The sequence below is a fragment of the Topomyia yanbarensis genome, unplaced genomic scaffold (genome assembly GCF_030247195.1).
Source record: "Topomyia yanbarensis strain Yona2022 unplaced genomic scaffold, ASM3024719v1 HiC_scaffold_98, whole genome shotgun sequence".
In the NCBI taxonomy this organism is placed as follows: domain Eukaryota; kingdom Metazoa; phylum Arthropoda; class Insecta; order Diptera; family Culicidae; genus Topomyia; species Topomyia yanbarensis.
In genome coordinates this window covers 1,003-126,201 of record NW_026684246.1, presented here as the reverse complement: position 1 = coordinate 126,201, position 125,199 = coordinate 1,003, and the positions used below count along the sequence as shown (strand labels likewise).

Here is a 125,199-nt window from a genome sequence, read left to right as displayed (position 1 = left end):
CATAGAAGGTGAAGGCCACTGTCTGAGTGCCCGTATCGACCTTCTCTTTTCCCTCCCTTTTGGAGGCCACTGTCTGGGTTTCTCTGTCGGACTTCTCCCGACATTCCACCCTCTTGGCATAAGCCTGCTTTTTCTGTCTTGCGACACGAACAGTTTTCCGGAGTTCCAGGAGACTGTTTTAACCCCTTGCTAATATTTTGCTTTGCGCTAGTGTACTCGATTATTGAATCGAGCTGCTCCACCACTTTGCGCATCGCAGATAGTGGCCTGTCCGGTGCGTTGGTAGGGCTATTTCCTACCGCTGCTGGGGGGTCACTGGTGCTTTCAGATGCAGCACTCATCGCTCCACTACTCTCCCCACGGGGGGAGACCTCGCCAAACCGCCTCTAGCGAAGGGGTTTGGCACCTCCGATTGTTTGTTGTTTTTATTTTTGCTCTCCATATCAAATCCCACGAGTAACGCGAGAATAAATGTCCGCCACGCCAGAGCTCCGCATTAGCGTGGTAAGGGACGCTTACTGTGGGGTTGCCCAGGTACCCCACAGGCTCCGTTAACGATCGAGCATCTTTTTCACCCCCTCGATCACTCATCCCTCGGCACGGGTCGCTTCACGCCTTGGAATTGGGGTTATGACCTACCTTGCTTTACGTGGTGACCTCGGCCCAGATCATCACAACCATCCTCCTTTACCAGGGCTTTGGACCTGTAGCTCTGGTTCTCAATAGTTCCATGTACGTATATTATTACAGACATGCCACTATTGAGATCCGTTATTCGCCAGCGGAGTTAGCTCTGAGGCAGGCTGATCGTAGACCTGCAATCTCGGCACTCCACCAGTATACCGGGCATCTGCCGTTTCTTGGCAGGGTTTTTCTCAGCATAGTGGCATCGCACGGGCGCGATGGAACGGCTACCAGCACATCCCCGCTTAGACTGTCGGTGTTGGCCTCCAGTCCCAGGGCCGCGGTGAAAGCTTCGCTGTCGAAGTGATTGGACGTCCACCCGCGTACCTGACAGGGATCTCCCGCCCTCGGATGCTGCACACCATAGTTGATCCTAAAGCGGATTGCTAAATGATCGCTATGGGTGTAGCCTTCGTCTACCCTCCATTCCATGCCTGGAACCAGACTCGGGCTGGCAAATGTTACGTCAATCCACGCCTCCACCCGTTTCTACGGAATGTACTAGTGGAGCCATTGTTAGCTAGCACAGTATCGAGTTTCGCAAGCGCCTCCATTAGCGCTTGGCCCCTGCTATTTGTACAGCTTACTTATGGCCGGACTCCAGGCAATTATAGCACCTATCCAGCCGATCTTCAGTTTACCTATCTCGGTAACCTTTTTGGCATCTGGTTTCAGTAGCCTGACGTAGGCTACTTGGGTGCCGGAGGGTCCCCCTCTCAAGCGCACAGAGGCCCGCTCGATTGTTACGTCGCAGTGCTCCTTGACGGCTGCGACGACATCGTCTGCGGTCGTGAACTCGTCCAGATGCTTACACTGGAGAGTCATTTCCGCCCCTAACGATCTCACCTGGGCGCCTTCACCCAGGACCTCTTGGGCCAATGCCTTGTATACCGCACTAGATTATGCGCCTTGCTTCAGCACCAAAAGCATTGCTCCTGTATTGGTGCGTCTCACGCTGCGCACGTCTTGCCCAAGGGCCGACAGGCTTTCGGCCGCCCTCATCGACTTTGGGACGTCGGCGTATTTGTCCTTGTCGGTCTTTAACCACAAGGCCTCGCCTCTGCCCTTGGCCTTCTTCGCATGCCGCGGTGCATCCGGTGTCGGTGTCGGCTTCTTCTTAGCGATCAGCGTCTAGGGGTTTACGCCCCCTGCCTCGGTTGCGCCGAGTTGCTGGCACCTTCTCTCTGCCCAGCGGGGTCATTTTCGCCCCGGTTTACCTCGACCAAACGGCGTTTGGCCGTGACGGTTACACGCCGTATGGTGTTGCTTTTTACACCCTCGCCTGGTGACTTCCTAGGGCGCTTCGCGTTCGACGTAGTCTTGCCCTTGCCCTTGCCCTTCGAGGGAACTCAGCCGCCGCTTCGAGCGAGTTGGCTGCTCCATAGAAGGGGAAGGGGAAGGCCCCTGTCTGGGTACCTATGTCGGCCTTCTTCCTTCCCTCCCTCTTGAAGGCCACTGTCTGGGTTCCTCTGTTGGACTTTTCTCCACACTCCACCCTCTTGGCGTAAGCCTGCTGTTCCTGTCTTGCAACACGAACAGCCTTCGGGAGTACCAGCAGGCTCTGTTTCAGCTCCTTGCTGATATTTTGTTTCGCGTTAGTGAACTCGATTATAGTATCGAGCTGCTCCACCACTTTGCGCATCGCTGATAGTGGCCCGTCCAGCGCGTTGGTAGAGCTATTTCCTACCACTGCTGGGGGGTCACTGGTGCTGTCGGATACAGCCCTCGTCTCTCCACTACTCTCCCCACTGGGGAGAGACCTCATCAAACCACCTTTAGCAAAGGGGTGTTCAGCACCTCCGTTTTTTGGTTTTTGTTATTTTTCACGTCGCTCATTGATCCCACGAGTCGCGCGAGAAAGAAAGGTCCGCCACGCCAGAGCTCCGCAGTAACGTGGTAAGGGACGCTTACTGTGGGGGTTGCCCAGGTATCCCACAGGCTCCGTTAACTCTCGAGCTTCTTTTTCACCCCCTCGATCACTCATCCCTCGGCACGGGTCGCTTCACGCCTTGGACTTGGGGTTATGACATATTTTGCTTTACGTGGTGACCGCGGCCCAGATCATCACAACCATCCTCCTTTACCAGGGCTTTGGACCTGTAGCTCTGGTTCTCAATAGTTCCAAGTACGTAGGTTATTACAGACATGCTACTATTGAGATCCGTCATTCGCTAGCGGATGACGGATACAAGGGAACCTAGGGAAGTGGCAAATTAGACAATCTGAATCTGCCGCCCAGATTGTCTTCGTAGGGGAAGAGTACTAAGCCCCGACTCACAGCTAACTCTCCGACTGCCATGGTCTGTGTGGAACTAGTAGTGTGCCGAGGAATAGTGCTGTAACCCTACTAAAGAAACTGAATTCTTAGTAGTTGAAATGAAGTGGGTGCTATGCACATAAACCCCTCTCCGAAGTAAAGCCGTAAGGTAGTGCCGGGTAGGAATCGCGCTCTGGGAAAGACCAGTAGTTTTTAGCGGATCGGGTTATGGCAAACTTAAACCCGTTCGCTGAGTAGGGTTCTGTTTTTTCGTACATTCTGAGTGCTTTTTTCAAAAGCTTTTTTCTGTCATCTGAAAAAAGCATGCACGCACACATACACACATATATACAGACATTGTGCCAATTTGTCGAGCTGAGTCGATTGGTATGTGAGACTCGGAAAATGTATTCAAAGTTTGAGCAAAACCTATACATTTCCATTGTAAGAATTATAAAAATCACTGCAAGGAAGTGACCAATTAGAATGAAAAGGGAGAGATTTAATTCCCTTGGAATAGACTTGATCTAAATGAGTTCAAATGTACCAAGCATTGAACTAAAATGAAGAACATTTTGAAATAATTTTGAGGACGCTTCCCAAAATTATCGAAATTAAGGATATGTCCTTTAAAATAGGGACGGTTGATAACCCTAGTCATATTGCATGCCTATTTGCAACACAGCACATAATACAAAAATTGCTAACAATGTTTTCAAATTTTCAGATTCGGCGGTATTATTCCACCAGTTGCTCAAGATTTCCATCGGAAACAAATCGAAAATGTTGTTCTGAAAACATTTCTGCAAGCTAATCTCCAGTTCAACGAGATAGATGCAATTGCTGTTACTAACAGACCAGGTAACATATAGTTATGTGATTTAGATTTTACAGTTTAGTAATTTTAGATTTGTTTTGATAGAATGGGTCACGTTTTGATTTTTTATTGTGAAATGGTTAGGAATCGAATCTTTCGCTACGTTCTATTTTTAATCGCAAGGGGATCGAAATCGCAACTACCCGCTATTCTAGATTTATGAAATTGAGTTTCGGATTTTTCTTTAGTTTTTTTTAAGTGCGATATTTGTGATTTTTGATGTTGTAGGGAGAGTCCATTCTACTTTTCTTCTCAAAAAATACACATACATGCAGAGCAGTGGCAATTGTGTAATTCATGCGGAGCCTCTTTTTATAATCTCTCGTATTTGCTTGAGCCAATTACCTACGTGCTTCTTATTGACGGCTCTGCCCGGAAAATCTGCTTCATGAATGGTGTTCGCGCGCGCACGTCTGGATTCTTCGGACACTTCTAAACACTTTCAATTTTATAAACGAAAAAAATACACTTTATTGCGCGAACTAAAAAACGTATTTTTTGGCGAACGAAAGACGTGTGTATCACGCGACGGTTTATTGGATCTGATTTATCCCTTCTACATATATAGATCAGCTGGCCGGCTGACGGGTAAAGCACAACGGCAAAAGGCCTGTTCGCCCTGGATCGGTTACTACCTGCACTCGTGTAGTGAGACAAACCAAGAAATGGTATGGGAAGGAGTGAGATCGCACTGATCGCAGATTGTGGATCATATTGGGGATGCACAAGATTCCCTGATTCTGACCTTCGTTTCTCGCTCGATCATATGCCGGCCGCCTTGGAATCTACTAGATTGCAATACTATAGCTATCCTATTCTGCCTACATTTATATGAGCTCAATTTTGTTTTGATTAACTTCGCTTACAACTAGTTCAAAAATGATACATAATGTATTTGGTTCTGTTGATATTTCTGGAATCGTCAACCTTGACCGAGTTTCGACGTTGCTTATATACTGCTGTTGCTGCTGCTGAGGTCTGCATCTGACCTATCTATGGTGATTTTGCTATTCTGCTTCCTGGATGACCTTGACACAGATAAACAGCTGATGTTGTGTCTGGCTGTCGATTGTGTGTTGACTTCTGGTCGCTAGTACTGGATCGGCTGCTGCTACGTTGACAATCTGCATGTCGACTGCATTGGAACTGCTGCGTGTATTTGATCGCCGCTTGCTCGCGGGTAACAAACATCTTGGTGCATCATCGGTGGTGATTAACTGTGCTGGATTATCTCGTTGATCTGCTTTCAGGTATGATTGATGGACCGGTGGACTTGCAGGATGGACATCGGATTGAACAGCGGGTCTGAGCCGCCGACTGGCTGGTGGAATGATGTTGGTGGGCGTCTGATTCAACGGGCCTGTGCCGCCGACTGGCTGACTGGTTGTCTTCGATGGTGGTGATATGCTGGAACATACATAGGGAACTTTTTAAGAGGAAAATGATTACAATAAAAAGACTTCCCTGGAACGGAGGCCCCTTGGCCTCCGCAATCGCCCTTTGGCGACGACGACCTGCATCTGTTTTTGTGATTTCTTCAGGTGACATTCCTTGGCATCTCTGAGATATACTAGGGTGCAGATCCATCTACGACGACTGCGACGAAGCCGCTACGTTGGTGAGACCGACTGGCGAGCTGGCCATGCCCGCTGACGATCGCGGCGTAGGGCGGGAAGGTTGAAGTGCGCACTTCCTCCTTCGAAAACGAATTTGATGATGTACCTCGAAATAGCCAAGCGTGTTTCTTGAATTAGAAGTTTGTTCGAACGAAGCGCGGCCGCGAGCACGCGCAGGCGCTGAGCGCCGATGTGGTTGACAGATCAACCGTACTGGAACTTTCTCGTACAAACAGATGCACCATGCATGCAATACAAAACCACCACCGAAACAACACAGTTACCTTAACTGATGATGAACAGCTTGAATAAGCGTTCGGAGCAACGGGAATACCAGAAGCTCAAGGATCAAGACGGAATGTGACTGGGAAAAAGACATTTCATTAGCTTTTTGAAATTCAAAGAAATACAAAACTTAACTGGTGTGCGGAGGCCTCCTGGCCTCCGCCGATGAAGGAGTCCTAGTTCTCCTCGGTTGGTAAAGAAATATTATCGCGGATGGGTAGCACGCATATCTTCGAGATTGCTCGTTGGTAGCTACCATCCTTTGTTCGTACTTTAACCACTCGTACATTCCCATCTGGACCTGTTTGAATCTCCGTCACACGCGCTAGGTGCCATTTCAACGGAGGCAAATTTTCTTCTTTGAGAACAACCATAGTGCCCACACGTATGTTGTCTTTTTGGCGTGTCCACTTCGTCCTATTGTGCAGATTCGACAAATACTGCGTCGACCATTTTTTCCACAGAACCTGTGTGAATCGCTGTGCCTTTTGCCAGGCGGACAGCCGATTTTCCGGGATCTCTCCAAGATCTGGTTCCGGAATTGCCATTAAGGGTCGCTGTATTAGAAAATGTCCTGGTGTCAGAGCTTCAAAATCGTCTGGGTCGTTGCTAACGGGGGTGAGCGGTCGTGAGTTCAGAATCGACTCAATCTGAATCAAGACTGTCTGCATTTCGTCGTACACCAAGGTATTCAAGCCAATCGTACGTTTGAAGAGTGTCTTAAACGATTTGACAGCGGATTCCCATAGCCCACCGAAGTTAGGAGAACGTGCTGGAATGAACCGAAACTCAATTCTGTCGTCTGCCGCCTCCTTTGCGACAGTGTTCTGGAACTGTTGGTTGTGAAACAGCTTGCGAAGTTCATCCAGCTCTCGTTTTGCACCAACAAAATTCTTTGCGTTGTCACACATTATCAGCTCGGGTTTTCCACGTCGAGCCGAGAAGCGCTTCAACGATGCTAGGAAGGCCTGCGTCGTAAGATCCGCGGCTATCTCTAAGTGTATCGCCTTGGTAGTAAGGCAAATGTAGACTGCGACGAAACATTTTACAGGCCGGCAACGACGATGTGGATAGACCACTGAAAATGGTCCGCAGTAATCAACTCCGACTCTTTGAAACGGCGAACAGGGAGTTACTCTTTCAGCCGGGAGATCAGCCATAATCTGGTCATGAACCTTTGGTCGAACTCGAAAACAAGCGACGCACTCGTGGATTACCTGTCGCACCAAGTTGCTGGTGTACACTGGCCAGAATCGCTCTCGCATTGCCGAAATTAACAGCTGCTGTCCCGCATGAAATAGTTTCCGATGGTAGTGAGTAACTACGATTTTCGTCAGCGGGTGATGTGGGTCGAGAATGTACGGATGCTTGCGATTCGGTGAAACTGATGCATGTCGTAACCGGCCGCCAACACACATCATGCCTTCATTGAGAATCGGCTTTAGTGACACAATGCGCGACGAGTCCCGCACGTGGGTTCGCTTGGACAAATCAGCAAGTTCTTGTGGAAAGCTTTCTTCTTGCGCAAGCCGAACCAATGCTCGCAGTGCATCGTCGAGCTCAGACGATGTGATCGGCCCATACCTTCTACAGTTGCGGTTGACAGCTTGTGCGTTGAACCGGAAACGGCGAATATAAGCCATAACGCGAACTAACTCCGACAGTGACGATCGTAGGTTGAAGATCTCACTGGGAGTGTTTGCCTGAAGGACTAACGTGGTGGTTTTCTCCTCCAAGTCAGCTGATGCAATGTCTTCTTCTCTAATCTGGCGGGGCTGAGGGCGATAGGCTTCTTCCAATAGCAACCAGCGAGGTCCGTCAAACCAAACATATTGGTACTGAAGCTGTGCTGGGATCATCCCACGCGAGACTAAATCTGCTGGATTTTCTACACCTGCGACGTGGTTCCATTCCATGGAGACTCGATTAGCGACAAATTGCTTCCATCTTGATGGCGATGACGAAAGCCAGCACTTAACGATCATCGAATCCGTCCAAAAGAATGATCTAACGGAGATGCGGAGACTTTGTACGACCTTTTCGTACAAGTGAGCGAGCAACAGTGCTGACGACAATTCCAAGCGAGGTATGGACTGCCTTTTCTTTTTCTTCTTCAGGTTTTCAAGTGGAGCAACCCGCGATTTGGATGTCAACAGCCGCACTGATACAGATCCAGTCTCTGTAACTGTCCTAATATAAATACAGGCTCCGTAAGCTGCTTCAGAGGCGTCACAAAACCCATGTAGCTCCTCTGCTACAATGTTGCTAGATATTCCAACCCACCGAGGAACAGAGAGGCTATCCAAACCAGCAAGGTTTCTCCGATACTCTTGCCAGTATTCCTGTAGCTCTGGCAGGAGAGGTTCATCCCAAGAACACTCTTGTTTCCATAACTCTTGGATGAATATTTTTGCTTGAATAATAACAGGCCCCACGAGGCCTAATGGGTCAAACAGTCGGGAGACGTCTGAGAGCACTATTCGTTTGGTGATTACAGCCGCGGAGTTCCAGGTTGGAATAGTGAATCGAAAGCTGTCGGTACTGGGTTCCCACACAAGTCCTAGCGTTTTGATGGTTGAACTAGACGAATCTAACTCTAGGATCGACCGATCGTCCCTCAACTGCTCAGGCACGTTCTGTAGGAGCTCCTTACTGTTGGAATTCCACTTGCGAAGTGAAAATCCTGCTGACTGTAAAAGCTCGACCAGCTGTTGGATCAACTTCCTTCCATCCTTCACGTCGTCTACACCTGAGAGCATATCGTCCACGTAGAAGTCCTGCTTGAGCACCTTAGCAAACTTTGCAGGCATTTTGTGGCCAGATAAGGCGCAGACGCGGTACCGTACGTAACGGTCGTCAATTCGAAAGTACGGACTGGCTCTTCGATAGAATCTCTCCACAAGATCCGTTGTAGCGGTTGATCCGTTGCCTGAACTCGAACCATTCGGTACATCTTGGCGATGTCGGCTACTATTGCAAATCGGTGGATACGGAAGCGTAACGTGATACTGAGGAGGTCTTCCTGAACAACGGGACCGACCATCAAGCCGTCGTTCAAAGAAATGCCCGTAGATGTTCGACAAGAGCCATCAAAAACTACTCGGAGTTTCGTGGTGGTACTGTCCGGCTTTAGAACAGCGTGGTGCGGTAAATAAAATGTCTTCCCTGCGGCGGTATCATCGATGACCTCTTTCATGTGGCCGAGAGTTTGGTATTCGTGTATAAACTGGGAATACAGCGTCTTCAGGTCTGGGTTAGCTGCAAATCGTCGTTCGAGTCCCATGAACCGTTTGAGAGCAGTTGCCCTTGAATCTCCCAATTTGCTGATAACGTATTCCTTCTTTGGCAGGGCCACAACAAATCTGCCATTCTCGTCTCTTACTGTAGTCTCCTTGAAAAACTGTTCGCAGGTGGTTTCTTCGACGGAATTGGTGCTGGCGGTTCGACAGGTCTCCAATTCCCAAAATCTGGTGAGCTGCTCTTTGATTTCCGCCGTCGAGCACACGTGAACCAGTGAACATCGCTCGCTATTTGTACTGTTGGGAACTCTTCCCGAGACTATCCACCCAAACACCGTATTCTGCAGAGTCGGTCCTGATGGTGTAGCCTTTTGTCGTTCATCTTTCAGCAAGTCCATGTAATATTCAGCTCCGATAATCAAATCGACCGGACCAGGCTCGTGAAACCTGGGATCGGCTATCAACGTCGAATCCGGAAGATCCCACTCGGCCGGATTGCAACTCGTCGTCGGAAGTAACACAGTCAGCTTTGGCAGCACATGGAACTGCATCTCTTCAGTGAATGGCGAAATGATCCTAGACCTAGGACCGACCTCTGCACTAACTAATTTGGTGGAAACCGATCGAGCTGATCCAATCCCTTGAACCGACAAATACGTAGGAGTCTCACGGAACTGTAGCTTGCTCGCAAAACTGGCAGTCATTAGACAGTGCTGGGAACACGAGTCTAGCAGAGCTCGTGCCAGCGTCGCTCTACCAAAACGATCTTTGATTGTAACGAGAGCGGTAGACAGAAGTATGTTGTGTGTAGGTGTGATGGGGAGTGCGACATAATTTTGACTTGTGGTGGGCGTGTTGGTGGCTGGAGATGTGTTGTTTGTGCGCTGCGAGCTGGCAGTGGTGGTGTGTGTGTGTTGGTTCGAATTGTGTTGCTTAGCCTTTGGCGGTCGCGATTGCTCGTCTTGTATCGGAGGTTTCGGCTGCGAGTGTGGAACGGAGGATCTGATAGTCCATGCAGCATGGAATGGTGCTTCTGTTGACAATGACGGCAGACCCCTCTTTCGCAGGAATTTGCATAATGTCCTGGACGCAGACAGTTTCGACACAGTCTGTGTTTAGCGACAGCCTCGACACGATCTGGAACGTTCATCCGTTGAAATGCAGAACACTGGAAAGCAGGATGCCACGATTCACTGCAGAATGCGCATCTGTTTGACGTTTTCACCACTGTGTGACAGACAGCTGGTTTCGAGGAACGATGATCGACGAAGTTGGATTTAGCAGGAGCCACTGACTGGAGTACATCACAATGATTGCGCAAGAAACCGAGCATAGCAGTATACGTGGGTACATCCTTTGAGTTGTGATGAGTTTCCCACTGCCGCAGCGTAGCGGAATCGAGCTTAGAACACAACATGTATGCGAGAATGGTGCTCCACTCGGAGGTGTTTTGCCCAATCTTGTCCAGCATCTGAAGGTTTTTCTCAAACTCGCTAATGAGACTGTTGAGTTTTTCATAGCTCTCTCTCTTGAGCCCTTCTGTAGCGAAAAGTGCGTCTAGATGAGCCTTCACAATCAACTTCTTGTTTTCATAACGATTCGCTAACATTTCCCACGCAACGTTGTAGTTTACGGCTGACAAGCCCACAGAACTAATCTCCTGCAATGCGTCTCCTGATAACGATGATCTCAAGTAGGTGAAACGGTCCATGTCGGTCAACTGAGGATTGTTGTGAATGAGGCTTTGAAAGGTGTCACGAAAGGTTACCCACTCGAAGATCTTACCACTGAACGACGGTAAACGGATTTCAGGTAGCTTCACTTTTGAAAATGTCGGCGTTGGGTGCACACCGAAAACATCATCTCCTGCAATTGACGAATGGGGACCTCTTTGTGATGGTGGCGTTGGTGGGGGTAGGAAATGTGGTAGCAAAGTCACAAGCGCCGCCTTCAGTGCGTAGAATCGATCACGAAATTCCTGCATAATACGATCATTTTCATCGTCCATATGTTCCAACGCCTCCTGCTTCAAGTCTGGGTCAGATTTAGCATGTTTCTGGACCTCAACATCTTCCAGCAGCAACTCAAGCTTACTCCGAACCACAACAAAATCCTTAAAATCTTCCTCAAGTCCATGCAGCCGAAGGTTCACTTGCCCGCTATCAGTCTCCTGGTCGTATTTCTGGAGAAAATGTTGCACGCTGTCGAAAGCCTTCACTATCTGGTGCTCCCGCTTACGAAGAGATCTAAGTTCTGCCATTTTGAATCACTGCACTTGGCCTGCACTCACCACACCGTTCACAAAATTCAAACCGTTTAATTGAAACAGCCACTGCACTCTTTAAAAATAAATTGACTGATCGACTCGACGCTCCACACTACTAATTCGCGAAACCGAAAATTGACAGAAAAGCCAAACTACAACAGAGGGAAACCAGACGGGAGGAAAGCAACAGGCGAAAAATCCAGCGGAACTTTCGAGACCAACTTTTATCAGGGACACACTTGCCAAAAACAAAATGCTCGCATAATCTTAATTATTTATTTTCCAGCCAACACAACATAACATGCGCCACATGCAAATGCGCCACCACACAAATATCATGCGCTATACTCCCTTTAATTCCGCTCGGAATCCCCGTCCGGGATAAATCTGCCGTTGCACGATGACCGCCTAATTGTTGTCGCCGCTGAATAGCTGCTGCAGAAACACGCGCTCCGATCCGCGATGGCGCCGAAGTCTTCTCACGATGGCATCAACTAGCGTCGAAAATGGTGATGCTCTTCTTCGCGCACTATCACCAGCCGCTTACCATGTCACTTGGCGGTCTTCGCATAGGGGTCAATGCCCGCTTGTAAAGTTCACTGACCGCACTTCAATCACGGAGATTGTCCACCGTTTTTAAACTGTCTTTTAGAAAGTGTCCGAGAACCACTTCACTGGATCGAAATCCGGCTCGAAGGACCAATGTTCGCGCGCGCACGTCTGGATTCTTCGGACACTTCTAAACACTTTCAATTTTATAAACGAAAAAAATACACTTTATTGCGCGAACTAAAAAACGTATTTTTTGGCGAACGAAAGACGTGTGTATCACGCGACGGTTTATTGGATCTGATTTATCCCTTCTACATATAAAGATCAGCTGGCCGGCTGACGGGTAAAGCACAACGGCAAAAGGCCTGTTCGCCCTGGATCGGTTACTACCTGCACTCGTGTAGTGAGACAAACCAAGAAATGGTATGGGAAGGAGTGAGATCGCACTGATCGCAGATTGTGGATCATATTGGGGATGCACAAGATTCCCTGATTCTGACCTTCGTTTCTCGCTCGATCAAATGGTAATTTCCCTTTGTTAGGAAACTTTAGGAAATTTTCAACAGCGGGGTAACCTGCAACATTTCAACATGTTTCTGTTCAGATGAATTTAACAACGCTAATACAGTTAACTCTCTCTATCTAGATATTTCTCTCTATCTCGATTGTTACGCAAGTCCTTTCAGATTACCTGTGAAAAATCCTCCATATCTCTATATTTTCTCCATCTCGATATCTCCTTATCTCGATGTATCTAGCTTGAAATTAACCTGTAATTTTCCCTCTCTATTCGACATTGTGATCTTTTCTTTCTGTTGCCACATCACATAGTTGATACAGAATGGAATGAAGATTGACGATTAGGGTATTTAGTCCGACGACTATTTGCTTGTTATGTATTGATATGTGGTTAGTAGAGGTATAGCATTAACGGATTGGATAAAATCAATAATGAATTTGTTCTCTTACAAAGACAGACATCAGGCATTGTAAAAAAAACTCGTGTTTGGCAAGTCCGATGCCTTAAGCGCAAACATTTTTCTAAAATACCACAAAGCTCCAAAAATTGTATTTTCTGTGCATAATCCTTGTTTAGATGGTTCTTAACAAGATATATTTTTTTCAGCGTTTCAAAAAAATCGATTCATGGTTGCAAAAAAATGGAGAAAAATGACATTTTAAAAATCGCTGCGGGTAAGACCGACACCCCAAAGTAGCAAGAGCGACATCCTTGTTAGCTTTCTTTTTGTTCAATTTTTTTCATTAAAAATGTGGTTCGATAGAAAGATGAACGGCCACTTTGTTTTCAGTAATGAGAGATGGCGTTTGGTCACGGCGTTTCGAAGGTCTATGCCTTCATCTTCTGGGCAAAACTACAATTTGAACAATAATTACATACAACATTCAATTTGCAAACACACAGATTACTTACAACACGAACAATATTATCTTAGTCAAGTTGGTTGCAATATTTAGACGGGAAAAACAACGCACTGATCTACACTGTAATGTCAAAATTAAGTTTGAATTTGATTTGAACTGCAAATTTGTTTGAATTCTGGCAACTTACACAGACGGTCCCCGCACACATCACTAGCAGACTGAGCAATGAAACGTTTAAAAAGCAAAAGTGTGTGTTGTAAACAGTATCGAGGTATGGAACAGATGGAAGTGGAAACAGCAATAATTTGACGTATGGGAAGCGAGCAGAAGAGAGTGAGCGAAGTTTATGCTTAATGAGAGAGAGAGAGAGAGAGAGAGAGAGAGAGAGAGAGAGAGAGAGAGAGAGAGAGAGAGAGAGAGAGAGAGAGTAGCACCCCAGAGTATGCTGCATTCAAATTAATAGTGTTAGTTCTGAAATTAATTGTTGAACCATCACTAAAAATGTGGCACATTTCCAAAATCTGTAAAGTTTGTAATCGTTTGTCAAGGTCTAAAATTGTTGTTTTTGATAGATCAAAGCTGTGCTCATTATCAATGTCATGAACCATTAGCGCTGTCTTTTTAAACTCGTCCGTATTGCTTGTCTCTCGCTCGCTGCTTGACGTTTTGAATTCATTGTACCGTTTTATGAGCGATCGGTGGCCAGACAGGCGCTGTTTGAGTTGTTGGGTAGTTAAACCTATGTAGGAACTATCACATCCTGTGCAGGGTATACGATAGATTACATTTCGTATTGAAAGAAGAGGAGTGGGATCTTTCAACTTGGAAAACAAAATTGCATTGGTTTTTGTACATTTGAAACCTAACCTTACATTTTCGTGATTCCTCTGAACGCTCCTGACAAGGGCGGGTGTGAGAGCATCTACGTGGTGGAGGGATCGATATACCGTTTGTTCGCTCTCGGGAGGGCGGTCATTTACTGTGCTGGGATTTTTGTTGACAAATCGATTGATCAGTCGATTTACAAGGGTGCTGGGATAATTGTTATTGCGCAAGTATTCTCGTACCGTTAGCTTATTTGGTTATCTGTTTTGTACGTTGATAGTCGAAATACTCTTGCAATGAACCCCATGGCTGTATTTAGCTTTTGCGTGAGCGGATGGAGAGAGAGAAAATTTAAAATTCGGCCAGATGCCACCGGCTTTTTTGTACCTGTCGGTAAAGAATCCTCTGCTCGTCCGTTCTTATCAGAACCATGTCAACCAAGGCAAACGATTGTTGCTCTCAATCTCACATGTAAACTGAATATGTGGAATTATAGGCATTCAGCGCACTCTTCACATGATCAACTTCATTAGCTGGGAGAGCGGTGATCAAATCATCCACATGTTTCTTTAAAAGGGGATAGGTATATTGATCGTCTTCAACACGTCATCTAGTAATGAATCCATTACTAGATCTGCCAAGGCAGAGGATAATGGATTACCCATTGCTGTTCCCGATTTCTGCCTGTAATATTCTCCGCGAAATACGAAATAACTGGAGGAGAGATTGAAATCGATGAGGTCTATGAAAGTTTTTTCATCTTTGATAGTTGTGTTTTTCTCTATCGAGCTCCAGTTATTGCACACCGCAAGTAAACAAACTAATGACATCGAACGAAACCAACACATGATTCGGGGGTAGTGTTGTGTTGTTTATGAATGAGCAAAACTCGTAAGAGTTTAGGACATTGTATTTGTTCTGATTGATCGATAGGCCGAGAATAACAGCTAAATACTTTGAGAGATCATATGTTGGGCAATTAATGCACGACAGGATGACCCTCAGCAGACTATTGGATTTATGTATTTTTGGAAGACCGTAACTTTTAGGGCATGTCGCGTGATGTTATTAATTGATGCCTGGTCTTTTTTGTTCCAATGGAGAAGACGTTTACGTACTAACCCAGTACACGTGCTATTAGTAGGTGTCCAAGCTACCACACGGGGTGCACTGGGGGCGAGTCGGGCTCGAATGGTGACGCTGCCATTAATACCGACTAAACTCCATTGGGTTCCGCCATCGTTCCCCCCAGGGACTACCTCTCGGTATTACTTCTGGGGGGATGGCTGTACTTGATGTACTCATTCACTCTCACTCACGCGTTCATACGTCCTGTATGAGGCTTACTTGGGTGCTCTCTCTATCGCACCTTGATTCACTCTCTAACACTCCACATGAGGCTGACTTTTGTGCTCACCTTTTTCGTTCCTTGCTAGGCTTATTTTTGTGCTCGCCTCTACCATACCATGTGAGGCTGACTTGGATGCTCTACCTATCACCTGGTTCACTCTCGATCGTGCCACTCTATTATACCCCTGTCACTCCCCCTGGCATCCCATGTGGGACATTTTTCTTAGGCCCCACTTCTGACATACCATGCGAGGCTGACTTGTGTGCTCACCTTTCTCATTCCTTGCTAAGCTTACTTTTGTGCTAGCCTTTACCATACCATGCGAGGCTGACTTTTATGATCACCCTTAACAAACCGTGTGAGACTGACTTGGATGCTCACCCTTTCACTCCTCTGCCACGCCACGAGGCATCGATAGCTAAGTCCCAACATATTACGCTACGACCCTCCCATCTTGGCATGAGGCAGTCCACATATACGCCTATACACTCGTTCTTCTGCCTTGCTTCGGAGTGGCTGGGTTTACCCCTTACGCGGTTGCCAGTCGTTGCGCCAAACCTGCCTGAGCATGGATAGACCATTCACTCACTTTTCTGCGCTCGGCTTTTTTCGCTCCAACTAACCAATCACTAGTTAGTTGTGCCCGTCGTCTGTTGCTCGGTTCGCCAAATTACCTGTAGCCTACTGGCCATCTGGGTGGTTGCAGTCGAGACTGCGTTCCACTTCTCCACCGATTGACACATCCGCTGAATAAGGGTATGAGGGGTTGTGTCCCAGCCACAGACATACGAACAGTATGTGTTCGGCAGTTTCGTCTACACCTGGGCAGTCCGGGCAGGCTGGGACCTCCGCGTGCCCGAAACTGTGGAGGTACTGTCAGAAACAGCCATGGCCTGACAGGAATTGTGTCAGATGGAAGTGAACTTCCCCATGGGGTCTGCCCACCCAGCTCGATATGCTACGTATCAGCCGGTGGGTCCACCTACCTTTCGAGGAGTTGTCCCACTCACGCTGCCATCTGGCGACCGAGGTCACCCTGGTGCGCTCGCGGGCTCTCCTATTTCCACGTAGCTCGAAGCACTCCTCATCTTCCCGAATCACAAGCCCGACTGGCATCATGCTCGCTATCACGCAGGATGCATCGTGTGATACCGTGCGGTAGGCAGATATCATTCTGAGGCACATCACGCGGTAGGTGCTCTCCAGTTTCTGTAGGTGTGCTCTTGACCACGACGGGTCGCCGTACCTGAGGATAGATACGGCAACGCCTGCCAGTAACCTACGTCTACTGGCGCACACCTTTGAGCTGTTGGACATCATTCTCGATAGTGCCGCAATAGCAGTTGTCGCTCTCTTGCATGTATTGTCGACGTGGCTGCCGAAGGTCAGCTTGTCGTCTATAATGACTCCGAGGGACTTCAGACTCCGCTGTGAGGTGATCACGACTTCTCCCACATGGATAACTGTTTGTTGTGCCGACTTGCGGTTGTTGACGATAACTACCTCCGTCTTATGCTGAGCGAGCTCCAGTCCTCTCGCGCTCATCGATTCCTCCACCGTGTTGATCGCGTGTTCTGCAGTTAGTTCTACCTCAGAGATGGACTCCCCGTAGACCTCCAAGGTACCGTCGTCTGCAAAGTCGACGATCTTGACTCCAGGAGGGAGCTTCAGTCTCAGAACCCCGTCATACATGAGGTTCCATAGCACCGGGCCTAGGATCGAGCCCTGCGGAACTCCGGCGGTGATCGGAACCCTTTTCTGACCGGCATCGGTCTCGTATAGCAGTACGCGGTTCTGGAAGTAGCTTTCCAGGATCCGGTACAGACCCACCGGTAGGCTAAGCCAGTGTAACGAGAGCGCGATGACATCCCAGCTTGCGCTGTTGAATGCGTTCTTCACGTCAAGTGTCACTAACGCACAATACCTTTTTTTTATTTTATTAACGACACTTTACACCGGCAGGTGCATTCGTGTCAAATAAGAAAAAAAAACATTACATTTCAACATAACATTCAATCAAAACGTATACTCATCTGTTTCCATCTATTTGGTGTTGCTGCTTCGTCGTTCTTTCTTTTGAATCTTGCGCTTTATTCGTACGCATGCCATCTCTATCCTTAATCACTTATTGTTACATATTTCGATACCACTTATTTGTTTTCTGTATTCTTCTTAGTTGCTCTTTCTGTTTCATCCACTTCATATGGTTCTAGCGATTTTTCTTCGTTTTCTTCAGCACTTTTAGATCCGCTACTTTTATAAATCTTCATATCTTCTTCGCTTTGTTTTCATCTGCTGCACTCACTCTTTCATCTTCATGATTTTTCGACACTTTTGTTTATACTTCTTCACTTCTCAGCCTTCCCGCAATCCTCACCGTCTGCGTCTACTTCTCCTTTAGTTTTCTTCCGGAACCTTCATGCTTTTTATCTGCCTTTTCTTCTACTCCGTGTCCATTATCTCCTTCTTCACAATCTTCGATGTAGATCTGCTTCTCTCAGGAACTCAAGCAGTCGTTTTTCGCTGTCTGAATCGTTGCCGCACGTATGCTAGTCTGATCAATGTTGAATTTTCTTCTAGAGGCTTCAAATTTTCTGCACTGCAGGATCACGTTCACGACCGTCCCGCAACATTCACAAATCGGCGGCGATGCTTTTTTTTAGTAGGAACTCGTGTGTTAGTCTGGTGTGGCCGATTCGAAGCCGAGTCAGCACTCGGTGGAGTTCTTCTGGTCAAGCCACGTTTTTGTAACAAATTTTATTTCTCTAAGTTTAACGTCTGTTAATTGCGCCCATCTAGCTTCCCAAAGTTGATGAAGCGTATGGGTTGTCGCTTTTATGGCATCTTTCTTTGGAATGGCGATATTTAGGGGCGTGATGCTTCGAGCTTCCCCGGCGAGTGGATCGGCTTCTTCGTTGCCACGGACGCCCATCTGGACCTGTTTGAATCTCCGTCACACGCGCTAGGTGCCATTTCAACGGAGGCAAATTTTCTTCTTTGAGAACAACCATAGTGCCCACACGTATGTTGTCTTTTTGGCGTGTCCACTTCGTCCTATTGTGCAGATTCGACAAATACTGCGTCGACCATTTTTTCCACAGAACCTGTGTGAATCGCTGTGCCTTTTGCCAGGCGGACAGCCGATTTTCCGGGATCTCTCCAAGATCTGGTTCCGGAATTGCCATTAAGGGTCGCTGTATTAGAAAATGTCCTGGTGTCAGAGCTTCAAAATCGTCTGGGTCGTTGCTAACGGGGGTGAGCGGTCGTGAGTTCAGAATCGACTCAATCTGAATCAAGACTGTCTGCATTTCGTCGTACACCAAGGTATTCAAGCCAATCGTACGTTTGAAGAGTGTCTTAAACGATTTGACAGCGGATTCCCATAGCCCACCGAAGTTAGGAGAACGTGCTGGAATGAACCGAAACTCAATTCTGTCGTCTGCCGCCTCCTTTGCGACAGTGTTCTGGAACTGTTGGTTGTGAAACAGCTTGCGAAGTTCATCCAGCTCTCGTTTTGCACCAACAAAATTCTTTGCGTTGTCACACATTATCAGCTCGGGTTTTCCACGTCGAGCCGAGAAGCGCTTCAACGATGCTAGGAAGGCCTGCGTCGTAAGATCCGCGGCTATCTCTAAGTGTATCGCCTTGGTAGTAAGGCAATTGTAGACTGCGACGAAACATTTTACAGGCCGGCAACGACGATGTGGATAGACCACTGAAAATGGTCCGCAGTAATCAACTCCGACTCTTTGAAACGGCGAACAGGGAGTTACTCTTTCAGCCGGGAGATCAGCCATAATCTGGTCATGAACCTTTGGTCGAACTCGAAAACAAGCGACGCACTCGTGGATTACCTGTCGCACCAAGTTGCTGGTGTACACTGGCCAGAATCGCTCTCGCATTGCCGAAATTAACAGCTGCTGTCCCGCATGAAATAGTTTCCGATGGTAGTGAGTAACTACGATTTTCGTCAGCGGGTGATGTGGGTCGAGAATGTACGGATGCTTGCGATTCGGTGAAACTGATGCATGTCGTAACCGGCCGCCAACACACATCATGCCTTCATTGAGAATCGGCTTTAGTGACACAATGCGCGACGAGTCCCGCACGTGGGTTCGCTTGGACAAATCAGCAAGTTCTTGTGGAAAGCTTTCTTCTTGCGCAAGCCGAACCAATGCTCGCAGTGCATCGTCGAGCTCAGACGATGTGATCGGCCCATACCTTCTACAGTTGCGGTTGACAGCTTGTGCGTTGAACCGGAAACGGCGAATATAAGCCATAACGCGAACTAACTCCGACAGTGACGATCGTAGGTTGAAGATCTCACTGGGAGTGTTTGCCTGAAGGACTAACGTGGTGGTTTTCTCCTCCAAGTCAGCTGATGCAATGTCTTCTTCTCTAATCTGGCGGGGCTGAGGGCGATAGGCTTCTTCCAATAGCAACCAGCGAGGTCCGTCAAACCAAACATATTGGTACTGAAGCTGTGCTGGGATCATCCCACGCGAGACTAAATCTGCTGGATTTTCTACACCTGCGACGTGGTTCCATTCCATGGAGACTCGATTAGCGACAAATTGCTTCCATCTTGATGGCGATGACGAAAGCCAGCACTTAACGATCATCGAATCCGTCCAAAAGAATGATCTAACGGAGATGCGGAGACTTTGTACGACCTTTTCGTACAAGTGAGCGAGCAACAGTGCTGACGACAATTCCAAGCGAGGTATGGACTGCCTTTTCTTTTTCTTCTTCAGGTTTTCAAGTGGAGCAACCCGCGATTTGGATGTCAACAGCCGCACTGATACAGATCCAGTCTCTGTAACTGTCCTAATATAAATACAGGCTCCGTAAGCTGCTTCAGAGGCGTCACAAAACCCATGTAGCTCCTCTGCTACAATGTTGCTAGATATTCCAACCCACCGAGGAACAGAGAGGCTATCCAAACCAGCAAGGTTTCTCCGATACTCTTGCCAGTATTCCTGTAGCTCTGGCAGGAGAGGTTCATCCCAAGAACACTCTTGTTTCCATAACTCTTGGATGAATATTTTTGCTTGAATAATAACAGGCCCCACGAGGCCTAATGGGTCAAACAGTCGGGAGACGTCTGAGAGCACTATTCGTTTGGTGATTACAGCCGCGGAGTTCCAGGTTGGAATAGTGAATCGAAAGCTGTCGGTACTGGGTTCCCACACAAGTCCTAGCGTTTTGATGGTTGAACTAGACGAATCTAACTCTAGGATCGACCGATCGTCCCTCAACTGCTCAGGCACGTTCTGTAGGAGCTCCTTACTGTTGGAATTCCACTTGCGAAGTGAAAATCCTGCTGACTGTAAAAGCTCGACCAGCTGTTGGATCAACTTCCTTCCATCCTTCACGTCGTCTACACCTGAGAGCATATCGTCCACGTAGAAGTCCTGCTTGAGCACCTTAGCAGCATCTGGATGCGTTTCCTCTCCTTCCTCGGCTAAACTTTGCAGGCATTTTGTGGCCAGATAAGGCGCAGACGCGGTACCGTACGTAACGGTCGTCAATTCGAAAGCACGGACTGGCTCTTCGATAGAATCTCTCCACAAGATCCGTTGTAGCGGTTGATCCGTTGCCTGAATTCGAACCATTCGGTACATCTTGGCGATGTCGGCTACTATTGCAAATCGGTGGATACGGAAGCGTAACGTGATACTGAGGAGGTCTTCCTGAACAACGGGACCGACCATCAAGCCGTCGTTCAAAGAAATGCCCGTAGATGTTCGACAAGAGCCATCAAAAACTACTCGGAGTTTCGTGGTGGTACTGTCCGGCTTTAGAACAGCGTGGTGCGGTAAATAAAATGTCTTCCCTGCGGCGGTATCATCGATGACCTCTTTCATGTGGCCGAGAGTTTGGTATTCGTGTATAAACTGGGAATACAGCGTCTTCAGGTCTGGGTTAGCTGCAAATCGTCGTTCGAGTCCCATGAACCGTTTGAGAGCAGTTGCCCTTGAATCTCCCAATTTGCTGATAACGTATTCCTTCTTTGGCAGGGCCACAACAAATCTGCCATTCTCGTCTCTTACTGTAGTCTCCTTGAAAAACTGTTCGCAGGTGGTTTCTTCGACGGAATTGGTGCTGGCGGTTCGACAGGTCTCCAATTCCCAAAATCTGGTGAGCTGCTCTTTGATTTCCGCCGTCGAGCACACGTGAACCAGTGAACATCGCTCGCTATTTGTACTGTTGGGAACTCTTCCCGAGACTATCCACCCAAACACCGTATTCTGCAGAGTCGGTCCTGATGGTGTAGCCTTTTGTCGTTCATCTTTCAGCAAGTCCATGTAATATTCAGCTCCGATAATCAAATCGACCGGACCAGGCTCGTGAAACCTGGGATCGGCTATCAACGTCGAATCCGGAAGATCCCACTCGGCCGGATTGCAACTCGTCGTCGGAAGTAACACAGTCAGCTTTGGCAGCACATGGAACTGCATCTCTTCAGTGAATGGCGAAATGATCCTAGACCTAGGACCGACCTCTGCACTAACTAATTTGGTGGAAACCGATCGAGCTGATCCAATCCCTTGAACCGACAAATACGTAGGAGTCTCACGGAACTGTAGCTTGCTCGCAAAACTGGCAGTCATTAGACAGTGCTGGGAACACGAGTCTAGCAGAGCTCGTGCCAGCGTCGCTCTACCAAAACGATCTTTGATTGTAACGAGAGCGGTAGACAGAAGTATGTTGTGTGTAGGTGTGATGGGGAGTGCGACATAATTTTGACTTGTGGTGGGCGTGTTGGTGGCTGGAGATGTGTTGTTTGTGCGCTGCGAGCTGGCAGTGGTGGTGTGTGTGTGTTGGTTCGAATTGTGTTGCTTAGCCTTTGGCGGTCGCGATTGCTCGTCTTGTATCGGAGGTTTCGGCTGCGAGTGTGGAACGGAGGATCTGATAGTCCATGCAGCATGGAATGGTGCTTCTGTTGACAATGACGGCAGACCCCTCTTTCGCAGGAATTTGCATAATGTCCTGGACGCAGACAGTTTCGACACAGTCTGTGTTTAGCGACAGCCTCGACACGATCTGGAACGTTCATCCGTTGAAATGCAGAACACTGGAAAGCAGGATGCCACGATTCACTGCAGAATGCGCATCTGTTTGACGTTTTCACCACTGTGTGACAGACAGCTGGTTTCGAGGAACGATGATCGACGAAGTTGGATTTAGCAGGAGCCACTGACTGGAGTACATCACAATGATTGCGCAAGAAACCGAGCATAGCAGTATACGTGGGTACATCCTTTGAGTTGTGATGAGTTTCCCACTGCCGCAGCGTATCGGAATCGAGCTTAGAACACAACATGTATGCGAGAATGGTGCTCCACTCGGAGGTGTTTTGCCCAATCTTGTCCAGCATCTGAAGGTTTTTCTCAAACTCGCTAATGAGACTGTTGAGTTTTTCATTGAGTTTTTGAGCCCTTCTGTAGCGAAAAGTGCGTCTAGATGAGCCTTCACAATCAACTTCTTGTTTTCATAACGATTCGCTAACATTTCCCACGCAACGTTGTAGTTTACGGCTGACAAGCCCACAGAACTAATCTCCTGCAATGCGTCTCCTGATAACGATGATCTCAAGTAGGTGAAACGGTCCATGTCGGTCAACTGAGGATTGTTGTGAATGAGGCTTTGAAAGGTGTCACGAAAGGTTACCCACTCGAAGATCTTACCACTGAACGACGGTAAACGGATTTCAGGTAGCTTCACTTTTGAAAATGTCGGCGTTGGGTGCACACCGAAAACATCATCTCCTGCAATTGACGAATGGGGACCTCTTTGTGATGGTGGCGTTGGTGGGGGTAGGAAATGTGGTAGCAAAGTCACAAGCGCCGCCTTCAGTGCGTAGAATCGATCACGAAATTCCTGCATAATACGATCATTTTCATCGTCCATATGTTCCAACGCCTCCTGCTTCAAGTCTGGGTCAGATTTAGCATGTTTCTGGACCTCAACATCTTCCAGCAGCAACTCAAGCTTACTCCGAACCACAACAAAATCCTTAAAATCTTCCTCAAGTCCATGCAGCCGAAGGTTCACTTGCCCGCTATCAGTCTCCTGGTCGTATTTCTGGAGAAAATGTTGCACGCTGTCGAAAGCCTTCACTATCTGGTGCTCCCGCTTACGAAGAGATCTAAGTTCTGCCATTTTGAATCACTGCACTTGGCCTGCACTCACCACACCGTTCACAAAATTCAAACCGTTTAATTGAAACAGCCACTGCACTCTTTAAAAATAAATTGACTGATCGACTCGACGCTCCACACTACTAATTCGCGAAACCGAAAATTGATAGAAAAGCCAAACTACAACAGAGGGAAACCAGACGGGAGGAAAGCAACAGGCGAAAAATCCAGCGGAACTTTCGAGACCAACTTTTATCAGGGACACACTTGCCAAAAACAAAATGCTCGCATAATCTTAATTATTTATTTTCCAGCCAACACAACATAACATGCGCCACATGCAAATGCGCCACCACACAAATATCATGCGCTATACTCCCTTTAATTCCGCTCGGAATCCCCGTCCGGGATAAATCTGCCGTTGCACGATGACCGCCTAATTGTTGTCGCCGCTGAATAGCTGCTGCAGAAACACGCGCTCCGATCCGCGATGGCGCCGAAGTCTTCTCACGATGGCATCAACTAGCGTCGAAAATGGTGATGCTCTTCTTCGCGCACTATCACCAGCCGCTTACCATGTCACTTGGCGGTCTTCGCATAGGGGTCAATGCCCGCTTGTAAAGTTCACTGACCGCACTTCAATCACGGAGATTGTCCACCGTTTTTAAACTGTCTTTTAGAAAGTGTCCGAGAACCACTTCACTGGATCGAAATCCGGCTCGAAGGACCAATGTTCGCGCGCGCACGTCTGGATTCTTCGGACACTTCTAAACACTTTCAATTTTATAAACGAAAAAAATACACTTTATTGCGCGAACTAAAAAACGTATTTTTTGGCGAACGAAAGACGTGTGTATCACGCGACGGTTTATTGGATCTGATTTATCCCTTCTACATATAAAGATCAGCTGGCCGGCTGACGGGTAAAGCACAACGGCAAAAGGCCTGTTCGCCCTGGATCGGTTACTACCTGCACTCGTGTAGTGAGACAAACCAAGAAATGGTATGGGAAGGAGTGAGATCGCACTGATCGCAGATTGTGGATCATATTGGGGATGCACAAGATTCCCTGATTCTGACCTTCGTTTCTCGCTCGATCAAATGGTAATTTCCCTTTGTTAGGAAACTTTAGGAAATTTTCAACAGCGGGGTAACCTGCAACATTTCAACATGTTTCTGTTCAGATGAATTTAACAACGCTAATACAGTTAACTCTCTCTCTATCTAGATATTTCTCTCTATCTCGATTGTTACGCAAGTCCTTTCAGATTACCTGTGAAAAATCCTCCATATCTCTATATTTTCTCCATCTCGATATCTCCTTATCTCGATGTATCTAGCTTGAAATTAACCTGTAATTTTCCCTCTCTATTCGACATTGTGATCTTTTCTTTCTGTTGCCACATCACATAGTTGATACAGAATGGAATGAAGATTGACGATTAGGGTATTTAGTCCGACGACTATTTGCTTGTTATGTATTGATATGTGGTTAGTAGAGGTATAGCATTAACGGATTGGATAAAATCAATAATGAATTTGTTCTCTTACAAAGACAGACATCAGGCATTGTAAAAAAAACTCGTGTTTGGCAAGTCCGATGCCTTAAGCGCAAACATTTTTCTAAAATACCACAAAGCTCCAAAAATTGTATTTTCTGTGCATAATCCTTGTTTAGATGGTTCTTAACAAGATATATTTTTTTCAGCGTTTCAAAAAAATCGATTCATGGTTGCAAAAAAATGGAGAAAAATGACATTTTAAAAATCGCTGCGGGTAAGACCGACACCCCAAAGTAGCAAGAGCGACATCCTTGTTAGCTTTCTTTTTGTTCAATTTTTTTCATTAAAAATGTGGTTCGATAGAAAGATGAACGGCCACTTTGTTTTCAGTAATGAGAGATGGCGTTTGGTCACGGCGTTTCGAAGGTCTATGCCTTCATCTTCTGGGCAAAACTACAATTTGAACAATAATTACATACAACATTCAATTTGCAAACACACAGATTACTTACAACACGAACAATATTATCTTAGTCAAGTTGGTTGCAATATTTAGACGGGAAAAACAACGCACTGATCTACACTGTAATGTCAAAATTAAGTTTGAATTTGATTTGAACTGCAAATTTGTTTGAATTCTGGCAACTTACACAGACGGTCCCCGCACACATCACTAGCAGACTGAGCAATGAAACGTTTAAAAAGCAAAAGTGTGTGTTGTAAACAGTATCGAGGTATGGAACAGATGGAAGTGGAAACAGCAATAATTTGACGTATGGGAAGCGAGCAGAAGAGAGTGAGCGAAGTTTATGCTTAATGAGAGAGAGAGAGAGAGAGAGAGAGAGAGAGAGAGTAGCACCCCAGAGTATCCTGCATTCAAATTAATAGTGTTAGTTCTGAAATTAATTGTTGAACCATCACTAAAAATGTGGCACATTTCCAAAATCTGTAAAGTTTGTAATCGTTTGTCAAGGTCTAAAATTGTTGTTTTTGATAGATCAAAGCTGTGCTCATTATCAATGTCATGAACCATTAGCGCTGTCTTTTTAAACTCGTCCGTATTGCTTGTCTCTCGCTCGCTGCTTGACGTTTTGAATTCATTGTACCGTTTTATGAGCGATCGGTGGCCAGACAGGCGCTGTTTCAGTTGTTGGGTAGTTAAACCTATGTAGGAACTATCACATCCTGTGCAGGGTATACGATAGATTACATTTCGTATTGAAAGAAGAGGAGTGGGATCTTTCAACTTGGAAAACAAAATTGCATTGGTTTTTGTACATTTGAAACCTAACCTTACATTTTCGTGATTCCTCTGAACGCTCCTGACAAGGGCGGGTGTGAGAGCATCTACGTGGTGGAGGGATCGATATACCGTTTGTTCGCTCTCGGGAGGGCGGTCATTTACTGTGCTGGGATTTTTGTTGACAAATCGATTGATCAGTCGATTTACAAGGGTGCTGGGATAATTGTTATTGCGCAAGTATTCTCGTACCGTTAGCTTATTTGGTTATCTGTTTTGTACGTTGATAGTCGAAATACTCTTGCAATGAACCCCATGGCTGTATTTAGCTTTTGCGTGAGCGGATGGAGAGAGAGAAAATTTAAAATTCGGCCAGATGCCACCGGCTTTTTTGTACCTGTCGGTAAAGAATCCTCTGCTCGTCCGTTCTTATCAGAACCATGTCAACCAAGGCAAACGATTGTTGCTCTCAATCTCACATGTAAACTGAATATGTGGAATTATAGGCATTCAGCGCACTCTTCACATGATCAACTTCATTAGCTGGGAGAGCGGTGATCAAATCATCCACATGTTTCTTTAAAAGGGGATAGGTATATTGATCGTCTTCAACACGTCATCTAGTAATGAATCCATTACTAGATCTGCCAAGGCAGAGGATAATGGATTACCCATTGCTGTTCCCGATTTCTGCCTGTAATATTCTCCGCGAAATACGAAATAACTGGAGGAGAGATTGAAATCGATGAGGTCTATGAAAGTTTTTTCATCTTTGATAGTTGTGTTTTTCTCTATCGAGCTCCAGTTATTGCACACCGCAAGTAAACAAACTAATGACATCGAACGAAACCAACACATGATTCGGGGGTAGTGTTGTGTTGTTTATGAATGAGCAAAACTCGTAAGAGTTTAGGACATTGTATTTGTTCTGATTGATCGATAGGCCGAGAATAACAGCTAAATACTTTGAGAGATCATATGTTGGGCAATTAATGCACGACAGGATGACCCTCAGCAGACTATTGGATTTATGTATTTTTGGAAGACCGTAACTTTTAGGGCATGTCGCGTGATGTTATTAATTGATGCCTGGTCTTTTTTGTTCCAATGGAGAAGACGTTTACGTACTAACCCAGTACACGTGCTATTAGTAGGTGTCCAAGCTACCACACGGGGTGCACTGGGGGCGAGTCGGGCTCGAATGGTGACGCTGCCATTAATACCGACTAAACTCCATTGGGTTCCGCCATCGTTCCCCCCAGGGACTACCTCTCGGTATTACTTCTGGGGGGATGGCTGTACTTGATGTACTCATTCACTCTCACTCACGCGTTCATACGTCCTGTATGAGGCTTACTTGGGTGCTCTCTCTATCGCACCTTGATTCACTCTCTAACACTCCACATGAGGCTGACTTTTGTGCTCACCTTTTTCGTTCCTTGCTAGGCTTATTTTTGTGCTCGCCTCTACCATACCATGTGAGGCTGACTTGGATGCTCTACCTATCACCTGGTTCACTCTCGATCGTGCCACTCTATTATACCCCTGTCACTCCCCCTGGCATCCCATGTGGGACATTTTTCTTAGGCCCCACTTCTGACATACCATGCGAGGCTGACTTGTGTGCTCACCTTTCTCATTCCTTGCTAAGCTTACTTTTGTGCTAGCCTTTACCATACCATGCGAGGCTGACTTTTATGATCACCCTTAACAAACCGTGTGAGACTGACTTGGATGCTCACCCTTTCACTCCTCTGCCACGCCACGAGGCATCGATAGCTAAGTCCCAACATATTACGCTACGACCCTCCCATCTTGGCATGAGGCAGTCCACATATACGCCTATACACTCGTTCTTCTGCCTTGCTTCGGAGTGACTGGGTTTACCCCTTACGCGGTTGCCAGTCGTTGCGCCAAACCTGCCTGAGCATGGATAGACCATTCACTCACTTTTCTGCGCTCGGCTTTTTTCGCTCCAACTAACCAATCACTAGTTAGTTGTGCCCGTCGTCTGTTGCTCGGTTCGCCAAATTACCTGTAGCCTACTGGCCATCTGGGTGGTTGCAGTCGAGACTGCGTTCCACTTCTCCACCGATTGACACATCCGCTGAATAAGGGTATGAGGGGTTGTGTCCCAGCCACAGACATACGAACAGTATGTGTTCGGCAGTTTTGTCTACACCTGGGCAGTCCGGGCAGGCTGGGACCTCCGCGTGCCCGAAACTGTGGAGGTACTGTCGGAAACAGCCATGGCCTGACAGGAATTGTGTCAGATGGAAGTGAACTTCCCCATGGGGTCTGCCCACCCAGCTCGATATGCTACGTATCAGCCGGTGGGTCCACCTACCTTTCGAGGAGTTGTCCCACTCACGCTGCCATCTGGCGACCGAGGTCACCCTGGTGCGCTCGCGGGCTCTCCTATTTCCACGTAGCTCGAAGCACTCCTCATCTTCCCGAATCACAAGCCCGACTGGCATCATGCTCGCTATCACGCAGGATGCATCGTGTGATACCGTGCGGTAGGCAGATATCATTCTGAGGCACATCACGCGGTAGGTGCTCTCCAGTTTCTGTAGGTGTGCTCTTGACCACGACGGGTCGCCGTACCTGAGGATAGATACGGCAACGCCTGCCAGTAACCTACGTCTACTGGCGCACACCTTTGAGCTGTTGGACATCATTCTCGATAGTGCCGCAATAGCAGTTGTCGCTCTCTTGCATGTATTGTCGACGTGGCTGCCGAAGGTCAGCTTGTCGTCTATAATGACTCCGAGGGACTTCAGACTCCGCTGTGAGGTGATCACGACTTCTCCCACATGGATAACTGTTTGTTGTGCCGACTTGCGGTTGTTGACGATAACTACCTCCGTCTTATGCTGAGCGAGCTCCAGTCCTCTCGCGCTCATCGATTCCTCCACCGTGTTGATCGCGTGTTCTGCAGTTAGTTCTACCTCAGAGATGGACTCCCCGTAGACCTCCAAGGTACCGTCGTCTGCAAAGTCGACGATCTTGACTCCAGGAGGGAGCTTCAGTCTCAGAACCCCGTCATACATGAGGTTCCATAGCACCGGGCCTAGGATCGAGCCCTGCGGAACTCCGGCGGTGATCGGAACCCTTTTCTGACCGGCATCGGTATCGTATAGCAGTACGCGGTTCTGGAAGTAGCTTTCCAGGATCCGGTACAGACCCACCGGTAGGCTAAGCCAGTGTAACGAGAGCGCGATGACATCCCAGCTTGCGCTGTTGAATGCGTTCTTCACGTCAAGTGTCACTAACGCACAATACCTTTTTTTTATTTTATTAACGACACTTTACACCGGCAGGTGCATTCGTGTCAAATAAGAAAAAAAAACATTACATTTCAACATAACATTCAATCAAAACGTATACTCATCTGTTTCCATCTATTTGGTGTTGCTGCTTCGTCGTTCTTTCTTTTGAATCTTGCGCTTTATTCGTACGCATGCCATCTCTATCCTTAATCACTTATTGTTACATATTTCGATACCACTTATTTGTTTTCTGTATTCTTCTTAGTTGCTCTTTCTGTTTCATCCACTTCATATGGTTCTAGCGATTTTTCTTCGTTTTCTTCAGCACTTTTAGATCCGCTACTTTTATAAATCTTCATATCTTCTTCGCTTTGTTTTCATCTGCTGCACTCACTCTTTCATCTTCATGATTTTTCGACACTTTTGTTTATACTTCTTCACTTCTCAGCCTTCCCGCAATCCTCACCGTCTGCGTCTACTTCTCCTTTAGTTTTCTTCCGGAACCTTCATGCTTTTTATCTGCCTTTTCTTCTACTCCGTGTCCATTATCTCCTTCTTCACAATCTTCGATGTAGATCTGCTTCTCTCAGGAACTCAAGCAGTCGTTTTTCGCTGTCTGAATCGTTGCCGCACGTATGCTAGTCTGATCAATGTTGAATTTTCTTCTAGAGGCTTCAAATTTTCTGCACTGCAGGATCACGTTCACGACCGTCCCGCAACATTCACAAATCGGCGGCGATGCTTTTTTTTAGTAGGAACTCGTGTGTTAGTCTGGTGTGGCCGATTCGAAGCCGAGTCAGCACTCGCTGATCGGTGGAGTTCTTCTGGTCAAGCCACGTTTTTGTAACAAATTTTATTTCTCTAAGTTTAACGTCTGTTAATTGCGCCCATCTAGCTTCCCAAAGTTGATGAAGCGTATGGGTTGTCGCTTTTATGGCATCTTTCTTTGGAATGGCGATATTTAGGGGCGTGATGCTTCGAGCTTCCCCGGCGAGTGGATCGGCTTCTTCGTTGCCACGGACGCCGGCGTGACCGGGGATCCAACATAAGTGAATTGGGCGGTGTCGTAGCTGGTTTTCGATTTCCTGAATCCATGGATGTTGCGATTTCCCGGTCTCTATGGCCGAGAGGCAGCTTGCTGAGTCAGACAATATGAGCAATTCGTTTGACAAATCAAGGTTGAGCGCCGATTTAATCGCATAGGCCTCCGCGGAAAAACACTACAATGCGAAGGAAGTCCTATCAATTCTTGCCGGTTTTCGCTGAATACCCCTGCTCCAACGGTATTGTCGCACTTAGATCCATCGGTATAGATAACCGTGGCACGGGGGAACTGATTGGCCAGCAATTCCTGTAAGACGGGTTGTACTACTGCGGTGGGATCTCCTGCTTTCAGTTGTCTTTTCACATCCCAGACAACACTTGGCTTGGGAACGTGCCACATACGGTTGCCGAGACGTTTCCGCACAGCAATTCTTGGAAGTTGCATACCAGCCACCTCAATAAGACGATCGGAAGCTCGTTGCACAACTGGAAGATCAATATTTTTGTAGTCTTTCTCCATGATGTGGGTTGCAGCACAAACTATCGCAAGGGTCATGAGGTCGAAAGGAAGTGTACCGGCTTCTGCCATTATTGCTGAAATCGGACTGGTGACATACGCACCTGACGCAAATCGGATCATCCGGTTATATATTGGTGCGAGTGTTTGTACGACCGTATCGTTTGCTCTACTAACGAGCACGATGCCGTAAAGAAGACGTGATGTAATGATTGCTGAACCAATACGCAGTAGCGAAGTCCGTTGCCCCCGAGGAGTTCTACCACCGCCCACTTGGCCACTGCTTTCACCGCGACTTGCAGATTACGGTATAAGGATTGCATTTTGTTCCTTCGTACTACGAGTAGGATATCGTCTGCGTATACGAGCACAGCGGCGGTTTTCGGAACTACTTTAAATATTGGCTGCATTGCTATAAGGAAGAGCGTTACTGAGAGCACTGACCCTTGGGGGACGCCGTTCTCCAGTGGCATTTCCCGAGACAGATGTCCTCCCACGTTAACTCGGAATTTTCTGTCGGCAAGAAAGCTGTTTAGTATATTGTACATCCGGAACCCTTTTCTGACCGGCATCGGTCTCGTATAGCAGTACGCGGTTCTGGAAGTAGCTTTCCAGGATCCGGTACAGACCCACCGGTAGGCTAAGCCAGTGTAACGAGAGCGCGATGACATCTCAGCTTGCGCTGTTGAATGCGTTCTTCACGTCAAGTGTCACTAACGCACAATACCTTTTTTTTTATTTTATTAACGACACTTTACACCGGCAGGTGCATTCGTGTCAAATAAGAAAAAAAACATTACATTTCAACACAACATTCAATCAAAACGTATACTCATCTGTTTCCATCTATTTGGTGTTGCTGCTTCGTCGTTCTTTCTTTTGAATCTTGCGCTTTATTCGTACGCATGCCATCTCTATCCTTAATCACTTATTGTTACATATTTCGATACCACTTATTTGTTTTCTGTATTCTTCTTAGTTGCTCTTTCTGTTTCATCCACTTCATATGGTTCTAGCGATTTTTCTTCGTTTTCTTCAGCACTTTTAGATCCGCTACTTTTATAAATCTTCATATCTTCTTCGCTTTGTTTTCATCTGCTGCACTCACTCTTTCATCTTCATGATTTTTCGACACGTTTGTTTATACTTCTTCACTTCTCAGCCTTCCCGCAATCCTCACCGTCTGCGTCTACTTCTCCTTTAGTTTTCTTCCGGAACCTTCATGCTTTTTATCTGCCTTTTCTTCTACTCCGTGTCCATTATCTCCTTCTTCACAATCTTCGATGTAGATCTGCTTCTCTCAGGAACTCAAGCAGTCGTTTTTCGCTGTCTGAATCGTTGCCGCACGTATGCTAGTCTGATCAATGTTGAATTTTCTTCTAGAGGCTTCAAATTTTCTGCACTGCAGGATCACGTTCACGACCGTCCCGCAACATTCACAAACCGGTGGCGATGCTTTTTTTTAGTAGGAACTCGTGTGTTAGTCTGGTGTGGCCGATTCGAAGCCGAGTCAGCACTCGCTGATCGGTGGAGTTCTTCTGGTCAAGCCACGTTTTTGTAACAAATTTTATTTCTCTAAGTTTAACGTCTGTTAATTGCGCCCATCTAGCTTCCCAAAGTTGATGAAGCGTATGGGTTGTCGCTTTTATGGCATCTTTCTTTGGAATGGCGATATTTAGGGGCGTGATGCTTCGAGCTTCCCCGGCGAGTGGATCGGCTTCTTCGTTGCCACGGACGCCGGCGTGACCGGGGATCCAACATAAGTGAATTGGGCGGTGTCGTAGCTGGTTTTCGATTTCCTGAATCCATGGATGTTGCGATTTCCCGGTCTCTATGGCCGAGAGGCAGCTTGCTGAGTCAGACAATATGAGCAATTCGTTTGACAAATCAAGGTTGAGCGCCGATTTAATCGCATAGGCCTCCGCGGAAAAACACTACAATGCGAAGGAAGTCCTATCAATTCTTGCCGGTTTTCGCTGAATACCCCTGCTCCAACGGTATTGTCGCACTTAGATCCATCGGTATAGATAACCGTGGCACGGGGGAACTGATTGGCCAGCAATTCCTGTAAGACGGGTTGTACTACTGCGGTGGGATCTCCTGCTTTCAGTTGTCTTTTCACATCCCAGACAACACTTGGCTTGGGAACGTGCCACATACGGTTGCCGAGACGTTTCCGCACAGCAATTCTTGGAAGTTGCATACCAGCCACCTCAATAAGACGATCGGAAGCTCGTTGCACAACTGGAAGATCAATATTTTTGTAGTCTTTCTCCATGATGTGGGTTGCAGCACAAACTATCGCAAGGGTCATGAGGTCGAAAGGAAGTGTACCGGCTTCTGCCATTATTGCTGAAATCGGACTGGTGACATACGCACCTGACGCAAATCGGATCATCCGGTTATATATTGGTGCGAGTGTTTGTACGACCGTATCGTTTGCTCTACTAACGAGCACGATGCCGTAAAGAAGACGTGATGTAATGATTGCTGAACCAATACGCAGTAGCGAAGTCCGTTGCCCCCGAGGAGTTCTACCACCGCCCACTTGGCCACTGCTTTCACCGCGACTTGCAGATTACGGTATAAGGATTGCATTTTGTTCCTTCGTACTACGAGTAGGATATCGTCTGCGTATACGAGCACAGCGGCGGTTTTCGGAACTACTTTAAATATTGGCTGCATTGCTATAAGGAAGAGCGTTACTGAGAGCACTGACCCTTGGGGGACGCCGTTCTTCAGTGGCATTTCCCGAGACAGATGTCCTCCCACGTTAACTCGGAATTTTCTGTCGGCAAGAAAGCTGTTTAGTATATTGTACATCCGCCCACCGATCTTCCATTTCAGGAGGCTACGCAATATACCAAATCTCCAGGTGGTGTCGTAGGCTTTCGAAAGATCGAGCGATGCGATCATGCAGTGTTCGTCGTTGTTGAGTAACGACCTATCCACTACTGGCACTACTATCCCGGTTCGCCAACTAGCTGGGAAGCAACCATTGCGCCATACTCTATTAAGCAGTCCCAGTAGCGCAGTCTTAACGGATAGGGGTAATTGTCGTAGCATAGGATACCCTACGGAATCTGGACCCGTAGAAACGCTGCGTCCTTTATCGAGAGCCCAAAGGAGCTCGTTCAAAGTGATATCCGAGTTATAAACCTCGTCAGCATCTGGTAGAACATCCACGCGAGCTCGTTCGGCTTTCTCCTTCATCTTTTGAAACGATGAAGTGTAGCTAGACGTCGCCGATCTCTCACTATAGTGCTTAGCTAGTTCTTCTGCTACTTCTTCCGCTTTGTCTGTATAACCATCAGATCGTTTGATTACAGCCGTGTGGTGCTGTCGCTTTCCCCTCAGAGCATTTACTGTTCGCCACATTTCTGTCGTCGTGCTGTTTGTAGATATTTTCCCGACGAATTCCTCCCACGATCGACATTTGTCATCTTTCACAGTTTTCTTTGCTGCTGCCCTGGCTTCTTGGAATTTTTCTAGTGCGTCAGTTGTATCTAATCCCGCTGCTCTGCTTCGTTTCAGTGATCTGAATAATTTTCGACGCTGCTTGACCGCCGTTTCCACTTCCGGACACCACCATGGTATCGATTTAGGACCGACTCGGCCGGATGTTTGAGGTATGCTAATTGTTGCTGCTGACAATAGCCGCTCCACGAACTCATCTACTTCGATTTCGTCGTCTGGTTTGATGCTGGCAGCCGTTAATAGACCTTTCTCGTCCGACCTAACCCCCTTTTTTCTTATTTTTATTCAAAAGACTACACATTTTTAAGAATATTTCCGCTGAAATGAGACTTTTTAGAGCTATCGTGATTTTTTAATGATTTTTTTAAATTTGAAAAATGCAAGAATGTTGAGTATTTTTTTCACCTTTGCAAGAATGGTGGGACTCAAAATATGTGTTTGAGCAGCACTGTTTTGTATATTTTTGCTTGGCTTCCTGGCAACGCAGCAAATGAAGTGGTGAGTCGCGGTACAAAGTTCATTGGTTATGTAAACAAACTAAAGTGAACCTCTCGGTGGAGAACGTTGCATGGTAATGTTTAACCTCACTTTTTTGACTGTTCAAAGAGATTGTTTCCATGATCTTGGAATTTTTGTTGATTCGATCATAGTATGAGAAACTTGGTTTGGTTCGCTGCCAAATGTTAACACTTTCCCAATAAGGTCGCTCAGCTGTATTTTTTAATTGATGTCGACATCATACATTGTTCCGTTAAATTTAACATTTTTACTTTTCTTGTACATGATTCATTGAAGAAGCAAGGAATTTCTAGCCAAACATTTGAAAAAGGCCTACTGCCAAATGCAAACAAATCGAATTTTGATGTTCTCTATTAAAATCCTGGGACAGAACCTGTGGATAGATGTTTTCTTTTTCTTTTTTCTGTTCATTTTATCTCTTGTCTTGCATAGCCACTCTTTCTTCCTCACATATTGTAAATGGACTGGCTACATTTGACAGTCCCCCCTGACTGCATTTGACGGTTCCCTTTGGCTGCATTTGACAGCTCCCCCTGTTCCCCCCAGTTAAAAACTATCTATCTGGCCATGTACATAAACATAACGCAACAATGGATTATGAAGAATTTTGATAATGATTTTATAACAAATTATAAAAGAGCCCGGCTGATATAAGAGTCCTAACTAGCAATACACTTATTATGAAATGATTATAAAGGATTATTATAACTGATTCCAAAAGGATTATAAAGGCAGTGAAATACGTACTCAATGAATCAAGGGGTGTGTCTGATGTAAACAATATGCGCAATCAAACTAAATAAAACAGTATTAAATTTTTAAATAGAATTATAATTAATTCGACCAAGACTTCTTTTGCCTTTTTCTCATTTTCAAATGTTTGGGTAGAATTTAGATTATTTTATCGTTGTTGCGATCAATTTCGTTGGGTTTGTTTTGTTCACAATGTTAGTCGCAGAGCATTTTGGTGATCTATGGCAATTGATGACCTTTACACCCCATACTAGGTCCGCTCCTGTTGCAGCTGTTTTGTCCTGACCGGCACCGAGTCAACCGATGGTCCAACCTGCGCCGCACTCGTCCGTCGCTATGTCAATGGCAGGGACTTGGATTAAAGGCCAAAATTTCAGCTACGGTTGGTGGTGTTGCTGCAATCGGTTTGCCTTCGGCCACGTTGGACATTCGGCTAACGGGAATATTCAGCGATTCCGATTCGAAGGAAGCAGCGCCAGTAGCAGACTGCTTCGGTTCAGCAATACGCTCCGGTATCGGACGAAGCTAACACTCCGACAGGACGAAGGTTTCAACGAGGGGCTCAGGCATAAGTAGCAGAGTCCTTGCACTTCCTGCTTGTCGAGTGAACAATTCCGACGAAACCACTGCCGCTCTCGCCAAGTTTGATCACCGTAATAAGTGCGACGTCAGCGGTATAGTGCCAGGATTAGTCGAGAACAGTGCCAGGACTGACTTGCCAAGAGCTACAAGATTAATTAGCAATGCGTTTTTATTTTAAAGTGACCATAGTATAAGGTAGAGGCTTTAGCCAGATGATTTATTCAGCAGAATAAGATAGCAAAATTACCCAAAACATAAGACCTGGCTGCCGAAGTGAATCCACACACATCATCACCTACAGAGGCAAGCAATATTGGAACGCAGCGAAATTCCTCACAATGAATTGAACTCTTTAGGTGAAATTCCATGAAGTACAATTTTCATAGCACAATTTAGTCGACCGAAATTGTAGGCCTCAGTCGAGAGAGAGACTGATAGAGTAGCAGCAGCTAGGAATTTTCTTTCGAAAGCTAGCAGCGGTTTCGCGTATCCTGCGCTAAGTAGAGAGTGTTAAGACAGATCTCCGAAACATGTCAAGTGCTATCAGATGAGAAAAAACGTCGCATCTATGACCAGTACGACAGGGACGGTCTGCTGACCAACGGTTCCGTCCGGTACCACCATAACACACGGCACCGGCGACACACACACACACACACATATATATATATATATATATATATATATATATATATATATATATATATATATATATATATATATATATATATATATATATATATATATATATATATATATATATATATATATATATATATATATATATATATATATATATATATATATATATATATATATATATATATATATATATATATATATATATATATATATATATATATATATATATATATATATATATATATATATATATATATATATATATATATATATATATATGTATATTCACAACATACTAATTACTTATCCTTCCGAAAAAGTAAATAAATTGACTATGCAATTTATCATTCGCTGCCTAGTTATTTCCTGCCAATTTGAACAAGACAGCAGTTGCAGAAAGCTTTATTGCGGTGCAAAAATGATGGCAACTCGGGATATAATATAAATTTACATATAATTTCTCCTCCCTGATATTCTTCCAGAATGTATAATGCTCTGCATTCTTATCACTCCTATCAAATCCTTCTTACTCCTTATCGTCAGTGCCGAGCACTGTTTTGCATTTGCCGGCTAAATCAACGACAATGCGATAATCGTCAATCGACGAAACTTTTGCTGTAATGGGACTTGAACACGAATAATAAATAATTGTTCCATTCGAAAGCGATAACCTTGTTGTCCTCATGTTTGCAGTCATCATACGCTGGTAGGCATTCTGACCAATGGAAACGTTTTTCGGTATGGGCATTGAACGATCATTTCAACAACTTATCATCGACCGAATTCGTTACCTATAAAGTTCAGGTAAACTTCACCACCTAAAAATGAGTAATAAATCGGCTCATCTTGTTAGGACTTAACCCACGAGCAAACAAACAAATGTGTACAAATCCTTATCCATCATCCAGAAAGCAATCGTTTTATAGCCCAATGCTTGATCTTACGATTCAGCATATGCCATCGGGTTTTGCATCCAGCGCCGATTGGTCAATGTATGAACCAGGGGTGACATTACGCATCTCGAAACGAAAGGTTTATTGTATTCAAGCTTGTGTGAAAAGGTCGATTCGAATTGGTTGCATAATGTGGCACCAGGTTCCCATTGTTCCAATCCTCATCCCTCTTGAGTTGATAGTCTTTCAAAGAGCATCGAAAGTATTCAAGTAATGTAAATTTTAAAAGTCCATGTAAACAAGTCTTAGGTAAACAAGCACACGGAACTGTCAGAAATGTGAGGTTATACAGTTTCATGCAATGCTCTATGTTTTTGACAGGTATATGAATGAATCATTTCAGCATCAGTGATGCCAGGTGTATTTAAACAATAGCCTGCAGTGTAAATATAAAAGTCTGCAGATTGCTACAAAAATCTTCAATAAATTTGACGTAGAAATGTAGTATGTATATATTTTAAATGATCAAAACTGTTGAAGGCTTGTGTATAAATTGGCTGGCATAGGCTTTGTTCTGCTAAATATTTGTAATCTGCAAAACATCTGCAGTGAAAATGCAAAATCTGCAGATTTACTAATATATATGCAGATCTGGCATCCTTCTAGTATTCCCCACAGGAAGTTCATCCAAATGGTGTAAAAATACGGGGAAACAAGGCAAGATAGGTATTCAGAATATGGGGTTAAATGAGCAGCTTGCACTATTTTTGATTTTTTCAATAGTTAGAGGTACCAAATCATTGCGGCAGTCGGCAGTAACGAATTGGGGATAAAAAAGGAAGCATCCTATCATATAAAATTTTTTGACGAGAAAGGTCTATTGTTCATATGTTGTCCAGTCTGCTTAGTCATAGAGCCATCTTCTCTGTTTGGTTGTAGCCTGAGAGGGTCCAGGTGGGTAGACGGTGATCGGAAAGTGATCGCTATTGTGGGTATCCGGGAGTATTCTCCAAATAAGTCTGGGTGCTAGCGTCTCGGAACATATCGAGAGGTCTATCGCTGAGGTGGATCCAGTTACTGGGTCAATCCGAGTGTGCGATCCATTGTTCAAAATAATCATTTGTTTGGCCAACGTTTTCTCGGCGATGAAGCGACCGAGCATGATCGTTTTTGTGGAACCCCAGGCAAGATGATGCGCGTTAAAGTCACCAAGTAATAACAAAGGTGTTGGTAGTAGCTCAAGTAAGTCATCTAGTTCTGATTGGCACTGCTGAGCGCTTGGGAGGATGTATATGGATATAACAGTCATTGGAGTCGGGAGATGAACTCGGACTGCGATCGCTTGGATGTTACTATTTATATCGATGCGCTCGAATGGCACCCCGTCTCGGATTGCAAGACCTACTCCTTGTTACCAATGCCGGCGGCTACCAGATTCTAGGAGCAAGTTGTAGTTTTTGCCAACGAAGTTTGCTGGAATTGCTCGGTGGTCCGCTTTTGTTTCTTGCAGAGCTATCACACACGGTTCGTACTGGCTGATTAAGAGTTTGAGCTCGTTGATGTTGGCACGTAAACCACGCACATTCCACTGTAATGCAAAGCACTTAGTGGTTTCATGGTGAAGTGTCGCAGATGACGATGCTGTTGACGATTTGTGCGTTCTTGATGAAAAGTCGACCGGGTTCCAGGAGGAAACAGAGGGTAATTGTAAAAGCGGATCGTTTTCGGGTGGTGGTTGTTGGGTGTACGTGTCTGGTCCCGTATATGCGTTCGTAGTGTATGAGCGAGGTGTGTTATGAATTGCTTTAGCAGTATGTAAGTGGTTGGTAGGCAGGGGGCTGTTTTTGTTATAATCGAGCGCAGAGCGAGATTCACTATCAGCGGGTTGGGGTAAGACTTCCCGGATAGATCCTCTCACTTGCTGCGCTCCCACTTCTGAGAGTGGAGGGGGTACTACACTTTCCCTCCCTCCAAATCGATCGTCGTAGTAATCCATATCGCTGGTTCGGTTGGCGTTGTTCGTCGCTAGTCGTTCACATGAATTAAGATCGTCGAACAGGTTGGCTAGGTGGCGCTTCATTAAACTCAACATCTTCGTCGGTATCCACAACCTCTTTTTCAGAGTATTCTGAATCCTCGGTGGTGGTTTTCTTCAGTGGCGGACTTCGTCGTTCAGGTGATGTTTCAGGCTTCTGATTCCCTAATATAATTTGACGTTTCGTTTTTTTGGTACTATCTCCTCGTTTTGAATCCGGAATAGCTGGTGATCTGGTGCGGAGTTGCATAGTCGATGGTGCTATTTGCAGCGTCGTTCGTGGTTCTCTCGTTGTTTGAGGTTTGGTTTGAGATTGCTCGTTTTGTGCTCTGACTTTTTGAATGTACGCTGTCATTTTGTCAATTTGTTCATCTTTTTTTAGTCGCTTCCAAAAGATGGTTGATCTGTGCTTCTTTTTCTTTTAGCTTTTTCTCTAGCTCGATAAATTTCAGCCGATCGGTATTTGGTTGTGCTGTGACTGTCGCGTAGCTTCCTCTGCCTTCTCCGACTCGTTTACGTGCTTCCGGGTATGTAATGTTATGATCCACCTTGACTCTTATTACTTGCATTTCCTGTTTGTAGATAGGACATTGACGGCTATTTGGACGATGAGGTCCCTCACAGTTTAGGCAGTATGCTGCTTCCTTGCACTCCTCGATCTGGTGTTCAGCGGAGCAGTTAAAACAGCGCTGCGGACTAGGACAACGAGCACGAGCGTGACCGTAGCTGAAACAACCAAAACATAGCAGCGGGTTTGGGTAATACGGACGGGTCGCAGTACGCAAAAGGCCAATTTTGACGTGAGTCGGATACGTGCACTTGTTGAAAGTTATAATAAGGGCGGGCATGTTGACACGGTTACCATTATCATTGCGAGTAATCCGTTGGACACGAATCACTCCTTGGCCAGTTAAACCATTCAAAATATCCTTCTCCTCAAGATGTATCAGATCGAAGCAAGAGATAACACATCGGCTGACATTCAAGTTGGGGTGCGGTTGGACGACTACTGCAGTACCATCAATTAAAGCAGACATTGTTAAAAGTTTTTGTACTTGAGCGGGATTACAGACTCTGATCGTATAGCTTGTACCTTGGGATGTACCTATAATAAATGGGTTTTTGGGTAATGGCGTGTCATCTTTTCCGGTTAACTGCAAAAACGTTAGTTCGCCGTACTGGTTCGTAGGATCCATGAACTGCGGTAACCTTCTTCCTGAAGATCCTCCAGGATCGCCGCTGCTGGCGGCCGCCATAGCCACCCTACTCTACCTGTTATACCACTCTAACACCTCGATGGACGTTGGATTTAGATGCGATATATAGTAACAACGGTCACCTGTTGTTTACCCCAGAGACAATAAGTATAGAGAAAAATTTTTTCCTACCTTATGCTCCTTCAACGCCGTGTCCAGATAATTTTGTAATACCCTGTAGACTACTCACACACTCCACACTACCTTCACCGGCCAATTTGCAAAAAAAAAAATATTTTGAAAAAACTTTTGGCAGCAAACAAAATTTGTGTTTTTAGCACTTTCGAGTATCGCTTTCCACTCGGGTTCCACTAAGCGCACACACAAAACTAGTAGCCTCGCCGTATTCAATGGGTCACACAGCAAAATAGAGCAGCGGCAAAATAGGTCCGCGTAATTGCGATGAAAATACGTTTTTCGGCCCTAATTCACCGATTTGGATCAAACTTTCACTGTCTCCACGTCCTTATAGTAGCTAACTTGCGAACGATTGGCTTTGATAAGCGAAGCGACCGCGAAAATCACCTATATCACTAATGTTATTTTTCGATGCGCGCGCGACTGTTGCTGCTGCTACAGTATCCCGAACTCGAATGTGGCACAATATCGAATGCCTCGCCTTTTTCGACATGGAGATGCAAGAATTTGGTGAATTTGGTGAGTCGTCCTCGCGCTTCATCGGACGGATTCGGAATAGTTGCAGGATTTAGTTTTAAGTTTTATTTCATGTAGACAATAGTCAGATGAAAGAATAAAGATAATAATAATAATAATAATAATAATAATAATAATAATAATAATAATAATAATAATAATAATAATAATAATAATAATAATAATAATAATAATAATAATAATAATAATAATAATAATAATAATAATAATAATAATAATAATAATAATAATAATAATAATAATAATAATAATAATAATAATAATAATAATAATAATAATTGTTGTTGTTGTTGTTGTTGTTTATTAACGACACTTTACACCTAAGGGTGCATTCGTGTCGGAAGAAAATTGGTTTCTATACTCGTATTAACATCTCATAATAATTTACAATTCAGTATTTTTATATTCGTTTGTACAAATTAGTTTCCTTGAGGAAGCTTAGCAGTTTGTCTTCGGTGTCCCCGTCGTTGCCTAGAGCCACTCGCAGGCTGGTCGAATCGATGTTGTGCATCCTTCTAGCATCGTCGTGTTTTCGGCACTGAAGAATTATATGACGTACATCTACGGTTACCCCGCAGCAGTCGCAAACTGGTGGGGTTTCTCTCTTCAGAAGGAAGTCGTGCGTCAATCGGGTATGCCCTATTCGCAACAGGGTGAGTACTCGTTGATCAGCCGAACTCTCGCGGTCAGTCCACTTTACCGTATCGAATTTTATTTCGCGAAGCTTCACTTCAGTGGATGCAGACCATCGACGGTACCAGTGATTTCGGATAGCTGATTTTGCCTGATTGTTGGCGTCTGCTCCCGGAATGGCTATTTGCAAAGGGGCATTACCCCTGGCTTCTCCTGCGAGGCGGTCTGCCTCTTCATTCCCGCGAATTCCAGCGTGTCCTGGAATCCAGCACAGATTGATTGGACGATGTCGTATCATGGTTTCAATCTCCTGGATCCACGGATGCTGGGACGTGCCAGCTTCAATTGCCGATAAACAACTGGCTGAGTCTGTCATTATTAGCAGATCGTTGGAAGTGTAGTACGAAGTTACCGCTGTTTTAATTGCAAACGCCTCGGCTGAGAACACGCTGCACTGTGGCGGAAGACCAGTCGACTGCTGGAGATGTTCTCCAAACATTCCCGCGCCTACTGCGTCGTCGTCTTTCGATCCGTCAGTATACACAACCGTTGAGTTGCTGAAGCGAGCATTCAGGAGCTCCTTAACGACAGGACGGACCACCTCAGAGGGATCTCCGGCATTCACACTTCTTTTGATATCCCACACGACGTGGGGCTGCGGCTCGTACCACTTTCGGGTGGCTAGTCGCGTTCGAGTACAAATATTTGGTAAGGGCATTCCGATCACCTCTGACAGTTCTTCGGAAGCTCGACGTACTAGTGGGAGATCCGCATTATCTCTGCTTTTTTCCAACAAACGGATGGACAATCGGGTTATGCTTTGGAGAACGAGGAGATCAAATGGTAAGGTGCCTGCTTCGGCCATGATGGCTAAGATCGGACTTGTAACGAATGCACCAGATGCAAATCTTACCATTCTGTTGTAGGCGGGCGCGAGAGTTTTGGTGACGACTTCTCCGCCCCGACTAACGAGTCCCATCCCATACAATAGTCGCGAAGTGACAATGGCGGAGCCGATTTGTAACAAAGAAGTCCGTTGACCACGTGGTAGCTTTGCTCCGATCATTTTCAGGATACGCAGCCTGGATTCACATGCCTTCTTCGTTAGCTTGCAATGCGCTTTGAAGTTCAGCGATCTGTCGAGAGTGATACCGAGGGTTTTCAGTTGATTTTGTGATGGTATAGCTACTGTATCTATCCTGATGGATTGCGTGGGCTCACGGCGGGCATTCGGGCTACAGTAAAAGATGCTGGATTTTGTTGCTGATATCGTGAATCCAACACTTTTCGCCCATCTATGAACGGCTTTTACTGCTGACTGTAGTTTCCGATAGAGTGGTTGTTCTTTTTTGCCCCGCACTACAAGAAGGATATCATCGGCGTACAATAGCACTGTCACGGTATTCGGAACCACCCGGAAGATAGGTTGGATTGCTACGAGGAATAGGGTAACTGAGAGCACAGAACCCTGTGGTACACCATTTTCCAGCGGCAGCTTGCGCGATAAATGCCCATCGACGTTTACCTGGAACGTTCGCTCTGAAAGAAAGCTAGTGAGCATGTTTATCATGTTTCCGCGTATCTGCCACTTTCGTAATGTTCGCAGGATGCCGTATCTCCAAGTGGTGTCGTACGCCTTAGCCAAATCAAGCGATGCTATCAGACAGTGCTCGTCACGGTCGGGTAATGACCTCTCCAACTCCGCAAAATATGTGTCAGTACCTCGGCCGGATCTGAAGGCATGTTGTCGAGTGTCTAGCCGCCCGTTCGATTCAAGCTCGGTAGTTAACCGTCGATTCACCATCCGCTCGAATACCTTCGCCATACAGCTCGTTAACGTGATCGGTCGGAAAGCAGATGGACCTGTGTCGCTCGAATTCGGCTTTGGGATTGGCACAATAATTCCAGTTCGCCAACAGGATGGAAATACGCCACTGCGCCAAACCCTGTTGAAAAGCTCCAATAAAGCAGTTTTCACCGACAATGGTAGTCGTTGTAGCATTGGATAGCCGACTGAATCCGGACCTGTAGAATTACTTCGTCCTCTGTCAAGCGCCCATACAAGCTCATTCAAAGTGAAGTCGGAGTTATAGATGCCGTCGGTCTCGGGTGAAAAGTTGAAACGGTTTCGTTCGGCCTTTTCCTTCTCAATTTGAAACGAAGGTGGGTAGCTGGATGTTGCCGATATTGCGCTGTAATGCTCTGCTAGTTCTTCAGCCACTTCTTCTGCATTATCCGTGTAGCCAGCTGAACGTTTAATGACGGCTGGGCGATGCTGACGTTTTCCTCTTAATGCTTTCACTGTCTGCCACATATCCGATGCAGTGGAGTTTGGGGATATTTTCGCGACGAATTCCTCCCACGATCGTTGTTTGGCATCACGGATTGATTTTCTTGATGCTGCCCGTGCTTCCTGAAAGCTTTTCAGTGCTTCAGGTTTTCGTGGGTCCTCCATTTCGATACGCTTCAGTGCTCTGAGTGCTTTTCTTCGACTTTTTATGGCTGCTTTTACCTCCGGACACCACCAAGGAACTGCCTTAGGTCCGACCTTTCCGCTGGTTCTGGGTATTGCAGTGTTTGCTGCAGTGATCAAATGATCGACAAAACGGTCGATTGACATTTCGACGCCCGGTTGTATGGCGTTGGCGGTCAATCGTTCGTAAGCTGTCCAGTCCGCTTGGTCATAAATCCATTGTCGCCTTTTTGTTGGAACATGTGAGAACCCGGGGATGGAAACGGTTATTGGCAGGTGGTCACTGTTATAGGTATCTGGAAGCGTTCGCCAGGTGAATTTCGAGGCCACAGTAACGGAGCAGATTGACAGGTCGATAGCTGAAGTAGCACCGGTGGCTGGGTCGACTCGTGTATGCGACCCATTGTTAAGTATAACTAGGTGTTCTTCCAACGTTTTTTCTGCGATGAATTGACCTAGTGCGGACGATTTGTTGGATCCCCAGCATAGGTGATGAGCATTGAAGTCACCTAGCACTAACATAGGACGTGGGAGCTGTTCGAGGAGGTCACATAGTTTTTCTTGGCACTGTTGGGTACTGGGAGGAATGTATATTGATACCACCGTCATTTGCTGTGGTAGTTGAACCCGAACTGCGATCGCTTGGATATCCTTATCGACGTCAATCCGCTCAAAGGGCACTCCATCCCTAATGGCCAGGCCCACTCCGTGTTGCCAGTGTCGACAGCTACCAGTCTGAAGCAACAGAGTATAGTTCTTGCCAATGAAGTCGGCTGGGATCACTCGATTGTCCACTTTGGTTTCCTGTAGTGCTATTAGGCTCGGTTCGTATTCAGTGATGAGCTGTTTAAGCTCGCTGACATTGGTTCGCAGCCCCCGAATGTTCCACTGAAGTGCGAAACATCTACTATCGCGTCTGGCGGAAGTCGTTGACGAAGACGATGATAAAGACGAAATAGACCTTCGATGTCCAGCTGGCACGTTGCGTGTGCTGATATCCACGGAACGATCGGTACTCTGGTACTGGTTGTGATGTTGCGATGTATCTTCGCCGGCGGAAAGCCAGGAGGAGAATTGCGAGGACTGTATATCAGGGAGGTAGGGACAGTCCTCTTCCCCCCGGTCGATCCCTTCATTATGAAGTGGGGAAGCTACTTTCTTCTCTTCTTCCCCAAACCGGTTACTCGTTGGACTCGAACTGGTTACATCTGCAACAGAGGAAGCAGCAGCAACATTTGCGCGTAGATGAAGCGATATTGGACTGACCTGTGGGACGTCTAGCCCCACAGTGCCAGCCGCTGTCGAAACAACTACACGATTACTTCCAGAACTACCGACAGCGACCGGCACTGGGGAAAGACTTTGTGTAGTTTTAGTGGATTGCTTCTTCGACGATCGGGTTGCTGATTCGTTGTGGTATAGTCTTGTCGATGTGCCTTCTCCGGGTGAAAGCAGCGGTTGGTGCCAAGGTTCAGCAAGAACAGTGTTGCCAACCGGATCTGTAAAAACGTTTAGCGCAGCAGTATCTGTGAAAGGGTTAGCAGACTTGAAACTGACCTGAGATAGGTCCAGCCCCACAGTGCCAACCGCTGTCGTACAAACTACACTATCATGTTCAAAAACACCGACTGCGATCGGCACTGGGGAAGGACTTCGTGTAGTTTTCGTTGATTGCTGCTTCGACGCTAGAGTTGCTGAGCCAACGTGGAACATTCCTGTAGATATGCCTTCTCCAGGTGAAAGCAATGGTTGGTTCCAGAGATGTATGGGTACGGTGATGTTAGTCGACTCTGTAAAGGAATTTAGCGCAGCAGTATCCGTAATAGGTTTGGCAAAGTCAGAACTGACCTGTGGAGGGTCAAGCCCCGCAGTGCCAACCGCTGTCGTACAAACTACACTATCATGTTTAAAAACACCGACTGCAGTCGGCACTGGGGAAAGGCTTCGTGTAGTTTTGCTGATCTCCTTCTGTTCGTCGCTCGGGATTCTTTTGTTTACTGGTTCGCAAGTTGTAGTGGTGAAATCGGTGTTCCTATCGGCCACAGAGGTGAATTCACTATCAACGGGTTGGGGTATGACGGCCCGGATAGTTCCTTCATCCTGCTGTGCTTGCGTTGGAAGGAGTACTACACTTTCCTCTCTTCCAAACCGATCTATCTCGTGGTCAGTATTCGTGCGTGGGTTGTCGTTGGTATCCAAACGTTGATGAAAATGAGAATTATCGAAGAGGCTGGCTAGGAGGCGTCTCGGTAATCTCAATTTCATCGTCTGAATATTCCATAGTTTCGTTGGTGGTAGTGGCAGCGGTTTTTTTTGGTGGTGGGCTTAGGTTATCCGGTGAGGTTGCCGTTGGTTTGCTGAACGGGGTTTGTTGTTTCTGTGGTCTTCCTCGTTTTGAGTCCGTATTTATCGCTGGTGAGTTGTTCCTGGATCGTGTTATTGGCCCGGCAGTCTGATTCGTTGGTTTTTGTTCTTTACTGTGCTGTGGTTTTTCTTGGCTGGCGGAATGTTGTTTGATGTACGCCATCATTTGCTCAATTTTCTCGTCCTTGCGTTTGTTCTCTGCCAGAAGCTTAACGATCTGCTCATCCTTCTTCTTCATTGTCTGCTCCAGTTCTTTCAATTTATTCAGGATCTCATTTGATTGCGCTGCAGCCTGGGCGTAACTTCCTAGATTTTGCTGTTCAGCTCGTTTGCGCGCTTCCGGGAATGTCAAATTGTCGCGGATTTTTATTTTTATAACCTCTACTTCCTTTTTGTAATTTGGACATTGGCGGCTTGTTGGTTGGTGATCTCCTTTACAATTTAGACAAAACTGGGGTGCTCGACATTTTTCTTCGCTTTGATGTTCTCCAGAGCAGTTAGGACAACGTTGCGGGCCAGGACAGCGAACACGCGTATGGCCGTATTTAAAGCAACCATAGCAGAGCATCGGGTTTGGGAAGTACGGGCGAGTTGGGACGCGAAGCAAACCGATCTTCATGTATTCCAGGTATGTGGTCTTGTAGAAAGTCAAGATGAGTGCTGGCGTATTCACTCTGTTTTCGGCTTCTTTACGTGTAATTCGCTGTACACGAATCACACCCTGGCTTATAATTTCTTGTAAAACCTCCTTCTCTTCCAAGTGAATCAGATCGTAGCAGGAAATTACGCATCTGCTTACGTTTAGATTCGGATGGGATTCAACCACAACATCAGTACCGTCAATGAGCTTGGTCATCTTCATTAGTTTGGTAACTTGGACTGGGTTCCGAACTCGAAGGGTATACCGTGTCCCTTGAGCTTCGGTATTCGCACCTTCAATTGGGCCTCCAGCGACAACCTCCACCGATTTACCAATGACGAACGGGTTTCTTGGCAATGGTACACCGTCTTTACCTGTCAGCTACAGGAATGTCAGTTCACCAAATTTGTTCGTCGGATCCATAAATTCCGGTAATCTCCTTTGGCTTGACCCTCCCGGATCACCGCTACTAGCGGCCGCCATCTTGGATTACACCACCAGACGTTGGAAACTGCTATGTGGCACGGTCACCCGATACCAACCCCAAATGGACAAAAAAGGTGAAGAAAAGGAAAGATCTTACCTTATTTGCCCCTTCAACGTCGACTTTTTCGAAGTGTTCCAACACTTTTGGGCCACACTGTAGACAGGCACAATCTCAGCTACCTTTTTTTCGCTTCTACGTTGCCTTCAATTAATTAAACGTGCAAAAAAAAATCACTTTTCAATTTTTTCCTTTTTTCGCTGTTTTGATACTTTTGGCACGCACTGTGGCGTCCAATTCGCACTGTACCGCACTGTACCACTCGTCACCGTCGCACACGCAGCCGGCACAGCCAGTGAATGAAATTAGCCGGGCGACCGCACTGGCAGCCACAGCGATGGCTGGTTGTTTTGGTTTTATTGCCGCGTGGGTAAACTAAACTCCACTTATTTCAGCCGTTTCTTCACCGATTTTCGTGAAACTTTCACTGTTAGTCACTGAAAAACCACTTCACTCGTGTTTTCGTTGAAAAATAAACCGCGAATATCGCGAAAAACACCGAAAAAACACTGTGTGAAATTTGCGTATACTCGTTGTATGTACCGTACGGAACGGTGTTTCCAACTCAGATGAATAATAATAATAATAATAATAATAATAATAATAATAATAATAATAATAATAATAATAATAATAATAATAATAATAATAATAATAATAATAATAATAATAATAATAATAATAATAATAATAATAATAATAATAATAATAATAATAATAATAATAATAATAATAATAATAATAATAATAATAATAATAATAATAATAATAATAATAATAATAATAATAATAATAATAATAATAATAATAATAATAATAATAATAATAATAATAATAATAATAATAATAATAATAATAATAATAATAATAATAATAATAATGTTGTTGTTGTTGTTGTTCTTTATTAAAGACACTTTACACCAGAAAGGTGCATTCGTGTCGGAAAAAATAGTTTCAATTTCGCTTTCATTAACATTGAAATAATAATTTACAATTCAGGTTTTCTTCAAATTTTTTTATACAAGTTTGCTTCTTTAAGGAACTTTAAAACTTTCTGCTCACTGTCGTTGTCGTTGCATAACGCCGCTCGTAAACTCGTCGGCTCGATGTCGTGCTTTTTCCTCGTTTCGTCGTATATCCTGCAGTGAAGGATCACATGACGAACGTCTAAGGTGACTCCACAGCAGTCGCATACTGGTGGAGAGGTCCTCTTCAGCAGGAATTCGTGCGTCAATCGGGTGTGCCCTATTCGCAATCGCGTTAGCACTCGTTGGTCCGCCGAATTCTCGCGGTCAGTCCACTTTGTTGTGTTGAATTTTACTTCGCGTAGTTTCACCTCGGTGGACGCTGACCACCGCTGGTACCATCGATTTCGGATAGTTGTTTTGATTTGACTAACGGCATCTGCTCCGGGAACGGATATATCCAATGGGGGAACGCCCCTGGCTTCTCCTGCAAGTCGGTTTGCTTCTTCGTTACCGCGGATGCCAGTGTGACCTGGGATCCAGCAAAGATTGATTGGACGGTTCCGAAGCATGTTTTCAATCTGTTGGATCCACGGGTGCTGGGATGTGCCGGCTTCGATTGCTGATAAACAGCTAGCCGAATCTGACATGATCAGCAAATCGATAGACGTGTGGTATGCTGTTAGCGCTGTTTTTATTGCAAATGCCTCGGCTGAGAAGACGCTGCATTTCTGTGGAAGACCTAGCGACTGTTGATAGTGTTCTCCGAAAACTCCCGCGCCGACAGCAATATCGTCTTTCGACACATCTGTGCAGACGACTGTTGATCGGCTGAAACGTTCTGTCAGTAGCTCCTGGACGACTGGACGGACAGTATCCGAAGGATCTCCGGCTTTTACGCGTTTCTTGATGTCCCACACGATCTGAGGTTTGGTTTCGTACCACTTCCGAGTAGTTAGCCGCGTGCGGGAGCAGATATTTGGAAGAGGCGTTCCGACCATCTCCATCAAACGACTGGAAGCTCGATGTACCAAGGGTAGAGCAGCATTATTAACATACTACTATTCTCTAACATACGGATAGCCAATCGTGCGATGGTTTGGAGGACAAGCAGATCGAATGGCAAAGTACCTGCTTCAGCCATAATGGCTAGAATTGGACTCGTGACGTATGCACCGGATGCAAACCTTACCATCCTGTTGTATGTAGGTGCGAGCGTTTGGACGATGGCATCTCCTCCTCTGCTTACGAGCCCCATGCCATATAGTAATCGAGAGGTGACAATTGCTGACCCGATTTGAAGTAAAGAAGCGCGTTGACCACGGGGTAGCTTGGCGCCAATCATCTTCAAGATACGCAGCCTGGATTCGCACGTCTTCTTCGTCATTTTGCAATGCGCTTTAAAGTTGAGCGATCAGTCGAGAGTAACACCGAGGGTTCTCAGCAGCGTTTGTGTTGGAACGGCTACACCATCTACCTTTATCGCCTGTATGGGTTCACGGCGTACGTTAGGGCTGCAATAGAAGATGCTGGATTTCGTTGCAGATATCGTAAATCCAACACTTCTCGACCATTTATCGACGGCTTTCACTGCGGCCTGAAGTTTTCGGTGGAGCGACTGGTCTTTCTTCCCCCATACAAGGAGCAGGATATCGTCTTGTACGGAATTCGGAACGACACGGAAGATGGGTTGGATAGCCACGAGAAATAGTGTAACAGAGAGCACTGAGCCCTGCGGCACACCATTTTCCAGCGGATGTGCTGGCGACAAATGCCCCTCTACGTTGACCTGGAACGTTCTCTCTGCCAGAAAACTGTTGACAATGTTTATCATCCTTCCGCGTATTTGCCATTTCTGCAGTGTTCGTAGGATGCCATATCTCCAAGTGGTGTCGTACGCTTTGGCCAAATCTGCGCCATATTCTGTTGAAAAGTTCCAACATGGCAGTTTTCACAGACAATGGCAGTCGCTGAAGCATTGGATAGCCGATGCAGTCCGGTCCTGAAGAGAAACTTCTTCCTCTGTCTAGTGCCCACAGCAACTCATTCAGGGTGAAGTCCGAATTGTAAATATCATCGCTATCTGGCGAGAAGTTTATGCGGTTTCGTTCGGCCTTTTCTTTCTCCCTCTGGAACAACGATGAATAGCTGGAGGTTGCGGATCTTTCGCTGTAGTGTTGCGCCAGTTCTTCAGCTATTTCTTCTGGCTTATCCGTGTAACCATCGGACCGCTTGATGACAGTTGGGCGGTGTTGGCGTTTCCCTCTCAACGTGTTCACTGTCTGCCACATCTCCGACGTAGTTGAACTTGGAGATATCTTCGCGACGAAGTCTTCCCATGATTTTTTCTTGGCGTCATGGATAGACTTTCTTGCTGCTGCCCGTGATTCCTGGAAGCTTTTCAGTGCATCCGCTATTCGTGGGTCCTCTGCTGGTATACGCTTCAGTGCTCTAAGTGCCTTTCTCCGATTTTTAATAGCTGCTTTCACCTCCGGACACCACCACGGAACCGCTTTGGGACCGACTCTGCCGGTAGTGCAAGGTATCGCGGTGTTTGCTGCTCTAATCAACCGGTCAACGAAACAGTCGATTGATATTTCGACGCCCGGTCGAATAGCGTTGACGGTCAATCGCTCGTAGGTTGTCCAATCTGCTTGGTCGTAAATCCATTTCTGTCTTTTCGTTGGGATAGTCGACAGTCCGGGAATGGAAATGAGGATGGGAAAATGATCACTGCTGTGGGTGTCCGGAAGTGTTCGCCAAACAAATTTCGAAGCCACCGATTCTGAGCAGATCGAGAGGTCAATAGCCGAAGTAATACCCGTAGCTGGATCAATCCGAGTGTGCGATCCGTCGTTGAGGATGAGTAATCGTTCCGATAGCGTTTTTTCGGCGATGAAGTGGCCTAATACGGTAGATTTCGTAGAACCCCAGCAAATATGGTGCGCGTTAAAGTCGCCTAGTACCAGCACTGGACGTGGAAGCTTTTCGAGGAAGTCACCCAGCTGTTCTTGACACTGTTGAGTATTGGGAGGGACGTAGATCGACACCACCGTCATTTGTTGTGGCAGTTGAATCCGAACTGCGATAGCTTGTATACTGTCGTCGATATCAATTCGTTCAAATGGAACACCATCCCGAATGGCAAGACCTACTCCTTGTTGCCAGTATCGACAACTCCCAGTTTTCAGCAAAAGAGTGTAGTTGTTTCCGATGAAATCTGCTGCGACTACTCGGTTGTCAACTTTTGTTTCCTGAAGCGCTATCAGGCTCGGTTCGTACTCGCAGATCAGCTGTTTAAGCTCGCTGATGTTGGTTCGCAGGCCCCGGATGTTCCATTGAAGGGCGAAGCATCTGCTGTCTCGATTGGCGAAAGTCGCTGACGAAGACGATGTTGATGGCGAAGGTGATTGCCTGCGAGTTCTTGCCGGTGTGTTTCGTTGGTACCGGGACGTGGTTGCGCTGATTTCAACCGGGATATCGGAGCTCTGATGCTGCTGCTGTTGTTGCGGTGTATCTTCGCCGGCGGAAAGCCAGGAGGAGAATTGCGAGGACTGTATATCTGGGAAGTAGGGATAGTCCTCTTCCCCCCGATCAATCCCTTCATGATGAAGTGGGGAAGCTACTTTCTTCTCTTCTTCCCCAAACCGGTTACTGCTGGTCGCATCTGTAACGGTAGAAGCCGCAACAGAATTCGTTCGGAGATAAATTGAAGGTGGACTGACCTGTGGGACGTCTAGCCCCACAGTGCCAGCCGCTGTCGAAACTACTACACGATTACTTCCAGAATTGCCGACAGCGACCGGCACTGGGGAAAGACTTTGTGTAGTTTTCGTTGTTACAGCTGTTCTATCTCGAAGTGATGATCTCGATGGGCCTTCTCCGGGCGATAGCAAGTGGTGATGTCGAAGGAGCGTATCGTCGATGTTGTCCTTCAAACCTGAAAGAACATCAAAACAAGCAGTACCTGCGAGGGGATTGACAACTTCGGAACTGACCTGGGGAAGGTCCAGCCCCACAGTGCCAACCGCTGTCGTACAAACTACACTATTATGCTCACGAACGCCGACTGCGGTCGGCACTGGGGATAGACTTTGTGTAGTTATGCTCGTTCTCTCGTAGATGACGATCGGGTTGCTCTGGTTTGTAGTTTTGTTAGTTGAAGTGGTAAAATCGGTGTTCCTATCGGTCACAGAGGTGAATTCACTATCAACAGGTTGGGGTATGACGGCCCGGATAGTTTCTTCATCCTGCTGTGCTTGCGTTGGAAGGAGTACTACACTTTCCTCTCTTCCAAACCGATCTATCTCGTGGTCAGTGTTCGTGCGTGGGTTATCGTTGGTATCCAAACGTTGATGAAAATGAGAATTATCGAAGAGGCTGGCTAGGAGGCGTCTCGGTAATCTCAATTTCATCGTCTGAATATTCCATAGTTTCGTTGGTGGTAGTGGCAGCGGTTCTTTTTGGTGATGGGCTTAGGTTATCCGGTGAGGTTGTCGTTGGTTTGCTGAACGGGGTGTGTTGTTTCTGTGGTCTTCCTCGTTTTGAGTCCGTATTTATCGCTGGTGAGTTGTTTCTGGATCGTGTTATTGGCCCGGCCGTCTGATTCGTTGGTTTTTGATCTTTACTGTGCTGTGGTTTTTCTTGGCTGGCGGAATGTTGTTTGATGTACGTCATCATTTGCTCTATTTTTTCGTCTTTGCGTTTGTTCTGTGCCAGAAGTTTAACGATCTGCTCATCCTTCTTCTTCATAGTCAGCTCCAACTCTTTCAGTTTATTTAGGATCTCGTTTGATTGCGCTGCAGCCTGGGCGTAACTTCCTTGATTCTGCTGTTCAGCTCGTTTGCGCGCTTCCGGGAATGTCAAATTGTCGCGGATTTTTATTTTGATGACCTCTACTTCCTTTTTGTAATTTGGACATTGGCGGCTTGTTGGTTGGTGATCTCCTTTACAATTTAGGCAAAACTGGGGTGCTCGACATTTTTCTTCGCTTTGATGTTCTCCAGAGCAGTTAGGACAACGTTGCGGGCCAGGACAGCGAACACGCGTATGGCCGTATTTAAAGCAACCATAGCAGAGCATCGGGTTTGGGAAGTACGGGCGAGTTGGGACGCGAAGCAAACCGATCTTCATGTATTCCGGGTATGTGGTCTTGCAGAAAGTCAAGATGAGTGCTGGCGTATTCACTCTGTTTTCGGCTTCTTTACGTGTAATTCGCTGCACACGAATCACTCCCTGGCTTAGAATTTCTTGTAAGACTTCCTTTTCTTCCAAGTGAATCAGATCGTAGCAGGAAATTACGCATCTGCTTACATTCAGATTCGGATGGGATTCAACCACAACATCAGTACCGTCAATTAGCTTGGTCATTTTCATTAGTTTGGCTACTTGGACTGGATTCCGAACTCGAAGGGTATACCGTGTCCCTTGAGCTTCAGTATTCGCACCTTCAATTGGGCCTCCAGCGACAACCTCAACCGATTTACCAATGACGAACGGGTTTCTTGGCAAAGGTACACCGTCTTTACCTGTCAGCTGCAGGAACGTCAATTCGCCGAATTTGTTCGTCGGATCCATGTATACCGGCAATCTTCTTTGACTTGACCCTCCCGGATCACCGCTACTAGCGGCCGCCATCTTGGCTTACGCCACCAGACGTTGGAAACTGCTATGTGGCACGGTCACCCGATACCAACCCCAAATTGACAAAAAGGTGAAGAAAAGGAAAGATCTTACCTTATTTGCCCCTTCAACGTCGACTTTTTCGAAGTGTTCCCACACTTTTGGGACACACTGTAGGCAGGCAGAATCGCAGCTACCTTTTTTTTTCTTCTACGTTGCCTTCAATGAATTAAACGTGCAAAAAATCACTTTTCAATTTTTTCCTTTTTACGCTGTTTCGACACTTTTGGCACGCACTGTGGCGTCCAATTCGCACTGTACCACACTGTACCACTCTTTTTGGTAGATCAAGCAAGAAAAAAAATATTTTTCTTTTTTTAAAACTTTTCGTCAGTTTTCCGAACTCGAAAAATACTTGCTTCCAGCCCACCGTCATCGTCACACACGCAGCCGGCACAGACAGTGAATGAAACTAGCCGGGCGACCGCACTGGCAGCCACAGCGATGGCTGTATGTTTTGGTTTTATTGCCGCGTGAGTAAACTAAAATCCACTTATTTCAGCCGTTTCTTCACCGATTTTCGTGAACTTTCACTGTTAGTCACTGAAAAACCACTTCACTCGTCTATTCGTTGAAAAATAATCCGCGAATATCGCGAAAAACACCGAAAAAACACTGTGTGAAATTTGCGTACACTCGTTGTATGTACCGTACGGAACGGTGTTTCCAACTCAGATGAATAATAATAATAATAATAATAATAATAATAATAATAATAATAATAATAATAATAATAATAATAATAATAATAATAATAATAATAATAATAATAATAATAATAATAATAATAATAATAATAATAATAATAATAATAATAATAATAATAATAATAATAATAATAATAATAATAATAATAATAATAATAATAATAATAATAATAATAATAAAAACTTCGCTGTCGAAGTGATTGGACTTCCACCCGCGTACCTGACAGGGATCTCCCGCCCTCGGATGCTGCACACCATATTTGATCCTAAAGCGGATTGCTAAATGATCGCTATGGGTGTAGCCTTCGTCTACCCTCCATTCCAAGCCTGGAACCAGACTCGGGCTGACAAATGTTACGTCAATCCACGCCTCCACCCCGTTTCTACGGAATGTACTAGCGGAGCCATTGTTAGCTAGCGCAGTATCGAACAAGCGCCTCCATTAGCGCTTGGCCCCTGCTATTTGTACAGCGGCTGCCCACTCCACTGCCCAAGCGTTAAAGTCTCTTGCTATAACTACCGGTTTCCGGCCCACTAGGTCTGACGAGAGCCTGTCGATTATCTGGTTGAACTGTTCTATGGGCCACCTTGGTGGAGCGTAGCAGCTACAATAGAACACACCATTGATCTTGGCAATCGCAACACCCTCGGCGGAGGAGTGTATTACCTCTTGAACCGGGAATCGTCCCGTTGTACAGATTGCCACCATCCCAGGCCCGTCCGACACCCAATTGCTGTTGCCGGCAGGGATGTTGTACGGGTCTGATAGGAGGGCGACATCTGTGCTCGACTCCAAGACCGACTACCACAGCAGCTGTTGGGCTGCTGCACAATGGTTAAGATTTAGCTGTGTAACGTTCACAACTTCTTCTTATTTGCTTCACCGAAGGGACACGCAGGTCCGCCCATAACATGGTTACGGGCTTGCTTCTTAGCGGTGTAGATAAGGCACTTGTGCGCCTTAGTGCAACCCCGCTCCTTATGCCCCTCCTCGCCGCAGCGACGACATAATTTGCTCCTGTCTGTGCCCTTATATTCGTAAGAGTTATGGCCGGACTCAAGGCACCGATAGAACCTATCCACTGAAGGCGGTTGGGGTATGCTAATTAGGCATACTGACCAGCCGATCTTCAGTTTACCTTTCACGGTAACCTTTTTGGCATCTGCCTTCAGTAGCCTGACGTAGGCTACTTGGGTGCCGGAGGGTACCCCTCTCAAGCGCACAAAGGCCCGCTCGATTATTACGTCGCATTGCTCCTTGACGGCTGCGACAACATCGTCTGCGGTCGTGAACTCGTCCCGATGCTTGCACTGGAGAGTCATTTCCACCCCTAACGACCTGACCTGGGCGCCTTCACCCAGGATCTCTTGGGCCAAGGCCTTATACATTGCACTAGATTGTGCGCCTCGCTTCAGTACAGAAGCATTTCGCCTGTGTTGGTGCGTCTCACGCTGCGCACGTCTTGCCCGAGGGCCCGAGAGGCTTTCGGCCGCCCTCATCGATTTTAGGACGTCGGCATATTTGTCCTTGTCGGTTTTTAACCACAATGCCTCGCCTCTGTCCTTGGACTTCTTCGCGGGCCGCGGTATATCCGGTGTCGGTGCCGGCTTCTTCTTGGTAACCAGCGTCCAGGGATTTACGCCCCCCTGCCCCGGTTGCACCGAGTTGCTGGTACCTTCACTCTGCCCAGCGGGGTCATTCTCGCCCCCGTTTACCTCGACCAAACGGCGTTTGGCCTTGATGGTTACACGCCGTATGGTGTTGGTTTTTGCACCCTCGCCTGGTGACTTCCTAGGGCGCTTCGCGTTTGACGCCGTCTTGCGCTTGCCCTTACCCTTCGAGGGGAACTCAGCCGCCGCTTCGAGCGACATGGCTGCTCCATAGAAGGGGAAGGGGAAGGCCCCTGTCTGAGTACCTATGTCAGCCTTCTCTCTTCCCTCCCTCTTGGAGGCTGCTGTCTGGGTTCCTCTGTCGAACTTCTCCCGACATTCCACCCTCTTGGCGTAAGCCTGCTGTTCCTGTCTTGCGACACGAACAGCCTTCCGGAGCATCAGCAGGCTCTGTTTCAGCTCCTTGCTGATATTTTGTTTCGCGCTAGTGAACTCGATTATTGCATCGAGCTGCTCCACCACTTTGCGCATCGCTGATAGTGGCCCGCCCAGCGCGTTGGTAGGGCTATTTTCTACCAATGGGGGGTTACTGGTGCTGTCGGATACAGCACTCGTCGCTCCATTACTCTCCCCACTGAGGGGAGACCTCGTCAAAACACCTCTAGAATAGGGGTTCGACACCTCCGTTTTTTGGTTTTTATTTTTGTACACTTCACTCATATTGATTCCCACGAATAGCGCGAGAATAAATGTCCGCCACGCCAGAGCTCCGCAGTAACGTGGTAAGGGACGCTTACTGTGGGGGTTGCCCAGGTACCCCACAGGCTCCGTTAACGATCGAGCATCTTTTTCACCCCCTTGATCACTTATCCCTCGGCACGGGTCGCTTCACGCCTTGGGCTTGGGGTTATGACCTAATTTGTGACCGCGGCCCAGATCATCACAACCATCCTCCTTTACCAGGTCTTTGGACCTGTAGCTCTGGATCTCAATAGTTCCAAGTACGTAGATTATTACAGACATGCTACTATTGAGATCCGTCATTCGCTAGCGGAGTTTTCTGGTATATCATTTTCTGATGGTATAGAGCATTTACCATTTGATTATTTTTGGACTGTACTTTGTTTGTCCAGTCCGTGTCAAAGCCTTCATACGTATCGCTGTCATTTTCAATTCGTATTCTCCTTTTTTCATTATTACTGTTTTGTTACCCTTGTCGGCAGCCACAATACATATTTCCGGATTGTCACGGATGAACTTTTGGGTCGTATGGTATGCTTCGATCAAAAAATGACGGGATCAGCATACTCTGGGGTGCTACACTCTCTCTCTCTCATTAAGCATAAACTTCGCTCACTCTCTTCTGCTCGTTTCCCATACGTCAAATTATTGCTGTGTCTACTTCCATCCGTTCCATACCTCGATACTGTTTACAACATACACTTTTGCTTTTTGAAACGTTTCATTGCTCAGTCTGATAGTGACGTGTGCGGGGACCGTCTGTGTAAGTTGCCACAATTCAAACAAATTTGCAGTTCAAATCAAATTCAAACTTAATTTTGGTATTACAGTGTAGATCAGTGCGTTGTTTTTTCCGTCTAAATGTTGAAACCAACTTGACTAAGATAATATTGTTCGTGTTGTAAATAATCTGTGTGTTTGCAAATTGAATGTTGTATGTAATTATTGTTCAAATTGTAGTTTTGCCCAGAAGATGAAGGCATAGACCTTCGAAACGTTGGTGATAGACGCAATAAAATATTATTGTAAGAAATCCGTGACCAAACACCATCTCTCATTACATTATAAATGTTTTGTATATGTGTGATAAAGTGTAATTTAGTGTATATGAGTATGTGTGATGCAAATGCACGCTTTCTGGAATTTCATCGCGTAGCAAGAGGAAGAGCAGTGGTGTGAATAAATAATGTTCAACACTTGGTTTGTATTATGGTAAAGATTTTCCCCTTAATCTGTTCAAGCTTTATTATCGCTTGTGAAACCATTGTAAAGCGTAAGATCCGTTCTGCAAGAAGAATGTATCCCCTGTTACTAAGATTCATTCACTTAGAAGTAACAAACGCTTTTGTAGTAAGCTATCCGGTTCGTGATATGATTTTTCGAAAATCTGTTGATTCACAATCCGACAGTCGATGGAAATTGTTCTTCAATATCATTTTAGAATCTTGTATTAGATTATCCATTTTCCTTTTGCTTTATAATAAAACTATGAATCGCGCTCAATTGGTTTTTTAATTTTTTGGTCGGTTTGAGACAATACTGACATGGAATAAATGCAAATACCAGGGTTTCTGTGTATTTCAAATTTTAAGATGATGTTATTATTATAACCCGTCCGACCGGGAGGTGGACCAAGAGATGCAGCTTCAGTTAGTAAAAGAGCTGGAACGTCTACACCCTATTGCGAAACTACCTACGCCCATGAAATTGAGCTAAGGCTTTTGAATAATTCATCCAAATATACCAATGTGGTAAATCTAAAGTATATGATGTTATTTTGGTATGCTATATGAAACATCATTGGTACACCCGCAGTGTTGGCAACAAATGATTTTTGGCAATTAATTCGATCTATCGAACTTTGAACAGCTATAACTTGTTTTAGAGACATTCTAGCACCATGCATCCTTCGACAAAGTTGTTCAGCATATCCTGGACTACACTTCTATCTAATTGTTGGTATACTGCAGGAAGAATTGTAGTCTGTAAAATTGAAAATGCAAAAAAGTAGGTTTTCCCATACTAATTTCCATACAAATTTCAAACGCAATGCGCTACGCCGCACAGTGGCGGGTCTTCAAACAAAAATCGGACAAAACCTCAAATATTACCTAATTTGGCTGAAAATCACAATTAAGGCTAATTTTGAGGTGCTGAGCTCATTTTTGATGCCAAAAGTCGTAAAATATTAAATGCATTTTTCCATACAGTGTCATTGAACCTTTCTTATATCAGTTAGGTTCAATCACTCGGAGCCGCTGGTTGTCAACACAAGCTCCGCGTTTAGAAATCAAAACTTTTGCTCGGTCTCAGCCACCGGTGTACATCCCGAAGTTCGGCTTCAGCCACCAGGGTAATATAGTACCCTTCTTTCGTTCGGCCCGTTTCCGCGAGTGTTAGATCCAGTGTGTCGTCATCAGTGCAAAGACTACTTGATTTTTTTAGCATAAACAAAATCGTTTCTTTTCGTCACTACCGATACCAGGAGCTCAGACGCCGAAGGAGTTGGGCGCCAACGCGCCTCCACCAAAACAACAATTTTCGAACTCTGAACAACCGTCCGTCTCCTCTACGCGCATCGGAGAGTAAAAACAACCGTCCGTCTCCACTACGCGCATCGGTGACGGGGTAGTGTAGTATTTTGCGTTGTTTTCCCAAAGTGTCCACCCTACGAGGCACAGACACCCTCCAACCCAATGGGGGATCCCCCCCTTCCCCCTGGACAGGGGAACAACGCCCCTCCTTTAAGCCGCACGTTGCCTGAGTACCTAAATTCAGGTGACATAATCAATAAACAGACTCTGCTTTTGAGAGCTATATCATCGGACGGTGAGTCCGACACCCGACTGACTACAAACCCGTTCACGATTTTGAAATCGGTACAGGGCGTACTAGGATGCGATCCGACAAAAGTAGTTTCGGCCACGAAGGAGGGCAGAGGAGCTCGGTATGTCCTAAGAACGACCTCGAAAAAGGCATATTACGCCCTGCTGAGCATGAAAAAGTTATTCGACGGTCAAGAGGTTGAGGTGGTCTCTCACCCCACGCTCAACATCACTCATGGTGTGATCTACGACATCGACACCAAAGACATGGCCAATGACGACCTTCTAACGGAGCTAAAAGGTCAAGGAGTTGTATCGGTTCGTAGGATCACCAAGTTATACGACGGGGTTTTAAGCAGTACCCCCCTAGCGGTGATATCATTCAACGGTTCTTTTCTTCCCGAGTACATATATCTCGGCCTAGTACGCACTAGTGTCCGGCCCTACTACCCTTCCCCCATGTTATGCTACCGTTGTGGTAAATGCGGGCACGGTACTAGGGTGTGCCCCAACGAGGAAACTTGTTTAAACTGCAGTCAGAAACACTCATCCGACCGAAACAACCCATGTAAGAACGTCTCGAAGTGCATAAATTGTGACGGCGAGCACACAACTAAATCAAAAACGTGCCCCAAATATATGGAGGAAGAGGCCATCGTTAAATTAAAAGTCTCCAAGAATATTTCGTTCCCTGAAGCAAAAGAGCTAATCGCCCAAACTCGCAGAGGACCCAGCTACGCCGAACAGGCTCGAAGCAGCACGGACCCGAAAGGAGACGAGAAGGACCGCACCATCGCCGAACTAAAGCAGGAAATAACAAAACTGAAGGCAGAAAACGACCGGGACGTCGAGATTCTACGTCTGAAAAACCACCTGACGGACGCTTTCCGCCAACTCAAAATTGCCAAACAACAGCTACTTGAGGTAACGAGCAAAACCAACCAACACACTGGAGCAAAGGGAGATCAGGAAAACGCCAACAAAGCCAGTACGAGCAGCGCGACTCAGCGAGACCCCAGACTACGTGACGAACGCAAGCAGCAAAAAAATCGCAATCGGGCAGGTGATGGGGAAAAATCTAGAAGCCCGATAAAAAGCACCACAGACCCAACTCCACCCAAAACACAAAGGATAACCCGATCGAGCTCCCGCAACAACAGCCCTTCATCAGTCGGAACTTGGAACATCTCGGACACCGAAGCACCACCAAACCCCGTGCCCCAAGTGTCCCTCCATATTTCCATATAACTGAACTAACAACAGGATGTTAATTGGGATGACAACAAATAACACAACATTCAACCGTAATATAAAACAAAGCCTACCTGTGTCGACCCCGACCGGGGAAGTTTCGGACACGTCCGATGCACCCCGGCGGCTGTCGACACAGGACCATTGGAAACCCCACAGGGAAGTATCATTAATACCCCAATTAGCATTCTTCTCACCGATTCACAATCACTCACCACAGACCAATCAGACCGGAAACCAGAAAATCCACCAACACAACAACACCAAACGACAGGAACCACGACCGCCTCCAGCGCCCCGCACCTTGCTGGGCCCCAGAGCAGGCGATCCTCCCGCTTAATCTCTAAATCGACACCTGGAACCGGAAGAGGAAGTAATCAGTTCAAAAATAGCGAGAACCGGTTCCAATCTCCCGATTCCCCCGCACCTGGCGGGCCACCGGGAAGAATTCTCAGCCGGGACGACTACAGGCACCAACAACATCGAGTTCGACGAGACCTTAGTCCAGTTCCTGGTTGCTCTTGGCACCCGGTACTATTCAAACCATCCAACAAGAGTACCACACCAACCAATCCAGACCTCAGTACATCTGTCATCACCACCAACCACGACACCCACTTCCCCGTGCCGGCCCTGACCGGGGCAGTTCCGCTTAGTAGCGATGCACCCCCGGCGGCTGCTGGTACGGGAGGCCCGGGCATCACCCGGGTAAGTTCCAACACAATCAACCCCAATCGAAATCCACTTGCCGGCAAACTTTCGCTCACAGGTACAGCCAGCGAAAATGTTTATAGCATGGAAGCACCCAGCAAACAAACTACCACCCAACAGCAGCAGCAAACTAATCGTTACCAAGATGAAAGTATCACCCGGGAGACCCGGCCTCTCCCCGGGTAAGCTCGTCGTATGGTACACTAAGTCCGGAACCATCTGCTGCTCGTATATCTTCCACAGACATTCACGACAACGCCGTTGGAGGTTATGGGTTCCTCCACTCTTTTGCTACGTCGATAAAAGCAACAACACTGGCCATCCAGTGGAACACAAATGGTCTGCGAGGGTGCCTGGGTGACCTGCAAAGGATCATTGCACAGACGCAGCCCATCTGCTTGGCGCTGCAGGAGACGCACATCCGGGATCAGACGAACCCAGCATCATGGTTCGGACACCAGTATTCGTGGAACGCCGCCAGTGGAGAGAACCTCTACCAGACAGTAGGTCTGGCCATCCGGGTCGATGTGCCATCCCAACCGATATCTCTGGATACCGAACTGATAGCCGTCGCCAGGAGGATCGAATACCCAATTCAGTGCACTGTTATATCCCTGTATATCCCCGGCAGTACTCGGAATGTGGGCAACAAACTTCAGCGGCTCATTGAGCAAGTTGAGATGCCATTCATCATCATGGGAGATGTGAACGGGCACCACACCATGTGGGGCTCACGTACTTGTAACAGGAGAGGAAACGACATCGCCAAAGTAGTCGAAAACAACGACGCCGTGGTTCTCAATGATGGCAGTTCGACTTTTCTCCGTGGGCAGACGGAATCCGCCATCGACGTCTCTATCTGCTCGGGAGCGCTAGCAGGATCATGTGGGTGGACTGTCCTTGCCGAACCATGTAACAGCGATCACTTCCCAATCCAGGTTGTATACAATCAGACGCCACCTTCAACAACCCGCCGAAAACGGTGGTTTTACGTTCGGGCAGACTGGACCCGCTACGAGGAGACCGTTGACGATCTAATAGATCGGAAGGAGTCATACACCCCGGACGAACTCATCGGCATCTTAAATCGGGCTGCCGTTTCCTGCATTCCCAGGACAAGTGGGAACCCTCTGCGACAGGCGGTGCGCTGGTGGTGCCCAGAGGTCCGGATTGCTATATGAGCTCGTCGAACTGCATTACGGGCACTGAGGAAGACTACTGCGGACGACCCCCGCCGAAACCAGCGGGCGGATGATTTCAGAAAGGCCAGGAACGAGGCCAGGAAAGCCATAGAAGAGGCGAAAAACATCAGCTGGACCAGATTCTTGGAAGGTATTTCCCCAGATTCCTCGACATCAGAGCTCTGGCGGAGAGTCAACGCCCTAAGCGGAAAGCGGCGACACAGTGGCTTCGCCTCCTTGTCTGCAGACGCCGCTCTCCCACCTGCGTTCCTACGCATCAAGCAAAGGGCTGAGAGTAACCCCGTCCGCTTTGAACCCGATTCAGGGCAAGTGTACAACCGGCCTTTCACCGGAAGTGAACTGCGTGCGGCATTGGAATCGGTACACGGTAAGTCTGCCGGACTGGACGATGTTGGCTATCCCCTACTGCAACATTCCCCGCCGGTAGCCAAGCGGGCGATATTAGACAGCATTAACCGCATTTGGAGTGGTGAACCGATGCCCGCCTCATGGAAGGAAGCTCTAGTTATTCCTATCCCAAAGCGATGCCAGGGGAACAGAATGCCGGATGACTTCCGCCCAATCAGCCTGCTCCCCTGCCTTGCTAAGACGATGGAGAGAATGGTCAACAGACGACTGATGGACCTACTGGAGGAGCGTAAACTCCTGGATCAACGGCAGTTTGCGTTCCGACGTGGAGCAGGAACAGGTGCCTATCTCGCCAGCTTTGGAGAGGTGGTGCGTCAATCCGTAACTGATGGCCTGCACGCCGATATCGCCATACTCGACGTGGCGAAGGCTTATAATACCGTGTGGCGTCACGGAGTACTGCAACAACTGGCCAAGTGGAGAATCACTGGAAACATGGGCCACTTCTTGAGCGACTACCTATCTAATCGCACTTTTCGGGTGGGAATCGGAGGTGCCCAATCCGACACCTTTCCGGAAGACAACGGGGTTCCCCAAGGATCAGTCCTCGCCGTCACACTGTTCCTGGTATCCATGAACTCCTTATTCGCCAGCCTACCGGCGGGAATCTACGTGTTCGTGTACGCTGATGACATCGTGCTGGTCGCGACGGGAAGGACCACCATACGTACCCGCCGCAAACTTCAAGCCGCCGTAAGTGCGGTGAGCCGATGGGCTACATCAGTCGGCTTTAACATGTCTCCCACGAAAAGCATGATTACGCACTGCTGCAACACAAACCATATCGCAACAGGGAGGCCGATCCAGCTGGACGGGGTGATTGTCCCCTACCGCAAAGAACCGAAGATTCTGGGGATAACCATAGACCGTCGTCTTACCTTTCTGCCACACTTTCGACGGATCAAAGCCGAGTGCCGGAGCCGACAGCGGCTAATTAAAACTATCAGTTCCCGCCACAAGCGCTGCAACCGTCGCACTGCGCTGAATATTAGCCAGGCACTCATCCACAGCAAGATATTTTACGGGGTGGAGCTGACGTCCTGTAATATGGAAGGCTTTATCAACATTTTAAGCCCTCTATATCACGGGCCAATCCGCGCTGCTTCTGGCTTGCTCCCCAGCACGCCTGCTGAAGCGGCCTGCGTAGAGGCCGGGATCCTACCCCTTCGTTGGGCGGCTGCACTCACCATCGCCAGAAGAGTACTGGGATTTTTGGAGCGGACAGCCGGAGATGAATGCTTTCTGTTACGAGCGGTCAGCGAGATTCATCGCGAATATACAGATGCCGACCTGCCACCAATCGCCCGTCTACACCGAGTTCGTGACCGGGCCTGGCACTACCGCGGACCCAATCTTGACACAAGCTTGTCAATAGAGCTGAGAGCCGGCGCTGCCAGTAGTGAGGCCAGGGCCAAATATAACCGACTGATGGCTACAAAGTACAAAAATCACGTGCGGATATTCACCGATGGTTCCAAGAGCGGTGATGAGGTTGGAATAGGAGTGAGCGGAATAGGGGAAGGACTCTTCTTCCGCCTACCGGCGCCATGCTCGGTGTTTTCCGCCGAAGCGTCTGCCATCGCGCTTGCCTTGGTACAGAAACCGGAAGATAGACCCGTCGTTGTACTGTCTGACTCTCTGGCGGCCATATCCGCCCTCGAGTCGGGGAAATCCCGCCACCCCTTCATCCAGGCCATCGAGGCCGAGTATGACCCACTCACCACAATTTGTTGGGTCCCCGGTCACTGCAGCATCGACGGTAATGAAAAGGCTGATCGCCTGGTGGCCAGGGGAAGACACACTAGCCGACGTCTCACTCGACTCGTCCCGACCGCAGATATTTTGGGCCAGCTGAAGTCAGGGATTAACGAAGCTTTCGAACGCCACTGGTGTGGCAGCACCGGACACCTTCAGCGAATCAAAGGCTCACCCGACCGCTGGACAGACCGGACTGATAGGAGGGAACAACGAGTACTGTCGCGGCTCAGAGTAGGGCATACGAAGGTCTCACATGCTCACGCCGTATCGCGTGTTCCCCCACCAACATGCGTGACATGTGGTACCCGAATCACTGTGGAACACCTTCTGGTGAACTATCCAGAGTTAGCCGACCTAAGGCAGCACCACAAACTACCGCTCTCCATTAGAGAGATCCTTGGAAACGACCCAGCCCGAGAAGAAATGTTACTGGCCTTTCTGAAGGACGCGGGATTATTCGACCAGCTGTAAAGGTGTCACTTGTGCTACAAACCACGAACAATATTATAATTATGTTAGGTTATAACCAAAATTTCAAAGGCGAATGACCATTGGGTTAAAGCCTTTCAATAAATAAATAATAATAACCTTTCTTATAACTATGATCCCGTTTTCATGATAGATTTTCCGTTACTGTTCACCAATGTCAGCAATATCATAAAAAATGAAGAACACTACTTTAAATCCATTGTATAACGTGGTGGTTTACTGTAGATTGTCTAACTATTTTACACAAAACACCATGTGCCTCCATATCACCAACAAATCTTCAAAACCTCCCTAAACCTTTTTGCGCACCTAGGCGCAGAACGAAACCATGATATTCGAAAAGTAGAGGTTATTTCCCATAGAATGTATACTATGTGACCGTTCCGAAATGATTCCGAAATTTGTACGGAATACATTAGTGAAAAAAGTATTTTTGATCTGACCACCTCAAATATATTTAAATGAAAAAGTCAAAGTTCCAAGCAAATTTACCTAATGTTTTTTATTAACTAATCAAGTTCTAATCAGAAGAGCAACTTGCATTTGAAGTGAACAGAGCAATGGTGGTTTCGGAAATGAAAATCATTTTAAAATCCGGACTTTGCTACGTTTAAACTCATGTTAAAAATCGTGTTCTTATCCAATAATCATAAAATTTTGAATATACATCATTCAGTACACGAGAAATTTAGGAAAAATATAAAATATCAATATTTCAAAAATAAATTTTTGAGGTTTTGGCCAGCCTCTAGCCACTGTGCGCCGGATCAAATCCAATCGACCCAAAATTTTGCACAGTTGTTTGGACCCCAAATGGAACCAAAAAAGTGCTGTGCTGAATAAACGATCATTTTGCCCCACCCTAATGTAGAGATATGCACGGCAGGCGTTCTGAATAAAGTTTAGTGTGATACTAGAGCTTGCATGGTACGCACTGTTTTCTCTATTACTAGAAGTCACATGTCTCTCCGTACTCTCCAGATTTATAACAGTGGCGACGAGAGAAAAGAAGTTTATTCCGGGAGTTATAGTTTTCCCGTGGTTAAAATTATTTCGCGTGGTAGTTTGGTTTTGCCACCTTCAAACAGTTAAAAAAGCCGCCTGATCAACCGTTGTAAGTTTGGTTTGTCACGTTGGCTGGCTGGAGTTTGGTTATCGCTACAGTGTTTCGATATTAAAAAAAAATTATTTAGTGATCCAGATGGAGTCGTCTACTCATTTACTTTAGTAACCGTTTTGGAAAACAAACATTTAATTTTGATTACGTTTGTTTGTAATCAATATTTGTTTCTTTTGCGTCTTTTGAAACATGTTTTTTCGTACATGCTTGTTTTTTATGTTTATTAATCCAGTGACTTACGGGAGTGTTTAAGTTTGCGTATTTTGTTTTGTTTAAGAATGCCGTTGGTGAATAATATTGAACCATACACTCCGGGTAGTATCCCGTTTGCTCAGTACTTGGAGCAGCTGGAATGGATCTTCTTACACCAGAAAATAGAAGAAAACGATAAGAAGATCACGTTTCTGGCATCATGTGGGACGGAAGTTTACAGCGAGTTAAAGCTTTTGTTTCCAGGTCAAAATCTCAAGGACGTTGAGTTCAAAGTCTTCACGGAAGCGCTACGAAAGCGTTATGACAAATGTGAAAGCGACCTAGTGCAACGGGTAAAATTTTATTCCCGTGTGCAAAATCCCAACGAGCGAGCAGTAGACTTCGTGTTAGCAGTAAAACAGTTGGCTGAGTATTGTAATTTTGATGACTCCAAAGAAATTGCGATTCATGACAAGCTAGTGTACGGAGTCTCTTGTAAACAGCTTCAGGAGCGATTGCTAGACGAGGACGATTTGACTCTAGCGAAGGCAGAATGAATCATTATAAACCGCTAGTTAGCAAGTGAACGCGCGATGATCATCAACCATGAGCCTGGCAGGGTTAATGTTGTGGAGCGTCTTGGGATGCGCAAGGTTACATTTCCCCGTGAACCCTCTCCGTCTGCTGTAAACTTGCGAGGAAGAAGTCGTGATCGTCGTAGTCGAGCCGATAACGACAGTCGCAGCGGTAGCAGGAGTCGTTCAGATTCAACAAGGCGCGGAGAAAGAAGATCGTTTTTCTGCAACTACTGTCGTAGAAAAGGGCATACTCGCAAGAACTGTTTCGACCTCAAGCACCAGAAAAAGTCAGTGAAATCTGTTGCTGCTGTTCCGAAGAAGGCAGATTTAGCAGAGAGATTGAAGAGAGCGAGAATTTCGGACTCAGAAGAGGAGATGAGTGTTTCATCAAATCAACGATCTAGCTCGCCGTGTTTCGTGGATGCCAACGTTGATCGGAAATTGCTGCAAAGGGAGATTGACAGTGGCTCTGCCGTCTCTGTCATTTGCAGACGAATTTATGAGCGAAAATTTAGAGACAGTCCATTGTTAGACTGTTCCTTGAAATTTGCGGTTGTCGATGGTGCCCGTCTGTCCGTTGTTGGCCAGATTTCGGTATCAGTTGAGATAAACGGTCAGCACGAGGATGTTGCGTTGGTTGTGTTAGAGAGTTATAACATCGTTATGCCGTTATTTGGTCGGGATTTGCTCGACGTTTTCTTCCCAGCTTGGCGAAATGCCTTCCGAGGACCGATGTCGGTGAACCATACGATCGTTACGAAGGAGGAGAAAGTCATTGAAGATTTAAAAAGTAATTGTGTGTGACAAATGTGTTTGACAATGATTTTTCTACTCCTATAGCATGTTTTGAAGCGGATTTGGTACTGAAAGACGATTCACCAGTTTTTAAGCGGGCTTCCGAAGTTCCTTATCGTTTACGTGATAGTCATTGAGCATATTGATTCCTTGGAGCGAGATGGTGTGATTTCTCCCGTCGAAGCAAGTGAGTGGGCTTCTCCTGTCATCTTTGTTCATTACCCGGGCTCCGTGGTGGTGGAGGAACGCTACGTGGGAAGCTGAGCTGCAAGCAACCGGGCAGGTCATAGGTGGTGGATAAGCAACTAGTTGTGATTCGCGACCCGAACCAGCAGCGGGGGCTGACTGCGGGTGTGGTAGGACGAGGTGGGCCCTATACGTTCTAGGCCTAAATACCACATGCCCTAAAGCAGCCCTGACAAGGCGAGCCTGCGCCGCCTTTAAATAAGCGCTTAGCCCAAATCCCTCTCCTCCCGTTATCCTTCCTTCCTTCTTTCTGCGGCTGTTCGCCCATCTAAATATGGAAGCTGTTCTTCAATGTCAGCTTCTTTCACCGAACAGCCTAGATAAGCCGTGTAGTGTCGGTAGTGGTTGTTTCAACCGGCTAAGAATTACAATACAGACTACCTGTTTCAGTGATAAAAATCTACCAAACAGGGAACCCCAATTCCATAGTGTCATGCGACCCGTGCTATGGGTAAAATTGTTGAGGGGGTTTGAAACATTCGCAATGGCGAACGGAGCCTGGGAAGAGTTGGGCGAACTCCCCAGTATGCTGCATTACGCAGCGGAACGTTCACTCTACACACCGATTTTTTTTCACCGATGATCCACTTAATTTTGCCGAATTTTGTGGGCTGGGGGTTTGCTGAGACTCTCGGCTGATGGTAGTTCGGTGAAGTTTTGTTGAGTTTCGATTATCAAATTTCGATGTGTACAGATGAACCTGCCCAGAGCCCGTGTGGTATCCGGCCTAGAATTGAGCCACTGGAGTCCTGCTCCCATGTCGTAGGAGGCGACTGAAAGTAGGAGACCCTAAGTCAAGGTGTAGTTCCGTGCCGAGGACTTAATGACTGGAGGGTCTAAAATATGCCAGTCGCGCACGGAGCATTTTGGGTTTTGCCCTTACTGTGTTATGCGAATCTCTGACACAGTGGACCATTATTTTCTTCGCAAATCGTGGGAATCAAATGATCATGTCCCATTTAAACCTGATATGGCTCGCTAAATGCGTTAACATCCCAACTCGCTTGGTGTCCTCTAGTTGTTGTGCAATTTGTGTTGGAGATGAAATTTACAGTTCTCTAATGAACAATGGTTAGAATAGCACAAATCAATCTCCAAAATAAACGTACAGCAACTATGAATTTATCTCGACTCATACAGGAAGGTAAAGCTTCCATAGCATTGGTTCAAGAACCGTATTTCCATAAAGGAAACTTCTATTTTGGAAAGTTACTTAACACTGCCTTCATTGCTTACAACAAGACAGGCATGACTAACCTACGTGAAATGCCTCGTGCTTGCATTCTTGCAAATAAGGCTATTGACGCGTGTCTCATATCGGAGCTCACAACTCGCGATATCTGTGTTGTCACAGTTACACTGACTGTCGGAAACGTAGACAAAATATATATATATATATATATATATATATATATATATATATATATATATATATATATATATATATATATATATATATATATATATATATATATATATATATATATATATATATATATATATATATATATATATATATATATATATATATATATATATATATATATATATATATATATATATATATATATATATATATATATATATATATATATATATATATATATATATATATATATATATATATATATATATATATATATATATATATATATATATTGTTCAGCATACCTACCGCATAACGAATCATCTCCTTCTGATGATTTCAAAAGCGTTGTATTATATTGTAGCAGAAATGGGCTTCCGCTCATTATCGGCAGTGATGCGAATGATCATCACATCATTTTGGGGCAGCTCAGACATCAATCTGAGAGGCTCTGAACTGATGGAGTACATAAGTAGTACAAATCTCTATATTCTGAATGTGGGAAACCGACCAACTTTTGCGAGGTCTGGGAGGGAGGAGGTGTTAGACATAACACTTTGCTCTGATAGAATTTTGCATGAACTGGGAAATTGGCAGGTTCTGAATGAAACTATCCGATCATAAATATATATTTTTCGATCATTTTGATGTCACCGTCAATGTGGTGACATATCGTAATCCTAAATCTACAAACTGGGACCTCTTTTTGGAAAACTTGGCGACTAAATTTCATGGATATTTTTCAACAATTAGTCAACTAGACGACTTAGATGACGTCGTGGATACGACAAACTCATTCATATTAGCATCCTACGAAGAAGCTTGTCCACTTCGCACTGTTAAATCGACTAGGGGAACCCCTTGGTGGAGGGCTGAGCTTGAAAGAATGAAGAAAGTTATGAGAAGAGCTTGGAACCGGCGTCAGCGTGATGACTCCAGGGCTTTCAGGCCAGCTCGTAGTGCATATAAGAAATGTCTTAGATCTGCAGAACGGGCTGGCTGGCAAAGCCTATGCACTAATGTCTGTAGTCTGAACGAGGCTAGCAGATTAAATAAAATTCTCTCCAAATCGAATGATTTTCAGATGAACTCCTTAAAAACCAGAGATGGTGTTTATGTGACGGACGAAAAAGATGTTCTTAATTGTCTCTTCGACACACACTTTCCAGGTTGTATCGATCCGGAGTTGAACAATGTTCAATGATTTCATTCTGGTGATTCGGACTCGTGGGCGTTAGCACGCACATTGGTTTCCACTGAATCGGTCAAGTGGGCAGTTGACAGCTTTGCTCCATACAAATCACCCGGAAAAGATGGAATACTTCCCGTGCTACTGCAAAAGGGATTTGATATTCTTAAACATGTCTTGAAAAAGATTTTGCTTTCCAGTCTTGCTACCGGGTATATCCCGAAAGCATGGCCAGAAATAACTGTTACATTTATTCCCAAAGGGGGCGCGCAAGCTATGAAGAAGCCAAGAGTTTCAGGCCTATCAGCTTAAGTTCTTTTCTTCTGAAAGCTTTGGAACGGATAATCGATCATCACATCAGGAACTGCAGTTTAGTTGAATATCCACTGCACAAAATGCAACATGCATATCAGTGTGGGAAATCCACGATCACTCTGCTTCACGATGTTGTTTACAACATTGAGAAAGCCTTCTCGCTCAAGCAATCTAGCTTGGGTGTATTCCTAGATATTGAGGGTGCTTTTGACAATGTGTCCTTCCAGTCTATTCTGGAAGCGACGCGCGGTCATGGGATACCTGCATGTATCTCGGGTTGGATAAACGCAATGCTTAGTAACCGCATACTTTGCTCGTCACTGCGACAGGCTGAGATACGGAAGTTGAGTATTTGCGGTTGTCCTCAGGGCGGCGTTCTGTCACCTTTGTTATGGAACTTAGTAGCTGACGGCTTGTTGAAGAAACTCAATGAGCTTGGATTTCCAACCTACGGGTTTGCTGACGATTACCAAATACTAATTATTGGATTTTGCATCGGAACAATCTTTGACTTAATGCAACAGGGTTTAAGAGCTGTCGAACAGTGGTGTCGACAAGTTAAACTACCAGTTAACCCAAGCAAAACTTCAATGGTTCTTTTCACGAAGAAGCGAATAACAACCGGGGTTCGTCCCTTGCAGTTCTTTGATTCTGAGCTACTGTGTGCAGATCAAGTCAAATACGTTGGAATCATATTGGATTCCAAACTGAATTGGTCTGCTCACATTGAGTTCATAGTCAAGAAAGCGTGCATGGCCTTCGGGCAGTGCAGACGAACTTTTGGAAAGACCTGGGGTCTCAAACCTAAATACATCTATTGGATTTACACGACAATTGTACGTCCAATACTGTCATACGGATGCCTTGTGTGGTGGCAGAGGGGAGAGGTGGTGACAGTCCAGTCAAAGCTAAACCATCTGCAAAGAATGGCGCTCATGGCGTTGACTGGTGCTTTCACCACGACTCCGACTGCTGCTCTTGAGGCACTTCTAAATATCAAACCATTACACATACACTTAAAACAAGAAGCACTATCATGTGCATACAGACTGCAGGTTACTGGGCTTTGGAACAGTAATCATGTTGATCTTGCTACCAGTTATACACGATTGTGGTCACAAATGGATACATGGGGTGAAGATATTCTTGCTCCCAGCGATATTACACTCACTTGTAGTTTTCCTTACAGGACATTCCATGTGAAGATTCCCTCTCGAGAGGAGTGGTTGTCGGGCTTTATGGAAAGACAACAACAAACGCAAGTGGTTTGTTACACTGACGGTTCTCTGATGGAGGGACGTGCTGGTGCTGGTGTCTACTGTCGTGAAATGAGATTGGAACAATCTCACTCACTAGGTAGATACTGTACTGTATTCTAAGCAGAAATCTTTGCGATTATGTGCGGGGTGAAATCGGCCCTTCAACTAAGTTTGTCAGGCAGAGTTATAAACTTCTGCTCCGATAGTCAGGCTGCAATCAAGGCCCTTAGCTCAGACAAATCCCGGTCCAAGCTAGTGATCGCGTGCCGAACCCAAATCGAAGAACTAAGCATTGTCAACACTATCTACATTGTCTGGGTGCCCGGACATTGCGGTATTACTGGAAATGAATGGGCTGACGAATTGGCTAGGGCAGGTTCAGCGATTGACTTAGTTGGTCCTGAGCCTGCGCTGCCAATTTCGACAAGTTGGATAAGGAAAAAATTCGTCCGAGCACCGCAATTATTGGAATCTACAAACGTGTCGCCAAACAAAGGCGTTTCTAGAACAACCATGCCCAGTAGTTTCGTAAAATCTCTTACATTTTTCGAAGCTCCACTGCGGCATGCTGACCAGGGCTTTAACCGGCCACTGCAAACTCAATTATCACAAGGCAACTTTTCAGCGCGCTGAGTCTTTTTCATGTGATCTTTGTGAATCCGACTACGGAACCTCATATCATCTGATATGCAACTGTCCAGCGGTAGCGCAATTGCGATTGCGAGTCTTCAGCCGTCCTTATATAGACGAAACCATGTTTGGTCGACTGAAACTCAGAGAAATACTAAAGTTTCTTATCCAATGTGGTGAAGAGCTTTAGGCTTATTCGCAGGCAAGTTGAACTACTTGTGAGTTTAACTTACCTGTTGTTTATTTTTGTTTTGTGCTGTTGTTTTTCCCACCCTTCCAATTCTACTTCCCCACACCTCCTTGTCCTTTCCTTCCGCTCAGGAAATGATGAAAACACACGGCAAGGCACAAATCCCCGACTATGTACGGGGAACGTGCCATTTGAGCCAATATATTCTGATTCCTGAAGTGAGTGGGCTTCTCCTGTCATCGTTGTTGTGAAAGGGGATCAGAGGATTAGGATGGTAATTGATTGCAAAGTTTCCATCAACAAGCTCATCGTACCGAATACATATCCGTTGCCGTTGGCTCAAGATATGTTTGCGTCGTTGTCTGGTTCAAAAGTGTTTTGTTCTTTGGATCTAGCTGGAGCTTATACCCAGCTACGTCTTTCCAAAAAGTCTAGGAAGATAATGATTATTAACACAATCAAGGGTCTTTATTCGTACAATCGTTTACCACAGGGAGCATCTAGCAGTGCTGCTATTTTTCAAAAAGTGACGGATCAAGTTTTGAAAGGTTTAGATGGAGTGTTTTGCTATCTAGACGACGTTTTGATAGCTGGTGAAAGTTTGGAGGACTGTTGAAAGAAGCTTTTTCTGGTTTTGGAACGTTTGGCCAAGTTCAATATTAAAGTGAACATGAAGAAATGCAAATTTTTTGTTTCTAGTTTGCCTTATTTAGGACATGTGTTGACTGAAAAAGGTGTGTTGCTGAATCCAAATCTTTTAGAATATTATGATCCTGACAAGCCAATTGTTGTGGTGTCTGATGCTTGTGGATACGGTTTGGGAGGTTTAATTGCACATATTGTTGACCGAGAAGAGCGACCAATTAGTTTCACATCCTTCTCATTAAACGATGCCCAAAAAAAGTATCCCATTTTACATCTGGAAGCGTTAGCTGTGGTTAGTACGATAAAGAAGTTTGACAAGTTTCTGTACGCAAAAAAGTTTACCGTTTATACAGATCACAAGCCCATCCTCATAATCACACAGAATTGCGTGAAAAGGAAGACAAGTTTGTTTGCGTCTGCTGCACTGTGGGCTGCTTGGATTTTGTTGGTGGTTAAAGTTGTAAGTTTGTTTGTTTCAGTAGTTTGGAAACATCGATCAAGTAACAGGTACGTTTATTGTTTTTGTTTGGTTTGTTGTGTTTCGTCAATCAACGATTGAAAACTTCAATCGTTAAATTTTGTCAATTGTTTAGGTGCGTTTAGTGATTTGGACGTGTTAAGCACGAAAAAAATATTATTTTGTGATCCAAATGGAGTCGTCTACTCATTTACTTTAGTAACCGTTTTGGAAAACAAACATTTAATTTTGATTACGTTTGTTTGTAATAAATATTTGTTTCTTTTGCGTATTTTGAAACATGTTTTTTTTTTCGTACATGCTTGTTTTTGTGTTTATTAATCCAGTGACTTACGGGAGTGTTTAAGTTTGCGTATTTTGTTTTGTTTAAGAATGCTGTTGGTGAATAATATTGAACCATACACTCCGGGTAGTATCCCGTTTGCTCAGTACTTGGAGCAGCTGGAATGGATCTTCTTACACCAGAAAATAGAAGAAAACGATAAGAAGATCACGTTTCTGGCATCATGTGGGACGGAAGTTTACAGCGAGTTAAAGCTTTTGTTTCTAGGTCAAAATCTCAAGGACGTTGAGTTCAAAGTCTTGACGGAAGCGCTACGAAAGCGTTATGACAAATGTGAAAGCGACCTAGTGCAACGGGTAAAATTTTATTCCCGTGTGCAAAATCCCAACGAGCGAGCAGTAGACTTCGTGTTAGCAGTAAAACAGTTGGCTGAGTACTGTAATTTTGATGACTTCAAAGAAATTGCGATTCGTGACAAGCTAGTGTACGGAGTCTCTTGTAAACAGCTTCAGGAGCGATTGCTAGACGAGGACGATTTGACTCTAGCGAAGGCAGAACGAATCATTATAAACCGCTAGTTAGCAAGTGAACGCGCGATGATCATCAACCATGAGCCTGGCAGGGTTGATGTTGTGGAGCGTCTTGGGATGCGCAAGGTTACATTTCCCCGTGAACCCTCTCCGTCTGCTGTAAACTTGCGAGGAAGAAGTCGTGATCGTCGTAGTCGAGCCGATAACGACAGTCGCAGCGGTAGCAGGAGTCGTTCAGATTCAACAAGGCGCGGAGAAAGAAGATCGTTTTTCTGCAACTACTGTCGTAGAAAAGGGCATACTCGCAAGAACTGTTTCGACCTCAAGCACCAGAAAAAGTCAGTGAAATCTGTTGCTGTTGTTCCGAAGAAGGCAGATTTAGCAGAGAGATTGAAGAGAGCGAGAATTTCGGACTCAGAAGAGGAGATGAGTGTTTCATCAAATCAACGATCTAGCTCGCCGTGTTTCGTGGATGCCATCGTTGATCGGAAATTGCTGCAAATGGAGATTGACAGTGGCTCTGCCGTCTCTGTCATTTGCAGACGAATTTATGATCGAAAATTCAGAGACAGTCCGTTGTCGATGGTGCCCGTCTGTCCGTTGTTGGCCAGACTGCGGTATCAGTTGAGATAAACGGTCAGCACGAGGATGTTGCGTTGGTTGTGTTAGAGAGTTTTAACATCGTTATGCCGTTATTTGGTCGGGATTTGCTCGACGTTTTCTTCCCAGCTTGGCGAAATGCCTTCCGAGGACCGATGTCGGTGAACCATACGATCGTTACGAAGGAGGAGAAAGTCATTGAAGATTTAAAAAGTAATTGTGTGTGACAAATGTGTTTGACAATGATTTTTCTACTCCTATAGCATGTTTTGAAGCGGATTTGGTACTGAAAGACGATTCACCAGTTTTTAAGCGGGCTTCCGAAGTTCCTTATCGTTTACGTGATAAAGTCATTGAGCATATTGATTCCTTGGAGCGAAACGGTTTGATTTCTCCCGTCGAAGCAAGTGAGTGGGCTTCTCCTATCATCGTTGTTGTGAAAAAGGATCAGGGGATTAGGATGGTAATTGATTGCAAAGTTTCCATCAACAAGCTCATCGTACCAAATACATATCCGTTGCCGTTGGCTCAAGATATGTTTGCGTCGTTGTCTGGTTCAAAAGTGTTTTGTTCTTTGGATCTAGCTGGAGCTTATACCCAGCTACGTCTTTCCAAAAAGTCTAGGAAGATAATGATTATTAATACCATCAAGGGTCTTTATTCGTACAATGCTATTTTTCAAAAAGTGATGGATCAAGTTTTGAAAGGTTTAGATGGAGTGTTTTGTTATCTAGATGACGTTTTGATAGCTGGTGAAAGTTTGGAGGACTGTAGAAAGAAGCTTTTTCTGGTTTTGGAACGTTTGGCCAAGTTCAATATTAAAGTGAACATGAAGAAATGCAAATTTTTTGTTTCTAGTTTGCCTTATTTAGGACATGTGTTGACTGAAAAAGGTTTGTTGCTCTGTCATGAAAAAGTTGAGACTATTCGTCGAGTAAGTGCTCCGAATGATGTAAGTCGACTTTTGCTAGGTTTGATAAACTATTACGGATGTTTCATTCCGAACCTTTCCACACTCCTTAACCCACTATACAGTTTATTTAAGAAAAACACTCAATTCGTTTGGAGCAAGGAATGTAACGACGTTTTCGAAAACTGCAAGCGAGTGTTGCTGAATCCAAATCTTTTAGAATATTATGATCCTGACAAGCCAATTGTTGTGGTGTCTGATGCTTGTGGATACGGTTTGGGAGGTTTAATTGCACATATTGTTGACCGAGAAGAGCGACCAATTAGTTTCACATCCTTCTCATTAAACGATGCCCAAAAAAAGTATCCCAATTGGCATCTGGAAACGTTAGCTGTGGTTAGTACGATAAAGAAGTTTGACAAGTTTCTGTACGGAAAAAAGTTTACCGTTTATACAGATCACAAGCCCTTGATTGGAACGTTTGGAAAGGATGGAAGGAATGCGATTTTCGTGATGCGTTTACAGCGATATATAATGGAGTTGTCAATCTACGATTTCGATATTGTGTATCGAACGTCATCGAAAATGGGGAATGCCGATTTTTGTTTACGTTTTCCGTTACCACAAGAGGTTCCAAGTTCTCTACAACGGGAGTACATTAAGAATCTCAACATATCTGGCGATCTACCACTGGATTATGCTGTGATTGCGAAGGAGACCGAAGCCGATGAGTTTCTCCAGAATGTTTTGTCGTACATGAGGTATGGCTGGCCTAGAAAACTTGACAGAAAGTTCAGAGATGTTTATTCTCATCATCAGGATTTAGATACCTTAGATGGATGTTTACTATTCCAAGATCGCGTGGTAATCCCAATAAAACTGCAGAACTCAGTTATTAAATTGCTTCACAGGAATCATTCTGGGATCAGCAAAATCAAGCAGTTAGCCAGAAGGTCTTTTTACTGGCTTGGGATGAACGGCGACATTGAGAATTTTGTAAAGTATTGCAGAGTTTGCAGTCAAATGGCCGTGGTTAGAAAGAAATCGACGCAAACAAGTTGGATTCCAACAACTCGACCGTTTAGTCGGATTCACGCGGACTTTTTCTATTTCCAACAGAAAGTTTTTCTGGTGATCGTTGATAGTTTTTCAAGATGGCTTGAGGTAGAGTGGCTGTGTTTGCCAGGTTTGGCCTACCTGATGTCATAGTGACTGATGGAGGTCCCCCATTTAATTCTAAGTACCTTATCGGATTTTTCGAACCACAGGGTATTCAGGTGATGAAAAGCCCACCGTATCATCCCTCGAGTAACGGTCAGGCAGAAAGAATGGTTCGGGTCGTTAAGGAAGTTTTAAAAAAAGTTTTTACTCGATCCTGAAATGAAAGGTTTGGATCTTGAGGATCAGATTTCTTGTTTTCTTTTCAATTATCGAAACACGTGTACAGAGGACTCAAGGTTTCCCTCTGAAAAATTGTTTAATTTTAAACCGAAAACGTTACTGGATCTAGTAAATCCAAGGAATAGTTTTAAGAAGCATTTGACGACTCACAGGGATGAGAAAGCTTCTATTTTTAAAAATGACACGCCTGTTCTTGACGAGTTTGTTAATCTGAGTAATGGTGATCCAATATACTTCAAGATTTTCAGACCTACCGAAATAAAAGGATGATTGGATGCCAAGTTTTGAAGCGAGTTTCTCCCAATGTTTTCCTGGTTTCCGTTGGTGGTCGAATTTATTTGGCGCACCACGATCAACTCAAGCTAAGGACAAGACCACCACGAAAGCTCGTTTGTGGTTGGAGTGATAGTCAAGCTTCGAGCCGAAAACGCACAAGGGAGTACGACGCGGGCGAGATTGACGACCCAGAGAGCAGCTTTTATGGTTTTCCAGCAGATTCCGTTGTGTTTAACCCCCTGCAGCAAGCAACAGTTGAGGTTGGCAGTAGTTTGCCGGAACCACAAATCAATGGCAATAGTTTGTCATCTACATTATTTAAAACAACAGCAAATAACAGTGGAAATAGTTTGCTACAATCGCCAGGCAGTAGTGTGCTTGCTAGAAGTATTGCGTCAGGTAGCAATAGTGTGTTGCCGTCTCCAACAACGAACAAAGATGGGCGACAAAGTTTACTATCAGCGAGCAACATAGAGGGAAGTTCACGATCGAGTACATCAGCTCATGGCTTAAGTTTTCCATTCGATCAACCGTTGGACAGCATCATGCGTGAAACAGCTCTCGCCGAGCGAAACGTCGAAGAGAAGACGAAGCTTATTTGTACTATTAAGATATTTTGTCTAGTTTGAATTGAAAGTAGTTTTTTTTATGTTACAGATCAGTGTACACAATGAATAGACAATGAATTGTAAATATAACCACTGTGATAACCACTCTAGCTTGCCAAAAGCATGTAGAGATATGCACGGCTGGCGTTCTGAATAAAGTTTAGTTTGATACTAGAGCTTGCATGGTACGCACTGTCTTCTCTATTACTAGAAGTCACATCCAGATTTATAACAGAAATCTACCATCTTACGTCAAACAATTTATAAAGTTATATAAACATAGATTTATCTGGGCCTTCAGAAACATTTCCAAAATACCTGGATTCAGTAAAAATCTTTTTATCATATATTACCATTGGGAGAAACTTTACGTCTCTCCGCCTTATTATCCTGACTAGCAGGATTCATTCTTTGTTTTTCCAAATATAGATTAAATGAATTGAGAAGAAGCCCAGGGTCAAAAACTAAAAAATCTGCTTGTCCAAATTTTGCCATAAAAGCAACTAAATATTTTCCAACTTCACTACGATCTATTCCATTTACTATCCATCCCATTTCCACCCCCTTTGAGAAATCATTTACCAATAGTAGAATAGTATTAGATGCAAGGCTAAATGGTTTTGTAAATTCCTTCCATTTAGAAGAAAAGATTTGGTTTGATATTAACAGCTGCTGTATTGACAACTTACAGTCAATGTCATTAGATTGAATAGGTGTAAAAAAATTTTCAATTTCTAATTTTCTAATAATATTTGTTATAATTTCCTTCAATATATAAGGTACGTCGCATTCATGTCTAAATATTGTAGTGTCAGTTTTACGAACAAATTTAGCTTCTAAACTATTTATAGGTGAAATAAATTCTTTAACGTCAATCTTAGCAAATCTTTGTTTGATTTCTGCCATAACATTATTTTTTTTCACAACTCTTATTTACTGGAAAAGAACCAGTTAAAAAATTTCTCCAGTTGGGAATAAAAACATGTTCTTTCGGATAGAAATCATTTCGGCAATCTATAATCAACAGTTTTAAGTTTGCCTTGGCACCCCTAAATTTCATCATAACTTCTACCTCACCTAATAGTTGCAATTCAGCACCATTTACTACGATAAGTTTAGTAGAAAATTTGCTAAGGAATTTTGAAAATCGAGAAAAATACAGACTTTTACTCATAACAGACACAGAAACACCAAAGTCGACCTCCATCTGCACCTCTTTATCTTCATTTTTACCACAGTTGAACATGTACTATTTATCTTATTAATTGACGAAACATGCATACAACATAATTCATCTGAGTCACAAGAAACGGTAGAGTCAGACATATCAACATTGTCCGCAATTTCTTTACTCAAACGATTGAATAGATCAGATATTTCGACATTGCTACTATCATGAACATCTATATTACTTGTGGTTTTTGTTCTCGTCGTTTGAAACATTTCCTTGCTACATGTCCTCGTAATCCACAATAATAACAAACACGTCTGTCCAACATTGATTGTCTTCTATGCTGTACATAACCTTTAGATTTTCTAGCGTCTTCAAAATATACTTTTCTAAAACGATGGTCTTTAAAGGGTTTATTGTCAATTTTATTTATTACTCCTGCAACAATTTTATCCAGAATTTCCTGGTCCTTATAATCACCATAATTACAATATTCTGCTTGTAACCGCAATGACAAAGCGAAATCTTGCAAGATTTCATCTGGTTGCTGATTGCGAATGTTGAAACGAATTCGTTGTATTAAATCCGATTCCGATCTATCCAAACGTGTCTTTAATTTGTTAATTAGATCATCGTATGGAACATTTTCAAAGTTACCCGTAGGGTAGAGCAAATTCAGTTGTGAAAAAACAACTGGACCACACAACGTGATTAAATATGCTCTTTTGTCAGAATCGTCATCTATTTTGTTCACGATGAAAAAATATTTCAATCGTGTGGCCCAATCTCCGAACAATGTGCCGTTACGGAAAGGCTCAATGGTGGCTACCATTGTGTGCGCCATATCAATGAACTATAAATTAGCACAAATTAAAATCTTCACCAATTGAGTGACACAAAAGAATAATAAAAGGAAAAACGCTTTTAATCCACCTAACAGTGTGATGAGACATTTCTTATAACTCTTATCACTCTCTTCGGATATTATATCGTTTGAGAACATTTAGAACTTGATGCTTCGCGATGTTTTTGATAACACATACTACATGGGATAGTGGCAGGACTCAGAGAATCGCTCAAATCAGCATAGGACAACATCAGTGCTAGAAATCTCAAACCAAATCAATGGGAAAGCGAAAAAATGACCCATTATATAGACATACAAACGAATTATTGCTAATGCTCTGTTAATAAAACATCTAAATTCCTCAATCAATGCAATGTGGTGGGAAAACTGAATTTTCCTAAAGGGGTTATGTATATTGTACTGAGTCAAAAAAAAAAAACATTTAGCCTATACATATAATTGGTCATACAACAAAAATAAAATTCTCATCAAAATCGATCAGGACCTGCTAGAGTCGAATGTAAATCGTCATTTTTCATAAATTTCTCTCTACATTCGGAAAGTGTTATCCTCGTTATTAATCATATTACGTTTTCGTCTCAACTTGACGCATTTCCAAAATAAAAACCTGTTTTAATCCACCTAGCGGTGCAATTGTGCCTTTCTCATTTCTCTAAACTATGGTACGGAGGCTTTTTATGTTCAACATAATTGTGGAAATGTCCATTACATTCTTAGTACACTTTGCACTTATACACAATGGCATGCCAGCCACGAACTTGATGAGCTACGTGTCGACGGTGAAACACTTGAAACAAAAAAATATCGTACTCCATTAGCCTAATCAGCATTAGATCAATGTTATCTGCTTGCTAACTCATTTTGTCATGCGGGGCTGGGTATGTGAAGAGGGCGAAAGTCCCATGAACGAACGACTCCCCAGCTTAAATTGGTATGCTTTGTGATACAGTGGTGGTTTAAAGATGACGGGGTTGAAAGGGAGGGGTATGAGGGCTGGATGGGGTGGTGGTCTGAGGGGTGATTTAAGGAGATTTTTAAAGAAGGGGCGCGAACAGTAGAGGGGGGGGGGGGTGTAACCCCTCTCCGTAAACCATCAACTACGCCTCTGTTAAAATCCAGAAACCCTAAACGAGTCGAAAAAAAAATTTGGCCGGGATTAGGTTGACGTTTTTCAGAGTGATTGCATAACCTTTCTATATGAGAAAGGCAAAAATGTGCCAAAATCCAAAAAAGTGAATCGTAGTCAAATTTTTTTTTCGAGTTTGCATCAAATCTCGACGTTTCATGCACCTTGAACACATTTAGCATCAAAAATAAAAATTCTATTTTTAATTTTTCCTATAGTTTATATGAGAAATTTCTGTGTGGCCGTACTCTGAAACCCGTAATTCCGGAACCAGAATTCCGATCGATCCAAAATTCAATAGCAGCCGATGGGAAGGTTGCACCTTTCATTTGAGACTAAGTTTGGGCAAATCGGTCCAGCCATCACAGAGAAAAATGAGCGACATTATTTGACACATACGCACATACATACACACACACACATACACACACACATACACACACATACACACACACATACACACACACATACACACACACATACACACACATACATACATACACACACACATACAGACTTTTTCCGATCTCGACGAACTGAGTCGAATGGGATATGACACCCGGCCCTCCGGGCCGGGATTAGGTTGACGTTTTTCAGAGTGATTGCATAACCTTTCTATATGAGAAAGGCAAAAATGTGCCAAAATCCAAAAAAGTGAATCGTAGTCAAATTTTTTTTTCGAGTTTGCATCAAATCTCGACGTTTCATGCACCTTGAACACATTTAGCATCAAAAATAAAAATTCTATTTTTAATTTTTCCTATAGTTTATATGAGAAATTTCTGTGTGGCCGTACTCTGAAACCCGTAATTCCGGAACCAGAATTCCGATCGATCCAAAATTCAATAGCAGCCGATGGGAAGGTTGCACCTTTCATTTGAGACTAAGTTTGGGCAAATCGGTCCAGCCATCACTGAGAAAAATGAGTGACATTATTTGACACATACGCACATACATACACACACACATACACACACACATACACACACATACACACACATACATACATACACACACACATACAGACTTTTTCCGATCTCGACGAACTGAGTCGAATGGGATATGACACCCGGACCTCCGGGCCGGGATTAGGTTGACGTTTTTCAGAGTGATTGCATAACCTTTCTATATGAGAAAGGCAAAACCCGTTTTAATCCACCTAATGGTGCAATTGTGCTTTTCTCATTTGTCCAGACTACGATTCCATGGCTGGTTATGTTCAATACAATGGTGGAAATGAATATTACATGTTCAGTACAATTTTCACATACGAACAATGGATCGACAGCCACGATCTTGAGATACTATGTGATACTGAAACATCGCTTGAAACCAGCGGCGGATCATTTAGAAAGATCCGGGTCCTGCATAAAACTTTCAACTTGTTAAGAAATTTTAAACTAGTTTTAATTTTAAAGTAGCAACCCCTCACTGCATACTCGCTCCGGGCCGGTATGTTCACATTTTTTCCACATACACACACATACATACACACACAGACATTTTCCGAATTCGACGAACTCAGTCGATTGGCATATGACACTCGGCCCTCCCGGTCGCGATTAGATTGACGAATTTTAGAGTGAATGAGAAAGGCAAAAACATTTTTAGCAAATTTTGAAAGTTATGCATTTTTTTTTGGTGAGCAGTTCTATGTTTCATAGACATTAAATCAATTTCAACTTCACTTCCTATTAAATAAAGACCTTTATTACAGTACATCTCTACAAAAGCGAGCTCAATTTGAAAAGAAATCTGAGGATTATTATTGATTACAGAACTCTGGAATTTTCTATTGGAATGTTTTCAGGCAGGAATTTGATATTGATGCTATTAGACAACTGTGAAATCAAGACCAATAGATCAGTTACATATCAGGAAGGACCCCATTCCGACAATTTATCAAAAGTCCTCATGATGTTTACAACAACAGGTTATCAATCTACGGATCAGATAATTGTTATTGTAATATTGAATTAAATCAGTCTGCATCAATAAATTTTCAACTTCAATCCAATTTATTTTTTTGGTTTGGTGGGGGGGGGGGTTGTATGGTGTTAAACCCCAAAACCTTCTCTTGGCTACGCCGTTGCTTGGAGTTATTTATTTCGCTTTCCATTTTCCGATATGTTTCAGATCGATCCGATGGTTATAAGTTAGAAAAATTGCAGTCAGAAGGTTCGCACAAATGAACATTTTTGCACTGATAAGTTATCAAGTTCCTTCCAGATAACTTGGAAGTGTTCGGTGATTATTTCTAGCGGTTGTCGATAGTAAAATGAAATACAAAATTCGTTTTATCGAAATAATGTTTAGCTTATTTCAATGGATTATTACTATATTGAACAATAAATAGGCGAGAAAGAGTAATCAACAAACAACAAGCCATAACTTTTAAAGTATTCAAAATAGATATTTAAAGTCTTTAGTAAAGTTATTCGCAAAAGTATGAGCTACAAATTTGCTGAAGACATCATTTCGATATAATCACTTCCAAGAAAATTTGTGAAAATATCTCACTCATAGGGAGATTAATCAGCAAAAGCACAATACCAAAAGAAAGGGCATATTGCCGCCATTAAATTCTCCGAAGATACTATTGACCTAAAATAAGCCGTTTTGGCGTTAATAATAGATTACATGTTTTTGGTCATATTTCTGGCAATGGGAAATGATAAAAATCTTTCGTCCGCCTTTAATGTTAAATATCTCTTTTGATAATAGTCCGATTTCAACAATCTATAGCTTGTTCGAAAGGTATTTGTTAAAGTTGTCTAAAAACATATAAATTGTTAATCTATAATGTCAATTTCGGCAGATAATTTAAAAAAACTGTAAAAAACGCCATTTTTACGCATTCAATCATTCATATCTTGGAAACTAAACATCAGAATCAAAAACAAATTAATAGCGTTCATACTGTTTTTTGGTTCTTTCATTTAAAATTGGTTTGGATAAGATCGGTTCAGCCATTGCTGAGAAACACGAATGAGAATTTGTCCGTTACATACACACACACACACACACACAGACACACACACACACAGACATTGTCCCAAATCGTCGAGCTGAGTCGATTGGTATATAAGACTCGGCCCTCCGGGCCTCGGAAAAAATCATGAAAGTTTGAGCGAATTCTATACATTTCTTTTATAAGAAATGTAAAAAGATACTCACCGCAGTGCCGACTTACGATCACCTGCTCGTTAACGGAAGATCCACTAAAACTTCCAACTACACCGTCGGATTCGGTGTTTGTTCTCCAGCAGTCCACTGGTATAACAGCGACCTAAATACCAGATCACAAAAAAAGAATTAGAATTTTTATAAAAAAAATTGTTTTGTTTTAAATAAAACTAAAAACCAAAGAAAACAATTTTTATTTTTGTAAACTTTTGTTTAACATAAACCTTCAGTGCAAAACTGGTACCTCTGCCACTACCGAAAGGTCCTTACATCAAAATGGCTTTGCACACCACAAAAAACTAATTAGCGTCACTGTGAACTATAAAGCACAAAAGAAATTCCACTATTTATTTTGTTCTATTTATAGTTACTTACATTTTTTTCTGTGCTCTAATGGCCACGCTCTAACAGCGGCGCTTTTAAATATGTCTGGGTGACCGGGAATCCGTCCTGGATATCGTTGTCTAGCCGCGTTCCGGGTTTTCCTCGTCGCTAGTTATTATAACCCGTCCAACCGAGAGGTGGACCAAGAGATGTAGCTTCAGTTAGTAAAAGAGCTGGAACGTCTACTTCCTAAATACTATCACTTGTGGAGGACCGAGAATAGGAATTCTTTTCTTAAGTTAAAATAAACACTTCTAACTTAGTTTGATCGCGCACTGGAATAAGAGACTGACGTCTCAAATCCAGTTGTATTTATTTACCTGTCTGCAAAGGTAGGTACGCCAAAAGAGCGTAACCTAATTTTATACCCATTTTTGGGAACACAACAGTTTCTTACGTTTTTTGCAATTAACCTTCGAACGATACAATATTGTCCCACAAACTGCACATAAATAGAAAGCTTATAAAAATATATTTCGAACAGGCTATAGATTGTCTAAATCCATGCACGAACGGCGGAGATATTAGACATTTTGTATTTTTAGTCCTCGCTTACCAATTTCCACTAACTAAAAATGAGATTGTTTCATACATAGTATTGCTTTACTGGTGTTTTAGGGGCAAAACTAAACCGATATCGGAGTATGAAAACACATCTACGTGATTCAAGGAATTCAATGTTGAGAACATTTTGTGAATTACCTTTATAATAAATTAACTATTTCTCAAAAATCATTATATAAGTTCACTTCAAAGACAAAATAATGTGTTGATAAAGAAACAGTGAATTCTACTATTTATCCATTGGATTAGGCATTGCGTTCAACCATGAGGTAAATGTTGAATGGTATATCAATACACAGATCAACAAGTAATTCACTTAGTAGTGAGATAAAAGATTTCTCATATAATTATACTCGCGGCGTCACTGAAAGCAACTATATGTTCGAAGCCCAAAAATCTACCGAAAATTTAGCTCTTTTGCAAGATTTAGGTTATACTGGCTATGGCGTAAAAATTACTACTTACATTATTTATGATAAGAATGTAAGAAATCAATATATCATAATAATATACCTATAAAAATAATGTCACTGTATTAACCATCATTTGACATTCCTCACACGCCCGCCCCCATCTCTCTCTCTCTCTCTCTCTCTCTCTCTCTCTCTCTCTCTCTCTCTCTCTTTTCTCTCTCTCTCTGTCTCTCTTCTATCGCATCTATCTAGCTATTTCTGTATCCATTTCTAAGTTGTGTGATAAGATCTTCTGCTAATCTGAAATATTTATTAATTGTAATTGCGAAGGTTTGAGAAAACAAAACTATTTTTTGTCTACTGCTACATCAACACAACTTTAATTCAATTGTATTCAAAGCCTGTATCTTCACTATAATTAAGGAAATTCATGGCTATATCAAAAAAATATTTGGCTTAACTGGGTAATATGAAAGTTTGACGATGAAAATTTTCAAAAGAGACATTCCACGTGCGATATTTACTCTATTCGTATCTCTATTGAATTTTGAATGAAACATATGCTCGTTTCGAAGACAAAATACATGAGAGGAAGAGGTTCTAGAGACGACAATGTGAACCTCCCACTCGAGTTCGGATTGACGGTGACGAAATTGAGATGGTCGACGTATTCATGTATTTGGGCTCACTGGTAACCGACGACAATGATAACAGCAGTGAAATTCAGAAACGGATCTTGACGGGAAATCGTGCCTACTTTGGACTCCAGAGGACGCTCCGGTCGAACAAAATTCGCCGCCGCACGAAGTTGATTATCTACAAGACGCTGATTAGATTAGATCGGTGGTCCTCTACGGCCACGAGACCTGGACTATGCTCGTGGAGGACCAACGCGCCCTTGGAGTTTTCGAACGAAAGGCGTTGCGTACCATCTATGGTGGCGTGCAGCTGGAAGACGGAACGTGGCGCAGGCGAATGAACCATGAGTTGTATCAGCTGCACATTCGTTGTATTTGTATGAACTTTCATGAAAATAACGGATCACAGACCAAAAATATCCACAAATTAGATCCAGGAAAAGAAGTCTCCCAAAGTACCCACTCTCGATGGGGGATGCAATTACAATGTGTCTTCTAACTTATCGTCGTCCATATCTGGATATACTGAGTAGTTTGAACCATTTCTTTTTTACAGTGTTGGTCTGTATAGGACTTATTTATCCATATTTCCAGCACGAGAATTCGAGACGAAATAATATGAAAGCTATGAGGATGAATGGAAATAGACTGCATTGCAATCAACTGAATGCACGGCTTTTATGCTATCGACATAGCGTAGACATTTCACACCATTTACTTCAATGCAAATAAAAACTTTGAAATATCAACCTGTCTCATTCACGAGTCGGATTCTCCCTGTCGTTCTCTGTTCAAGGGGCTTGAAAGCACATGTGACCTTGTCTCCCTTTACTATATTCAATTGCGCGTTAAAATACTGGAGCAGTAAATTCTATTCTGTACATAAATCTTTTTTTCGGGAATATGTGACCAAAAAATAAATTTCGAATTCCAAAGCAAATTGAACGTTCCAGGTTCCTGATAATTAATTAAGGTCCAAAAATAAAGTAGAAACACCAGATAATCTTAAAACGACGCCGTCAAGTACAGAAGCATGAAAACAAAAAGAATAAAACCAAAAAGCCCTAGAAAGTCCATTGCATATTTATTAGCCTTTTCTCAGAAGATGGGATTTTCAAAAACATTTCAAAACTTTCTGATGCAATGGTTCTCAAATTCGTACAATCCAGTTTATTCATTTTCTTTATTCAAAAATGTTTTTAGCTTCACATATATGACCATTTCATTTTAATTAATTATTTGATTCAGCATCTTTTTATTCCTTTTGTGCATCTGCGTTCATTTTACTTATTTTATTCGTTTCATTCTTTGGATTCACTCTGATCAGTTTATTCTTTTTGTGCATTTTACTCATATCATTCATTTAACTTATTTTATTCATTGTATGCATTTTTTATTCAGTGTCTTCATTTTAATAATTTGACTACTTTTGCAGTTTTGATCATTTCATCCAAATAATTTATTTGATCAATTTATTTCTTTATATTAATTTATAACCTTCTACCATTGTTTAATTTTTCATTTTAATCAATGCATTTTATTCTGCTCATTTTCTTCTTTTTATTCATTTTATCACTTCAGCTCATTTTGTTTATTTGATTCGTTTGTTTTATTTATGGATTTCATTTATTTTTTACTTTATTCATTTTGTTCATCCATTCTTTTTATTCATTTTATCCATTTCATTAATTTGATTCATTGTATTCACTGGATGAATTAAATCAATTTGATTCATTTAATTCATGTGATTAATTTGATTCATGTGATTCATTTGATTCATTTGATTCATTTGATTCATTTGATTCATTTGATTCATTTGATTCATTTGATTCATTTGATCCATTTGATTCATTTGATTCATTTGATTCATTTGATTCATTTGATTCATTTGATTCATTTGATTCATTTGATTCATTTGATTCATTTGATTCATTTGATTCATTTGATTCATTTGATTCATTTGATTCATTTGATTCATTTGATTCATTTGATTCGTTTGATTCATTTGATTCATTTGATTCATATCTTTAGTTTTATGCATTTCATGTCCAGTCATTCGTTTTATTTCATTCAATTCGTTAGTATGAGTTAATTTATTTTTTTAATCTTATAACTATTTCTAAATATAATCTTAATTTTTATTTGATAACCTAATCTAATTTGATTCGTGTATATTATAATTTCGATTTACATAAATTTTTCTACTCATTTTATGAATTTAAAAACCTAGTATTTCATTTTTTGCTTTACTTTTTTTATTTCGGTCGTTTTGTTGATTTCTATAATTTATACGATATTTTATTCGTGCAAGACTAGAAACTGTTTTCATCCCACCTCTAGTTGGGTGCCTACTTCTCGTGAGTTCTGCAAACTAATCCAATAGTGAAATGTGTAAGAAATGTCTCATCTCACTGCTAGGTGGATTAAATCGGTTTTTAAATAGTTTTTATTAAAATATGCGGTTGGGGTAAGTTGGCGGTGCCACACGCGGGGCAAGTTGGCGGTACCTACTATTTACAATGCAAAAAAATCATCAAACAATTTTATTTCTGGAATTCACTACAAAGTAAGAAAATCTTTATCTTGTGTATCTTGCCAATGTAGGAGACATTTATTCCGGAATTGCACGAAGAATTTCGAAAATTTACTTTTGAATAGGAAGTACGCATCAAAGTCAAAATACAGGGGTATTGCAACTGAAATATAATAGCAAATGTCGGCTAATATACAGTTTCCTCGAAAAGACATTCAGCATGTTCCAAAAGGACCCTTGAAGTAATTGAATCTCCATTTGATTGCTTGGTTTTTGGCGTATACTTACATACCGCCTGGGGCTGGGTAAATTGGCGGGTTTTCCGCGTCACATATTTTTGTCTCTAAAAATGGAGACAATGCATGAAACACTTTAAAAAAAATCAGCGATGTTGCCGAGAGTCTGCTCTTTCATGCCGCGTGTTCTATTTTGCAAGATCTATCTACATCAAAGCGATAAAAATTGAAAACTGAAAACATCGCTAACTAGCCCCGGTCTCTCCTACTATAACTATTTTAGAATGAAAAACTACTCGCTAAATTCCTATGACAAGCTAGCGTCAAAAAATTTTAAAAATTGTATACGAACTATATTATTGTAAGTAACCCTTTGTGTTCGATGTTTAAAGTTAAGTTAATGCATGATAAATTGTTACCCATAGTTTCCCCTGAAGATGGCGCTATACAGTACCGAAACGTCGGATTAATAAAAACCATGTTCAAAAATAGTGAATGACTGCTTAGCCGAAATAAATCCAACAAGAATTATATTTACTATTTTATTATTATTTATTTCTTCATAATAATGTAACGTTAGGCAATTGCCTTTTTTAATGTTACAATTGATATCACTATATAATTAGATCTTATGTTAGTTTGTTGCTCTCAGTCGTAAAACAGCTAGACAGGTAGATATATTCTTAAAATTTTACTGATATTTACGGCTTTCTCAGTCTATTATACTTAAGCAAACATTATATTTATAGATTGCCCGACGTTTCGGCCGTTTTTGATGGCCTTTTTATAACCTCAATATGGCTAGCATACACAGTGGATTTTTTATGCTTATTGACAACAATTTTGGTCACAACACAGTACAACTTTTCAAAACGTACGCGCAGCTCAACACCAAAATGTGTAACATGACGGTACGTAAGGACTTTTTGATAAAATGCCGTAAAACGGGAGTTTTCCCGTCACACATAGTGAACTCATTGAAGTGTATCCACCCGTTGCTCGAAGAACGGAGCCCATATACGCATAAGCTTCAACGAATAATCGATCGTTTCAAGAAAGCAATTCTAAACATCGAAATCCAACATACATTCTACAAAATAAAGTGCTTAAAACAGGAGTTACAGCAAATACAGATACAGCTTACTATCTTCACTACCAACGACATTGCAACACGATTTATTACCACACAGAACCAATCTTTCGATAATCGACAGGAGTTACAGAAACGGAGGACAAATAAAAAGCTCGCAAAGTTATTAGAAAAAACAGCACCACTGGACAACAGCACACCAAAATACCAAGATAAAGCCATACTAAACGCCACTACCGTAACAGTTCCATCGGACACTCTGACACTGCTCAGCCTTGGACCAAAATTTTCCCTACCAGTTACCAGTCTCAACCATGTTCCATTCTATCACATGCTAGCCGACGTTGAAGCCATCCTACGTGTTTCGCCAGACCAAACCACACAAGATCGCAACAGATGCCAGATAGCAACGCAAATCCAGAACTATATCTCCAATTCCAAACATAATACACACAAAACCCCGCTCCATAATTTCTGCAAACATGCAGCGACGACCACCGCAAAATTTCTCGCAGACCACCAAGACATCTACATACTTGAAGCTGACAAAGGCAACAGAACGGTCATAATGTACAAACATGAATACGACCGCAAAATGACCTTGTTGCTAAACGAACCTAATTATCGAGTTGTTTCCAAAGATCCAACACCATCCGTCCAAAGACAGACCAACTCGCTCATCACCAGACTACTCAATCTGAAGCTAATCAACTCTCAAACATCCATCCGTCTAAAATCAACCACTTCCGTATGCCCTCGTATATATGGACAACCCAAAGCGCACAAACCCAATCTACCACTACGCCCAGTTGTCCCAAACATCACAGCACCAACGTACAAATTATCCAAATATATAGCCAACATACTTAAAAGATCACAGCAAAGCGAGTACAATATATCGGACAGTTTCCAATTCACCGAGTACATAAACCAGATCACTCTCCCGCCTGACTACGTCCTAGTATCGTTCGATGTCGTGTCGCTGTTTACAAACATTCCTATCGAACTTGCCACCCACGACATAATCATGGATTGGTGTAACATCAAAAAGTACACTGATATAAACTTAGACTTGTTTCTCGAACTAGTGGAATTTTGCACCAAAAACAGTTACTTTCGATTTCGAGACAAACACTACGTGCAAACATTCGGTACCGCTATGGGCAGCCCCCTATCTCCCATTTTAGCCGATATCGTGATGGAGAACTTACTGCAAACCTCCACTCAACTACTGCCGTTTGCTATACCCGTCATTCGTAAATACGTGGATGATTTATTTTTGGCTCTCCCGAAAGACAAAATAGCACTTACGCTCGATACATTTAACGCATACAATTCAAACCTACAATTCACAAAAGAAGAGGAATCCGACAATAAACTACCGTTCCTAGATACACTTGTAATTCGCAATTCGGACCAAACTTTATCCACTCAATGGTACGCAAAACCGATAGCATCAGGCAGGCTACTAAATTACCATTCATTCCACCCACTTTCCATGAAGATGAACGTAGCCAAAAACTTTATCGAAAGAGTAACTCGACTCACTACGGATAATACCACCAACATACAGCATACAATTTTCCAGCATCTCCGCCGTAATAATTACCCCGCCACACTCATAAACAGGCTCATACAACGGTCTAAAAACACCACGCACGAAGATGCCTCCAACAGTGCACCATTAACCATAAGAAACCACAGTCAAAGCATATCAACATGCAATCACAGTCCAACAGTCCCACCGAACGAACAGATATATAGATCCCTGCCGCACGTGCCAACACTCAGTACATCCATAGCGAAAATGCTCAAACCAGACTATCCCAATGTAAAAATAGCTACACAGCCTATCAACACAGTATCAAAACTACTGCCAAACACAAAAGACTCGGTTGACCCATTGCTGCAGTCTAATATCATTTACAGCCTGTCATGCGATAATTGCACAATGAGTTATTTGGGCATGACACGCAACCAGCTTAGAACCAGGCTATATGGCCATAAAAGCAATATTAACCAGTACCACAAACTGATAGCTGATGGTACGACCGACAGCAACGAACAGCTGATCAGTCTCGGAGAGAAGACTGCCCTCATCGAACACATGATACAACACAACCATACCTTCGATCTTACCAAAGCCAAAATTATTGACAGAACCTATCGACCGACGGCTCTCCCGATACTAGAAATGTGCCACATCACGAACACACTCAACACCGTAAATCATCGCACCGATGTGGACGGGCTCAACACAACTTACGCAGGCATTCTACATACACTCAGAACTACCAATACTCGCCGCAATAAAGCTTCCGAACCAGACACAAGTAATAGAACACTTTTGGCCCATGATAGATAGTTACCGTTTCGGGTCACCATCTTTAAATCATACGTTGTAATACCGGTGGATGTGCATATCGAGCTCCGTGACCAATAGTGCACCCAGATGGTTTTTATTGCGAAAAATCCCCATATTTCCGACCAGAAAAATTCGTGCAAAATTCCCAAACCTCCCATCGTTGGCAATCAGCGAATTCGACAAAGACGCGTAAATTAGAGTAAGTTCACAATGTCAATGTCCCCCCTTTTTGTACCTTTCTGTTTTCCTTTTACTCACTATGACATGAATAAATTTTCCAGTTTTCCCTTGAAAAAGGCCATCAAAAACGGCCGAAACGTCGGGCAATCTATAAATATAACGTTTGCTTAAGTATAATAGACTGAGAAAGCCGTAAATATCAGTGAATGTTCCGTAACCAGTCGTCAAACATCTTATTATAACCTCAATATGGCTAGCATACATAGTGGATTTTTTATGCTTATTGACAACAATTTTGGTCACAACACAGTACAACTTTTCAAAACGTACGCGCAGCTCAACACCAAAATGTGTAACATGACGGTACGTAAGGACTTTTTGATAAAATGCCGTAAAACGGGAGTTTTCCCGTCACACATAGTGAACTCATTGAAGTGTATCCACCCGTTGCTCGAAGAACGGAGCCCATATACGCATAAGCTTCAACGAATAATCGATCGTTTCAAGAAAGCAATTCTAAACATCGAAATCCAACATACATTCTACAAAATAAAGTGCTTAAAACAGGAGTTACAGCAAATACAGATACAGCTTACTATCTTCACTACCAACGACATTGCAACACGATTTATTACCACACAGAACCAATCTTTCGATAATCGACAGGAGTTACAGAAACGGAGGACAAATAAAAAGCTCGCAAAGTTATTAGAAAAAACAGCACCACTGGACAACAGCACATCAAAATACCAAGATAAAGCCATACTAAACGCCACTACCGTAACAGTTCCATCGGACACTCTGACACTGCTCAGCCTTGGACCAAAATTTTCCCTACCAGTTACCAGTCTCAACCATGTTCCATTCTATCACATGCTAGCCGACGTTGAAGCCATCCTACGTGTTTCGCCAGACCAAACCACACAAGATCGCAACAGATGCCAGATAGCAACGCAAATCCAGAACTATATCTCCAATTCCAAACATAATACACACAAAACCCCGCTTCATAATTTCTGCAAACATGCAGCGACGACCACCGCAAAATTTCTCGCAGACCACCAAGACATCTACATACTTGAAGCTGACAAAGGCAACAGAACGGTCATAATGTACAAACATGAATACGACCGCAAAATGACCTTGTTGCTAAACGAACCTAATTATCGAGTTGTTTCCAAAGATCCAACACCATCCGTCCAAAGACAGACCAACTCGCTCATCACCAGACTACTCAATCTGAAGCTAATCAACTCTCAAACATCCATCCGTCTAAAATCAACCACTTCCGTATGCCCTCGTATATATGGACAACCCAAAGCGCACAAACCCAATCTACCACTACGCCCAGTTGTCCCAAACATCACAGCACCAACGTACAAATTATCCAAATATTTAGCCAACATACTTAAAAGATCACAGCAAAGCGAGTACAATATATCGGACAGTTTCCAATTCACCGAGTACATAAACCAGATCACTCTCCCGCCTGACTACGTCCTAGTATCGTTCGATGTCGTGTCGCTGTTTACAAACATTCCTATCGAACTTGCCACCCACGACATAATCATGGATTGGTGTAACATCAAAAAATACACTGATATAAACTTAGACTTGTTTCTCGAACTAGTGGAATTTTGCACCAAAAACAGTTACTTTCGATTTCGAGACAAACACTACGTGCAAACATTCGGTACCGCTATGGGCAGCCCCCTATCTCCCATTTTAGCCAATATCGTGATGGAGAACTTACTGCAAACCTCCACTCAACTACTGCCGTTTGCTATACCCGTCATTCGTAAATACGTGGATGATTTATTTTTGGCTCTCCCGAAAGACAAAATAGCACTTACGCTCGATACATTTAACGCATACAATTCAAACCTACAATTCACAAAAGAAGAGGAATCCGACAATAAACTACCGTTCCTAGATACACTTGTAATTCGCAATTCGGACCAAACTTTATCCACTCAATGGTACGCAAAACCGATAGCATCAGGCAGGCTACTAAATTACCATTCATTCCACCCACTTTCCATGAAGATGAACGTAGCCAAAAACTTTATCGAAAGAGTAACTCGACTCACTACGGATAATACCACCAACATACAGCATACAATTTTCCAGCATCTCCGCCGTAATAATTACCCCGCCACACTCATAAACAGGCTCATACAACGGTCTAAAAACACCACGCACGAAGATGCCTCCAACACTGCACCATTAACCATAAGAAACCACAGTCAAAGCATATCAACATGCAATCACAGTCCAACAGTCCCACCGAACGAACAGATATATAGATCCCTGCCGCACGTGCCAACACTCAGTACATCCATAGCGAAAATGCTCAAACCAGACTATCCCAATGTAAAAATAGCTACAAAGCCTATCAACACAGTATCAAAACTACTGCCAAACACAAAAGACTCGGTTGACCCATTGCTGCAGTCTAATATCATTTACAGCCTGTCATGCGATAATTGCACAATGAGTTATTTGGGCATGACACGCAACCAGCTTAGAACCAGGCTATATGGCCATAAAAGCAATATTAACCAGTACCACAAACTGATAGCTGATGGTACGACCGACAGCAACGAACAGCTGATCAGTCTCGGAGAGAAGACTGCCCTCATCGAACACATGATACAACACAACCATACCTTCGATCTTACCAAAGCCAAAATTATTGACAGAACCTATCGACCGACGGCTCTCCCGATACTAGAAATGTGCCACATCACGAACACACTCAACACCGTAAATCATCGCACCGATGTGGACGGGCTCAACACAACTTACGCAGGCATTCTACATACACTCAGAACTACCAATACTCGCCGCAATAAAGCTTCCGAACCAGACACAAGTAATAGAACACTTTTGGCCCATGATAGATAGTTACCGTTTCGGGTCACCATCTTTAAATCATACGTTGTAATACCGGTGGATGTGCATATCGAGCTCCGTGACCAATAGTGCACCCAGATGGTTTTTATTGCGAAAAATCCCCATATTTCCGACCAGAAAAATTCGTGCAAAATTCCCAAACCTCCCATCGTTGGCAATCAGCGAATTCGACAAAAACGCGTAAATTAGAGTAAGTTCACAATGTCAATGTCCCCCCTTTTTGTACCTTTCTGTTTTCCTTTTACTCACTATGACATGAATAAATTTTCCAGTTTTCCCTTGAAAAAGGCCATCAAAAACGGCCGAAACGTCGGGCAATCTATAAATATAACGTTTGCTTAAGTATAATAGACTGAGAAAGCCGTAAATATCAGTGAATGTTCCGTAACCAGTCGTCAAACATCTTATTATAACCTCAATATGGCTAGCATACATAGTGGATTTTTTATGCTTATTGACAACAATTTTGGTCACAACACAGTACAACTTTTCAAAACGTACGCGCAGCTCAACACCAAAATGTGTAACATGACGGTACGTAAGGACTTTTTGATAAAATGCCGTAAAACGGGAGTTTTCCCGTCACACATAGTGAACTCATTGAAGTGTATCCACCCGTTGCTCGAAGAACGGAGCCCATATACGCATAAGCTTCAACGAATAATCGATCGTTTCAAGAAAGCAATTCTAAACATCGAAATCCAACATACATTCTACAAAATAAAGTGCTTAAAACAGGAGTTACAGCAAATACAGATACAGCTTACTATCTTCACTACCAACGACATTGCAACACGATTTATTACCACACAGAACCAATCTTTCGATAATCGACAGGAGTTACAGAAACGGAGGACAAATAAAAAGCTCGCAAAGTTATTAGAAAAAACAGCACCACTGGACAACAGCACACCAAAATACCAAGATAAAGCCATACTAAACGCCACTACCGTAACAGTTCCATCGGACACTCTGACACTGCTCAGCCTTGGACCAAAATTTTCCCTACCAGTTACCAGTCTCAACCATGTTCCATTCTATCACATGCTAGCCGACGTTGAAGCCATCCTACGTGTTTCGCCAGACCAAACCACACAAGATCGCAACAGATGCCAGATAGCAACGCAAATCCAGAACTATATCTCCAATTCCAAACATAATACACACAAAACCCCGCTTCATAATTTCTGCAAACATGCAGCGTCGACCACCGCAAAATTTCTCGCAGACCACCAAGACATCTACATACTTGAAGCTGACAAAGGCAACAGAACGGTCATAATGTACAAACATGAATACGACCGCAAAATGACCTTGTTGCTAAACGAACCTAATTATCGAGTTGTTTCCAAAGATCCAACACCATCCGTCCAAAGACAGACCAACTCGCTCATCACCAGACTACTCAATCTGAAGCTAATCAACTCTCAAACATCCATCCGTCTAAAATCAACCACTTCCGTATGCCCTCGTATATATGGACAACCCAAAGCGCACAAACCCAATCTACCACTACGCCCAGTTGTCCCAAACATCACAGCACCAACGTACAAATTATCCAAATATATAGCCAACATACTTAAAAGATCACAGCAAAGCGAGTACAATATATCGGACAGTTTCCAATTCACCGAGTACATAAACCAGATCACTCTCCCGCCTGACTACGTCCTAGTATCGTTCGATGTCGTGTCGCTGTTTACAAACATTCCTATCGAACTTGCCACCCACGACATAATCATGGATTGGTGTAACATCAAAACGTACACTGATATAAACTTAGACTTGTTTCTCGAACTAGTGGAATTTTGCACCAAAAACAGTTACTTTAGATTTCGAGACAAACACTACGTGCAAACATTCGGTACCGCTATGGGCAGCCCCCTATCTCCCATTTTAGCCGATATCGTGATGGAGAACTTACTGCAAACCTCCACTCAACTACTGCCGTTTGCTATACCCGTCATTCGTAAATACGTGGATGATTTATTTTTGGCTCTCCCGAAAGACAAAATAGCACTTACGCTCGATACATTTAACGCATACAATTCAAACCTACAATTCACAAAAGAAGAGGAATCCGACAATAAACTACCGTTCCTAGATACACTTGTAATTCGCAATTCGGACCAAACTTTATCCACTCAATGGTACGCAAAACCGATAGCATCAGGCAGGCTACTAAATTACCATTCATTCCACCCACTTTCCATGAAGATGAACGTAGCCAAAAACTTTATCGAAAGAGTAACTCGACTCACTACGGATAATACCACCAACATACAGCATACAATTTTCCAGCATCTCCGCCGTAATAATTACCCCGCCACACTCATAAACAGGCTCATACAACGGTCTAAAAACACCACGCACGAAGATGCCTCCAACACTGCACCATTAACCATAAGAAACCACAGTCAAAGCATATCAACATGCAATCACAGTCCAACAGTCCCACCGAACGAACAGATATATAGATCCCTGCCGCACGTGCCAACACTCAGTACATCCATATCGAAAATGCTCAAACCAGACTATCCCAATGTAAAAATAGCTACAAAGCCTATCAACACAGTATCAAAACTACTGCCAAACACAAAAGACTCGGTTGACCCATTGCTGCAGTCTAATATCATTTACAGCCTGTCATGCGATAATTGCACAATGAGTTATTTGGGCATGACACGCAACCAGCTTAGAACCAGGCTATATGGCCATAAAAGCAATATTACCCAGTACCACAAACTGATAGCTGATGGTACGACCGACAGCAACGAACAGCTGATCAGTCTCGGAGAGAAGACTGCCCTCATCGAACACATGATACAACACAACCATACCTTCGATCTTACCAAAGCCAAAATTATTGACAGAACCTATCGACCGACGGCTCTCCCGATACTAGAAATGTGCCACATCAAGAACACACTCAACACCGTAAATCATCGCACCGATGTGGACGGGCTCAACACAACTTACGCAGGCATTCTACATACACTCAGAACTACCAATACTCGCCGCAATAAAGCTTCCGAACCAGACACAAGTAATAGAACACTTTTGGCCCATGATAGATAGTTACCGTTTCGGGTCACCATCTTTAAATCATACGTTGTAATACCGGTGGATGTGCATATCGAGCTCCGTGACCAATAGTGCACCCAGATGGTTTTTATTGCGAAAAATCCCCATATTTCCGACCAGAAAAATTCGTGCAAAATTCCCAAACCTCCCATCGTTGGCAATCAGCGAATTCGACAAAAACGCGTAAATTAGAGTAAGTTCACAATGTCAATGTCCCCCCTTTTTGTACCTTTCTGTTTTCCTTTTACTCACTATGACATGAATAAATTTTCCAGTTTTCCCTTGAAAAAGGCCATCAAAAACGGCCGAAACGTCGGGCAATCTATAAATATAACGTTTGCTTAAGTATAATAGACTGAGAAAGCCGTAAATATCAGTGAATGTTCCGTAACCAGTCGTCAAACATCTTATTACTTAAAATTTTATTTAGACATTGAATAATAGTCTGAAATCCACTAGCTGATTGATATAATTTCCCCAACCAGCCTAGAATTCGCGTAACATATGGTGAAGAAATTACGTCAAGGGACGATTCATAAATTACGTAACGCTTTTAGGATAGGGGGTGCGGGTTGACAAATTGTGTGTTTTTTTTCAAAGAATTTGTTATGTAATAAAGAAGGGGGAATAAATAAAATTGTGACATGTTGTTACATGGGGGAGAGGCCATCAATTTTGGGGAATTTGGGAATTTGTGGAATGATTTAATTTCCCATCTACGTATATCACTGTTGTGTAATGCTGCTATAATCTTTTTGTATTGTTTTGTATAAATTACAGATAGGGTTTTTATTTATTTTTCTATCGTATGATTGCTCTGCTATTTAAATTGAAATGAGAGTTAGATCAGTTGTACCCATGGGGTGGTGAACCCATTTTCAGTATATTCTTATCTACACTCTACCTATTTGAAACCGTTGGCTATCATCTTTGTTTCCATTATCTCAAAGTTACCATTTCGCATAAACACATGTATTCGATAATTAACAAGCCACTTTTGTTATGTATCTCATTCTTATGAATGAAGTAAATACGAAGATACGAAATATTTTTTCGTGTAAGTTGCATACGCATTCTATGTAAAAAATACATAAAGTACGTGGTGCCAAATCATGTAATTTAACTTCCACGTTTCCGTTATCAATATACACAGGGTTCTTGATTCCACGTTTCCGTTATCCATATACACAGGGATCTTCATTTTAGTAGTGTCACAATCGAGCACGTGTTTCAAGTTGCTTTGCGAAATGAATCTGTTCGCATGGGCGAATTTGTTGAACGTTATCAGCACCGCGTGCCTGACATGTTCCAACTGGATGAAGCTGACACCCCAAGATCGAAGCTTCATTTTCGCCTTCAGCAAATGTTCCACATCACCAATACTCGGTCTTATGAATCACATTTTGTTGGTGAGACTCAGTCTTGATAGATCACCACACAAGAATAATAGTACCGGTTCCCTTTGTTCTTCAGACAATGCACACAAGAAAAAGGCAACTGTTTGCACTGGCTTGGTGCCTTTGGTGGTTGAGAATAGACTCTGCAGCGTGTTATTGAAATGATACACTATAACGTACAAAAGTTTTGATCAATTCGCTTCACGCAAAGTTCGAAAAAAAATCGCAAGTGTTTGTTTTTCACGCTGAAACCTTTGCCCATCTTAATCTAAGCAACTCCAGGCTTTTTTATCCTTCCGGCAGTCGCGCTATTGAACTGAGTGCACGCTACTCTGAAAAACTAGCGAAACTGTGTTAGCGCACCAGCGGCTGCTCGTTCAGTGGGTCATTTGCGCGACTTCCGGGGGGTTATCGTTAAGTGAAATAAATTTCTTTGATTGTCGCAGTCCAGTTACGGTACTGCAATTGTTGTTTATATCGGTGATCTCCCACTTTTCAGCTCGATTTCGAGTGCAATCGATGAGTATCCAAAGAATGGTTCTGGTCCGATAAAATTACTGGAAGACCCTCTTCTTGCTAACTCATCGGCTTTTTCATTCCCTGCAACTCCACAATGTCCTGGAACCCAGTATAGATTGACATGATTTTTCTCTGCCAACTGTCGGAGTGCGAGGATGTACTCCCATACTAGTTTCGAGCGACATGTAGGAGCCCTTTTTTGACATTAAAAATGTCTTACTCCACTATCTGGGGCTAGGTGTCATTCTAAAATCTAAACTATCTCCCATGTAACGAAACTATGTAAGGTTTGCACGCTTATAACTCCTATATTACTAGATGGATTTTAATCATTCATACACCAACCGATTCAGAAACACCTAACTTAAATATTGGTAATAATTTAATATCTCCCCAATTAAAGTAGACTTTGGAAATTGGTAAAATTAAAAAGTTCACGAAAAACGGGAAAATTACCATTCGTGAGGCAGATTTCTCAGACACAGCCGTCGTTAGAGGGCACCTTAGTCGCTCAATCGAACACGAAAAGTCATAAATATAAGCGACGCATGTCCGTTTAAATCAGTTGTTGCTAATATCCCATATGAGCAACATCGTCTCCGGGCGATGCAATAAGCGCTATCGATTTTCGGCAACGTTGGCATTTGCACACACTCGCACCTACAGAGATGCCAGATTTGCAGACAAGTCTGCAAATTCGCAGACTTTTAATTTAAGCTGCAGATTTTTTCGATGACGCAGATATTTGCAGATTTTCTAGTTTGGTTGCAGATATTTGCAGATTTTCTAGTTTTGTTGCAGATATTTGCAGATTTTTGAACATGAAGGCTTTTGGTTACACTAGCTTTCCTGACATTTTTTGTTCTTCCCAGACTTTAAAAATTATTATTGCAGACATTTGAAAAAAGTACCTGGCATCTCTGCGCACCTAAGTGACTAAACCATATACGGTTAGTTTATAAATAGAGGTGACGCGGACACGTTTGAATCAGTTTTTGTTCTTATGTCGAACGGGTAAGATCATGGCTGCAGCGTCTAGGCACTACAATAAGCGGTAGACGCTATGCATTTTCGGCAGCGGTGGCCGTGTGCGGATTTTTCGGGTACCAGCACGGTGTCACAGAATGATTTGCAAAGTGGGTGGGTGGGGTGGTTTGGATTTAATTCAATACGGTAGGATGCTGCTTGAGAGTGTTGCGTTAAAAAAATATTTATTTTTATGCATGCGTGTGCGTTATAACTTGTTAATCCATGTTTACGGCGCTTTGTAGCTGCCTAGGGTAAAGAGCCTATTGGCTTTCATATGTTTCATATTTCGGTTATATGTGATATATATTTCGGTTATATGTTTTTTATCCGTAAGGCATCTGACAACGTGCTTCTGTAGTTATTGCACTGTTCAGCAGCGTAGTATTTTATATAAGAGAGTACACTCAGGTTTTTTACGCGGTTTTTGAAATTTACGCGGCCCGTATCCCCTGCTTAAAAAAAATCTGTAATTGCATCGAAAACAATCACATTCCCAGCAGAACTTTTTGTTTTCTAATTTCAAACACTTTTCTTTCGTACTGTACAAAACGGAAAATTTTAAAAACGAACTTACCGTCCCAGCAGCAGTTTAAGCGATTAAAATTCAAACCAAGCCTTAAGCGTTACTGGACTTAAAATTGTTTTCCCAGTTTATGCAGTCAGAGTATCTGTCCTGCCCTATGTATTTAAAACACAGTTCTAATCGCGTTTCAAAGTATACAACAAATATAACAGTTAGGTAAACCAATTTAAATTTTAAAATAAATCTGTTTTAAATTATGAAACAAACCGCTGTACTGAAGATAGAATTATGTCAGTCCTATTACCACATAAAACACCTATATAACATAAAACGGTGCAGAATTGGTTTAATAATACAATGTCCACACTACAGAGATATAACACGTTATAATAATTAGCAACAAGAAAAATGTCACCAAGATAGCATAAAAACCCGTTTTAACTGGTAGTGCGAACGTTGTATAACAATGTAATCTATAAAATAATTTCATTTGTTCAACCACTAATCGATCAAGAAATACTTAACCTTAAGATTGTTTACTTAAGTTCATTAGTACATTATTGAAAATTTAAAAGGAAAATGAAATTTCATATTTCATGGAGAATCTGTATATTTCCTTTGGCGGGCGTGGGCTTCCTCATCACAGTTCTCAATATGGAACTTTTCATCTGAATATATTTTCTGGACAGACCAGCCTATTTTTACTAGATGGATCAGCCAAATAATGTCAATCACCTAGTGTGATACTTGATTAATTGTAATAATAGATTACCGTTAAATTACCTTCAATAAATTATGTTTTAATGGGGAGGGTATATAGCAAATTGTAACATATGAAAATAGGCGATTGAGCAAGAACGTGAGTCGATATGTGTGATAGATAAAATTCATTTGCACGCTCTTGAAAAAAGCTACATTTTTAATGTCACTGTGGTCGTGTCCTGTACACAACCCTTTAATTTTTTTACAATGGAGAAGACCTTTACGCCCTAGCCCAGTACACGTGCTATTGGTAGGGTCCAATCTACCACACGGGGTGCACTGGGGGCGTGTCGGGCTCGAATGGTGAGGCTGCCATTAATACCGACTAAACTCCATTGGGCTCCGCCATCATTCCTCCCAGGAACTACCTCTCGGTATTACTTCTGGGGGGATGGCTGTACTAAATGTACTCATTCACTCTCACTCACGCGTTCATACGTCCTGTATGAGGCTTACTTGGGTGCTCTCTCAATCGCACTTTGATTCACTCTCAAACACTCCCACATGAGGCTGATTTTTGTGCTCACCTTTTTCGTTCCTTGCGAGGCTGACTTGTGTGCTCACCTTACTCATTCCTTGCTAGGCTTACTTTTGTGCTCGCCCCACCCATACCATGTGAGGCTGACTTGGGTGCTCACCCTATCACCTGATTCACTCTCAATCGTGCCACTTTATTGTACCTATGTCACTCTCCCTGGCATCCCATGTGGGACATTTTTAAGGCCCCACTCTGACATACCATGCGAGGCTGACTTGTGTGCTCACCTTTTTCATTCCTTGCTAGGCTGACTTTTGTGCTAGCCTCTACCATACCATGTGAGGCTGACTTTTGTGCTCACCCTTAACATGCCGTGTGAGACTGACTTGGATGCTCACCCTTTCACTCCTCTGCCACGCCATGAGGCATCGATAGCTAAGTTCCAACATACTACGCTACGACCCTCCCGTCTTGGCATGAGGCAGTCCACTTATACGCCTATACACTCACTCTTCTGTCTTGCTTCGGGGTGGCGGGGTTTACCCCTTACGCGGTTGCCATTCGCTGCGCCAAACCTGCCTCGGCATGAACAGACCATTCACTCCCTTTTTTGCGCTTGGCCTTTTTCGCTCCAGCTAACCAATCACTGGTTAGCCGTGCCCGTCGTCTGTTGCTCGGTTCGCCAGATTACCTGTAGCCTACTGGCAATCTGGATGGTAGCAGCCGAGACTGCGTTCCACTTCTCCACCGATTGACACATCCGCTGAATAAGGGTATCAGGGGTTGTGTCCCAGCCACAGACGTCAAGCATTGCTCTTCTTTCGACGTCGAACCGATGACATACGAACAGTATGTGTTCGGCAGTTTCGTCTACACCTGGGCAGTCCGGGCAGACTGGGACCTCCGCGTGCCCGAACCTGTGGAGGTACTGTCGGAAACAGCCATGGCCTGACAGGAATTGTGTCAGGTGGAAGTAAACTTCCCCATGGGGTCTTCCCACCCAGCTCGATATGGTAGGTATCAGCCGGTGGGACCACCTACCTTTCGAGGAGTTGTCCCACTCACGCTGCCATCTGGTGACCGAGGTCACCCTAGTGCGCTTCCCGAATGACCAGCCCGACTGGCATCATGCTCGCTATCACGCAGGATGCATCGTGTGATACCGTGCGGTAGGCAGATATCACTCTGAGGCACATCACGCGGTAGGTGCTCTCCAGTTTCTGTAGGTAACTGGTTACCCTCAGTGCTCTTGAGCATGACGGACCGCCGTACCTGAGGATAGATACGGCAACGACTGCCAGTAACCTACGTCTACTGGCGCACACCTTTGAGCTGTTGGACATCATTCTCGATAGTGCCGCAACAGCAGTCGATGCTCTCTTGCACGTATAGTCGACATGGCTGCCGAAGGTCAGCTTGTCGTCTATAATGACTCCGAGAGACTTCAGACTTCGCTGTGAAGTGATCGCGACTTCTCCCACATGGATAACTGCATGTTGTGCCGACTTGCGGTTGTTGACGATAACTACCTCCGTCTTATGATGAGCGAGCTGCAGGCCTCTCGCGCTCATCCATTCCTCCACCGTGCTAATCGCGTGTTCTGCGGTTAGTTCTACCTCAGGAATTGGCTCCCCGTAGACCTTCAAGGTTACGTCGTCGGCAAAGCCGACGATCTTGACCCCAGGAGGGAACTTCAGTCTCAGAACCCCGTCATACATGAGGTTCCATAGCACCGGGCCTAGGATCGAGCCCTACGGGACTCCGGCGGTAATCGGAACCCTTTTCTGACCGGCATCGGTCTCGTATAGCAGTACGCGGTTTTGGAAGTAACTTTCCAGGATCCGGTACAGACCCACTGGTTGCCTTAGCCGGTGTAACGAGAGCGCGATGGCATCCCATCTTGCGCTGTTAAATGCGTTCTTCACGTCAAGTGTCACTAACGCACAGTATCGAATACCTCGCCTTGTTCGTTGGATCGCTATCTCGGCAGTATGTATCACTGAGTTGAGAGCGTCCACTGTGGACTTACCCTTCCGAAAGCCAAACTGGTTGCTTGACAGACCGTCCGTACCTTCCGCGTACGGGGTTAGCCTGTTGAGGATGATCCTCTCAAGCAGTTTGCCAGTCGTGTCTATCAGACAGATTGGTCTGTACGCCGATGGGTCGCCTGGCGGCTTCGGCAACAGCACCAATTTCTGCCTTTTCCATCTATCGGGGAAACGGTACTCGTCAAGGCATCTCTGCATAGCTGGCATGAACATGTTCGGGTTCGCTATGATCGCTGCCTTGAGAGCGTTGTGTGGAACTCCATCCGGCCCTGGAGCTTTGTTCATTGCTAGGGATTTAGCCACTGCGAGTAGTTCTTCATTCGTCACTGGAGCCACCATTTCGGCCGTGCCCGCACTGTCTCGTAGTGCAGGTGGCCAGGGGCTTGTGGCTCGAGACGGGAAGAGTACTTCGATAATCGTTGCCAACCGGTCCGGAGACCATTTTGGGGGTGAGGAGCCCCCTTTGGTCTTGGCCATCACAATCCTGTAGGCGTCACCGCACGGATTCGCGTTGGCACTCTCACACAGGTTGTCGAAACACGCTCTCTTGCTGCTTTTAATGGCCGTGTTGAGGGCCAATTTCGCAGCTCGAAATACTTCACGGCTGTTCTCTCTTGCATCCTCGGTGCGAGCTCTTTGCATCCTACGTCTAGCTCTGAGGCAGGCTAACCGTAGAGATGCAATCTCGGCACTCCACCGGTATACCGGGCATCTACCGTTTCTTGGCAGTGTTTTTCTCGGCATAGTGGCGTCGCACGCGCGTGATAGAACAGCTACCAGCGCATCCCCGCTTAGATTGTCGGTGTTGGCCTCCAGTCCCAGGGCCGCGGTGAAAGCTTCGCTGTCGAAGTGATTGGACTTCCACCCGCGTACCTGACAGGGATCTCCCGCCCTCGGATGCTGCACACCATAGTTGATCTTAAAGCGGATTGCTAAATGATCGCTATGGGTGTAGCCTTCGTCTACCCTCCATTCCATGCCTGGAGTCAGACTCGGGCTGGCAAATGTTACGTCAATCCATGCCTCCACTCCGTTTCTACGAAATGTACTAGCGGAGCCATTATTAGCTAGCACAGTATCGAGTTTCACAAGCGCCTCCATTAGCGCTTGACCCCTGCTATTTGTACAGCGGCTGCCCCACTCCACTACCCAAGCGTTAAAGTCTCCCGCTATGACTACCGGTTTCCGGCCCACTAGGTCCGACGAGAGCCTGTCGATCATCTGGTTGAACTGTTCTATGGGCCACCTTGGTGGGGCGTAGCAGCAGCAATAGAACACACCATTGATCTTGGCAATCGCCACATACGTGCAAGAGAGCGTCGACTGCTGTTGCGGCACTATCGAGAATGATGTCCAACAGCTCAAAGGTGTGCGCCAGTAGACGTAGGTTACTGGCAGGCGTTGCCGTATCTATCCTCAGGTACGGCGGCCCGTCATGGTCAAGAGTAACCAGTTACCTACAGAAACTGGAGAGCACCTACCGCGTGATGTGCCTCAGAGTGATATCTGCCTACCGCACGGTATCACACGATGCATCCTGCGTGATAGCGAGCATGATGCCAGTCGGGCTGGTCATTCGGGAAGATGAGGAGTGCTTTGAGCTACGTGGAAATAGGGGAGCCCGCGAGCGCACCAGGGCGACCTCGGTCGCCAGATGGCAGCGTGAGTGGGACAACTCCTCGAAAGGTAGGTGGACTCACCGGCTGATACCTAGCATATCGAGCTGGGTGGGAAGACCCCATGGGGAAGTTCACTTCCACCTGACACAATTCCTGTCAGGCCATGGCTGTTTCCGTCAGTACCTCCACAGGTTCGGGCACGCGGAGGTCCCAGTCTGCCCGGACTGCCCAGGTGTAGACGAAACTGCCGAACACATACTGTTCGTATGTCATCGGTTCGACGTCGGAAGAAGAGCAATGCTTGACGTCTGTGGCTGGGACACAACCCCTGATACCCTTATTCAGCGGATGTGTCAATCGGTGGAGAAGTGGAACGCAGTCTCGGCTGCTACCATCCAGATTGCCAGTAGGCTACAGGTAATCTGGCGAACCGAGCAACAGACGACGGGCACGGCTAACTAGTGATTGGTTAGCTGGAGCGAAAAAGGCCAAGCGCAAAATAAGAGAGTGAATGGTCTGTTCATGCCGAGGCAGGTTGGCGCAGCGAATGGCAACCGCGTAAGGGGTAAACCCAGCCACCCCGAAGCAAGACAGAAGAGTGAGTGTATAGGCGTATAAGTGGACTGCCTCATGCCAAGACGGGAGGGTCGTAGCGTAGTATGTTGGAACTAAGCTATCGATGCCTCATGGCGTGGCAGAGGAGTGAAAGGGTGAGCATCCAAGTCAGTCTCACACTGCATGTTAAGGGTGAGCATAAAAGTCAGCCTCACAGGTTGGTAGAGGCTAGCACAAAAGTCAGCCTAGCAAGGAATGAAAAAGGTGAGCACAAAAGTCAGCCTCGCATGGTATGTCAGAAGTGGGGCCTAATAAAAATGTCCCACATGGGATGCCAGAGGGAGTGACAAAGGTACAATAGAGTGGCACGATTGAGAGTGAATCAGGTGATAGGGTGAGCACCCAAGTCAGCCTCACATGGTATGGGTAGAGCGAGCACAAAAGTAAGTATTTTTACCATTTTTTTTTGTTAACCATTTTTGTTAACGACCTATTGAGTTAATTTGTCAACAGTTTTTTCGGCATTTAATTAGCAAGGGACTGGAAGGTGAAGTATATTTTTCAATATTTTTTCAATATTCGGAACCGACAGCATGAAGTAACAAGTTACTTTACGCTTGTTCGGACATGCCGTAGACTCAGGTGATTCGCATTTCTAATGCCAAAAGACCCTGACCCCTACGGTAGCAGACAAAGGGTTAAGTCGCCGGTGAGCTCTAAGCTTGCATATATGATCCTTCCACGCTTTTCTAAACTTTCTCCTTTCAACACCTTGCAATCCCTTTAGTACTATGGCTCTAAATATTGAAAAATATACTTCACCTTCCAGTCCCTTGCTAATTAAATGCCGAAAAAACTGTTGACACAAAAGTAAGCCTAGCAAGGAATGAGTAAGGTGAGCACACAAGTCAGCCTCGCATGGAACGTAAAAGGTGAGCACAAAAGTCAGCCTCATGTGGGAGTGTTTAAGAGTGAATCAAAGTGCGATTGAGAGAGCACCCAAGTAAGCCTCATACAGGATGTATGAACGCGTGAGTGAGAGTGAATGAGTACATTTAGTACAGCCATCCCCCCAGAAGTAATACCGAGAGGTAGTTCCTGGGAGGAATGATGGCGGAGCCCAATGGAGTTTAGTCGGTATTAATGGCTGGTCACCATTCGAGTCCGACACGCCCCCAGTGCACCCCGTGCGGTAGATTGGACCCTACCAATAGCACGTGTACTGGGCTAGGACATAAAGGTCTTCTCCATTGTAAAAAAAAAACGCCCTCGGCGGAGGAGTGTGTTGCCTCTTGAACCGGGAACCGTCCCGTTGTACAGATTGCCACCATTCCAGACCCGTCCGACACCCAATTGCCGTTGCCGGCAGGGATGCGGTACGGGTCTGATAAGAGGGCGACATCTATCCTCGACTCCGAGACCGACTGCCACAGCAGCTGTTGGGCTGCTGCACAATGGTTAAGATTTAGCTGTGTGACGTTCACGGCTTCTTCTTATTTGCCTCACCGAAGGGACACGAAGATCCGCCCATAGCATGTTTATGGGCTTGCTTCTTAGCGGTGCAGATAAGGCACTTGTGTGCCTTAGTGCAACCCCGCTCTTTATGCCCCTCCTCGCCGCGGCGACGACATAGTTTGCTCCTATCTATGCCTTTGCACTCGTAGGCTTTGTGGCCGGACTCAAGGCACCGATTGCACCTATCCACTGAAGGCGGCTGGGGTAGACTAATAGGGCATACCGACCAGCCGATCTTCAGCTTCCCTTTCTCGGTTACCTTTTTGGCATCCGCCTTCAGTAGTCTGAGGTAGGCTACCTGGGTGCCAGAGGGTCCATCTCTAAGTCGCACAGAGGCCCGCTCGATTGTGACGTCGCATTGTTCCTTAACGGCTGCGACGACAGCTTCTGCGGTCGTGAACTCGTCCAGATGCTTGCACTGGAGAGTCATTTCCGCCCCTAGCGACCTGACTTGGGCGCCTTCACCAAGGACCTCTTGGGCCAAGGCCTTGTATACCGCACTAGATTGTGCGCCTCGCTTCAGCACCCGAAGCATTTCTCCCGTGTTGGTGCGTCTCACGCTACGCACATCTTGCCCAAGGGCCGACAGGCTTTCGGCCGCCTTCATCGACTTTAGGACATCGGCGTATTTGTCCTTGTCGGTTTTTAACCACAAGGCTTCGCCTCTGTCCTTGGCCTTCTTCGCGGGCCGCGGTACCTCCGGTGTCGGTGCCGGCTTCTTCCTGGTGACCAGCGTCCAGGGGTTTGGGCCCCCCTGCCCCGGTCGCGCCGGGTTGCTGGTACCAACGCTCTGCTCAGCGAGGTCACTCTCGCCCTCGCTTACCTCGCCCAGACGGCGTTTGACCTTAACGGTTGCACGCCGTATGGTGTCGCTTTTTGCACCCTCGCCTGGCGACTTCCTAGGGCGCTTCGCGTTCGACGCCGTCTTGCGATTGCCCTTGCCTTTTCCCTTCGAGGGGAATTCGGCCGCCGCTTCGAGCGACGTGGCTGCTCCATAGAAGGTGAAGGCCACTGTCTGAGTGCCCGTATCGACCTTCTCTTTTCCCTCCCTCTTGGAGGCCACTGTCTGGGTTTCTCTGTCGGACTTCTCCCGGCATTCCACCCTCTTGGCATAAGCCTGCTGTTTCTGTCTTGCGACGCGAACAGTTTTTCGGAGTTCCAGGAGACTCTGTTTCAACTCCTTGCTTATGTTTTTCTTTGCGTTAGTGTACTCGATTATTGAATCGAGCTGCTCCACCACTTTGCGCATCGCCGATAATGGCCCGTCCGGTGCGTTGGTAGGGCTATTTTCTACCACTGCTAGGGGGTCACTGGTGCTTTCAGATGCAGCACTCATCGCTCCACTACTCTCCCCACGGGGGGAGACCTCGCCAAACCGCCTCTAGCGAAGGGGTTTGGCACCTCCGTTTGTTTACTATTTTTATTTTTGTTTTCCATATCGAATCCCACGAGTAGCGCGAGAATAAATGTCCGCCACGCCAGAGCTCCGCATTAGCGTGGTAAGGGACGCTTACTGTGGGGGTTGCCCAGGTACCCCACAGGCTCCGTTAACGATCGAGCATCTTTTTCACCCCCTCGATCACTCATCCCTCGGCATGGGTCGCTTCACGCCTTGAAATTGGGGTTATGATCTACCTTGCTTTACGTGGTGACCTCGGCCCAGATCATCACAACCATCCTCCTTTACCAGGGCTTTGGACCTGTAGCTCTGGTTCTCAATAGTTCCATGTACGTATATTATTACAGACATGCCACTATTGAGATCCGTCATTCGCTAGCGGAGTTATGTAGGAGCCCTTAGGGCATTTAGTGCTGTCTGACTATCGGAGAAAATGCAGATATTTGCATACTGGTATCTTCTCTTGGTGATTTAGTTACCATTGACAAAAACGTTGATCCCATCCTTAGTGATACGAAAATATTATTGCGTTGAGACCAGCAATTAAAACCGTGTTTCTCATAGATTTTTCTCCCAATTTCATGCTTATTGATATCTGCATATCATTTCAGTACTAGAATATTATTTTCTTATTTTCAAAACATGATAAAATTACGATCACGGAGTGTTCATTTTAAACGCAAGATACACTGATAAATCGAGTGAACAGGTTACTGTTGTACTGTTCGCCTACATGAGCTCCGGGGACAAAAAGCGAAAATAAAAGAAACGAAAATTTCCGCTGCACAGCGAAACGATGATGTAGCATGTGTGTGTTATTATGCCGATGGCGCTGGTGGACAACACTAGTCCCAACGCATAGTGTAAACTGATCTGTCCGCTCATAGCATGGGGAAGGAGTAGCAGTTTACCACAACGGGTCTATCTCGGACTCGGGAGAAAAAGCTTACAGAACAGAACAAACATAACATTCCCGAATGAAAATGTTATCAGATCCATGACTTTTCCAGTCGCTGCTGCTACAGTATTGGGCGTGTCGTTCTCCGGTACATTTCGCAAGCTTGTTTGCAGATGATGTTGTCCTGATGATAACAGGCGAGACTTTTGAGGAGGTGGAGATGTTGACGATAGAGACAATAGGCATCGTGAAAACCTGGATGGCTGACGTCAAGTTCCAATTGGCTCACGACAAGACCGAGGTAGAGCTGGTCAGCAACATTAAAAAATCCAGCGTGTCGAGATCAGCGTCGGGGGATAATCCATCCCATCGATGCGTGAGCTGAAGCAGCTGGGTGTGATAGTCGACGATTGGTTAAATTACAACAGCCATGTCGACTATGTATGTGAGAAGGCTGCGAGGACAATTGCAGCATTAGCAAGGATTATGCTGAAAAACGGAGGAGCAAGAGGCAGCATGAGAGGCCTCCTGGTGCGTGTATCATCCTCAATACTGAGGAATGGCCTACCGGCCTGGGCTGCTGCGCTGAACTTAAAGCTGAACCGGACGAAGTTGTCAAGCACGTTTCGTCTAATGGCTGTTCATGTCGCTAGTGTGTATAGAACGATATCGTAGGAGGCGGCATGTGTAATTGCCGGTATGATTCCGTCACTCTGACTGGGGACGTAAAATGCTACCAGCGTAGAAATTACCGCAATGCATTAAGTGGCTACAGGAGTTGGACAACGCGAAGAAGGGAAGGTGGATCCACCGACTCATCCCAAATGTGTCGTTTTGGGAGCATAGGAAGCATAGAGAGATGAACTTCCATTTTACGCAGTTTTGGGTAGAGATGCTTACGGAAGTACCTGCATCTGTTTGGACACGCTTCGGTACCCCTTTGCCCGGAGTGTGTGAACGTGCAAGAGACACCGGAGCATGTGGTCTTCGAATCGGACCGACCTTGACACCACGAAGAAGTTCGCAGGGGTATACGTGGTGTGACAGTGGACGATATCGTCGAAGAGATGTGCCATGACAAGCATATCTCGGATGCTGTCAACAGAGTGGTTACCAGTATATTCTCCGATCTGCAGAGAAAGTGACGAAGGGACCAACAAATTAGCCAACCGACGGTGTAGACAGGGTCCACCGCTGAGGACCAGTTGAGTAGTATGCCACGTTGCACCACGTTCGGGTTGTGAACCGGACGTCAGGCTCCACCGGAATCATCGGACCGACCTCGACAGCCTGCCGGGTAGTTCCTGAGTAGGTAAGATCCACCGTCGGGGATTATCCCGAGTAGACCGCGTCGAATTGCTAACAGTGGGTCATTTGGACGCCAGTGAACCAAAAGCTACGCTCCATTCGGAATCTCTGAATAGACCTCAGAGCCTACTGGCTGGCCCGTTGAGTAGGCTAGCTCCACCGCCGGGGATTAGACCGAGTAGACAAAGCGGTAAGCTAAATGGCTCACTGAAATGAACATCAGTATCGGGAGCAATCTACCGCCAGGGAATTCCACCGTATTCGCCGTGGACTACCCGACAGATCGTGACAAAAAGAGGAGCTAATTGTCTCACGAAACACCGGTACTGAGAGAAATTCCGTTGCCGGGGAACTCTCAGTCGGAGTAGGATAATATCCTATTTGATCGCGATTTAGCTGGGAGCTGAATGGCTCAAGGAAGCGGGTATCGGTGTTGGGAGAAATGTCTCCGTTGGGAAACTATCAGTCGGAGTAGGGCGAGTTCATCGTCGGGGACGCGATACATAATTAAGGTTATGGGCGCAAACAGTTTTGTTTAGCTAATTACAGCTTTAGGACTGTAGTACAGTGCGAGAGATATGAATTCCCATTAGGACTCTAGTTATTTGTAACTTGACTTGTTTCAATAAACTTTGGTTCTTGTTTGGACTTATCTAACTAGCATTAAATTGGTGTTAGTTACTGACGAGGAGAATCCGAAAAACTAAAAAATCATACTTTATGTAAGGTCTTGTGTCCTTATGCACATAAAATTTGATCTTATCCAAAAATGTTCCCGTTTGAGAAATTTGCCTAGTTCCAGGCTTTTGGTTCTAAAACCAAAAAACGGTTTCGATTCACATTCCTCGTCGGCAAACAGAATAAAATTATAGTAATCATTTAAAATTTAAATGCATTCTAATATTAAAAGTAATTAATTTATTTTAATTTTTAGGTTTGCCGCTGAGTTTGATAGTTGGTGTTCGTTATGCAAAGTATCTAGCAAGAAAATTCAACAAGCCGATTATTCCAATTCATCACATGGAAGCACACGCACTGATGATTAGAATGACAAACAATATTCCATTTCCTTATCTCTGTATACTCTTAAGTGGGGGACATGCTATACTTACATTAGTAAAAAGCGCAAGAGACTTTTACATCTTAGGAGAAACAATCGACGATGCCCCAGGGGAGATGTTTGATAAAATAGCAAGAAGATTGAAACTTCGAAATATACCTCAATACGCTTGGTTGTCTGGAGGTCAAGCGATTGAGAAAGCAGCAGTTAAAAGTCTCAACCCTGCAACTTATAATTTCCCAGTACCGCTCTCGAAGTATCGAGATTGCCAGTTTAGTTTCGCCGGATTGAAAAACTCGGCCAGTCGGCACATACTACTGCAAGAAAAACGCTTAGGTGAGCTCATATACGAAAATAAATAACACAATGCTGTAATATATATATATATATATATATATATATATATATATATATATATATATATATATATATATATATATATATATATATATATATATATATATATATATATATATATATATATATATATATATATATATATATATATATATATATATATATATATATATATATATATATATATATATATATATATATATATATATATATATATATATATATATATATATATATATATATATATATATATATATATATATATATATATATATATATATATATATATATATATATATATATATATATATATATATATATATATATATATATATATATATATATATATATATATATATATATATATATATATATATATATATATATATATATATATATATATATATATATATATATATATATATATATATATATATATATATATATATATATATATATATATATATATATATATATATATATATATATATATATATATATATATATATATATATATATATATATATATATATATATATATATATATATATATATATATATATATATATATATATATATATATATATATATATAATTGAAGGGTGAATATTCAAAGACATATAACCGCCAATTTTTCAAAATTCATTTCATTTATTTTTTTTGAAAGTTTAAGCCGATGCCGTGAATTTTGCAAAAGTTTTATTGCTATTTAAACCTTTTTGACCACATTTCTGTCAAGGTAAATATCCCGTCCCGTTTTTGACGTATAAAAGTGATTGAATGTTGAAAATCGTGTGTTCGATTATATTCAAGCATTAGTTTACAGACATTTTGGTTCATGAAACAATTTTGTAGGTCCTATAGTATTTCCGGAGAAAATCCTGAATCAAAACGACGCCTTTGGGAAAACGCATTCCAGCAAAAATGATTCCTAAAGACCTGAGTCATTTCCTGTGGCATTCAACGTTAATATTAATCAAAAAGGTTTGTCCAAAGAAATAATGCATATACACTCGAATCTACACTGCAAACGGATTTATCAAAATTTTAACTGAAAAAGCTCCTTATTTTTTAATCGTTTAGTTCTGATTTGGGCGAACTAATTATTTGTTAAAAACCGATTTAATCCACCTAGCAGTGAGATGAGACATTTCTTACACATTTCACTATTGGATTTGTTGCAAAACTCACGAGAAGTAGGCACCCAACTAGAGGTGGGATGAAAACAGTTTCTAGTCTTGCACGAATAAAATCTCGAATAAATTATAGAAATCAACAAAACGACCGAAATAAAAAAGTAAAGCAAAAAATGAAATACTTGGTTTTTAAATTCATAAAATGAGTAGAAAAATTAATGTAAATCAAAATTATAAAATACACGAATGAAATTAGATTAGGTTATCAAATTAAAAATTAAGATTATATTTAGAAGTAGTTATAAGATTAATAGAATAAATTGACTCATACTAGCAAATTGAATGAAATAAAACGAATGACTGGACATGAAATGCATAAAATGAATCAAATGAATCAAATGAATCAAATGAATCAAATGAATCAAATGAATCAAATGAATCAAATAAATCAAATGAATCAAATGAATCAAATGAATGAAATGAATCAAATGAATCAAATGAATCAAATGAATCAAATGAATCTGTTCGCGCGCACTGTTGGTTCTTCGGATACTTGGAGTGAAAAAAAAACTGTAAATTCACTGCGCGAACAGAACCGCGTAAAGAAAACGTGTATTTTCGTGGACTGTATATTTGATACTAAAAACTCTGACTTACATCTCATGCTGATCAGCGACCGGCGAACGATCGTGCCAAAAAGGCCTATTGCTTCGTGTCTACATGCATCAGATGGATGAGATAGACCGAAGCAAGCTATGCGCTAGAACGGGACTGACCCATTCTCCGATTTGTCGGAGTTGTAGGGTGGTTGTGAAAATTTAGTTGCCTTAATTTTTCTTCTTGCTTCAACATACGCCGGCCGCCTTGAAATCTCTGCGAATTTCAATATATGTCTCTCCTACTCTAACTACTGGCTAACTCTACATTTCAAATTAGGCTATATAATCATATAATTCAACACAAAAACTAAACAATATTTTCGGCTTGTGTTTTGCCAATACTCGGTGCCGCCAGTGCGACAGTTGATCGGTTGACCTTGACCCAATTCTACTTTGCGGTGATAATTCTTCTGCTGTTGGGTCGATCAAAAGTGCATTCGAGATGCAACGTATTTGTTGTTTTGCTGATATTGTGTCGGTGCTGTTGCTGTGTGAAGATAGTTTACCGAAACCATTTCGCTGCTGCTGTTATTCGTGGGCAGTCGGTGCCCTTTGCTGCTACGGTGGAATTCATTTCTGCGCATTTCGTGACTTCTTGGTTGGTTCCAATGGACATTCCGCCGGATTGGGTGCGTCTCTCAGGACTTCGGTATAAGTACCAACGAATATTCATTGGTTTGCTGCTACTATGATCGGATAGTTTTAGTGATGGTGACGTCATCGATGATGGTGTGCTGATGGATGTTGCTCGGGTGCGGTGAGATTCGACGGTACGCTGGTGATTTTCGGTATGCTACGAATGTGCTGTGACTGCGATGGATCTCTACGCTGCTTTAATCGTCAAGTCGAGCTGGTCATGCTTGCCAACGACTCCGGCGTGGACATCAAGAGGATGAATTGACCACTTCTTCCTCCGCTGCAGGCTAGACGTAGTTGTACCTCGAATAAACCAAGCGTGATGTGTGGTTTTAGAACGGATTCTTCACAGAGGACAGTACAAACTCGAACATAATGCAAGCATGCAACATCAAAAAACATGGACCATCACCGAAACAAAACAGATTACCTCCGAATGTGGGAAATCATACAAGGATACTCATTTAGCTTGAGTGCGGGTCGTCTAGCATTCCGGGAGATGACCGAAATCTGACGTTGCGACTGAGAAAGAAAATTCTGATAAGCTTTTTGAAAATAAAAAACATACATAACTTAACTGGTGGTTGCGGAGATCCAGAGGAGAGATCTAGGTCTCTTCGGGTGTTGAGTTGGAGTTGTCACGGATGGGTAGCACGCAGATTTTGAAAATCTCTCTTCGGTAGCTACCATCCTTCGTTTGTACTGTTGCGACACGAATGTTTCCATCCGGTCCAGGATGAATTTCCGTTATGCGCCCCAACTGCCATTTCAGTGGGGGCTGATTTTCGTCTTTCAGGACAACCATGGTCCCAATCGCTAAATTTTCCTTCCGTCGCATCCATCTGGTTCTGTTTTGTAGATCAGACAGATATTGTTCCGACCATCTTTTCCACAATTGCTGAAGAAAGTGCTGATTTCGTTGCCATGCTGCTAGTCGACCTTCAGGAATACTGTCCAGGTTTGGTTCTGGTATTGCCGTTAGTGGCCGATGAATCAGAAAGTGTCCTGGAGTTAACGCTTCGAAATCTGCTGGATAGTTGCTAACAGGTGTAAGCGGACGAGAGTTTAAAATCGCTTCAATTTGTACTAGTACTGTAAGCATTTCGTCATGAAGCAAACTTCGTGTTCCGATAGTGCGTTTGAATAGGGTTTTGAACGACTTCATTGCTGACTTCCATAATCTGCCAAAGTTCGGCGATCGTGCTGGTATGAATTTGAAGTATATTTTGTCCTCTGAAGCTTCCCTTATTGCCTGTTCTTGAAACTGCTGATTGTTGAACAATTTACGAAGCTCGTCAATCTCCCGTTTTGCGCCGACGAAATTTCGAGCATTGTCGCACATGATGAGTTCCGGCTTGCCTCGCCGGGATGAAAAACGTTTCAGTGTGGCCAAGAAGGCCTGGGTTGTCAAATCTGCTGCTAATTCCAGGTGCACTGCTTTGGTGACCAGGCAAACGTAGATGGCTACAAAGCACTTCACTGTGCGATTTTTGCGATACGGATAGCCTACTAAAAACGGTCCACAGTAGTCAACTCCAACACGACGAAACGGTAAGCATGGTGTGACTCTTTCTGGCGGTAGATCCACCATCAGTTGATCCTGGACTCTCGGTTTCACCCGAAAGCATGCGACGCACTTATGGATTACGCTTCTTGCTAAATCACGGGCGAATGTCGGCCAGAATCGTTCTCGAACTGCCGATATCAGTAACTGTTGACCCGCTAGGAACAGCTTCTGATGATAGTACTCCATTACTATCCTTGCTGGAGGGTGACGACGATCCAAAATGAACGGATGCTTTCGACTGTTCGACAGATTTGCGTGCCGTAGCCGGCCGCCAACGCAGAGTATGCCTTCAATTAGCTGAGGATCGAGCGAAAGGATCGATGAATTACGTAGTGGACGAATGTTGGTCAAATCCGCCAGCTCTTGTGGGAAACATTCTCGCTGACACAGAGAGACAAGTGTCCGTACAGCGCCGTCGAGTTCCTTGACGGTTAAACTTCCTAGGTTTCGGCAATTCCGATTTGCAGCTTGAGCGTTGAAACAGGCCCCATATGCCTTCTCAGAGGTATCACAGAACCCATGGAGCTGTATGCCGATGGTATCGGATCTGATTTCAACCCAGCGAGGTACAGACAATCCCTCAAGACCAGTCAAGTTTCGACGATATTCATGCCAGCGATCCTGCATGCCTTCGGCAAGTGGTTCATCCCAACCACAGTCAAGTTTCCACAATTCTTGAATGAACATCTTGGCCTGTATGATCACGGGCCCTGCCAGTCCGAGTGGATCGAAAAGTCGAGAGACATCCGACAGAACGGTGCGTTTGGTGATGACCGCCGATGAGTTCCACTGCGGGGTGCTGAATTGGAATCGATCTGTACTGGGTTCCCACAGTAAACCTAGCGTTTTAACGGTGGATGTTGGGGAATCAAGCTGGAGAATAGTGCGATCATCTCTCAGATGTTCTGGTACCTCTAACAGAATCTCCCTGCAGTTGAAGTTCCACTTTCGTAACGAGAATCCCGCTGATTCCATTAGGCTGATCATCTCGTTGACAAACATTCTACCTTCCTCAGGTTCGTCCACTCCGGACAACATATCGTCTACATAAAAATCCTGCCGGACCACCTTCGCAGCAAAAGGGTGTGTCTGTTGACCATCTTCTGCTAATGTCTGCAAACATTTTGTCGCCAAATACGGCGCGGAAGCCGTGCCATACGTGACCGTAGTCAATTGGAAGATTTTGATGGGTTCTGCTGATGAATCTCGCCATAGAATCCTTTGCAGAGGCTGATCGGCAGGCTGAACTTGCACCATGCGGTACATTTTTGCGATGTCCGCGACTAGTGCGTAACGATGTAGACGGAATCTGAGAATAACATCCAACAAATCGTCGTGTACGACAGGACCGACCATTAGAGCATCGTTCAGAGAGTACCCTGAGCTAGTTCGACATGAAGCGTCAAACACTACGCGCAGCTTCGTAGTCGTGCTGTCAGGTTTCAAAACAGCGTGATGTGGCAGGTGGTAAACGGTGTCTGAAGTATCTTCGACGACTTCGCTCATATGACCAAGAGCTTGATACTCGTGTATAAATTCACTGTACTGCGCTTTCAACTCCGGGTTCGCTGCCAGACGTCGCTCTAAACTCATAAACCGCTTAACAGCTGTACCTTTTGAATCACCGAGCTGCTTGATGATCGATTGCTTTTTTGGAAGTGTGACTTCGAATCTACCCGTCTCATCTCTGAATGTAGTCTCGCTGAAGATTTTCTCGCACGCCGACTCTTACGTGGAATTCGTGCTGGTTGTTCGACAAGTTTCTAACTCCCAAAAGTTGGCTAATTGATCTTGAATCTCGGCTGTTGAACAAACGTTGGTTGTCGAAATTGCACCGCTAGATGATAAACTGGGAACGCGACCGGAAACTATCCAGCCAAAAACAGTTTTCTGCAGAGTAGGCCCGTCTTCAGTTGCCTTGTATCTACCCTCTTCAAACAGGTCGACGTAATACTCCGCCCCGATAATCATGTCAATCGGACCGGATTCATAAAACCAGGGATCGGCAAGAGCTGCTGCTTCGGGTAGACACAACTGCGATGGATTGAAGCTTGCTGTCGGTAACGCCAATGTTAGCTTCGGCAAAACATGGAAACACATCTCCTCGGCATATGACGAAATCTCACTAGACCGTGCAGCAACTGCTGCACTGACGGATCTTGTTGACGCTACACTCGACGAACCAATGCCCTGAATGCACAAGAATGCTGGCGATTCACGGAACTTAAGCTTATTTGAAAAACTAACCGTCATCAGGCAATGCTGCGAGCATGAATTTAGCAAGGCTCGCGCAAGCAACGAATTGCCGTGACAGTCGTTAACGATCACAAGCGCCGTCGAGAAAACAATATTGTGTGTAGGTGCGTTGGGGAGTGCTATACATGTTTGGCTAGTCGAGGCTGTGTTGGTGTTGGACAGTGATGTGGTTGTGTTATGCGAGTTGGCGGTGTTCGTCTGTGCATTGGTCGGATGAGTGTGTATTTGTTGGTTCGGACTGTGTTGCTTAGTTTGTGGCTGTCGTGGCTGCTGGGTACTGTCTGAGGTCTTGACTGCGGAAGTGAAACGGAGGATCCTGTCTGCGGTGTTTCAGTATGCAGCATCGAGTGGTGACGCTGATGACAGTGATGACAGGCTCCTCTCTCGCAGGTTCTTGCAACGTGTCCTGGACGCAGACAGTTGCGACAAAGCTTACTCCTCATAACAGCGCTGATGCGATCTGGAACAGACTGCTTCTGAAACTTTGCACACTGAAATGCTGAATGCCACGATTCGCCACAGAATGGACACTTCCCAGATGTCTCCACAAGCGTGCGACAGACTGCTACCTTCTGGGAACGTGGATCGCTGTTCATCTTGGATGGGATGGAAATGGATTGCAGAACGGAGCACTGACTACGCAAAAATCCCATCAAATCTCGATAATTTGGGACATCCTTGGAGTTATGATGAGACTCCCATTGTCGAAGTGTTGAGAAATCCAACCTCGTGCATACCATATAGGCAAGAATCGTGCATCAGTTCTCTGTAGACTTCACCAATCTTCTCTAACATCTGCAAGTTTTTCTCAAACTGGCCGATCAGTTGACTAAGTCCGTCGTAACTCTCCTTCTTCAGTGGCTCGATGAAAAAGAGAGCATCTAAGTACGCCTTCACAAGCAGCTTTTTATTCTCGTACCGTTCTTGCAACGCCTTCCAAGCCACATCATAGTTTGCAGCAGAAATCTCGACCGAGTTAATTTCCTGGAGCGCTTCACCAGAAAGTGACGCCCTCAGGTATGTGAATTTATCGATCTCGTTCAGCTGCGCGCTTTGGTCGATGAGACTACGAAAAGTGTCACGGAATGTCACCCACTCATGAATTCGCCCACCGAAACTTGGAAGTCGTATCTCTGGAAGTTTTACTCGGGATATAGACGGAGACGTCCGATGCGCCGATGAATCGGAGTCGTTGTGGCTGGTATGCAACGGGTCCTTGCACAACTGCAGCTCTAGTAGCTCAGCCTTCAGGGTACAAAAACGATCGTCGAAGTCGTGCATTGCCTGGTAGTTTGTCTCTTCGAGGTGGTGCAATGCTTTCTCTTTCACTGCAGGTTCAGCACCAGCCTGCTTCTTTTCCTCTTCTTCTTCCTGCAAGAGCTTCAGTTTGGCACGCACCGTATAATATTCTTGCTCTAGCACGTTCAATCGCACACTTAATTGACGCGCTTCCCGTTCATCGTCATAGTTCTGAATAAACTTGTCAATGAACATTAAACTGTTTTGCAACTGTCGTTCACGCTTCAACAGTGCCTTCACTTCACTAACCATTTTCAAATTTTACACCTCTCACTCACTGCACTGTAGAAATCAGGAACTATCACGCACTAATCACCTTCACTAGCACTCCCGTTTCCGAAAAATCACCGATCGACTCGACGTTCCACGATCGCGATCTCGCGAGACAGAATACAGACTTATCAACCCAATTGACAGCAGCGAAAGATAATCGCACAGAGGAGCAAACGACAGCCAGAGATAACCAGCGAAATACCGAGACCAAATTTAATGGTGGACACGACTCATGCACTCGCCAAGAAAAAACTCGCATGCATTTCATAACTTTATTTGCAACCGTCACAACTTTCGGTGGCCACTTGCAACAAGCCACCATACACTGTACTTCCCTGGTATGTTTAGACCAGATCCCATCCGGATCGTGGTGCTTCCTGCTGCAATCGTCGCGTCCAATTGTTCTCGTCACACTCCAGTAGCGTTGGCGCCGCGAAACTGCGTCTCGATGGCGTCCACTGCGTTGTCCGGCGTCGAAAATGGAGCACTTCACTATTGTTCACGGGCTTTTAATTGTTCAGCCTTGCCCGGCATTTAGTGTCACTTTTCAAAGGAACAACGTCCCGCCAAGTATCCGAAAACCGTCACTGTGATCCGGCTCGAAGGACCAAATGTTCGCGCGCACTGTTGGTTCTTCGGATACTTGGAGTG

At 44.4% G+C, this 125,199-nt stretch overlaps 3 protein-coding genes across 3 annotated transcripts; all 3 read left to right on the top strand.

The window, feature by feature from the left end:
• Positions 1-3,657: 3,657 nt before the first annotated feature.
• Positions 3,658-117,754, top strand: LOC131696242 (probable tRNA N6-adenosine threonylcarbamoyltransferase, mitochondrial; the record flags this gene model as incomplete). The annotated part of the gene is made up of 3 exons (XM_058984794.1): positions 3,658-3,802; positions 116,240-116,701; positions 117,578-117,754. Coding segments are annotated over 3 exons (687 nt in total), but the record flags the coding sequence as incomplete, so codon positions are not given.
• On the top strand, positions 97,258-100,319 carry LOC131696243 (uncharacterized). The gene has a single exon (XM_058984795.1). The coding sequence runs from the start codon at positions 97,296-97,298 to the stop codon at positions 98,160-98,162; it is 867 nt and encodes a 288-aa protein (XP_058840778.1). The 5' UTR covers positions 97,258-97,295; the 3' UTR covers positions 98,163-100,319.
• LOC131696245 (uncharacterized) lies at positions 100,345-101,641 on the top strand. Its single transcript, XM_058984796.1, has 2 exons — positions 100,345-101,448; positions 101,531-101,641. The coding sequence occupies exon 1, from the start codon at positions 100,383-100,385 to the stop codon at positions 101,247-101,249; it is 867 nt and encodes a 288-aa protein (XP_058840779.1). The 5' UTR covers positions 100,345-100,382; the 3' UTR covers positions 101,250-101,448; positions 101,531-101,641.
• Positions 117,755-125,199: the final 7,445 nt, after the last annotated feature.

Bases quoted from the DNA above. Each gene is read 5' to 3' on its own strand.
- LOC131696243 (XM_058984795.1), top strand. From the start codon at position 97,296: ATGAAGATGAACGTAGCCAAAAACTTTATCGAAAGAGTAACTCGACTC.
- LOC131696245 (XM_058984796.1), top strand. From the start codon at position 100,383: ATGAAGATGAACGTAGCCAAAAACTTTATCGAAAGAGTAACTCGACTC.